The following is a 144,179-nucleotide window of genomic DNA, read 5'->3' on the forward strand; positions in this document are numbered from 1 at the left end:
AGAGAAGAGAAACACCGAAAGAATAATATGAATATCGTGGAATAGAATTATTAATGAAAAACAAGATAAGGTGAACTATATATATATTTGTATAGTTAATCCAAATAAAGGACATAAATAACGAGTGCTAAAAAAAACGAACGAAGCCGAGCAGCCAAAAGATCTGAACGTTCGTTCATAACCGAACGCTTAGAAGAAAGAGAACGTTTGTCAGATGAAAACCGAACGATTAATCACAAGAAACGCAATGAATAAAATATAAGGCTGATTCTAAATGACAGTTACTGTTTGAAGAAGGGAATATAAGGAATTCCCGAGTGGTTTAAAGGAAGTATCAAACATTTTAGATTTAGGCAGAGAGTGGATTTTCTTGGTTATTGGAGAAAAATAGACTTCATCTCTGACCCCTATTCGATTCAAAACGAGCATACTTCCATGTCTTCATGTTTTTTTTTTTTTTTTTTTTTTTTTTTTTTTTTTTTTTTTTTTTTTTGGGTTGTCCTATCCTTCTGGCCGTTCGTCTGAAGTAATAAGTTGAACGAATCCTAAACTGGTTACCCAACTTACTCTTAGATGATTGCACAGATCCAAGAGATGAAATGAAAGTCTCTACCTGGATTGCTACTAAATTGTATTCTAAACAATCCAACCACTTCCCGGCTGTCCTGTGAAACCAATCCTTATCATTAACTTCTCAAACTGTTAACTATAAAACGAAAAATTCTTGTTCAATCTACTCTCAGTAAATCTAGTAGTATCTTAGAATTATTACCGATCGGTTCTACCGAACGTTTCACTCTCTATACTAACGTTTGTATCCTTACTTATAATATTAATTCCTGAAATTCTCAACGAGACCCAAATTTCGGTTATCACTGCTTACACCCGTCTTAGTGTTTGCACATTGTTTATCCAGTAATTCATACTTCGAACGATTCTACACTTAGCTCTTATTGTTCCTAACATTCCTAGCAATGCTCTCACCTGTTTCACTCTGACTCATCCATCATGTATACCAAGAAAACGAGAGTACTATATAACGAAAGGTTCGCTTCAATTAAATTAGTTATTGAGTTCCATCCACTCCGAAATTGCTACTTTGCAATAAATTACTGATGTTAACCTAACATATGGTATTAGCGCAAAAGAGATTTAACTTTTAGCTAGCCTGGGCGTCTCTTCCGGAGAACTCTATGATTCAAATGTTTATCATTACCGTTCTGTTACCCCCTTACTACCGAACGATCTAGTTTAATAGATACGAGCGTCAACACTCCAGTTTTATGGAGTATATCCTAGATCAGTCAATTCCAGTAAACAACACTCCCTAAAATAATAATTAACAACTATTTCACAGGTTAGATATCCAACTAACTCAATTGTTAGTACTTTCATCCCTAGATCAAACGACTCCCTTATCACAACAATTTAAAACCATGTACGGCAAGACCGTTCATACAATAAGTAAGTGTGGTTGTTGAATGTACCTAAACTTGTTGTTCCAGCGCCTGTCATGGCCTAATCCCGACCGATTGTTTGTTCGACCACGCCCCTTGGTTTATTTCTTTCAGCATCTAGAGGCGTCATCAGTGCTCGTCCTCCCATATTACACTCGCGTTCTAGATGACCGTTTCTCCTACAACGAGTGCATAACTTCACTCCCAACAACTTAGGACATGATGATCGGTAGTGTGGTCCTCCACACTGAAAACACTTCACTGCCCCTTGATATCCAGACCGATTGGCAGCAGCTAACGATTGCGCCTGAGACCCACTAGAAGTAGATGGTACTCCAGTACGAGTGTAAGGCGTCCTCCTAGTCCTCCTTGAATTTATAATATTCCTAGTGATTTCTATGATCTCCATCAACTGTCTTTGAGTAGCTTCAGAGTGTGCCCTCGCAGCCTCCAAACTCTGCAAGGCGACCGTGTTTTGCTGTATCAAAGCAGCGTTCTGCTGTTGAAGCGCCTCTATTACGGATTCCAGTAGTCTGATGTGGCCAAACGCATCACTCTCGGCAGGCTGAGGAAGTGATCTTGGTGCCATTTGTTCTCTCTGATAAGCAGAGAAAATAATCATTAGTTAAATTCGGACGGTTTGACACTTTCTTCAAATGAAACGTTGAATACGCAGCACAAACATAGCATGCTCATAACCTACAGCGTTCTTTAAGGAACAAAACTGCTCTGATACCACTAAATGTAACATCCCAATAAATAGTAATTACTATTAATCAGAACTAATCACATTTACAGAAATTACAGTGCAGTCTTAATATCTACAACAGCTGCTCAAAATAAAAACCGAACGTACAAAGTTACACAGCGCTCAGTTTTCTAACTACCAGGCTTAAAAAAATCTGGACGAAAGGCCTTACAAAATAAATAACCGAACGTCTCAAAATACAGCACATAAACGCTAGCAATTCCTAAAGAACGAACACTCTATTGTTCAGCTTTAACCTCTACTTTTACCAAGTTAGCATCCTCCAAATTTTCTTCTTCCAGCATTGCTTCAAGGGGTGCCTCACCATCTGCTCACACCCACAACGGATGATCATTGCATTGACAAGACGGACATACAAAAACAGTAGACAACACAAGGAAAGTGCAAGGGTAAGCTTAGGTAATTTAATTCATATCACCAACATAAACTTTAACATATAAAATCAATCTTACCAATCAATAACAGTACATACACAAAGCATAATATAACTCATCCAAATTCTCATAAATGACGACTGTCCGGACTGTATGAAGCCATGTATCTACAGGCGTTCTTGCACCCGGGTGGTGTGGTAACTGGAACCGTCCATCAGCTGCCACCCGAGGTTAACCCTATCAGTCCAAAGTACTCAGTAGGACTAGGGCCTCCTGCCATTCCCACGCATGACCTACTCCCCTCTACATGAGGATGAGCACTCACGGAATATCAGGATGAACAGCCATCAGCAGCTTTACCATGGTCATACTACACTACTTCTCATATTCACATCATGGAGACGTTCCTCCTTGGAACGCTCTTTCATAATCCAATCCAATAAATCCATTCCAAATACCATTCGCACATATTCACAATTTCTCTTATTCAAATTTTCATTCTGTGTTCACTCTCTTTATTTTAAAGAACGTTCATCACTCAATAAATAGGGACGAACATATTACAGTACTCAAACTTCCACGTTTCTGAACAAAAGAAACGTACCATTTATCAACTTAACTACATTACAACACTTACTAATTTGAAGAAAACTGATCTGAGAAGAGATGGGTAATACTTAGAAAAATCTTAAGTATAAAGACTCCAGGTAGAATCCAAAGGATAAAGCCAATAAGAAATATTTAGATAAACAATCAAATATAATTGAATTCAGAAAACAACACTGCCAGTCAAAGACCGAACGTTAATTAACAATTTGAACGAACGCCATATACGTTCGCTCACGAAGCAATAATAAGACGAGCGTTCAATTATAAAAGCAAACACTGCTCAGGACGAACGCCAGGTCAATGACCGAGCACCAAATAGAACGAACGCGCATTTGAACGAACGCGCATTTGAACGAACGTTCGGTATCAGACCGAACGCTAACTAGGACGAGCGCTCAATCTAAGACCGAGAGCTCATTTGGACGAACGCTCAGTATAATACTAAGCTCTACTTATGACGAACGCTGGTAAACAAATCCGAGCGTCCTAACTATACTTCAATTTATTTTTTTTAAATGGTTGGACCCGCTAGGCTAAGCCGAACGCTCATACCTAACTCTTGACACCAATAACGCTCGTTCTCGATCCGAATCCTCTCCAAATGAAAGAATTCTTACTCTAAGTTATTTTCCAGTGAAACCGAACGGTATAAGACCGTTCGATGACGAGCGTACACCATTAATCAGAGAAGATCAGATTTTCCAGATTTTCAAACACTAGAATTTCACAGTTTTTCACACTATTCATAACTTAGAATTTATCTTTAACATAAATCTCATACCTTACATAATTCATATTATCATTTCATAATTCCAGAATCTTCCATTTTCCAGTTTCAAACATATCATCATCAACATACAGTTCAGATCATTATCATTCCAAATTATGCAGAAATCAATCACATTACAACTCATACATCTCATTCACTGCATAATTTCACACAACATTCCTGATATACATACATTTCAATTCTGCTCATTCACGAATATTCAAAATTCATATATTGCATACATTTCAGACATCCATCACAATTCATTACTGTCATACAGATCAAACATATATTAAATTAAATTACTAAAGCTTCCCCTACCTGTTACTGCAGTGAACTCCCTAAACGATTGCTTGCTAACTCGCCCAAATACAATTTCCTACCCGCAACGTGCTTCCCAAGTGTTTCACTAAATCTATCTACAAGAAATGTGGAAGAACTCAGATTTTATTCCAACATGCAGCAGTACCAGCGTCTGCATGCAACTCAGAACGAAGCGTTTTAGGGTTTGGAAGCTTACCGGTTTAGATCTTACTTCTGTTCGGTGTAAAACGCTGCTCACGGTTCAGGGAAGGTTTCTACGGTATCTAAAATGGATTTGGAGTAGATGATGGTGAGTGATCTTAGAGAGAAGATGAAAGAGTTTAGAGAGAATGCGGAGAAGATGAAGGGTTGAGCTTCGTGAGGAAGAAGGTGAGTGGCGAGAGTGAGAGGAAGTGTTTTTAGAGAAATCATTTTCTCCCCCCCACGTCAAACGGTCCTGCACTCACTTACTGCCACCTGTTTCCCACTACAGATTTCCTAAGGTTCTAAAATGACACATGGCAGGCTTGCATGCGGTGCAAAGTGGGTTTTTAATTTCCCTAAGCCGTGATGTGACGTGTATTAATGGTGATGTAACAGGGATTTGCAGTGCTAATTTTCTAGGGTTTCACAGAGTCCAAACTTTCTCAAATTCAAAACATAAAAATTAACCCCAAGTCAACCAGACCAACTCAAGTCACCCATTTTAAACCAGACCAACCAATTTTAAACCAGACCAATGGGCCGCACCAGGTTTTGCTACTTCATTGTGAATTTAAACTTTTTCGTTTGTCTTACTTAAAACATCACACATTCGATCCACTTTTAAAATAAATTTTTACTTACTGTTACTTTTTTTTTATATAAAATAGCATTTTCATGTTTTGAAATAAATATTCACTTTACAATATTTTTTTTATTTTAATAGAACAATATTTACTATTCTTATTTTTAAAAAATATCCTTATTTAAAAACAATTAGGAAGAGGGGTATTATTTATAAGAACGGAAGAGATGTGTATATTCATTTAAAAAATATTTAAAAAGTGAGAATATTATTTTATTTATAATATAACTAAAATAATTGTCTATTTTAGAAATATGATATGAGAGATAAGTGTAATATTCATTTAAGAAATTAAGAGTGATAAAATTTTAATATTATTAGTATGAAAATGTAGAATATGGGATGAAATAATTGTTATTTCTTTTTAATTTATCTATTTTATTTTTTTCCTCTCTTAAATAAAAAATATATATACAAACACTCAATAAGTAACAAAAATAAACCAATTTTTGTTTACAAAAATTATTAATATTACTGACGGATTTTTATCGACGGATACGTATCTGTCGATATATTTCAATTTCCGACGAATTTACCGTTGATTTTTTTATTTTTTTTACCGACGATTATTTTATGTTTTTCTTATCGTCTCATAGTCTCATCACCGCTGCTCTCCACCATCGCGGGCTCGCCACTGTTGCAACCCACCATTGTCTGCTTTTTAGTCTTTCCGACAAGCTCAACTTTTCCGGCGAGCTCAACTTTTTTGGCGAGCCATTGCAAAGTTGATCTGTGCAATTAGGAACATCACACTGGTCCTAATAACATCTTCTTTCTCTTACAGATCTGAGAATTGTAGAGAAACTCTCCATGATTTCCTATGATTTTAACTATTGAAAATAAATTGATTGTTTGGTTGTTTGGAAATGAGTTTGTTATTAGTGTGATGCTTTTTTGGTGACGAAGTTTGTGAAAACGAAAAAAAAATGACACGAAGGGAGGAAGGAAGACGAAGAAGATGAAACAGATCGCGGTATTTACCAACAGATTTATCGAAACCAAAAGTCTTAGGTAATTACCGACGGTTTTAGCGAAGGTCAAAAACTTTCGGGAATTATCGACGGGTAAAAAGTCCGTCGATAAAGTTTATTGACAACGTTTTCATGGACGGTCGAAATACAGTTGTAAACTATCGATAAACGACAATTAGCGACGAATTTTATTCATTATCGATGAGTTATGACCGTGTATAAATTGAATGAGTATTTAAGTCTAAAAAGTGCTTTTAAATATAAAGTAATAAAATTAAAAAGAAAAACGTCTCTAACATGAAGAAATAATAAAGTATTTATTAAATTTATATTTCCAATCTAAAACTAACAAAGTGTTGATGAATGTTTTAATTACTAAGCCATTAAAAAATAGTATATATGAATTGTTATAACGTTTTTTTCTGATAAATATCTTTATTTTAATCTATTTTTGTCTCTGCTGAAGAGGTCATTCATTATGTGTCTCCCTCTCCAACAGGATTATTTGCTGCCATTTTTTGTAATCTGAAAAATCTGCGTCCAAGTAGTTCTGAAAAGTGATGAGATGATGTTCTTCCATATATATCTGTTACTTTGTTGTGAGGAAGGAGTTTCCTAATATAGTGTCAGATGTGTCGTGTATAAGAATTTATGTTTAATATGTATGTAGATAATTAATATAAGAATTTAGTTTTATTTTGAAAAATAGAGTTAGAATGCAACGTGGTTGACCGTTGACTAAACATTGTTTGCCGGTAACACGGGGAAGTGGAAACTTTATTCAAGCTTGTCGGGTTCAGCAAATCTTAGTCTCAGAGTCAATAGATTGTGTTTTCATTCTGCCTACAATGCGACAACCATAGATGCCACACCCTATACCACCTATGTTCTATCCTACAACTTTGCATTATGATTTCTACACTTATTTAAATCATTATTTCATTAACTGCTAATAGAGGGGTTACTGTGACTTTCAGGTTATTGTGAATTATTGCAGGTGATCTTTGTTTTTCCTCTTTCATTCACATGTTCCACAAAGATGACTTGGTTCACTCCGGAAGATTCTTGTCACTTTTTTTTTTCTTTTTCATTTATCTTTCTCTTTTCATTCACTTTGTGGTTATCCTTTTGATTTTCCTCCCCCATAAAGCATAGAGTGCTGAAGAGCCAGAAGAAACACCAGTTAACTGAAAAGTTATTCGTACACACTTCTGGTAAAACCATCTTAATTTAATATTATAAGGATTATATCATCTTTTTATCTTGAAAGCGTTAACTAGGGTTACTTGTGACTAAGAAAATTATTGATAAACTTATGAAATACCAAATATTTCATTATTATGAAGTTGGAATATATTGATCAACTTATTCCAGTAATTAAACCTAATGCTTTTTTAATACTTCCCACAAAATTATAGCGTCTGTATTCTTCTGTTCTAAGCAATATGAGGGACAATTTTATATGGGTCTACTGTGAGCGAATGTCTGTTCTTCTTCGTGAAAGCATCAAAACATGCTTGTTTAATTTGCGAGTAACACGATGGATCAAATCTATGGTAAAAATGAAAGTGCTGTTTTCTCCAAATTACCTTTATCTTGGGTAAATCTTTTTCTGACAAGAACAGGTACGTAAGATATATCATGTTTAGCTCCTCAAATGTGATTTTTAGAAAAGTATTTCAATGAATATCTACGAGATAAAGTCATGTTATTCGATGAATTTAGATAAGAAGTGTTAAAAGAATGTGTACCATTAATGTTTTCTTTTTCACTATCACCCATCCTCTAGCATCTTTTTTGTTTTGAGTGGGAAGGGCATTAAAACCCAAAACTACAGTCGATTATCACTTTTAAGTAATGGGGTTGAACAGAAGGCTAAGTTATCCTATGAAATATTTAATGTATATACTAATTTCTTCTTTCACTTTTTAATATTTCCATTTCTTTCTTATTACATTGTTATTGCATTTATCATTTTTTTTAAAATTTTTCCCCATTCTAATTCACTACTGGTTCGTTTGGCTGAGTGATGCGAGGAGGGAAGAGAAAATAAAAAACAAAGGTAGCTGGATAGATGTGAAAAATAGTTACACGGAACTTAAAATTACTTTATATGCAAACGTGTGCAAAAAAAGTTTTGAAAAATTAATGTTGACATTTATTTTAACTCTCATAATTGATTATATGACTTTTGTAATTGATTATACGATTACTATAAACTTAAGGATATGACACACATAAAAATATGTTTTATATATATATATATATATAATAATTTTAAATGATGTGATATTATTATGTTCTGATCATCAAACTACTAAGGAAGATGAAAAGACACAATGTAGAAGCTTTTCCTATTACTGCCAACACATCCTCTAATACTCCAACAAGATTATTAAAGCAAAAAAAGCCACCACTATCAGTTTTTGAGTAAAAGAACAAAACTAAAATTGCATTAAAAAGATTATTAGAATTTATAATAGAGGCACCTTCATAGCACCATTGACATCGTTGCACTAGAGACGATCGTTCAGTCACAGTTCATGCAAGAGAAGGCGGTGCTGGAGTACTTGTGGTTGGTACAAGACAAGACCTAGCTTGACCAATGCATGTCGGGAAGATAATGAAAAGGTGGGTGAAGATAATGAAAATTAATTCCACAACAAATATAGAATTAAACATAGGAACAAACATTTTATAGAAACACAAAGGTTAATTAAATACATTCTAATTTTGTTCCATGACCGAAGAACATGCTAAAATTAGTCATAATATATTAGCGAAAAGTATATGATAACACTCTATTGAGTTAGATTGGGCCAAAACTTGGAAGAATACAAGAAGATTATCCCTATGGTAGTATGATTGCGACAATGGGATAGGATGAATGATTATTGTGCGCAAATGGTGGTGGTGAGCTCACAGTTTTAAGCTATCACTAGTAAAAAATAGGTTTTTTAACGCGCTATATACGTCTCGGTTTTATTGAAACCGAAGCGTATAAAAGCGCAGTGACATTATCGTAGTTTTAACGAAAGTATATGCCTCGGTTGTCCGGGAACCGATGCCTAAAGGGGGATACTGCCTCGGTTATGAAAACAACCGAGTCAGAAAACTCTGATTCCACTTACAAAAATGACTTTTCACCTGACAACTTTTCTGATATAGAGGTTCTACCTCGGTTATCTAACCAACCGAGGCAGTAGAAGAGGTGAGAGAGGGTAAATCTGATATTAGCTTTTCACCTCCACATTTTCTCTCGACCCAACCACCTCCCTCCTCTCCGACTCACTCTCATGAACCACTGCCAACCCCTCGTTCCTCCTCCACTCCTCCTCCTTGGCCCCCCTCCTTTTCTTCACCATCTCCTCTGTCTCCTCCTCCATCGCCCTCCTCATTTTCTTCACCGAGCCCCTCCTCCTCCCATCCCAACCCCAACGCCGCCACCACCACCACCACCAACAACCCCAACACAACCAAGCGACGCCCAATGGTGCTCCCTCTACGGCCTCTTCTACCCCGTCTTCAAAAACGTCGTGGACAAGCTCAAGCCACACATCGCCCTCTCCAATCTCTCCCTACCCTCCGACTGCGCCATCGCCATGGTCCTCTCCTGCCTCGCCCACGACCTCTCCACCAAAACCCTCACTGCCCGCCATCAACGCGCCACCAGAATCGCGAGTTCGTCTCCTCGCAATGGTACCTGCAACAATCGAATCAGATGCACGAGCCTCGCGCCGCTATGAACCCTAGATTGCATCAATTGAAACAGAGCTTGGTCGGTTGTGACATTGTGAGCCTCGTCTCCGGTGACGCCAAGTCAAACTTCATTGTCTACACCAATGCCAGATTTGTGGTCATCGTGGGCCTCGAGAATCCCCTTCACGTCTCTGTCTACGAAGAACATGCCTATTCAACCACCATCGCGCATTTCTCCCCCAACGGCGAGTGCGTCGCCTCCGCTGATGCCTTCGGTACCGTCAAGATCTGGGGGAAACGACTTCGTTTTGAAGAAGGAGTTCAGAGTCCTCTCAAGGCACATCGGCCACCTTCAGTGGTCCCCCGACGGCCTCCGAATCGTTGCCTACGACGAAGGCAAATGAAAGTACTTCGTTCGCACTTTCATGTTAGTTCCTGACAAACTTCTAGGATCTTCTTGAAGCTTCTCTGTGTGTATGTGATCTATTATGTTTGACTTCGTTTGATTTTGAGATCTCTTTTGTTGATGATGTTGTATACTATGCGATGAAGGTGCGATGAAGCTTCTCTGTGTGTTATGTATTGCTTTGTGGTGTATGTAGTAATTTCTGATATGTTGTTGTTCTTACTATGCTATGAACCCCCAAAATGAAGCCTTGAGTTCTGACCCTCCACTCTTGAAATAGGCTTATTGGTTGGCTGACCGTGAACAAATGATGCCTAAGCCAAAGGAGGAGCAAGAAGTGAGGAAAGTGGTGATTAGGAAGAAAAGCCTGAAGGTAGCAGTGGTCAACAAGCAATGTCAAGGAGATGAGGATGATTGTTTACCAACTTTGGGAACATCAGCAAGATCATTCCATAGTGAATCAGTATTCTAAAGGTTGAAAAAATTAAAAAATAACATATTACTGCCTAGGTTACCTAAAAACCGATGCATAATCCCATCTTTTTTACTCAGTTCATAACCGAGGCATAAAACCTACCCCTTTTTACCTTGCCTGTATATGCCTCGGTTGTAGAACCGGTGCCTATAAGCAAAAGTAACCGGTGTCATTTCCTCTTACTGCACTAGTGTATGGAGTGAAGATGGTGTGTAGTTCGATAATTTAAGGAGAGGTCAGGCCAACTCCATAAGGTAGGTGACTAGAAGGGCCTCTAGGGTTATTCTAGTCTTGATCTAGGAAGTATATGACAATATTTTGGCATCATAAAATTACTTAAAATCCAAGATGAAATACAAGGGTGGAGACACCTTTATTTATAGGCTGAAGGTTTCTCCTTCTAACCTTAAAAGCATTTTTTGAAAACTGAAAGGCAAACCCTAGCCACCAAGCTATCCTTGGATGAACTTTGCATGCCAATGGGAAGGAGACAAGTGGTGCATTTTCTCTTCAATGGTGGAGGGATGTGACCACTACCAAAAAGAAAAACTCTCTACTTCCTAAGGTGACATGTGATTACCTTTTTAAAAGCAAATCATTTCCAATGGAAACATGACACATGACACACACTTTTCACTTGGTTTGGATATATAACTTTAGGCCTTAATATAAACCTTAATCAAACATACACTACATGACCAAATACAAGACTTAAATCCTACACTACTATTTCTTCTTCTATGATAACCCAAGTGAAACACACATTTGTTTCTCCTCATATGGATGGTTATTTCCAGAGTAGCTTGACCATACTTCTATTAATTGGACCCTTGGCTATGAGTTTGTCGTACGTATGGGAAGAATTTCCCTGGAACAAAACCCCAAAGTCATTGACATAAAAGCTCTTGAATCAAAATCGAATCAATCACTAGTGCAGAAAGGGGTTTTAACGTCCAATATTTTGGCCTTTTGACGTCCGTTGTACGCCCGACGTTTATGTGGGTGACGTCGCTCAGACGTCCGTTGTGTCAGGACGGACGTCTACATGAACGTCCGTTGTGTCAGGACGGACGTCTACATGAACGTCCGTTGTGTCAGGACGGACGTCTACATGAACGTCCGTTTTGTCTGGACGGACGCCTATGTAAACGTCCGTTGTGTCTGGACGGACGCCTATATAAACGTCCGTTGTGTCAGGACGGACGTCTATATATACGTCCGCCTCCTCCCCCCTAACGTCTACCTTGCTGAAATGTTTTAGGTAGGAGCTGGGGGGTGGACGTCCGTGTGTGCACTGACAGACGTCTATAGACGTCCGACTGTGCACTAACGGACGTCTACTGGGCGTTTTTTTTTTAAAAATTAGTTTATTTTTTCAATAAAACAACACCTGAAAAGTAGAAAAATGTCCCAGAACAATTTTGCAATAATATAAAAATGCGTTTTATATAAACAAAGTTCTACTTAATGTGGAGTTCAATCCACTACCAAACTATCAACATAAAACTTAAACTAAAACTAAACAATGTTCAACAAGAAATATAACTATTCCTAACTCCATCTTTGCAGAAGATAAGCGGTCCACTCCTGCCTTATCTGGTTAATTGTGTCTTCTGTAATAGGCGATGTAGTCTTGAAGCGCTGCAAAATTCAACAAAGATTCATTATTGTTTCATATATAGTTTAAGATGAATATGATTTGTAATGTATTTAAGGTATACATCATTACCTCATTCCAGTCATCTGTAATGACTGCTCGAATGATGGTCTTAATCCAACACATGACATAGAAGCCACATTCCCATGAATCTAGCTGGTGGTTACACTAAAATAACAAACTAAATAGTTAAGAATTTAGATCATTCAATAACATAAATGAATTAGAAACTATAAATGACTTACAACCTTTGGATACAAAATTTGAACCAGTTGACCACGAGATTTACCAATAACTCTGTACAGATTGAAAACACAAAGTATAATTAATGTGACTATTTTATCATAAAAGTTGAAGGTGAACATCAAATTCAAAGTCATTTTTGGAGAAACACTTACCCTTGAAGCATGGTTCTCAACTCAGTTTTCATCCTCCTGTGCAACGAACAAAAAAAATATAATTTTACATTGTTTGGGAATGATGACCATCAGCTGCCAGTGCGACCTATCACGAAGGACAAATAGTTATTCAACTAATTAACGAAACTATAATAATAAACTGACCACATATAACAACACCTACCCGTCAATGTATGGCACAAGGTATACGTCTCTTCTTGACTCATCCATCCATGTTTGCAAATAATCTTGTCTGTTTTGAAGTGTGTTACCAGACGGTTGAATGGTCTGAGGTTCAACAAATCCGTACATGGAAGACCGACCTTGGTCTACAACGATTGTGTCCATGTACCTAAAACAACAAAGTTAAGTTGTTAGAAACTATATAACAATGTAAATAAAAGTAATATGAAAGACCAAATTGACTAACTTACATGCACCACAGCTGAATGATGGAAATATTCAACATCCTGTCTCCCCCAATCACCTCCAATGCATCAGAAAATGTGATATAAACTGGCACATGTGGGGGAAGACCAAATACCCTCAAATCCCAGTATAGTTCTAATGATGCTTTCTTCAATCTGGGTAATTTTGTCACTAACTTTGATAGAGGATCATCCTCCGCTTCAGCCATCTCATCATCTTCATGTATGACTGTATCATGAATTGGCTGCTTCTGAGGACGTGTGAACTGAATATAAGAATTTATGTCAAAGCTTTGTCAACAATTATATGAAGAATAAACATAGAAATACTAAGGAAAAAGACATTATACCTGTGGAGTAGCGATGTGGGACATGATCAATGCTCTAGGCCATGCAATAAATGATCCTATGGCCTCCCCCACAAAGTTAATTTCTGGAGTGGGTACAGGCACCTGAGCCTGGGGATCCCGAACCTCATCAATGGTCACACGCACGTGCTGGGGTAATATGGCAACACTATGAATGATCTCCCCTCCCTCAAGCACTCGTCCGACAGCCACAATGCGTGGGGGATCCCCATCAACCAACAGCTCATATTGACCACTATACTGAGTGGGGTCTACAGCAAAGCATGATTCTCTAGTGCTGACACGAGGTGGTGTGGGAGTTTCATCGGCCCCCATGTTGCCTTGCGTCATGGAATGCAGTTTTTCTTCAAGCGCTCTTTGTATTTGTTTTTGTTCTCGTAGTTGCTCCATCAATCGTTGCTCCATTGATCTCATGCTTTGGTTGAGTCTTTCCTCCCACTGAAGATCCATCTGCCTCAGTGTCTCCTGACTCATTGATTGGGGGGTTTTCTGTGTAGGGCCAAAATAGTCACGAAGACCAATCGCCCCAGGAACTCCACGTACACGTCCTGGGTGCTTGGGCCTTCCAATGGCCGTTGTCAGAATGTCGTCCCTACCTTGGCCAGCAAATGTGCCCTGAGTCTGCTGCTCAACCAACTCATCCTACACATAAAAAAACCAAGTTACTTAGAAGACATGCTGTGATAGATACACAATCAAATAACTGCTTATAATTTGAACTTACAATTCTCTGTGAGATCAAGGCAGCTGAGGAAGATGTCATGTTCCCATCAGATTTAGTCCGAGCAGCCTTCCACAGCTCGTACCTAGCAGGTGCAGGTGCTAGGTCCGGCGACTCAAGTCCCAAGGCATCGGCTCTAGACTTTCTCAGTTTCTTCTCCAGTTTTGCATATCCACCTCGTGATAACAAGTGGGGTGCGTCGTTTAGCCTTTGTCTTTCTTGGGCGGCTAACCTTTTATCCTGTGAAACCATGTATATAAGTAAGTGTAAAATCAGAAAAACTCAATGAAAGACGATCTTAAGAAACATACCTTCCATTCCTCAGACTCTCTAGATGCACGAAACTGCTTCCAATCCTCCTCTGTGAAGGTATAATGCTGAGATGGATTTTCATGTTGTCTATCTCCAAAGACATATAGTCGTGTCAGCCTTGTCTTGAAATCCCTCCATCTTATCGCTATATGCGATAACACTTTCTTTCTGATTTGCATTGTGTTTGGAATATCAAAATGTTGCTGTTTAAAACAAAAAACTTGTTACCAAAAGAAAACATAACAGATAAGTATATCACAAATTGCATGAAGTCTAAACATACCTGAACATCTTGCCATAAGAGGTTCTTGTCGACCTCTGGGACGTCATCCCAACATGAATGAAGGATAGAGACATGACTTTTCGCTAACTTGCCCAGATAACTAATAAACCTATCAACATTTGGCCCTGATGGATGACCTGATCTGGGGTCAATGTCAACATGCCTCCTCTGACCATCCACGCGTCCGGATGTCACATCTGCCACTCGGGTGACGCCTCGTCCACGTCTGCTCTTTCCCGATCCTGAGTCTGAGGCCGACATACCTGAAAAATTATACAACGTTAGTAATAATTCAATTATGATGAACATACATATAAAGTCAATAAAAGTGAAAATATTAACCTATTAATTAATTGTTTTTTCCCAAATGCCTTCGTTGTGATCACTACGAATTGCAAACATTACATCGGCAACGTCATCAACTGGGTCTTCAGTGGGTCTACATGCAACAGATGTTGTCTCAAGTATATCAAGAGAATCGTCATCATCATGTCCATGCATGTTTCTACCTTCTAAAACCACTGACCATTTGTTATTCGATGGATCACTTACGTAGAATATTTGTCTTGCTTGACTAGCCATGATAAATGGTTCATCAGTGTTATTCATCTTGTTCAAGTCTACCAATGTGAAACCAAGGTCATCCATCATGACACCAGAATTTATATCAACCCATTTACACTTGAAAACTGGTACTCTAAAAGTGACGTAATCAACTTCCCATATTTCTTGTATTATTCCAAAATAACTGATGGATGCTGTGATTGGATTTTTGTCTTTAGAACTAGCAAAGTGCACAGCCTCAGCTTGTAGTGTGACGCCACTATTTTGAACTCTGCTTTTGTCATCTTCTACCTTTGTCTGAAACGAAAGATTGTTTATATAGTACCCACCATATGTAATGACCTCTGTGTTCGGCCCACGAGATAACCTCAATAAAGTTTCAGAAACATGTGGAGTCGCATACATCTTTTTCTTAAACCATCCCAAGAAGGTTTTCACATGTTCATTAAGATGCCATTTTTCACTCATTTTTGGGTTTGCTGCCTTTATTTCATTAACGTGGTCATAAATGTAAGGAATCACATCAACAGTGTTGTTTAAGACGTACAAATGAGCTTGGTCAATTTCTTTTCTGCTAACACTTTGAATTCTCACACCTCGAACACCCTTACCTTCACATTTTCCTTCATTTTTGCTCTTCGGAAGACCGACGGGTTCACAAGATGGCATATAACTTGAACAAAATTCAATGGCTTCTTCTGCAACGTATCGCTCTATGATTGAAGCTTCTGATCTATACTGATTCTTGACATATCCCTTTAAGATCTTCATGTGTCTTTCAACTGGGTACATCCACCTTAAGAAGACCGGCCCACATATTCGAATTTCTCTGACTAGATGAACAATCAAATGTACCATGATGTCAAAAAAGAAAGGTGGAAAATACATCTCCAATTGACATAGTAGTCTTATTCCCTCATTTTCCAATTCATCTAAACCTCGAGGGTCAACAACTTTCTTGCAAATGGCATTAAAGAAAAAACTCAGACGTGTCAGAATACCCCTAACAGAAGGAGGTAATATACCTCGAATAACAACTGGTAACAACTGTTGCATCAATACATGACAATCGTGAGACTTTAAACCAACTAGCTTTAAGTCTTGCATAGACACAAGGTTACTAATATTTGAAGAATAACCTTGCGGAACCTTCACACTTCTTAAACAGTTACAAAACTTTGTTTTTCTTTTTTGGAAAGTGTGTGACAGGCTGGGGGCAGATAGGTGCGTCTTCCTATTACCTGTGGATGTAACTCAGATCGGATTCCCATGTCAGCCAAATCTTGTCTTGCTTTTATTCCGTCTTTGCTCTTCCCTTTGACGTTTAATAAAGTTCCGATAACACTGTCACAAACATTTTTCTCAACGTGCATCACATCAATACAATGTCTAACATCAAGTTCACACCAATATGGAAGCTTAAAAAATATCGATCGTTTCTTCCAGATGTTCTTTCCAGAGGTACTTTTATGATGTTTTTCAAACACAATGTCAATGTTTTTCACTTCGTTGTACACCTCTTCACCATTCCGGGGTCTGCACACAACCTCATCCTAAGCACTTCCATTAAATGCTTTTTTCAATCTACGATAAGGATGATTACGAGGAAGAAATTTTCGATGTCTTGTATATACTGTCTTCTGACCATGCTTCAACTGAAGGTAACTAGTGTTTTCTTCACATATGGGACATGCAAAATGACCTTTAACACTATAACCGCTCAAGTTTCCATATGCTGGGAAATCATTTATAGTGCAAAACAACATTGCACGCAAACGGAACTGTTCCTGAACATGTGAGTCAAACACGTCGATGCCTTCTTCCCACAACAATTTCAAATCATCAATTAAAGGTGCTAAGTAAACATCAATGTCATTTCCAGGTTGTCTAGGACCCGATATCATCATGGACAACATCACATATTTTCTCTTCATGCACAACGAAGGAGAAAGATTGTAAATCATCAACATAACTGGCCACGAACTGTGTTTGCTACTTAAGTTTCCATAAGGATTCATACCATCAGTTGCAACTGCAAGCCTTAAGTTTCTTGGATCTGCACCAAATTCAGGGAATTTGTCATCAATCTTTTTCCATTGTGGAGAATCAGCAGGGTGTCGAAGAAGATTATCGCACTTTCTTTCGTTAGAGTGCCATTTAAGGTTCTTTGCATCTTCTTTAACAGAGAACATACGTTTGAACCTTAGTATTATAGGCAAATACGACATCACCTTAGCAGGTGCACCATCATTACCTTCATTACCAGTGACTCTGTCAGATTTCTTTTTAAAACGGGATAAACCACATGTTGGACAATACTTTAACGAAACAAATTCCTTTGTGTACAAAACACAATCATTAGGACAAGCATGTATCTTTTGATATTCAAGACCAATTGGACATAAAATTTTTTTGGCCTCGTAATTACGAATAGGTAGAGTATTATTTTCTGGAAGCATCTCCTTCAACAACTCCAACAACTCGGTGAAACTTTTATCGGTCCATCCATTCCTTGCTTTTAAACTAAACAACTTTAAAGTTGAAGACAGACGTGTAAAGTTCGAGCATCCTGGGAACAACGGTTGCTCTGAATCATTAATAAGAGAATCATACAAATTAGCCCTTCCAAAATTATCTTCACCGACATCACGTATCATGTCCTCTAAATGGTCACTCATCCATTCTTCCACATAATCCGTTCCTCGTGACGTGGTAGGCTGCTCCAGTAGTTCTCCATGCCAAGTCCAAACGGTATAAGTCCTCATTATGCCGTACATGAATAGATGGTCACGCACATTGCCTAAGTCTTGCCGTATTTGATTAAGACAACGCACACAAGGACAAAAATATGTCACGTTGACAGACTTAGCATTTTGTTCAACATATTGCAAGAACTTCGAAACACCCTTCTCATATTCTTCACTGATGCGACGTTCCTTCATCCAGCTTCGATCCATACTATGTTCGTAAAATCATCAGTTCAAGTGTTTTAACTCTCACAAGGTTAGGCCCTACCCATTCAAAAAAACTAATTTTCATAATTTGCTCAGCCACGTGCATTGAAGTCTACATCATAAAATTGATAAGATTTCGGCAGCATTTCGCATTGGTCTCCGAAATACACGAAATGAGAGTAGTCAACGATGACCACAATCAAATATGCATCCGGAGAACAACACAAGTACTGAACCGAAATTTTATCAATCTTATCCTTAAACTCCAATTGACATGGTATTGCAAATTATGGAAATTAATTTTCTCAAACTGTCCAATCGGACAATTCAAAATTTAACACAAACGATTAAAAGATTAATCGTTTGTCTTAAATTTCAAACGGGAACTAGGTGTCACTCAATGATTTGATACTTATAATAACACAACTAATACAGATATATTCAAAAGCCAATTACACAGTCACAATTTACAGTAAAAAAACGTGCATTCACAAAACTCAATTACATGCATACAAAAAATTTTCAACCAACAAGCTAACCTGAAAATTAGATTCGAAATGAAAAGGAGGAAAACGGAGGAGTGAACGGCCTAAAACGCAGTCCAAAAACAGTCAAAGAAGCCGCCCAAGAACACGCCAGAGTCTGCAAAAAAACGGACCGAAAACGATTTTTAATCGGTTCAAATCAAAGGTATTTCATCACAGAGCAATGTAATCGGATTGAAACTCAAATTAAATGGTCCAAAAACGAGAAAACGCACCTGGAAATTAATGGCGCAGCAGCGTTTTGCGGAGGAAGATGATGAACAGTGTTTTCGCGTTTTCCAAAGATTAACTGGTCACGGGTTCGCGGGAGGACGATTTATAGACTTAGACGTCCGGTACGCTGGTGGACGGACGTCTATAATCTTATAGACGTCCGGTTCGTCTCTAATATGACGTCTTTGAGGATTTAAAAATGATATTCGCGGGTGGGTTTAAACGTTCGTCCTGGGTTGCCACGGACGTCTATAATATGATAAACGTCCGTTTGGGGGGCTGACGTCTATTATACTCAACAACTGAACGTTTCAACTCCCCCATGGCAGCCCATAAACGTCTGTCTTAGGAGGGCACAGACGTCTATAATATTATAAACGTCCGGCCCCCCAGATTGGACGTTTAAGGACCTGAAGAGAATTAAATACCCAACCACCCTGTCAGTACATTAAACGTCCGGTATGCGGGGACGGTCGTTTATAAAATTATAGACGTCCGGGCCCTCCCGGGACGGACGTTTAAGGTCCCTACTTGGGGAATTGAAACGTTCAGTTGTCAGCCTCGTAGACTGTAGACGTCCCGGCCCTCCCAGGACGGACGTTTATAGTCCCCTACTATTGAAACGTTCAGTTGTCAGCCTCGTAGACGTCCGTCCCCACGACACGGACGTTTAAATGCTGCCATGGGTACTTGAAAACGTTCAGCTTATAAACGTTCAGTTGTCAGCGTATTAAACGTCCGTCACCTCGGACGGACGTTCACTCAAGTATAAACGTCCGTCTCGGCAAGGGACGGACGTTCAAAGGTACACATGGTTTTCACTGTTCAGCCTATTAAACGTCCGTCACCTCAGACGGACGTTCACTCAAGTATAAACGTCCGTCTCGGCAAGGGACGGACGTTCAAAGGTACACATGGTTTTCACTGTTCAGCCGATTAAACGTCCGTCACCTAGGACGGACGTTCACTCAAGTATAAACGTCCGTGTCGGCAAGGGACGGACGTTCAAAGGCTACACATGGTTTACACTGTTCAGCTTATAAACGTTCAGTTTTCAGCCCATTAAACGTCCGTCACATAGAACGGACGTTCACTCAAGTATAAACGTCCGTCTCGGCAAGGGACGGACGTTCAAAGGCTACACATGGTTTTCACTGTTCAGCTTATAAACGTTCAGTTGTCAGCCCATTAAACGTCCGTCACATAGAACGGACGTTCACTCAAGTATAAACGTCCGTCTCGGCAAGGGACGGACGTTCAAAGGCTACACATGGTTTTCACTGTTCAGCTTATAAACGTTCAGTTGTCAGCCCAATAAACGTCCGTCACATAGGACGGACGTTCCCGCAAGTATAAACGTCCGTCTCGGCCACGAACGGACGTCCAAATGGCTGACATGTGTTCAGTTGTCAGCCTATTAAACGTCAGTCACCTCGGACGGACGTTCATAACATTATAAACGTCCGTCTCGACAAGGGACGGACGTTCAAAGGGCTGACACGTGTTCACTTGTTCAGCCTATTAAACGTCCCTCACCAAGGACAGACGTTCATAACATTATAAACGTCCGTCTCGACCAAGGACGGACGTTCAAAGGCTGACAGGGGTTCACTTGTTCAGCCTATTAAACGTCCGTCTGCCAAAGCCGGACGTCTATAATATTATACACGTCCGGCTCGACCAAGGACGGACGTCTCGAGTTTCACTTATTTACTAATATGCCACCGATCAATTATATACGTTGGGGCTTTTGTGGACGGACGTCTATTGGGAGACGTTAAAAGCCCTTTCTGCACTAGTGAATATTTTCACATTGATTGATGATAAAGGAAAAATACTTCTTAACGTACTTGTGACAAAAGCCAAAGATATGAAGTTGAATTAAATGCCATTGCAAGTGAGATATGGAAAGTTGTTGCACCTTGTCACGATGCATTCCTAGAGAACCCTGACAGTTTAGAATCAAACCAACCAAGAAGAATAATCGAACATATTGGCCGACGTAGGAGACAATGCAAATGGAGGAAAGGGAAATGTATTTGATATAAGTAATGTAACATCTATATTTGATGATTGTGTGACTACTAATACCCTCAAAGTATCAAAAAGATTTATCATAAAATCAAAATTAACCAGATATATAAGAATGAATTTGTTAGGAAACTTAATGGAAAAAATAACAATATTTTATAATAGGTTGGGACTAGATGCAAGGAAATAAATAGAAAATTTTGTAACTAGAAAAAATATTTTCATCGTTTGAACAATAACTTGATTCATAGAAGTGTAAAAAGGAAAACACACATATAATCAACATATAGGCCCATAATATCAGCTCGATGTAAAATCGTATTTAAAGACTTAAGAGAAACGAGGTTAAATTGGGGGTGGTTCGTAAATACCTTCAAAAATTCTCTCATGACTCCAAGACATGATTTTTGTGTAAGTTAGGACAGACAGACCCAAACATAGTTATTAAGGGAAACACAAATAAGTGTTCCTGGAGAAAACCCCCTTTGAAAGATATCTTCTCTTGGTAAGATAATGATTTCCTAACATACATGGTTGGCTAGCGTCATAGGAAAGTAAGCACCTCTGTAAAATCACTAAGAAATTTCTAGATAAGATAATGTCTATCACATTAAGTGTTAGATAACACAAAGCAGCCTAAACCATAAGACAGCATGATCATTAGACGTCTTAGACGATCATTGCATCATACGCTAGTTGCCGTTAAACGCTTTACAAAGTAAAATTCATACATTAGACGATCTGATGCATCAGAGGACTCCAGCATTAGATAATGACGTGTCTAGGCTATCCAACCTGGCATCACCTTTCTTATGTTGTTTTGCTCAGGTGGGATGCGCAACTGTTGAGTTAGAGCCAAAACCTTTGAAAAAACCCTTGAAATCTTACTTCCTCCTTACGTCGCTTTCATATGAACCATCAATAAGTCTTCATTCTTCCTTACGCCCTCTCTTGAGAAATTTCATCTTTTGAAATCCTATATCCCTGGTCGATCTTTTTTCCAAATCGAACTTCCAAGTGATCTTCCCTCCGTAACAAAGTCTATTGATCATGGAAAAACATCAAATTTCTACACTCTACTCGTAAAGCATTTCCTAAACCCTAAGAATTTGATAGGTATGGACTACAGTTTTTAGAAACTTTCGAAAAATGTGGGATCATGAATTACTTTTCAGAACCTCAGAAGATCTATCTTGAATTAAGTAGGGAGTTCTGGAAGAACTCAAGAATTGAAGAAGATTACACCATTGTGTGCAATGTGCTAAGATGCAATATCACGCTAAATCAAACCACCATTGCTCAAGCTACTGGGTGCAAGAGGTTCATGAAGTACTTCCATCTTGACTGGAAAGCCCTATATGAAAATGTGGGGAATTTCAAAACATTTTGTATATGAAATCTCAAACAAAAGGGAAGTTATCTATAAGAGTTGACTACCAACTACTTTGTCCCATGGCTTAAGTTTGGCATCAACCTTGTAATAAAATTTTGATTCCCAAAACTGAATCAAGTATCTATGTTAGTCAAACAACAAAATATGTGATTTACCATCTTAAAGGTATTCCTTTCAACCTTTCTCACTTGTTACATCTGAATCGTCTAATCACTATTAAGAGAATAGGAAGAGATATGTTGTCTGCACCATGTACTGCCTTGGTCAATAAAATATTAAGGAAACAAGGAGTATATATTGAAATGTTCAAAATGAAGGGATCAAAATTGGAAAAAGAGATAACTACATTATGGAGCAACCAGGTTTTTCAATGGATATGATCAGACAAATGAAGCTGAGATTGCCACTATACAGTTGACAATTGTACATAGAAGTCATCCTTCATAAGGTGAAAATTTTCAATCTCATATTGGTAACTATGAAAACTTTGAAGGTATTGAAACAATCGTGAGAAAATTAAGGAAGGAGCAACAAAATAGAGATGAAAGAAGAAAAGCATAACACCTCTATGCTACCAGAACAAAGTCTGTCACAAATGAACAAAAAGCAGCAACAGCATCTAAGAAGATAGCAGAGGGATCCCACAAAGGATTTATCAACGGATGTTGAGGGAAAAAAAGTTACTATAACAAGACAAACCAAGAAAGCCAAATCTTCCACAACTGCTAAATCATTCAGAAGGAGATTAATTTTTCAAGAAGAATCATCAAATGATAATGGACCAGTTCTAACCTTGCAAAAGATGTGTAAGGCAAATACAGAAGTATTCTTTTCTTCCCTTATCAGTTTTTCTTCACTTGTAGAAAACAATGTACATAGCTTAGAAGAACTTAAAAATAACTCTCCTAAAAGTATTCCATTAGTTTCCTCTATACAAATCAGTCCCAGAAATCAAATAACATATATGAAAGACCAACTATTAGATGAACAAACATCTATACTACATCCAAGACAAAAAATAATACAAGAGAGACCATACATCTTTCTCTAAATCATCCATTAAGGAAGCAGGAAGCGCTTCAAATTATCTCTCGTCCAGCTCAAGAGAATATTACATATCTTGAAAAGATAAAAAAAAATATAAAGAAAGAGTGAATGAAGGAAATGTGTCAAATATATCCTTGAGGATGGGTGCTACTTGACTTTCAGTTGAAAGAATTCAGTAATTTTCCCTCCAATTTTTTTTTCTTTCACATTTTGTATATTATAATTCAAAGTAGTATATTAACGTATGAGAAAAAATATCCACTTTTATCCTAATCATGTAGCCTCCAAGAAATTGGGCCAATGTTTTGGGAGGCATTACTCATTCGAAAGCCGTACGTATATGGATAGACACGAAGCTTGAGTCAGGTCGCAATGATTTATTAACTGTACCTGAAAATAAAATAAGTACAGAAATTGAATATAAAGGTAATCTATAAAGCATATGAAATGAGAGCGAATTAAAGTAATGTACCTAAAAATAATAAGGATAATGCATCTGAATATTCCCATTCTTCATTTTATTCTCTCGGTGTTGTGATTGTCAAACTATCATAATCATTCATCAATACCTGAATTTTGTAATTTCATTTCATCAAAATATAATCCTTAAATTACATTAATTCAATATACACGACATTTCAATTAATGTTATTAAACTCGATTTGCTGATTCAGTCAACATAATACGAGAGGATACGCTGATTTAAGCAGTTAATCATCGGTCAAACTAATTAAATCAAACACACTTTTTTTATTTCTAAGCATAATATTTGTTTTTATACACTACGTACCAGTATGACAATTTTTATTCAGTTAGTCAGTATAAAAGTTAATAAATTTGAAATATATGATAGCATGTGATTAGATGTTAAGTTATTTGATAGGTTACTTTGATTGAATTACAAAACAAAATTGGAAGGGTGAAATGTATTTTAAACGAGTCGAATTACTCTAGAAATGTTAAATTAAGAGTACCTTAAAATAATCTATAACAAGGCAGATCGACATTTGGTATTGAATTTTATTTTTTTAGTTTAAATGAAGGGGTGGAGGTGTATATTTATTTATAAAAAGAAAAAAAAAATAGTAGAGAAGAAAAAAAGAAAAAGGAAGGGAAGAAGATGGGGTGTGATACTGACATAAAGTTGGGATGTTTTTGTGCAAGTTCATAGGAATATTTACACGTCATAGGTTGATAGCACCTGGCTTGTTAGTTATTAACCATGGTTACCTTAACCAAGGCTATTTAACTTATCCACTTTCCATGCTTATATATTCAACTGATCCCCACATGCTCTACATCCCATGACACACGTCCATCTATGAAAGTATAGCAACAATTCCCTGTCCATCCATCTTCGTCTAGTTTTCTTCCTATTTTGACCAAACATGCCAACATTCTTCTCCTTTCAAACCTCGTTACTTGTTTCTCTTGCCCTAGCGCTTGCCCTTACACCAATAACAACAACGACAAAGTTCCAATTCCAGAACGCCCTCTCCTTTTCCCCACTCGCCACTCTCTTTGTCACCCTCTTCGCTGTTTCCCTTAACTACTGGCTTGTCCCTGGAGGTTTTGCATGGAGAAACTATCGATTCCAACATCATCCCAACAACGAAAAACCAGACGCAAAACTTTCTGGGCCTATGGGGTGGCCCATACTGGGCTCTCTGCCTCTAATGGGATCTCTGGCGCACGCCAAACTCGCTGCTTTAGCCGCGTCGTTAAACGCCAAGAGGATAATGGCGTTCAGCCTGGGACCCACTCCGGTTGTTATAAGCAGCCACCCCGAGACTGCCAGACAAATCTTATTCGGATCCTCCTTTTCGGATCGTCCCATAAAAGAATCCGCTCGCGCTCTCATGTTTGAGCGAGCCATTGGTTTCGCTCCTTCCGACACCTACTGGAGGCACCTTCGTAGGATTGCGGCGTTCCACATGTTCTCTCCGAGGAGGATTCAGGATTTGGAGGGCGTCCGGCAGCGAGTGGCTGAGGACATGGTGAAGAGCGCGTGGAAGGAGATGGAGGAGAAAGGGGTGGTGGAAGTTCGAGGCATACTTCAGGAAGGATCTCTGTTGAATATTTTGGAGAGTGTGTTTGGGAGTAATGATAAGAGTGAGGAGTTGGGTGGTATGGTTAAGGAAGGGTACGAGTTGATTGCGAAGTTCAACTTGGAAGATTATTTTCCTCTCAAGTTTTTGGACTTTCATGGGGTGAAGAGAAGGTGCCACAAGTTGGCCGCTAAGGTCGGTAGTGTTGTGGGGCAAATTGTGGAGGAGCGAAAACGAGATGGGAGTTTTGTTGGGAAGAATGATTTTCTTAGCACTTTGTTATCCTTACCCAAAGAAGAAAGGTTGGATGATTCAGATATGGTGGCTATTCTGTGGGTAAGTACTCTACCTATTTTTCTTCTCCTAAACCCCACACTCAGTGGACCTTCATCCATGGAGGATAATAATAATATAAATAAAGTAAAACCGTATAAAAGCATGCATCCTTTTCCACACGCTACATGTAGCTTACATTTTCCTCAAAACAACCAAACAAAACATTAATACATAATCTTTCTTGTCATCTCAATACTTGTTGATAATTGGCATGCATAAATTCCTTGTACGACACATATATAGCTACAAAGAAGAGAAAGTCTCATATGTTAAATAGTTCTTGACATGACTATCCTGATCATCATGATAAAGATATTGATCCAGGGCACGCCATGCCACTATAACTATTCTCAGTGAGATTCTATAGAAATATTGGACATATTTTAGAGAAGTAAAAGCTTTGTAAGGTAATGTTATGAATAATTGCATGTTCACGTTGGTCTTTGTAAGATTCAGATTGGGACTCAACAAATATATGATGTGATGTTCTTATATGCGTAGCTATGATCTTGTTATTTGCAGGAAATGGTATTTCGAGGAACAGACACGGTTGCAATACTCCTAGAATGGGTCATGGCCAGGATGGTTTTACACCAAGACGTACAAAAGAAAGCCCGGGAAGAAATCGACACGTGCATCAGCCAAAATCGTCACGTGCGAGACTCGGATATTGCGAACCTGCCTTACCTCCAGTCCATAGTGAAAGAAGTTCTCCGGCTGCACCCTCCGGGTCCACTACTCTCATGGGCCCGCCTCGCAGTCCACGATGTCTACGTGGATAAAGTACTTGTGCCAGCTGGCACAACAGCCATGGTTAACATGTGGGCAATATCACATGACTCGTCCATCTGGGAAGACCCATGGGCTTTCAAACCGGAGAGGTTCCTAACAGAAGACGTTTCCATCATGGGGTCGGACTTGAGGCTGGCCCCCTTCGGAGCTGGACGTAGGGTGTGTCCGGGAAGGGCCTTGGGCTTGGCCACGGCCCATCTCTGGCTCGCGCAACTTCTCCGCCACTTCACATGGCTCCCGGCGCAACATGTGGATCTTTCGGAATGCCTTAAGCTTTCCATGGAAATGAAGACCCCTCTGCGATGCGTAGTGGTTCGTAGATAAAAATAAATAAAAAATGTCGTAAGCCCTTGAGCCAAACCATCTTAAATGCATCCGATGTTTGATGTTAAAGTGAGTCGTCCTCTCTCCCTCTTAATGAGTTTGGTACTCAAATGTCTAGTGAAATATTTAGAGATTAACCATGAAACTTATTTCTAAGTTCTATTTCACTTTATTTTCAAGAGTATCAAATTATTAAAGTAAATAATTATCCAGTGCTAGTTGACAAGAAGTGGATGTAAGAAGAGAGTGTATTAAGAAGGTTTTATGTCTCTTTAATTGTAAAATGTAAATTACTTTAAGGTAATGTAATGAATTTGGTTTCCGTTGCTTTGATTATGCACCATTTTCTAATTCTCTAGGTTCTCGTTTTTGTTTTACATGACAGCTTTGGGTATAGGTAAAACCGCAATGCATTTGGAAACCGTAGCGTAGAATGGAACATAATTAAGCTGCACGCATAATCTTTTGTTAAAAGTATATGTGGCTCGTTATTATTCAAGATTTTTACATGGGACTATTGGAACCTTTATGTTATGAAGTTGATATGAATAAAAGAGATCACATAACGCATGACATCGAAATCGTTTTACTGTAAAGATCTAGTTCTAATTTTTTTTCTGGAGATGTCCCACCGCAACTTGATCACTAACCAAAGCTCAACCTTTTTATCATAATCATTTCTCAAATTAAAGCGAGTACTATTGGTTCTCACTATCTTTAGCTGTCTATTATTTTATGATGCATATATACGTAACTGCTAAAAGCATTACACTTTAAACTCGTATCTTTGAAAGAAATAAAAAATAAATATGGCTTTTTCTATGTCCAACTTTACAATGTAAATAATGTTATTTGCTGTCTACTCATGATCTGTTACAAAAGCTATTTTTTAATTTTCTTTTACTAACTGCTTATACGTTTATCTGAAGCCCTCTATATAGATTTGTTTGAAGTTTAAATACCTATAACCAAAACTTAGGGAAAAAGTAAAATAAAATAGTAACCATGCTTTAACAAACATAACGTGTAATTTATTTATTTTTTTAAAATTATAATACTATCAAAATCAATTAAGTCGAATTTACAACAATAGAGAAGATTTAAAAAAAAAGTTAAAAAGCATAAAATTTTAAATGATTTAGCTAATGATAGAGTCAATTTAGCCAACTATAAATCAACACAAAGTATTTTCAACTTTTTTAATAAATAAATATTTGTGATAGTGTTGGATTAACATACCAATAGAGTTAGCTTTAGTCAACTCTATGACAATACTAACTATTTCCTAACATTTTTAATTAAATAAAAATATTTATACTAATGTCAAACAAACGTTGATCTAGTTTATTTTGCAAGACCTAGAAAATATGTATGTTGTATTCTTAGTTAGCGTTGTGAGTTGTAAACACTAAATGTTAAGTAAGCCTTAGGTTCTTAGGCTACGAACAAGGGTTGAAAGTTAGAAAAGGGAATTAGACCATCCCTTGGACCTATTCAACAAGTCTCACTCGGACACATCTAACACAAAGTAGAATGATTTAGTAAATGAGTATCTATTAGATGAGTCTAGTAAGTGGTTAAGAAAACTTAGATTAAACATTCTTGTGAGCTTTAGACATTAAGGCGAGCATTAAATGATCAAGTGCATTACGTCCTCTTGCGTAGTAAGGAGAAAACATGCGCTAGATGACTCATGTGTTACCTTGATCAGATATTGTGGGTTAGACGACTTGCATATCCTATGGATATTATATAGCTTTGTCGACTAGATGAGGTCTTACAACTTGCTTGGTAGAGCAAGTCTTAGAATCTTCTAAGTTTTCTTGTAGAGAGTGTGACAATAAGAGAAGATAACGACAGAAAGAAAGAGAAGAGATTTGGTAGGAACATGAGACCTACAGTCACCTTTTTCAGAAGGACAATGTCAAGCATAGACCTACACTACGGTGTAGTGCAACTTTACTTGGGACAAACAAGCAGGCAAACTCGGATTACAAACTTTGTTTCATTTAGATAGTAGAGACCAAACCACCTTATGTAAAATATAAAGTGTCATGTCACTACATTCTCTTCATTCAATCCTTTATCTCGTTTTGTTTCTTGTCCTAAGAGTTTTTATAAGAAGTGAAAGCTTGGAGGAGTCTTAGAGAGAGAGAGAGTATCCAACCTCTAACAATCTAGTATCCTTAGAAGAACTTGTTCATATATATATAAGAGGAGAGTTAGCACTCCATTTTTTTTCTCTTTTTCTTTAATAAAATCTCATTTTTAGTCTTATGGAGTTTGTAATTTCCTAATATTAAAGTAGATTTTGGTTTAAGGTGTAAAAATAAAAAAATTGTAAAATTGTTGCTAAAATTATTCTTTTTAAATAATACATGTGTCTAAATATAAAATGTTTCCTTATTCATTAGAAAAATAAAAATAAAAATGTAGAGCTAAGTGTGTTTTGGTTAAACAAGTTTCTTCATTACAAATGTAGATTTTAACCTTTACTCTAATTTTTTAGTTTTATTTTCCTTTGTAGAAATATCCACCGACGAAGGGTTGACTTTGCAACTTAAGGCTAGTGACCAAGCCAAGTAGCTCACGTTTAAACTAAGTAAACTAGGGTGCGTGAAGACTCAAAGTTGTTCGAGAAGTGGCTTAAACAAACTTTGTGCGAAGCCAATTGCAAAGGAGCTCAAAGTGGTGTTGGGCGAAGCCAGTTTGGAGTTTCAAAGCTAGTTCAAAAGGGCTACATGGAGTCACATTTCAATTTTGAAGCATGGGTTATGTTTACTTTTCTTCTCTTTTATTTTTCTTAGAGTTCCTAGTCTTTAAAAAAAGGGATAGATAGAGTCAAACTTGTGTGTATAGAGGGTTGAATAACTCATGTATACATATCAACTGAGTAGTATTTTCAATAGTGTATAACATAGTGTGTAGAGTTCTTCTTTGGAGTTGTGTTCGAGAGTTAATTAAAAGGAGATTAATACATTGCAGAAAGTTCTTTTGTAAAGGGTAGTGTGAGTACACCTCCAAAGAGTGCAAAGTAACCCTAGAAGTTGTAACATCCCGGCTTAGATGTCCCGAACAACCATTTTTATTACGAGGAATTTTTTGTAAAGAAACCTAAATAAAAATCTAAAACCTTTAAATGTAATTTAAACGAAAAACATGAAACAACTACTTACAATCGATAGAAAAAGGAAAATTTTCAACACATAGTAAAAGTCATCAATGTTCAAAATAACCCAAAGGAAATAACACTAGTACAAAAACAGCGTACAACGTCGAATATTTTGAGCCTTTCAGGTCGAATTCGAGAACGACGTCATATGGAGAGACGTTAAATTAACATTGAATTTAAAAAATTTGACGTTACATTTAATGTGGAATTTTATCAATAAACGACATTAATCAAATTTTTATTTTTTTTAATTAATTATGATCATTTTTTACAACTCTACGATACTTGAAAAGCAGAAAAACAACAAATTTTAGTTTTTGATATTTTGTAAAGCATGAACTATGAACGTGTAATATAGCAACAACAAACAACAATGACAAACAACAAACATGTTCAATCAAACAACAACAACAACAAACAAGTTCAACCAAACAACAACAATAAACAAGTTCAACAAAAAATAACAACAAACAAGTTCAACAAATAAGTTCTTCAAAACGAAGACGAAAACAAAAACTAACATTGGTTCATCGGAATAAAGTGCTGCCACAAGTGAGAGAGAAAGCAGAATGCGTTTATGAAGGACAAGAACACGAAAATAATCGGTCAAAACAAATGAAAATAATACATAAAATAGTAAATTAACATGCATTTGTATCAAATGAAATAAAGATTACATGTGATGGTTGTCAAACTTACGTTTGAGAAAAGTTAGAGCATAGAAGAGGGTCTCGCTCGCTAAGATAAAGTGAATGAATTTTCAATCTTCCGCTCAAATTTTTATTGAATTCACTAACCTTTTGACGTATAACGCTGGGGCATTCGATGTTTTATATCCTTTTACGTCGAATTACAATTTTAAATGACGTTTAATAATTGCATTTATTTACAAAAATGTCACCGGTCATTTTTAACGTTGACTATTGAGTGGTTCGACGTTGAACACGTGACGTTATACACTGTTTTTGCACTAGTGTAAAATCCCCATTCTCTCAATAACCTCACCGCTTTAAGCATCCACTTGAATATCTATAACAACACGAGTCATACGATTATCATAGGTCGAAACCACAACTACAAAATGCAAGAGTGAGCTAACAGAATAAACATCGAAACATCGATACAACATTTATTTCTCAATCGTTAAGTCCTTACTATAATTCTATCACATTAAAAAACATCAATGCATAATATATTAGTGTAAAATAAGGCTTCCACGTCTCGCGTTCGACGTTAGAGAACCAAAAAGCAAACAATAAAAATGACTGGTGACATTGTTGTAAATAAATTCAATAACCTAGATGTTTGAATTGTCCAAATTTCGACGTCCTTTAATGTTGGTTTACCCTAGTAGTGACATTATATTGTGGCTTGAGTAGATATGACGTATTCATAGGCAACTGCAGATATTCACAACAAAATAAATATATCTGAAACACTCCTCATTTCCCATAGCTTTCCTTTCCAAAAGTGTTTTCGGATCCTTTGTAAAACCTCCATATCCATTAGATGAAGCATATTGACAATCCAAACTTCCATCGTCAATCTGTATAAAAATTTTTCAAATTAAACATATTGTGACCCATGGTTTAAGTTTCCTGAAGATGCTTCTTATAATAAGATTTCATTACCTTTCTATCCTCCAAACAACATATTGCTATCTTTAGATTTCAAAATGCACCTTCATTATTTGATCATGTTTTGTGAAGATAAATGTGCACTTTGAAATCAAGGACAACAAAATGCGATTTGGACGAGACAATTGCTCTGAAATCTAAAGGTAGAAAACAACTTCAGAAAAACTTAAAAATGAATCCTAATATATTCAAGAGCGAAACTCCATTAGAGCAAACAATGGAATGGTAGTGGTATTTGTATGAATATTAGACGTCTGAATATGCACTTAATGTTAACAACTGTCCTCTTCTCCTGACCAGTTAGACTTCAATCCAATGCCCAATGTGGCATCAAACCCTTCATTGAACTCGACCATTAAATTAATGTTCATAACAACCATTTTCTCCTGACCAATTAGATGTTGGACCAATGCCCAAATTGACGTCAAACCCTTCATTGAACTCAACCATTAAATTAATGTTCATAACAACCCTCTTCGCCTGACCAATTAGACGTTGGACCAATGCTTAATCTGACGTCAAACCCTTCATTGAACTTAACCATTAAATTAATGTTCATAATAACCCTCTTCTCGTGACTAATTAAACGTCAGACCAGTGCTTAGTCTAATGTCAATGTGTTTAAAAAGTTTCCCATTGAACATATTTTGAGCCATGTTTAAGTTTTCTAAAGATGTCTCTTTCAGTAAGAATTCATTACATTTCTATGCTCTAAAACGCATTTTCCTATCTTCAGATTTCAAAATGTACCTTCATTAATACTAAATCTGTCAAAATGGGTTGTAACCCGCGGGCCAACCCGACTCACCACGGGTTTGAGCCGGGTTGGGTTTGAAAAAAATGTAATTTTTTTATGCGAACTAGTTTTCAACCTGGATCACCTAGAACCCGACTCACCAACCCACGTAATTTAATTTAATTATTTATTATTTTGTGTTTCAATATTATTAGTTAACATTTTTTTATTATATTGTAGATGATGATAAAGAAGAAGATGTTTCAAGAGATAAAAATATTATAGATAATGGACAAGTGATACAAAAATTATCAATATTAATAACTTATTTGTTTGCCTTTTGGACATGTTATTTGGACAAATAAAAAAGTGTTGCCTAAAAATAAAATGTCAAGTTTTATAAGTATGGCTTAGAGATTACCAAAGCGAACAATATTCAAAATGTTAGTTTTACCACATTTATCTAAATGTTGCCTCTAAAATAACGTAGCATAAAATAAATTAAAAAAATTTGGTTTAAACTAAAAGAATTTCCAAAGTATGAAAATTAAGAAAACTAAAACTTCCCTCCATGTTGAAAACTAAAAAAGCACTGGAAATGCAAAAACTAAAAAACATATAAAACATTAAGTTTCATTTTCCTCTCTTGGACTTAATGTTGTGTCCACTTTGGGAAATACATTGTTGGCGAGAAAAGAAAAGAAAAAATAGATTCATACCGTTCGCTTCAACTAATTTACTAGATTTTTGAGTGACCATTTGAGGGATAAAGATTAAAAATTGTCTTTGCTAAGATGAGATGATTTGAAAGATGGAAAACAAAATTAAAACATAGTCTCTGTTAATGATATTATACTCCCTTGATATGAATGTGAGAAAAGTTGGAAATGTAAATAATTAATAATGAAACAAGCACATGGTTAATAATATTAATAATAATAATCTTAAAAATATATATTATTTTAATTATTTTATTTAAATATAATTTTGATTTTGTTCCTTTTTATAATATTTTTACCAATAAATATATCATTAATTAACATCACTTTATATTATTTTTATCACTAAAAATATTTTAATAATCTTTAGTTTTTATTAATTTAATATTTTTTTCTTTAACATCAGTTAAATTTTATAATTTTATACCAACTTTGAAAAATTTTATTTCTAAATCCATTTAGACTCCCTTCCAAATCTATTAAAAAGAAAATAACTGTTAATTTATTTTGAAATTCCTTTCTCCCTCAAATGAAAGGCAAAGGACTAACTTCGTGCCTCTGTCCCCTTCGCGGTGCGGTTCCATATTCGTGTGTGTCAGAAGCATCGTGTTTCACTTTTATATCAACAGTTTTTGTGTCTCTACCATCTCGTCTCCGTTCGTTGAATCGTTTGTCTTTCTTTGAACACTCTCGTCTCCATGTTCTTCACTATTCATATTCAGTCCTTTTAGTTGTAAATTTTGTTAATTTTGTTTGCTTATTTCCATCCGTCACTGACGACTACTGTTAATCTTGTGTAGTCCCAATTCAATTAGGGTTTTTCCTTATATTGGTTAATTTATTTGGATTTAGGCTTTGTAGGTCAGGATTCTCGTGTTACGTATCAAACACTAAATGTTTCTCAGTCGGCTATGGTGCCTATTGTGACCACGCCTTCCTCAAGGGCACAAAAAGAATGGCCAAGGTCTATATAGGATGTTCCACCGACCAATAAAAGGATGCCACCATTGTCGGATTTCCGGCTGACGAAGGCACTGGTTTAGCAAAGGGTGAAGGATAATGTGGTAATGATGACCTTTGGTAACTATGCGTTCATGGATTTTATTCTGACATGGGTTAAAAAATTGAAAGATTTGGATGTTTCCAATTTTCTTGTTGGTAGTAGCTCTGTTTAAGTCTTGTTCTATATGTCTTGTAAATGCGGTGGTGATGTCTTGATACAAACGAATTTCTACTATTATTTACCATTGGTTGTTTGAGTTTTGAAACCTGTTTCTTAGGTGCAATGGATACCAAATTATTTGAGGCACTGTATTTCAATGAGATACTGGATTTTGACATGGGAAGCCATATGAGAATAGTAGATGTTGGATGGGGTTCTCCAACATTTCATAAAATAGGGAGAGAAAGAGTTATTATGATAGACTCAATACCTCCTTTTGGATTTGAGCTGTTGATGTGTGATACTGACATGGTTTTGGTTGAAGGTGATATTCATTTTTATATATATATATTCTTTCATGCGTCAATTTGTTTCAATTAAAATAATGGTTCATATGTTAGCTTAGCTTTTGATTAATGATCCAATAAAAGCCGTAAAATTCTATTAGTTAAGAGACTTTCTTTCTCCACAGTGAAAGAAATATAGTTATTAGAGATTTTGTTTAGATTTTTATGGAGCTGGCTTACATCATTTAAGTTCAATAGTTCCCCTAGTATCATTTGTTTTTACCATCTACCTCTGTTTTTCCATGTAATTATTATGTTTTCTCATAATCTTTTACATTCATTAAGCACAATCATCTTTTACAATATCTCCAAACCAATGATGTGATTGTTATAATTTATTCCCATTACGTATGTTCAATTGTGAAATTGGTAACAAAACCCACTTCCATATCTTGCTCGTTATCCAAAAGCAAACATTTTGACTTCAAGTGATCAAGTTATACGAACAGTTGTTGATGATAGTTTGGAAGTTTATCAAGAAGGTGAATATTAACTCACTGTCATTATTTTTTATTGTGGTTATGCTGTTTCTTTAGCATATTTTTGCTGCAATGTGACTATGTTCAATGGTGTCATGTGCTTTATATAACCGACCTCAACTGATGGATAATGCTTTGTTGTTGTCGTCGTCTTTGTCATCATGAAACCAAGCATTTGTTAGTCAAATGGCATCTATGGACATACCGATTATTCTTTTTTTATTGATAGCCACCTTTTATGTGAATAAAAAGAGTTATGAGGCATTAATTTAGACTTTAGAGTGCCTTGTTTTCCATAAGTTTGCATGGCTTCCGATTTGAAGCAACCACATTAAATTTCACACAATTATTGACAATAGCCATAACTCTGATTTTTCCCCTTGCTATTGTTATCGGTCCTGTTCATAAAGATAGAATGATTTTGATGGAAGCTCATGTCTTGCAACATATTCTTCCTCATAATCAAGGTTGTGAAACTCAAGAGTTTACGTAAACTTGTGAGAGTCCAGTAAACTCAACTTGTAAATTCGTAAGAGTTTACTTTGCATAAAAAAAAATAACATCCTAATTCAAATAAGATAACAAAATTATATAAATTCAAATACATAAGTTTATAGAAATATTGTTCATAAAAATATAATGTAAAACATAAATTGAAATGTCAAAGTCTCTATGCTCTAATCCTCTAATAATGACATCATCATCTCCATCATTATCATCATCATCATCTAACTTTTCCTCTGATGAATGTTGTGCATCCTCATTGTCTCCAAATGTTATGTTATCAAGATCAAGAACATCTAGAGCATGATCTGTTGTTGCTCCATCTAAGTGAACATTTCCACCATCATTTTCACCTTCTACTTGATCAATCTCAACAACATCATCTGCCTCTTCAGTTATCCATTCATCATCTGATTCAATGTCATCAAATGGAAGAGCTACAGTTTTTTGAATTTGTCTGTTTTTCAACTTGGAGTTATACATCACATAAACTAAATCATTAATTTTTTTTGATGCAAACAATTCCTTCTCTTTGTATGAACCTAAAATGAAATATAATATTTTTAGTGAAGATATAAATATAATAAAGAAATTTATAAATTAAAAATTATTTAAATTACCATTTCAAATGAGCTCTAATTACGCTCACATCCAGAAGAACTACAAGTCAAGCTTAGAATTCGAATAACAAATCTCTTCAACTCCGGAGTTCCATCACCGAACATGTCCCACCATTCCCCAGGATTTAACTCTTTCCTACACTCTTTTGCATCTTCCATTCCAAAAAGTCTTCTAGCATAATGAAATTCAACAATTTGTAAATGTATTTTTCTTCTTTCTGCCATATCTGGTATCAATCTTCTCATGCAAATATACAATCCTTCTTTCACCTCTCCACCATCATCACATCTAAAGTTAGGTTCATAGTGGAAATGAGGGTTCAAAAAATAGGTAGCTGCATGCAAAGACCTATGAAGTTGATTATCCCATCGAGCATTAATTATTCTCCAAACCTCTTCATAATTACATCAATTATGCTATATCAGAAATAATTTCACACATAAGTAATTAAACATTGAATGAGTAAAAATTTGAAAATTTACCTCTTTTTGATATTGTTAAAGTTAGATCTAATCTTCTCTTTTGCACAATCCATCTTTTCATAAATGAAACCCATTGCAGGTTTTACATCAAAGTCCACTAATCTTAAGACCACCATAAGAGGGGCAACAACTTTCAGGCATGTGGAGACATTCTTCCAAAATCGGCTATCTAATACCACATATTCTACTTTTCTGCCCTCTTGTGAAGTACTGAACTTGCTTATCTTCCACTCTTCAGAGCTAAACATGGCCAACAATGATGCCTTCAATTCATTAAGACAAGCAAGAGTTAAATAAGTTGTGGCAAATCTAGTCACACCCGGTCTTATCAAGTCTCTACCTCTAGTGAACTTTTTCAATAAGGAAATCAACATTGATCTTCCGTAAATGTAAATGGTAATCTTTCTTCCCTTCTTAATTGTCAATTCATGGACCTTTAAATTTTTTTCAAAATATTCAAATATCAAATCAATACAATGTGCTGCGCATGGAGTCCAATACAATCTTTCCCTCTTTTGCATCAACAACTCTCTAGCTACCTTGAAATTTGTAGCATTATCAGTGACAACTTGAAGAACATTTTTTCTCCAACAAACTCAACAATATCATCTAACATTTTGAAAACTTTATCAACTGTTTTTGATATGCCTGAAGTGCCAAGTGAATAAAGAAAAACCGTCCCTTTAGGACTATTCACCAAGAAGTTGGAAATAGAAAGTCTTTTCCTATATGTCCAACCATCATACATAATTGTACATCTAGTTCTCTTCCACTCCTCCTTATAATCCTCAAGGATTTCATCTGTTTTATTCACAGCTTGTTTCAACAACTTTTCTCTAATGTCATGATAAGATGGTGGTTTGTATCCAACTTCATACTTACCAATCATTTCACACATCTTTGCAAATGCTGAATTTCTAATTACATTAAAAGGAATGACACTGATGTAAAAGAATTCAACCACTTGAGCATCAATTTCTTCTTTGTATCCTTTTTTCATCATTTGATTTATAGTTGCTTGGACTCCCCCTTGCTAGTAATAGCAACATTTTGTTTTCCTTTAAAACCAAATACCTTGTGTCCTCCTTCAAGACTCTCACTTTCTTCCTCGTCTTCACTGTTATTTATCTTTCTTTTCTTTAATGATGCATTCTTGGCTTCAACAACTATTTTTATCATCAAATTTTTTATTTCATCTGAAACAGAAGCACAAGGTTCAGAATCCTCCCTTGTTCCAACAAGATGGTGTTTAAATCTAAATATACCTTCACTCACAATCTTTGAACAATAGTTACATTTAATTAAAGGTACTGTCTTTGGGTAGGCGCGGTAGGATGCTAACACCTTCCTTACGCGTAACCGATTCCCGAACCTAAAATCTAGTTTTTGTAGACCATGTCTTATTTTATGGTTTTTCCATAATAAATTATGGTGGCGACTCCCAAAATATTTTCCTAAACTCGTTTGTTTTCGGCTCGCCGTCCTGTCACGATCCCGATTGCGGCAGACACCATTAATATAATAAAATATTATAATAAAAGTACACAGTGACATGGTCATTTCACGTCTCATCTCTTAAATTAAGATGTCATTTATATAATAAGCAAGCAGACAATAGTCACATCACATCACGTTCTTTAATGTAGTAAACAAATTTTACCAGGTCATGACTTTTTTAATGATTACTAAAAACTTTCAAAAAAAGATATATATATATATATATATATATATATATATATATATATATATATATAATATGATAGAAGTTCTAGAAACCTAACATAATCACATCTAAAAACATAACTCTAGGACGCTTTTGAAAAGAAATTTTTTTTACTCACCACCACCACACAGTGACGCCACACAAGAACTACGACAACAAGCACGTCAACGATTACAACGACGATTAAGGCACGACCACGAGCAAGGCGAACGACGACCATGAAACGTGATGCTGACTGTGACGGTGAGTGCGAATCCGGCCACCAGAGCGCGACCACGAACGAGAACGCTGCAAACGACGACCACAAATGCAGACAGTGGTGGAGTGAAGCACAACGAAGAAGAGGAACCTAGTCGGGTCATTAAATACTAATCTCAATGAAATCACGATTTTATATGAGTTTACCGAGTTCGCTAACAAGTCCAACGAGTTTACTCATAAATCGAGTTTACTACCGAGTTAACTCGGCAACCATGAAAACGAACGCAAACTCGTCAGAGATAACGAGTTAACTCGAGAGTTTGATAACCATGCTCATAACCAACTTGTAAAATTAAATGACATAGTTTAAAGTAAGTTTTTCTCTCCCTGGTTATATTGTTTTAGAATCAGTGTAACTAATCCATTAGTCTTATTACTTCACAATTAAATACCTTGAGGTGTTTAGATAGAACTAGAGGAAAATTTGTGTACGTTTCTATTGTAATTTTTATGTACAAATTATATTTATAAACTAAGACTATATACCAACAAGTATGGTTGGAGCTATATGTAGTGCACACAACATTTCAATATGGTGGAACTGAAGGAATTTTCCTTTATCCACCAAAATACTATAATCCTCCAGGTAGTTGCTGTTTCTATCTCGATTTTGTGTGCAGATATTCACATAATAATATTTTTGGAAAACACTTGCATAAAATATACTTATTTCACTATTTTTCTTTACTTGTTACTTTAACTCTGTGTGGAGCAATTTCTATTTTATCTGCATTTAAGCTAGCAACATACTAAGATGCTGAATTTGAAAAGTTTTATGCTTTAGTATATGAAGGAATTGGTTACAATTTCCCGGTCTGATTTATTAGTCAACCCATTTTCATGAACTTACTACAACATAATATTTAGAAGAACTTTAGCATGTTGGATCACATTTTACTCTTGTCAATTACCAAGTATATGTATGTATCAACCGTAACCTTTTGTTTTCTACATTTTAAGCAAATTATTTGCATGTTTTTTAACATGTGTTGCACATATTTTTTTCATATTAAAAAGATTAGGACAATACTTGCAATTGTTTCCCTTTTGAACAATTGTGTCTAGGGTTACCCTATTTATCATGTCCTCTTGTATCAATTTAATTTTATAAATAGAAGATTATGAGAGGGATCAATGAAGCCCTCTAAAATTATTTTACAGTTTAATTCTCAAGTAACAGAACACTAGTAAGAACTATTTTTTTGGTTCCTACACACTTGTTTATGAATGTTATTAAGAGATAAACCACTACCATATAGATGAAAGATGAACTACACTTAATGTTTTTTAGCTAGTGCTTAATAAAAACATTTTACACTCTAATAGAATTTTGGTTATATATATTAGACTAAAGAACTAGCTTTTTACTTTAATATGTTGTGCTATGACTTTTTTATTTGTTTAATATAGATCAAAAGTGTGGCTTCATGATTTATGTAATTAACCTCACCTAGGACAATAATGATGGAAACCCTCTTCATGCAAATTGAAGAAGACTTCATAGAGATGATGTGGTGGATGCGAAAGCATGTAAAGATGAAGGAAATAAGGTTTGGAGAGTGGGTTAGATGTGTATCTTGAAGAAGGTTGAGCCAATCATAAAAAAAAAGTTACGAGAGTCGAGAAGAAAACTATCCTAGTGAATTTAGAAAGGAAGAGATGCAATAATGATATGATTTCTTTATATTATTTCTAAGTTGAATTTATAAAGCTTGGGTACTCCTATTTATAGAATGGAGGAGTTAACTCAAGTGATACAGTGAATCTAAAAGCTTTAAGAACCTTCTTCAAGAGTGAGGATGCATGCATCTTTCAAGGTGTCTTAGCCTCCAAGTAATGTTTTAGGGGTTACTTAAGACCCGATCAAGCCCAAAGAACCACTTAATTCGCATAGCCACTCAAGAATCAAGTTAAAAAGTCAAAACTACATTTTTTGTAGAAAGTTGTCTATTTGAATCGATTATGTAAATTCCATAATCGATTAAATCATAAAATTGCATTTTTTTCAGGGTGTTATCTAGTTTAATCGATTATAGGATTTGCATAATCAATTAAATCAAAGACTAATAAATTAAAATGGCTAAAGTACAAATCTAAATGAAATGTAAGCTTGACTTGCATACAAGGTATAAAGAAAAACTTATTTACATATTTACAAAAACTTAAAGAGAAATATAAATCAATAAACTATCCTCTACACGAGTAGAGTTCTTTCTAGTCCTTCTTCCTCTTCCATTCTTTTATCCATGACTCTAGTTAAAGGTCCAATGTGACTTCATTTAGGTGGTTCTCCATTAGACCCTCCCTCTTGAAAAGGATCTGTCATCAGATCCACTTCTTTTTCATAATCATCAACACTTGAAAAAAGGGATCAAATCACAAACGTTAAAACTAGGACTAGTTATGTGAAAACTAATTATGTGAAAAGAGTAAGTAAACACTCATTGATTCAAGAGTATGAGCTAATTCAAGAGTATGAGATAATTTAAGAAAACACCTATGACACAAGCTAATTCTATCCTACACAACTCTACATTGCCACATAATTCACGTAAGGAAAACAAACCCTTAATCAGCCAAAACGGTTTAGCATATTCACTAGTCCAGCACGTAAGGTAACCACTCAAGTATGGTAAACACATGAGCACGAGACTACATTAACAACTTGAAATAAACAATTGTAATGTATCTTTATTGATGTCCACTTGATATTGTTTAACTTCTTTGAAACCATGTATTCCCTTTGAGCTCATTAGGTTTGTATAACCCTAGTTAATACATAAGTTTAAAGATAGATTGATTTGTGTTATTCTTCTTTTTCCTTTTACATAAAGTGGAATCATAAATCATTATCAATTAAACAATTTAGCTAATAGATAAAAGTGTCTATTGAAAAATTAAATAAATTATTCTAAAAAAATTGGATCAATAGACAATTTGAAAAAGCATTGTCTATTGACAACCAACAATAGACAATACTTTTCCAAATAAGTGTTGTATATTGACAGCCAACAATAGATAATGCTTTTTCAAATAAGTGTTGCTTATTGTTGGCTATCAATAGATAATGCTTTTTCAAATAAGTGTTATCTACTGACAACCAACAATAAATAATGTTTTTTTTTTCAGAAGCATTGTCTATACACTAGTACAAAAAGAGTCTTTTAAGTCTCTCAATTTAAGTCTGTTTTCAAAATAATAGACTTAATAAACGTGCGGTGGCATTTTTGTAAATAAAAGTTTCTATTTTAAATCTATTAATCTTATAACAGACTTAAAGTTTTATTTTAAATCTGTTAAAATACAAACAAACTTAATTTTTGTATCTGTTAAATTTTTTACCAGACTTAAATTAACATTTAAAATTTTTTCAAATAAAATAAGACTTTAATTTTATATGAGTTAAATTTCGAACAGACTTAAATCCATCTTTAACCTACTTTTTTCTTTATATCTATCTTTAACCTAATTTTTCTTCACAAAAACATCCCACTTCTTTCTCCACCTTCTCCCACCTTTAGAGATTTGCCTCTGTGTCCAAAGGCACATATGTCATAGCCTCCGCCTTGAAGGTCTTGTCTCCTCTTCCGAGTTGTTCTCACTATCGCCGCTCTCATTGCCGCTACCGCCGCTCTCGTTGCTGCTTGTGCCGCTCCGGTTGCCGCCGCTCCCGTTGTCGCAGGTGTCGCTATCGTCGCTCCCGTCGTGGTTGTCGCTCCCGTCGCGGTTGCCGTCGCTCCCGCCTTGGTTGTCATTGCTCCCGTCGTGGTGGTTGCCGTCGCTCCCGTCGTGGTGGTTGTCGTCGCTCCCGTCGTGGTGGTTGCCGCCGCTCCCATCACCGCTGCCGCCGCTCCTGTTTTAGATTTAAATTTGTGTTATAGTGATTTTTAGGGTTAAGAATTTTTAGGGTTTCTTGGGAGTGATTACTAATTACTCCAATTTCTCTTTCTCTGTTTCTAGTTTGTATTTAAAGAATGTGATTGGATTAATGGTTTCTTTGTGTATTTTTTTTATTGTTAAGATGAATTGAATTGAGAGAATGATTACTTGTATTATATTCCAATTTTATCTTTACTGTGTATGGAAATTTATATAAGAAATATGAATTTTCTGGTGGTTGATTTAGGTGGTAATGGAATATATATTGGATTTGCAATTTTGGATGAAAAATTTAAGTCTGTTGATTCACAAGAGAGTTAAAATTTAAGTCTCTTGCTTAATAGCAGATTTAAAAATTAAGTTTGCCGAATCTAAGTAAGTTCTAAAACAGATTTAAAAAGCTCAAAATAACATACTTAAAAAGCCTATTTTGTACTAGTGATAAATAGATAACACTAAAATAGACCGTGCTTAAAAAGTGCTATCAATTGGGAAAAAAAATGTTGTTTATTAACAATTTTGTAGTAGTGTAGCTAAGAATTTGGTTGTTGTTCTTTCAACATAACATATTGTAAGTCCAAGTTTTAGAAAATTCATTATGATTGTAAATTGCATTTTAATGTGTGTGTACTTGCCTAAAAGGAAAACTTGTTAGTAAGGAAAACGAGATCCGATCCAATCTTGTGTTTTCTCTTCTCTACAAGCTCAATATGACCATAAGTTTGTAGGTAAAAGGGACAAAACGTAAAACTATACACGATAGGTTTAAATGTTTACTAATGCTGAATAACATAACAAATTAACGTAACCATATTTTCCATAAAATATTGCATAATTCAGGTGTGCTTTAAGTTTTAACGATGCGAGAATGCATTGTGCAACATGCAATAATCAAACATATAGTACTTGCACTCGGACTAGAAAATCGAAATCACTTCTCCTACGTTGATCGTGGACGTTTGAAGGGCAACAAAACAAGGTTAATCACAAAATGCATTCATGTCATCCGTTGTGAAGAGATAACGTAGAATCTTTGGCAATTTCTCGTATATAAAATGATGAATTAATGGTACACGGGCACGCCTAAGAGAATATGTTAACTTTAAGGTGATGCTACATGGGGACCCAATTCAATAAGACAAAAGATTTGTGGAGCATTAACACGATTATTGGAAGTGTGAGTATGAATTTGCCTCAACGGGAATAAAGGGTTTTCCCTTTTATGCTGTAGGAGACTACGCCAAACAAATATATGATTTGGATTGAAAAGCCTAAAACTTTGGGATGTGACTTAAATATCTTTAATGCTATATTCTAATCATCATTTTCTCAATCGAAAAGGAATACCACACCACTTAAAGAACCTCAAACTTGGAAAATGCATATCATGAGATTCCCAATATATTCCACTAACTTCATCAAAGCAAGAAGTGGAATGGTACTTCAAAATCTATTACTGTCCTTTCTGCCCAATTAAGTTACTTAGCACGTAAAAACAATCTTATTGGATTCATCCTTTAGAACAGTCTTAGTGATAAGTATACAATACATTCCTTAACGAATATTTATTTAGAAAGCAATTTTGTTAAAATATTTAAACCTTTCTTTTATTACGAACTCATACAAAATTCACCTACTAACAAAGAGTACGTTAAAAAACTTATGATAAAAGTATGCTTCTAGTATTTTCATTTTTTTAAAAGAAAAATGATGCAGAAATATCATTTCGGAAATTTTACGTCGTATTAGATATATGCAGATATATATAATGAGAATTAAATACATTTAGTCTAAATTTATTAGATATGTAGCATTTATTGTAATTATACATCGTATTCTCACCTACTACTAGAGAGTAGCGAGACCTCGGGCATTGGACGAAATTCATTTTCCACCGTATAGTGCTGTAAAAATGGTTGTAATCCATGATACAATCCGGTTTATTACAGGTTTGAGTCAGTTTGAGTTTGAAAAAATGTAATTTTTTTTATGCAGATTAGTTTTTAATTTGGCTCACGTAGAACCGGACTCACTCGGATTGAACCCGTGGTGAGCCGGATTGGCTCACCAACCCACCTAATTTAATTTAATTATTTATTATTTTGTTTTTCAATATTACTAGTTAGCATTTTTTTTATTATATTGTAGATGGGATAAGAAAACGATGTATCAAGAGATAAAAATATTATAGATTTATCTATTCAAGACTCTAATATTGTAAATGGACAAGTGATACAAAAATTATCAATATTAAAAACTTATTTGTTCGCCTTTTGTGCTTGTTTTTGAATTACGCTTGCATTGTATGATATTTTTTTTTATTTTGAATTGTCTTTGGAGTTTAACATTATTTTAAAGTGAAATTTATTTAGATTTGAATTAAAAAAATTATATATTTTTTTATTTTAAAAAAATTATAATTAAGTAAGCCAATGAGCGAACCCGTGGTGGGTCGGGCCGGGTTTGAATTTTTCAGCTTGCTAATAAGTGAGTCAGGTTGGGTTGGCTCACTAAGTGACCAACCTGTGGTGGGTCGAGCCAGGTCGAGCCGGGTTACCTGTTTTGACAACTCTACCACCTTATGAGTAGGCTAGGTGCAAGGGATCTTGGCATGGATGTCGTGTTGCCAACGATCTCCTTCTCCTTCTCTTGCTCCTGCTCAGCCATAAACCGGTCCCAATCTTCCGCTTCAGCCTGGTGTTTTCCTCTTTCAGGGCGTCCATCTCCCTTGACTTCTCTTACGAAAATCCTTAAACTCTTGCTACATCCTTGTCCGATTTTCCATGATCATAGTGATGTTAGCTGTAGAGGGGTTGGCTTCTCCAGCAACTCTCGTTCTTGTGGAAACCATACTTGCAAACTTCGTTTCTGGACACAACTAACTTCTCTTCACAGAATACTTGTCGGCCACATGGTGGGCACCAATTGTTCTTGCAAAATTGAACGTACCCTACAAAGTCTCCTTTCACTCAACAAACTCTTCACTACTTGGTACTCATCCTCCAAGCCTCCTTTGCCCTCTATCGAATGATGTATGCTTGTAGAAGATTCTTTGACGCTCAAGTTAGTACTTGGTTAGAGATTTTGATCAAATTTGGATTAATGCGAAAAGTGAAGTCAAAGTACGATTAAAATAATATTTGTAAACATACTTTGTTGACCATGGACCTCATTTAAATGAGCCACAATCATGGGCCCATTGTACCTATTTTTTTGGCTAAGTTATCCAATGCAAGAATGTTTATGGCAAGCAAAAGGAGGTACTGGTAGGTTGTACTGTAGCTCAATGAGCAGCTTCATTATCAAAGAATAGATGCATGCTTTGGTGTGGGAAACATAATACTCGATACCCGGTATTTGGTACCGCTAGTGATCGTTGAACTTATACATTTAGTAGTATAATCCTCAATATCCAACTAGGTGAGCCATCCTTCATAAAATACCTGGTGGTCATCCTTCCATTTATGCGAGCTATAAGTTATCTGGCACTAGGTATCCGGTAAGCGATATCATCACCCCACCAACTCCACGTGCACGTCCTTGGTGCTCAAGCTTTCCAATGACCATTGTTAGAATGTCGTCCCTACCTTGGCCAACAAATGTTCCCTGAGTCTGCTGCTCATCCAACTCATCCTGCATATAACAAAGAACTTTGTTACATAAAACACATGGGATGATAAGTACACAACTAATCAATGTTTAGAATTTGAAATTACAATTGTTGGTGAGATCAAGGCAGCTGAGGAGGATGCCATGTTCCCATCAGACTTAGTCCGAGAAGCCTTCCACATCTCGTACGTAGCAGGTACAGGTGCTAGGTCAGAGGACTCAAGTCCTAAGGCCTCTACTCGGCGCTTTCTCATCTTCCTCTCAAGTAATGCATAACCACCTCATGATAACACGTGTGGTGCATCATTTAACCTTTATCTTTCTTGGGCGGCTAACCTTTTACCCTGTCAAACCATGTATATTGATAACGGTTGAAAAACCGTTATTTTTATGCTTAAATTTGATACCAAAAGCAACCTTTAAGACTTAGAAACTAGCTTGAAATCATATTTTTGCTTTAGTTTTGAGAATAAGAGAGTTGAAAGTGAATTTAATGGTTTTATGCAAGATTCCCTTGATTTTGTAGGCTAATTGAATGATTTGAAAGAAGAATTGAAATACCGAATGATTGGAGTGCTGAAAAGTCAACCAGAAACCAGAAAAGTCAACCAGTCAACCAGAAAAGTCAACCAGTCAACCAGAAAAGTCAATCAGTCAACCAGAATGCTGAAAAACCAACTAGAACGCAGAAAACGTGTGACCGAGTGGCGCTGAGCGGTAAAATACCGTTGAGCAGCACTTTTCAGGTGCCAAAATCACCGCTGAGGGGCAAAAACAACAGCTGGGGGCAAAATGGATCATGCGGTATTACCGCTCAGCGGTAGCGGTAAAATACCGCTGAGCGCCATTCTAAGTGGGCTTGGACCGGTTTTCTTTTGTTTTTATGGGCTTGGACTTGTTTTATGTTATTTTTATGCCCTATTTAAGGACTTGCACGTCCTAGGGTTTGTATCTTTGGCAGAAACGAAGCAAACACTCTCTTTTCACCCCTTGAGGGTAGATTGGGAGATGGTGACAGCTCTCCTCTTCTCTTTCTCGGGTTTTTCTATCTCTTTCATTCTTTCATTATTGTTCATCTAGGTTCACCATGAATATGGTGAACTAAACCTTGTATGTTTGTTGGGGAATCAATGTAATCTTTTGAAGCTCTCATATATGGAATCTGTTTTTACATCTTTTAATTAAGACTTATGCTTTCTTTCATCATTAGTTAGGGTTTTTCCTCTTTGCTTAATGCTTGCATTGTTTAACTCATTCGATGCATGATTATTGGTTTTGTCGATACGGGCACGTACGGGGAAGTCTAGATCCGGAGAATTTCTCCCAATATGATATTGGTTGTCGTTAAGCTCCTGCACTTATGAACTGATCATTAGGAATGCTAGGAATTGTATGAACTCGTGATTAGGGAGAAGCCTTCTAGAAAGGTACTTTAGAGAGTGGCATTAACAATGATGATTTGAATGTTGAATTCCTAAAATATATGAGAGTGGATAAGATGAAATTGACCCCCAACAACATATTCATACATAAATTCCATTGAAAGTGTTTATCTTTTGCTTTTTGCCATTGATCAAAACTTCATGCATACATGTTTATTTTCTGTCTTGCATATTAAACTCCAAATATTTCATCTTTAAGTCTTAGCTAATCACGAAACCACACAACTAAACTAGGCCGTGAGTCCTTTGGGAAGAACGATACTTGGTCTTACCAAGTTTATTACTTGAACGATTCGGTCATACTTGCCGATTGAAAAACAACTTTGTGACATCATATTTTGGTGTTCATAAATTTGTCCATCATATATTCATAAGTGTAAAATCACAATTAAATGCATTAACTAACTATAGAAATATGTTAAGAAACAAACCTGTCAGTCCCTAGACTCTCTAGACGAACGAAACTGCATCCACTCCTCCTCAGTTATTCTGTACTTATCATAGGGAGACTTATGTTTTTTTGTCTCCAAAGACATATAGACGTGTTAGTCTTGTCTTGAAATCCCTCCATCTGATCCCTGTATGGGATACCACTTTCTTTCTAATTTGACCAATGTTTAGAATATCAAAATGTTGCTATTTAAAACAGAGACCATGTTAATGGCGTAATAAGAACAAAGTAAACAATATATCAAATTTCTTTTAAGTAAACATACCTGAATGTCTTGCCATAGAAGGTTCTTGTCGACCTCTGGAACGTCATCCCAAGATGCAAGAACGATAGAAACATGAGTTTTTGATAACATATCCAGATAACTCCTAAACTTATCAGCATGTGGCCCTAAAGGCAGACCTGATCTCGGGTCAATCTCGACATGTATCCTCTTCGTCACAATGCGTCGAAATGTCACATCGGGCAATCGTGTCATAGATCGACCACATTCGCTCTTTCCTGATCCTGATCACAAGCTCGACATACCTGAAAAGTACAAGGTTAGTACTACATCAAATATGATAAATACAACAACATTTAAAGGATATAAAAAAATAACACAAAACCTATTAGGATATTGTTTTCTCCCATATCCCTTCATTGTGATCACTCTGAATTGCATGGATGTCATATGCTACATCATCCACCTTATCTTCAATGGGTCTTGATGTAAAAGATATTGTCTCAAGTATATCAAGAGAATCTTCATCATCATATCCGTGCATGATTTTTTCTTCCAATATCACTGATCATTTTTTATTTGTTGGATTATTTACATAGAATATTTGTTTTGCTTGGCTAGACAAAATAAATGGTTCATCAATGTAATTCATCTTGTTAAGGTCCACCAATGTGAAACCAAAGTCATTTGTCATGACACCAGATTTTATATCAACCCATTTACACTTGAAACTAAGACTCTAAAACTAACATAATCAACTTCCCATATTTTTTTTATTATTCCAAAGTAACTCGTGGATGCTGTGATTGGATTTTTGTCTTTAGAACTAGCATAGTGCATAACCTCAGCTTGTGGTGTTACCCCACTATTTTGAACTCTACTTTTGTCATCTTCTACCTTTGTCTGAAAAGAAATATTATTTACATAGTACCCACCATATGTAATCACATTTGTGTTCGGCCAATGAGCTAGCCTGAGTAGACTTTCAGAAACATTTGGAGTCACATAAATCTTTTTCTTAAACCATTGTAAGAAGGTTTTGATATGTTCATTAAGATTCCATTTTTCACTCATTCTTGGGTGTGTTGACTTTATTTCATTAACGTGTTCAGAAATAAAAGGAATCACATCAACAGTGTTGTTTAAATTGTATAAATGAGCTTGATCAACTTTTTTTCTATTGACACTTTCAATTTTCACACCTCGAACACCCTTTCCTTCACATTTTCCTTCACGTCTGCTCTGAGGAAGTCTCACTGGTTCACAACTTGCCATATAACTTGAACAAAATTCAATGCCTTCTTCCGCAACGTACCTCTCTATGATTGAAGCTTCTAGTCGATACTGATTCTTGACATATCACTTTAAGATCTTCATGTATCTCTCAACAGGGTACATCCATCTTATGAAAACTGGCCCACATATTCGAACTTTTCTGACTAGATAAACAATCAAATGAATCATCATATCAAAAAAAGAAGGTGGAAAATACATTTCAAATTCACACAATAGTCTCATTCCTTCATTTTCTAAATCATCTAAAACTCAAGGGTCAACAACTTTCTTGCAAATGACATTAAAGAACAAACTCAGACTTGTCAGAATACCTCTAACAGAAGCAGGTAATATGCCTCAAATAACAATTGGTAACAATTGTTGCATCAATACATGACAATCATGAGAATTTAAACCAACTAACTTTAACTTTTGCATAGAAACAAAGTTACTAATATTTGAAGAATAACCTTGTGGAACCTTCACACTTCTTAAACACTTACAAAAACTTTGTTTTTCTTTTTTAAAAAGAGTGTGACAGGCTGGGGACAGATAGAACCGATTCCCATGTCAGCCAAATCTTGTCATGCTTTTATTCCATCCTTGGTCTTTCCTTTTATGTTTATAAAGGTTCGATGACACTATCACAAACATTTTTTTCAATGTGCATCACATCTATACAATGTCGTACATCAAGTTTACATAAATATGGAAGATTAAAAAACATTGACCGTTTCTTCCAAATGTTTTTCTCAATGGTCTTTTTGTGATGTTTTCCGAAGACAATGTTAATGTTTTTGACTTCTTTGTACACTTCTTCACTATTGCGGGGTTTGGACACAACATCATCCTAAGCAGTTCCATTAAATGCGTTTTTCAATCTACGGTAAGGGTTATTACAAGGAAGGAATTTTCGATGTCTTGTATATACCGTCTTTTAACCATGCTTCAATTGAAGGTAACTAGTGTTTTCTTCACAAATGGGACATGCAAAACGACCTTTAATACTGTAACCGCTCAAGTTTCCATATGTTGGGAAATCATTTATAGTGCAAAACAACATTGCACGCAAACAAAAAGTTTCTTGAAAATCTGAATCGAACACTTCGACCCCTTCCTCCCACAACATTTTCAAATCATCAATTAAAGGTTTCAAGTAAACATCAATGTCATTTCCCGGTTGTCTAGGACTAAATATCATCATTGACACATCACATATTTTCTCTTCATGCACAACAAAGGAGAAAGATTGTATATCATCAACATAAATGAGCATGAACTGTGTTTGCTACTTAAGTTTCCATAAGGATTCATACCATTAGTTGCAAGTGCAAGTCTTAAATTTCTTGGATCTGCATAAAATTCTAGAAATGTTTCATCGATCTTCTTCCATTGTGGTGAATCAAATAGGTGTCGAAGAAGATTAGCGCACATACGTTTCAACCTAACGATATTATAGGCAAATACCATCATTACCTTCATCACTAGCGTTTCTCTCAATTTTCTTTATAAACCATGATAAAACACATGTTGGACAATACTTTAGTGAAACAAACTGCTTTATATACAAAACACAATCATTAGGACAAACATGTATCTTTTGATATTCCAGACTTATTGGACATAAAATTTTCTTTGCCTCATAATTATGAATATGTAGAGTATTATTTTCTGAAAGTATCTCCTTCAACAACTCCAACAACTCTGTGAAACTTTTGTTGGTCCATCCATTCCTTGCTTTTAAACTAAACAACTTCAAAGTTGTAGACAGACGTGTAAAGTTGGAGCATCTTGGTTAGTTCTGTTGTTCTGAATCATTTATAAGATAATCATACAAATAAGCTCTTCCAAAAAAATTTTCACCAACATCACGTATCATGTCCTCTAAATGATCACTTAACCATTCTTCCACACAATACGTTCCTCATGACGTCGTAGGCTGGTCTAATACTTCTTCATACCAAGTCCAAAAGGTATAAGTTCTCTTTATACCGAAGATGAATAGATGGTCACACATATTACCTAAGTCTTGGAGTATTTGATTAAGACAATGAACACAAAGACCAAAATATGTCCCGTTCACAAACTTTGCATTTTGTTCAACATATTGTAGGAACTCTGAAACACTCTTTTCATATTCTTCAATGATGCGACGTTCATTCATATAACTTCGACCCATACTATGTTTGTAATATAATTCATCAGTCTCAATTTTTTAACTCTCACAAAGTTAGGCTCTACCCATTCAGAAAAATTATTTTTAATAATTTGCTAAGACACATGCAAAGAAGTCTAACATGATAAATTTGATAAGATTTCGGCAACATTTCGCATTGGTCTCCGAAATACATGAAATGAGAGCGGTTAGGGATGACCACAATCAAATATGCATCCGCAAAACAACACAAATAATCTGAACCAAAATTTTATCAACCTTATCCATAAACTCCAATGTACATATTATAGCAAATTGTGAAAAATAATTTTCCCAAACTGTCCGATCGGACAATTCAAAATTTAATACAAACGATTAAAAGATTACTCATTTGTGTTAAATCTTAAATGGAAACTAAGTTTCACCCAATGATTTCATACTTATAATATATTCAAAATAAACTCAACAATATATTACAAAATTTCAATCTAAAAAGTTAACTTAACATGCCAATCATAATAACACAACAAAATTTATCAAATAATGCAAAATCACATCAAATAATCATATCTCCCAAAATTAAAATTCATATATGTTATAACTAACAACACAAGCACATGCATACCCAAAACCTAATCATGCATACACAAAAAACTAACAACAAGAAAATTAACCTTCTTAATGGATGAAAAATGCAGTGGAGGGAAATGGAGGAGTGGGAAAGCGTTCTGGAGACTGCACCACCGTTCAAAAACGCATAAAATATGGCCTTAAAATTGCCGCCCAAGAACATGCCAAGAACTGCACTAAAACGCAACGAAAACACATTTTAATCAGTTCAAATGGAAGATAATTCATCAAAGAGTATTGCAAATGGGAGAAATCAAACCTGAATGTGTAGGTGGAGGAGAGAAATCACGAGGGAGGAAGACGATGAACAATGCGCATAACTGCTGTTTGACTGTGTGGGTGGTAGCAATAACACTTTAGATGTTAGAACCCGTCCCAGCCGACGTCTATATGCCTTTACATGTCTGCCCCCTACCTAGCCGATGTGTAAGAGGTTTAAAATATTAATTTTGGCGAAATCATTTCACGTTCGGGTTGGGGGACAGACGGCTAAAGCCTATTTAGACGTCGGGGCTGACTAACAAACGTCTAAGGACAATGGAACAGTGACTTTTGGGCTACTTCTGCAAGCAATTTGGTGTCTGGGTTGGGGGGCGAAAGTATAAAGAGGCTTTAGACGTTGGCCCCCTACCTCAGACGTCTAAACCTAATAAAAAATTGTATTTTTTAATTTTCTCGCATGTTTTTGGCATCCATTGAGGGGGGCCTGACGTGTATACATATTTAGACGTCAGGGACCCTTCATAGTCGACGTCTAAATAGTTTTTTAATTTATTAAACTGTCACCGATCATTTTTAAGGTTGAATTTCCAGTGGTCGAATGTTATACGTATGACGTTAAAGGCCTTTTTTTTGCACTAGTGCGAAATGAAAAAAGAAACTGCTAAAAATCATCTACTCAAATTTAGATTTAATCACACACTTAACAATCTCAAACTAAAATAAACATAACGTTCATAATGTAAATCTGAAAAAAAAAAGCCAGAAAAAAAGTGAACAAAAGAGACTCAAAACAGAAAGACAAACTGTATAACATACTAGAACATGTTTATACAAAATTAATACAAGAAATAGAAAATTAAAACTATCTAAACAACCTAAAATAGAACAATCTACAAACATAAAAGTCCTCACAAACTAAAACAAAGCTAAAACTAAAACAAACCTAAACCTAACACAATCAGAGATAAATAAATTTGTTTTCCAAATTTTTAACTAAAGCAACAGAAAACAAAGACAAAGATGTACTAGAAATAGAAAAAACCAGGATTGACTAGCTAGCTCTCCACCCTTACACTGGAGAGACACATTGTCCTCAACGTGTGAAGAGGAAAAACAGGCCAACAATAATTATTCAACAAGAAACAGAAATAAAAGACAAAAAAAAAATTAAAATTACAAAGATAAAGGAGGAGGAAGGCTTGTTTAGATGGGCCACAAATCAAATTTTGTTTTCTTTATTTTTATGAAAAAGAGCATATTTTCTATCCTACTCTTTATTATACTACTTAAGACTACACTAATTACTACCAATATATTATTAAAAATAGAAAGCAAGAAGAAAGGCTTATCAGTGTGTCCACTGTGTTCAGCTAGGGTGTGTAGTGGCTCCATGGGTGCCTTGATTTCCTCCTTCCAAGCCATTTGATGTAGCATCAATAGCTCTTCATCTAGTGAAGGTTTTTGCTTCTGCATTTTCCAGGTGTTCTGCTGTAGAAGCAGTAACTCACCTCCTTCAGCAACCAGGACTGCATCATTGCTATCAACATCCACATCCTCATTTACTTCTACTACAAAATCATGAAATTCAAAGTTAGCATGTGACTCAACATAATAACAATTGGAGCAGCTATAAGAGGGTTAAAATATGATTATATCTTAGAGTTTATTTCAATACAAATAGAGAAAAAACTAGATTCACGACTATATTTAAATTTTTTTGACAGTTTGTTGAATCAAACTTTAATTCTAAATTTAAAAAGTCTTCATATTTTTCACTTGATATTTCAAAGTCAGCATGTGCATCAAAATCAATGCCAACATTAATAGGTGAATCATCAGTTATGAAATTAGTGTGCTCTGTAGCTTCAACTTTAAAATCAAAATTTAATTCAGCCACAATAAGATCTGATGCAGTATGAGGTTCAATATTAAAATCACAACCATAATGCACAATTTCTTTTAAATCAAAAACTATCAGTATTGGCATTGTCAAAGTCAAGTTTCAAATTAGGTGTTGAAGAAATAGTGCAAATAGAATCAAAAACACAATCAAAATCATCGGTAGTGTTAGAATCAAATTCAACATTCTGCATATCTAAATGTTGTGGTGTTTTTGAAGGTTGTTTCAAATCATTAATTACTGCTTGTGCTTCATTCGATTCCCTTGCCAATTTTGCTACCACCTTCCTTCCACATATATGCCATACAGTCTAGAGAGTATACATTTTGCTGCTCTTGTCCACAAAATTAGAGCTTCCAAGGTTGATTTGTATGTTGGTAAAACTGTGGTGTAGAGTATACAATGGCTGAAGTGGTTGGATTCTCAACAGCTTGAAACACATTGGCAGAAGCTGCCCCCAGTGGTGCTTCGTTGGTTGTTGCCTCTTTTTCCTCTTCAACTATCCTTGTCAGCTTATTGACAACAGCTACCATTTAAGCCACTTGAGCAGTAATTCCTTGAAGTTTTGATGATGGAATGCCATGCTGCAGCTGGTCACAAAATTGTGGTTGCCATGAGTACTAGAAATCTGATGCTCTGGTTCATAGAATTGTGGCTGCCATGGTTGCATTGGATGTAAATTTGTTTTGCTTTGGTGCAACATAGTGAGTCCCCAGTGTTAGTGGTTGTTCTTGCTGTATATGCCAGAATGGTTGCTCACAATATGGTTGAAAATATGGTGGTTGTTGCTGCTAGAAAGGTTGATTAAATGGCTGCAAAGAATGCTTAAGAAAAGGCTCATAACACAAGTTAAAAGTGTGGTTGAGCATTGTGAGGAAAAGAGCAGTTATGATATGCAAACGAGTAATTCATGACATAAGATGCATACTAAAACAACACAAACAAACTAAGAAAACCATTATTACAGAATTCAAAATTTTAGAATAGAAAATAAAAACCATACAAACTATATGAATATAAGGACAACTATGCAAGCTAAAACTAAAGTTGCCATTTCCCCGACAAGCTAAAACTTAAGTTGCCATTTCCACGACAATGACTCCATTTTGTCATAAGCCTTTTTATCGCAAAAAGGCCAACAAAAGCCAAGAAATCCCCTAATGTAGTATAGGGTAACCATGGTATCAAATCCATGGAAATGGTTCTTATTAAGCTTTAGATTGTATAGTTAACCTTACTAAAACCAAAATGCAATGTATAAAATGAACGAAACTATCGAAATGAACATAAATGTATACACTGAGAAATGCAAAATGCTATGGAAGATACTACTAGAATACTAAAATGATGTGGAATGAGTCTAATAGTATTTAATTGGTAAAGAAGATGCAAAGAATGCAAGAACTCCAAATGGGTATCAACTGTTATGCATGCAGGTTGGAGACTAAAAGATAAATGAGAGCAAGAACTTCAAAGCACGAATATAATGCAGATGCTGGATTAATTCAATGTAATATGCTAAAGATTACAAAATGTTGACCAACTTAAACAAAATGCAAAAAATATAAGATCAACAAGCAACAAAGTTTGATAGTGAAACTACGTTAATCATAAAATTGATCCAAAGGCAAAGACAAAAATTACAGAAAACACATTCAGAATTTTAAAGTTTGTAACTGTGAAATAAAATAAACAACACAATGCAAAAAAAAAAAAATCCAGAACTCAATATCTTGACTCATTTAGTGTATTGAATTGTGACCTGACTCAAAAAGGCATCTTAGGAAAGAAAAACCCACTTTGAGGTCGTTATAGATTCTCGGTTAGAGACCAAAAATGTGCAATTTCACAATTCAAATCCCGAATAACCTCAACAATTTGGTTCTTAAATAAAATAATCACAAAGAGAATGAATAGAACTTAAAGAATGACTATACATGCTTAGAGAATTTACGAAAAAATGGAATACAGTACAAGAAATTAAACCATTTAGAAAAAGATTCAAGAATTTAAAGCAAGAATCAAAAGAAACCATAACTAATAACAAACATAGTAAAGGATATAAAAATGGAAGAAAAAAGCAAGAAAGTAATTGAATTTTGTATTCTATTAAGTTCAAAACATTAAATTGGTTGTTAGGTAGCCATGTAGAATATGTTTAATTTATTACATTGGCTGGATTTACATCAGTTTTAAAATCGATGTAATGTATCCTAAACATCCGATGTTGTATATCATTTTTGGAGTAGTGTAAGCAGCAATATACTCAGTTGAGTTACAAGTGGCAAAGTAAAAATATTTATAATTAGGTTGATTAGTGGGACTTTATATGCACACAGCAGAATCGAGAAGATCTTGGTCAGGAAGGACGATCCCATCTTAAGATCACCATTAAATAACATTACTCTTTAAGCAACATAAAGGACTAATCATATAGTTAAGGATATCAGACTTGACTAATCTAGGTCCATCCAGATAAAAGTCCACAAGGTAAAAGATTGTTCAGTGATTACTCCATTTTTAACTATTCTGACAATTGTTGATTGGAGTGTCATAGTATCTTTGTAGGCAAAACCAGACATCCTCCTTCGAGATACAAAATGGATTCGAGAAGAGGAGCATATACAAGGCATAAGAGACTAACATGTAGGACTAATTTCAACCCTTATAAGTATATTTGATGCCCACTGTGAGGTCGAGGTGAACTCGAAGGATTTTTATGGTTTCTACACAGACTATGGCAGACTACGCGAAAGACCAAGTTCATGACGAAGAGAATGACAACACTACCATTGAGATTACCTAATTGATGAAGCTCCAAAGGAGCTACTTGAGCTCAAAAAGCACAATGTTAAAGAGATGGATGCTCTGCATGAAGAAAACACTAAGATGAAGAGAAAATTAAAGGAGGCAAGAACTTATATGGTTCTTCTAGGAAGACCGTTGTCTCGAACAAGAACCCAAGAAGTAGGGAATCCAGGTAAGTAGAGAGGAATCCGAACAAGAGTGTATAAAATTGGAAGAGTAAGAAATTTCTGATTGAATGCATTGATGTTCCATTACAATTGTACAATTGTTTATATAACAAAAGACTACCAGAGTTGACTAATTATGTCTTATAACAGAATTAACTACTCTTTACAATATTATGTAACAATCCCCTCCTCTTGAGAAAGTCCTTATCCTCAAGGATTGAAATTAGGACTAAAATTGGGAAATTTTTTAAAACTCCATGTAGCATCTTCAGTCATCTAATGTTTCCATTTAACCAGCACTTTAGTGACAGCCATGTTGCCTTTCTTCACAGTTGTTCTATCAAGGATGGCTTATGGTTCCCTGGTGGCAGCTTCCTCCTCTATTAGTGGGCAGTTTGTTGAAGTGTGTGCATTTCCCACTGACTTCTTTTACTGTGAAACATGAAAAACATTATGTATTAAAGAATTGACTGGTAATTGTACCTTATAAGCTACTGCACCAATCTTCTCAAAGATAGGATAAGGCCCATAGTATTTAGGAGCCAGTTTCGCATTGCTTCTAAATGCTATAGAGATTTGTTTGTATGGGTGAAGTCTGACATAAACCAAATCTCCAATCTGAAATTCTCTTTCTGATCTATGTTTATCGCCAACTGTTTCATCCTTTCTTGTGCTCTCTTCATATGGAATTTGGCTAGCCTAAGGATCTGCTCCTGTTTTTGCAAACTTTTGTCAAGCAATTCCACCTTAACTTCCCCTGGTAGGTATGGTAAATGAATAGGAGGGGTCTTTTCCATACATAATTTTATAGAGACTTGCTTTTATAAAACTATGGTAAGTTGTGTTATACCACCATTCAGTCAATGGAAGTCATTTGGACCATTGTCTAGGTTCATCACAGCACATGCATCATTATGGACAGTTTTGTAGTATGAAATGCACTAAATTAAAACTCGAATTCAACACAAATTAAAAATGATTGGTCACTAACTCAATTACAATGCTTCCAATCACAAATTAGCAACAAATAAACACTACTCTAACTCCTAATTGATAACGGTTAAATATACTATTATCTGTGATTCAATTTTGATACTAAACACACCTTTTTTGACTTAGAAACTTGCTTGAACTCATGTTTTTGCTTTAGTTTTGCAAATAAGTGAGTAGAGGTTATACTTTATGATTTTATCACTAAATTCTCTTTATTTTGTAGCTAATAATGTGCCTAGAAGAATCTCCAACAATATATAGAGCTGTATAGAGCTGAATCAGCCATAAAAGCAGCCAAAACAGCAAAAAAAGTGAGTTTTGGAATGCTACCACTGGGGCTGAGCGCCCCTGAGCGCCAGTTTCAGTCCCACACCACGCCTGGGCGCCCTTCCAGGGGTGCTGAGCGCTGGGTTTCTCGCAGTTTCACCCGAGCGCTCTAAATGAGGGCGCTGAGAGCGTGTTGGACTTGGACCGGTTTTCTATTATTTTTATTTGCTATTTAAGGACTTGGACGTCCTAGGGATTGTATCTCTTGATGGCTGGAGCACCGAAACACACTTTTCACCCCTTGGAGGCAAATTTGGGGATGTGGGAGCTCTCCTCTTCAATTTCTAGGGTTTTTCTATCTCTTTTATTCCATTGTTCATCTAGTTTCCCCATGACAAGGGGGAACTAAATTCAATTTGTTGTTGGGGAAGATGTAACCGCTAAACTCTCATGTATTTGAATTGATTCCAATTTATTTATGCTTCTTTCATCAATTGTTAGGGTAATTCTTCTTCGCTCAATGCTTGTTATGTTTAACTCATTCATGGCATGATGTGTGATTTGCATGAGTACCGGGAGGTATCTTACAATTCATGTTCTAGAGAATTGCTCCCAAAAGCATTATTGCTCAGGGATAGGGATATGAGTTTTGGTCGTCTTAAGCTTCTAATCGAAATGCAAAATTAATTATTAGGGATGCAAGAGATTGTGGTCTAGTAATTAAGGATAGACTTTCTTCGTCGAGGGATCGAGTTTTAAGTACTTTAGAAAGTGACGTTAACAATTGAATGAAGAAGATGAATTCTTATATGCATGAGAGTAAACTAGGTGAAATCTAAACCCCAACAACATACTCATCTCATATTTTCAACTTCATCCATTCATTCTAGTGTTTAGCCTCAATTGATCAATTTGCATTCATATTTACTTTCTTGTTTTGCATTCAAAAACCCAAAAATTATTCTTCTTAAGTCTTAATTAGTTAAGCAATTACACAACTGTATAGTGCCGTGAGTCCTTTGGGATACGATACTTGGTCTTATCATTTTATATTACTTGATACGATTCGGTACACTTGCTGATATCTTAACACTAATCCAACACAAGTTAACCAACTACGTGAAGATTAACCATGTTTTCATAATTGCAAACTAAGCGAATGCAATGCACAAGTTCAATCAATTCTGCACCATACAATTCAATCAACTAAGTGAAAATTAATCACCAATTAGGCAACTAAGCATATACACAATAGCAAGCGCAAAACAGATTGAATATTGAGCCAAATCAGAGCACCAAAATCACAAAATCACAATTTCAACTCAGAAATCTCATGGAACAATGCAATCTCGTTTATGACCAACCAAGCATACTTAAGTTACCATTAAAACGAAACTCAAACAACATAACGAAATGGAATTAGAGCACATAAAATGTGACAGCAACAACAAATGAAATTGAAACGTAAATGCAAAGCTTTAAACGAAATTGAAAACGCAATTGGAAGCAAGGAACGAATATAGAAACGCAATTGTAATTAAAAACGTAAACGAGATTCAATACAAGAAAGCAAACCTAAACCCCCCACAAAGGGCGGGAGGGAGGGGGGTTGGAGGTGGAAGAAAACGCCTAAATGCTCCAAACCCTAAAGGAGAAAACGAAAAATGAAGGAGAGAGCTTCCCAAATATGATTTGGGGTTTTTAAAAGGACAAAAGACGAAGATACCCTCTATATAGGTTTCTTACAAAATATTGACCAAAAATAGGCCCAAAAGTCAAATCTGGTCAAAACTAAAATCATTAAAATTACAAAACGAAATTAAATGATGTTGGTAACCCTCTTAAAGTACTAATCATAATTCCAAAATTGTTCTACAATTAATAATGAAAATAATTAGATTGAGATAATCCAAATTAATTAAAAATATGAATTACTGATCAAATTGAGCCTAATTAGTGAAATTGAGACAATAATGGAGAATTAAACACAATTCACTAATATCATTTGGTGTGAAAAACTAACTAAATAGTATAAAATAATGATTCATTAGGTTTGAACCCCTTGGACTACCATAAACTCTTTCCAAAATTGACTTATAAAGATGGGGTCCCTATCACTTGTGATTGTAGCGGGAAATCCGTGTAGTTTGAAGATATTATCTAGGAAACATTGTGCCACTGTTGCACCTGTGTAAGGATGTTGTAATGCCATGAAATGGGTGACTTTACTCAATCTGTCCACAACAACAAAAATCACTTGTTTGCCAAAAGAGTTAGGTAACCCTTATATGAAATCCATAGTAATATGCTGCCATATATGGTCTGGGACGGGTAATGGTTGTAGCAATCCGGGTGAGGCAGTCGTGTCATATTTGTTCCTTTGGAAAACTTTGCATTGTTGCACAAATCTCTTAATGTCCTTGGTCATACCTTTCCAATATACTACAAATTTTGCCCTATAAAGTGTAGAATCTCTTCCTGAATGCCCTCCGCAAGCACTGGCATGGAAACATACTAGAAGTTGTTGTCTTATTCTTTTATCCTTACCCACTATCAATTTCCTTTTCCTCCTCAATTCTTCCCTCTGCCATGAGAAATGTTTGTGGGTGTTATTGTTCACTTGTAACTCTATAATGACTCTTTTCACGTCAATATCCGTTTACCAGGTGTCTCTTATGGAATTTAATAACTCAAAAGTAGATTGATGGATAAGGAGAGTTGAACATCCTATTCTAGATAAGGCATTCGTAGCTACATTTTCACGCCCTTGTTTGTATTCAATATTGAAATCAAATTCCATCAACTTAACGAGCCATTTTTGTTGAAAAGTTGTCGACAACCTTTGATCTAGGATATACTTGAGGCTTTGATGATCTATTTTGATAGTAAACCTTTTAGGGAGTAAGTAGTGCCACCACTTCTGTACAACAAAAACAACTCCCAACAGCTCTTTTTCATATGTGGACAATGCTAGCTGCTGTGAGTTAAAGCTCCTACGGATGTATGTTATAGGGTACTGGTCTTGCATTAAAACAACTCCCACTCCTTGCACAAACACATCTACTTGTAAAATAAAGTATTTAGAGAAATTAGGCAAAGCCAAGAAAAGTGTGTTACTTAGCTGAGTTTTCAGTTTCTGAAAAGTACCCTTGGTTTCTTTCGTCCATTTAAATCCCTCATTCTTGAGCATATCATGTAATGGTCTGACTATGGTGCTATAATTGTGGACAAATCTTTTGTAATGGCCTGCTAAACCCAAGAATCCTCTTAGTTGTTTCACAGATTGTGGTAATGGCCATTGTTGAACAACAGTTATCTTTGTTGGATAAGTGAACACTCCTTCTTCAGAAATGAAATGTCCCAAATATTCTACCCTTGTCACACCAAAGTAGCACTTGGATTTCTTAGCAAATAGAGAATGGGTCCTTAATGTTGACAGAACTTTATATAAATGAATTAAATGCTCTTCAGGGATGTGTTGTAAACTAAGATATCATCAAAAGATATGAGAACAAATTTCCTTAAGAATTCCTGGAATATTGCATTCATGAGCCCTTGAAAAGTGACAGGCGCATTGGTTAGCCCGAAGGGCATAACTAAATATTCATAGTGCCTTGAGTGTGTCTTGAAAGTTGTCTTGTGTAGATCCTCTTCCACCATTCAGACTTGATTATATCCAAATCGTAAATCCAGCTTAGAAAAGAATTTCGAACCATGTAATTCATTTAGTAAATCATAAACTAAGGGAATGGGAAACCTGTTTTTTACTGTCCTCTTATTCAATTCCCTGTAATCTATGCAAAGGTGTCAACCTCCATCTTTTTTCCCAACCAACACAACTGGACTAGAGTAAGAGTTGGAGTTGTTCTAGATAATACCCGATTGTAGGTATCACTGGATGAGGCCATCAATGATGTCTTTCTGCTGCTTAGCATATCTATAAGGTCGCTTATTTACTGTATTGGTTCCTTGAACAAGAGGAATGTAATGATCATGAACAACTCTTTTAGGAGAGAGTGTGAATGGTTCTTGAAACACATCATCAAAGTCCAGCAGCAACCTCTCAATGCTATCAAGGATATTGGTGGATTCTACATGATTTGATAAGGAGTGTAATAAAGTACATTCACCCTTATCACACATTTGTATAATTGAGATGTGGACTCCTAAGGAAATAGTATTATGTAGCCTTTGTTTTCTAATGGTCTTAAGCCCTAGATTTGTTGTACCCCTCAAAACATGTCTCCTCCATGCACCGTAAATTCCATGGGTAAATTTTCAAAGTTTCACGTGATATCCCCTAAGGTAATCAACCATTCTATACCAAGAACCATGTCACAACATCCTAATGGTAACAACAACAGATCTGATTTGAAGGGTGCATTATGTAATATCCAAGAAAAGCTTTTAACCATGTTGTTAATCTGGACCTTAGCACCATCTGCCACTGCGACACTCAAAGGGTCCATGCTTACAATCTTGCATCCTAGTTTCTTGGCTATGTGAACATCCAAGAAATTATGAGTACTCCCGTTATCAATGGGGATATGTAGAGGTTTCTTTTTGAAAAGACCCTTGACTCTCATAGTTTTGAAGCTAGCAACTCATGTCAATGCGTTAACTGAAATTAATGGTTCTTCCCCCTTGTTTTCCTCTATTTCCACTAGAGGTGTGGTGTCTTCATCTGAAATAGTGTCGTCTTCTAATTCCAGGACGTGAATATGGAGTTTCTTGTGGGTTAGACTATGGACGGGTGTGGACGGTTCATCATAGAAATAGCACAGACCTTTGGCCCTTCTTTCATTCATATAAGCAGGGGTTAAATTCCGCGATAGGGTTTTTGGTTGAGGATCTTCCGCATGTTGGGTGGGGTTAGGCAACAAAGGTGGTTTGAGTTGCTTGTGGAATGACTTTGCTTGCGAAGTGGTGTTGCTAGAAGATTCATACATTTTGGCTAGCGAGAAGGCTTTCATCACAGAAGTAGGCTGAAACATATGAACCACCATCTGGACATCTTGCTCCAACCCGCTTAGAAAGCAACTTAATTGATAGGCCTCCGAGAGTTCTACTTGCTACACTATTCGATCAAAGGCGTCAGGGTAATCTTGGACAAAATTCTTTTGACGCAACCTCATCAAATCAGCCATAGGATCCTCGCATACCTCCCCGAATCTATCAATCAAGATCCTAGTGTAAGTCTCCCAAGAAGGAAGATTGAATAACCCTATATTCTTGACATATGTGTTGTGCCATTGTAGAGCTTTTCCTTTAAAATGGATGACTGCCAAGCGGACCTTGTAATCGTGCGGTGTACCATCAACCGAGAAGAACGTTTCACATTGAATTAACCATTGTTTCACACCATCCCCATTGAAGCGAGTATTGAGTGGTGGCTCAGATCAGACCAACATACATCAATGATAGAAGCCTAAACAATCATAACGGCTTACATCTCTTCCATATACTATAACACAAATTGCCTTTGTAGTGAGTGATGTCTTGGCATAATGGAGTAGCCTTACCAACAAATTGTAAAGCATCGACCGATATGATGGTAATATAGATCTTAACAAACACATGGATGTATAAGTCACATAGATCAACCTTTATATTATAAAAAAAAAGTCACCTTCTATTGACTTATTCAATTGGATTCCATGACTAAAAGCATATTTATAAAAATTTCATTAAAATTTCATGACTAAAAGTATATTTATAAAAAATAATAAAATATTTATTAAATTTAGAAAATTTATTATTATTAATAATTTAGTTTTATTTTATTTAGTAAAATAATTATTATTAATTTAATTTATATATTATTATTTAATTAATATTATAATACTTTTATATTATTATTAGTTAAACGGATGTGTCACATCCGTTATGTTTTTTTTTTTTTAGTTTTTAGGTTACGGATGTGGTCATATCCGTTGACGGATATCAACATCCGTTAAAAGTGAAACGGATGTTAACATCTATTGAAGGCGAAATTGAAAGGACAAATTAGATATGGGGTGTAGGGGGAATTTGGTGGTGGTGGAAGGAGCAACACTCTTTGACCAAACACTAGACAAATAATTATGAGTAAGAAAAAGCCCCAACCAAACAACTTCAAGTCAGTGAACATTTACCACAACCATTCACACAATCATAATCACGTGATGTTTTTTATTTAAGACTGGATTATAATAATTATATTCATTTTTTTTTAATTTTGAAACTAAAATATATCAAAGTTAAATTTTAATTTTGAATTAAAATTTCAAAATTAAAAATATATTTATAAAAAAATAATAAAATATTTCTTAAATCAAGAAAATTTATTATTTTTTATTTTTTAAAATAATGTTAAAAGTATTATAAATTATTAATTTTTCATTCAATAAATGCTATTGAAATAAATATTAGGTTGAGATTCTTCCGAGTTCTAATAGTGAGTTAACAAACACTCAATTCGCCCAAAACCACTACTAGACAGATAATTATGAGTAAGAAAAGGGCCGAACGAAACGACTTGAAATTAGTGAACATTTACCGCCGCAACCATTCACATAATAACATAATGTTTTCTACTTGGGATTGGTTAACATACACTCTCACATTCTCAACCATTTCTTACACTTCCATTCACACCCACATTGCCCTCAAACTCGAACAGACACTAGTCAGAACCAGATTTTATAAAGAAAATAGCTACAGTAGTGGTATTTCTTTTATTACTCAAGAAGAATCCTCTCCTTCAAAACCTGCTTCATCTTCATTCACATTGCCTCCCCCCTGCTTAAACGCCTTGGCTATGTCATCAATTGGAATCAGAGGCAAATACCCTAACACACCACCACCCTTTTTACCCATTCCCTTCACCACATTGTTGTACTTTTCTGACCAGTGTGCAGCAGTGGGAACTGCTATTTCTGCCACTGCATGGAATGATGGATAGTGGTTGAGACCACCCCACAATTTCACCGAACCAAACACCACAATTTTCTTTGACTCTCTGGCAACATATTGTGCTGCTCCTCGTGCCCCACCAGATTGAGCCTCACTCACTACTTTTTCAGCCTTGTTTGTCATTTCCTGGACCAAACAATTCGCTTGGCTTGCAACTTCCTTAACCAGAGAAGGTGCATGCTCATCGAATTTGTGGGTTGCTTCATCCACCTGCAACATTCATGAAGCAATTTGTTCACCCAAAAATTGATTGCTTAGCTAATGTAGTGTATTTCCCAATTCATTAAAATATCAGCAGTGGAATTTCAACTACGTTCATACAATGACATACAAAATTCAAATAAATTCAATTCATTTTTATGTACTCACGGACCATAGCAATCAAACAAGAGAATTTAAGAAATAGAACTATACATGAAAATCAAATTGCATGATAGGATCAGAGTATTTCAGGGGTAAGAATGAAAAGCAAAAATTTCTGGTGTATGCATGTACTGATAATAGGTTCCCTGTAACATAGGAACAAAAGGGTGTTATTCGTGCGGGTGTTCCTATGGTATTCATAAGAGTGTTTTTGCCACGATTTACAAGGCAATTTTCACCAATTGAAATAGATCTTGATCCGAAAACAAAAGACAAATATAGTCAGAAAAAGAAATTCACCCTTACAGAAAGAGGACAAATTATTTACAAAAGCTTTTCCTGATTTGGTTGAAGTGTACATCAACAGCATAACAAATCACAGAAACAACCAAAATAAAAGAAAAAAAGGAGAGAGAAACCTTATTGTCCACAAAAAGGAGAAGACGGTTTGGGACACCCTTAAATTTGTGGTAGACAGGACCCAGAACAGTAGTTACTGTATCTTCGACGGTTCCAACAGCAGATCTCAAGGGTCCTGAATTTTGCTTCGCGAAGTGGTAGAGTTTCGAAACACACACAAAGCCTTTAATGGCCGCAATCTTAACAAACCCAAGATGTTTCAGTCCTTCGTGGCCCTTGTTCTCCACATCCCTCTGCACAAACAACATATGTGTGTGATCTCTGCAAAAAAGATTCAGAAATTGGGAAGGAAAAGAAGGGAGAATATTGCAAACCTTTGTGGTGGTGGCCATTGTTTTCTCTGCCTTGGAACTTGGAGGTTAGTTGCTGCTGAAATATAACAGCACTGTCACTGGAGCCTTGAATTATAGATTCAAATGGGAATCACATGGAATTGCATTAACCTAATTAAATCAAATAATTAAATTATTCTATGGTATTTGATTCCGTATTAACCTCGAAGTATTAAAATAGAACATAGATACTACCTCGAAATATTAAAGCAGTACGTAGATATTACTAAATCATATATATTATACACTATATAATCTTACGTCTGGATAATGATATAGTATATCCAGGAGAATCAGGTCTGGTTACTTTTGTTTCTTACACAGTGTAGAACAAACTCAGCAAATATTAAGCTGAAGATTTTAAATAAATTATTAATTTTCTTACAAGGTTATTGAATGAATTTGGTATTGTAATATTTAATTTTAAGGTTGTGTTTAATATTCTAATAGATGTAATTTGGAAGGAAATAAATCCGTTTGCATCTAAACAATTAGGTTAAAATTGTATCACTTGATATTATTATTATTATATAAGAAAAAATATGGAAATGAGTTGTTGAAAGGAATATATCTTTTACCGTACATATTTTACTACATGGGTTCTAATGGTAATGTCGAAGTATTAACGTCTTGAAACTAAAATCCATATGAGCAAAAAATAGTAATATGGGAGTTAACAGAATTGAATGATTCTTCTCAAATAAGGCCTTTGGAGATCCGTAAAAGCGACTAAGTTAAAAAAAAGAAATAGTTTGGTTTCTTAGTTGTACTCCTCACGCTTCATTGAAGTGGTTGAATTGATTTCATTCTGAATTTGATTCCGATATATGTGATCATCACATTACTTTTTTTGTTCTCAAAAACTTGAGTATGATTTGTGATCATCATATTACTTTTTGTTCTCAAAAACTTGAGTATGGAGTACCGGACATGCTCTATAAGGAGAGAGTTGAACAAAATTCTAACGAATTTTTTCTTTCAAATTGCTAGATTATTTAGCTCATACCATCTAACAATACAAAACAAAACAATAAATTTATACTGATTAATATATGTTTCGGTTGAAAGGATCCAAGGTCGGTCGTCATTCCTTTCTCCACTCTGCTTCATGTGTTCATATCTGCGTTCCACTCCGATCCTCTACCTTCCTGCTTTACTCTGTATCCTAAATGTTTTTGCTTCACCAAGATATTTGCTACCGACTGGTGGATGACCTGCAGAAAACACTTTGGCGCTCAAGCCAGATATGTTTCTCAAGAAGGTCTATATATGATTATCGAAAAAGTGTCACATTAATCTCGTATTTATAGGCTTCATAACAATCAAGTCAATTAACTATCCATTAATACAGTATATTTTTAGGCGATATAACCTGTTAATTACTCATTAATATCGTATATTCGTATTTGATATGGTCATTAAGCTTATTAATTAGCCATTAATGCTTTCCACCTTACTTATAGATTGTGTTATCGCATAGCCGATCGGTACATACTATTAAGTAGAATATATAATCTTGTCCTTAATGTTGTCAAATTAATACTATTTAATTATAAAAATTTTATTGTTAAGAAAATAGTCAAAATATTAGTAACTAAAGATAACTAAAAATTGTCTAAATTGATTTTTAACAAATTAATTCTTACAAAACTTATATTAAAAAATTAAGAAAATATAATACAAATAATAAAAAAAGTAAATAAAATAAATGTATAAAACGTCTACTTTTTTAGATAACTGAATGTGTCATTTTCTCTGTTTTTCTTAGAGTAAGTTCTCGTTCATGAACGTGTCCCCTAATGAATTACATATGCATAGCTGGGCCTTTTCAAAGGCATTCCAAATTTTTTTGTAACCATTCCACATTCATCCTACCGTTAATAAGTTTATGTAGTTTTATCAGTTGACTCATGGATCCGATATTGGTTTGTTGTCCCGGTGTAATGCCTATCATAGTCCTCTTTTCATTATATACATATCATCCTTCAAAAACTTTAACAAAATGTTATTTAAGTTAAAGTTTTGTCCTTAGGATCCGAGTAATGAGGTTTTCTTTTATTCCATTCGTGTTCCTCTTTTTCCTTTTTACTGGCATTAATACCAAAAGTTCGGGTCTAGGGTGTTACAATCCCTTTGTCGAGGATAAAGTGGACATTGGATTGTTTTTACATATTTAGGAACATTCAAAAAAATACAAGAATTGTCAAGTCATGCAGTGATATGGAACATGTTTAGATATAAATAAAACCAATAACTAAACAAAAACAATTAAGAAATGGAACTAAAAGATTAAAATTAAAAGAGAGAAAATTTATGATTTAAAGACATGTTACTTGGAAGGATCCAGGATAAATGTTAAGGAGGATCGCCACTTGTTCTTCACAAGATAAGACCCGAATTTAGACTAAGAGACAAAATTATATCTCAAAGAAGTAATGCAATTGAATGCAAAACACTCTTTATATAAAAATTTAAAGGTGTTCAAGGTGTATGTACAAAGGAGACCTTAGGTTGCTTATATACTACTAGGAGATGAAGTAGGTGGAGAAATCTAAAGGATATGAGACTTAGAGGCGTACAAGTCTTGACAACAACTCTCAAGGTTGTTTTAAGTCCCACCACATCTCTTAATTCTACAACCTCCTAAGAGTATATAAGCTACCTAACTAGTCTAAAGATTAAAACTAAAACTATACATGAGATAACTTGCAATACAAGTGACTAAAAGGAGAAGACACTTATTTATTCTTCTTTCTTTTAAGTCCAAGCTATGTAAAGTACAACATTGCTTACACCTTAAAGAAAAGAAGAATATATAAGCTTCTTTAAACCCAAACTAAGAGAAAGAAACTAGAAAGCAAAAAAAGAGCCCAAGAAAAACCTAGGATATTCTTTTTATGCTTCTTGTCACTCTTTTGAAGTAACTAAACAACACTAGAAGTGGGGGAGGGGGGGGGGGGGGGGGGGGTTGAATAGTGTCTTGAAAAACTATTCGCCAAAAGGTAGATTAACAACTTTTTTAATGACTAAACAATTTACACAAGTTGTCAAACGCTTAAAATAAAGTGTTTTCAATCGTTTGGTAAATCGATGTGTTTAGTGACAGAAGCTTTTATAAACCATTGTGTTAATGATCAACTGTAGAGTGTGTAGGTAAAACATTTTACAAAGCTGAAGCTTTAAACACCCAGTTATTTTATATTGGTTCACTATGTAGAGCTACGTCTAGTTCTCCTCTAAGACTTCTTAGAGGGTTCCACTATAATTTTCAACAAGATTACAACTTAGTATTCGCACCACTCCTAATATCACCTAGTCAATCCAGTAAACCCCGTTACTCTGACTAAAACCGAGTACCACCCGTTCCTAGTTGTGCAGTATTATTCACCACTCCTAGTATCCCTAGACAATCCTAGCATGTTTGTGATACACTGTCTAGTTGAGTTTCACCCACTTATGGTTTTCATTAGACAAACCCATTTAGTTACCGTTTAACCCCCACTGAGTTAAGCATTATGATGGAGGTTTCTTTGATGATGCTCCTTCAACTAGAGATGCTCTCCAAGGTGTGTTCATGAAACTCTTCAAAAGATGGACTCCATGTGAGATGATGAAGGTTGCAGAAGCTATCAAAGATGAAGAGATGTTGTTGTTGGTGTTGGATGGTCTTGGTAGAAGTCCTTCTAGGAGGTGAGGCCAACCATGAAGGAGAAGGTAAGAAGAAGTCTAGATAAAAAAATTTCTTAGAATGAGAACTAAGGAGAAGGAGACTTGCAAGTTTGGCAAAGTAATTATACATTCAAAATAGTTCTTAATTTTACACAATGGTTAACTCTCCTTTTATAAGTGCAAGAGTAGGCTAAAGTTCCATGAACTAAAAAGGACCTAGAACCTTCCTATGGCAAGGGGGAGGAATTAGAGCCTTCCCCCCTAACTAACATCCAAATACAATGTCTAAGAGCCTCCCTTTGATGTTGACATGTTTCCAAAGGGTTTCAAGACCCATTTCAAGAGAATTTGGGCGTTAATCCTCTAGGACATGTCATATTGGTGTGCTACTTTACTCCTTAAGCTACTGAACTCCTAATTCAACGCTAAACAAAATATTTTGGCCAAATAAAAGGCCTAAGAAATTATTTTACATATATACAAAAATATTTAAGATAAAAGAAGAAGACAAAAACTATGATCCTCTTGAAGCTCTGTCTTCTTGACCATGGTTGTGAAAGGTATAATGTATTCTAAGGCTTGAAGGAAGACAAGAGTAAGTGTGAAAGTCCTTCTTCTACTTCTCATCCTCTGACCTTAGCTTAAGTTGATGCTCCTTGGATGAATATCTATTTAGTTCCCTAAATGGGTTTCCATCACATTAATGATTTGTATACTCTTCAGAATGTGTAATCAATTAGATCACTTACAAGTCGTTAGACGATTACTCTCACAAAGAGGATGTGTTTACAATACAATTCAACTTGACAAACTTTTAGAATTTGCAAGAACTGGTATCGCGCAGCGGAATGTTTAAAAGTGTGTAATTGAACACAAAACCAAGAGGGGAGGGGTGAATTGGTTCTATTAAAATTTTTGTTTTCCCTTTTAAAATTTCCTTCAAATAAATTAAAGTAAGGAGATTAAGGAATAGAGAAAATCACACAGATGACTTTTATACTGGTTCGAATCAGAAGATTCTACATCTAGTTGTTAATCACTTTAAAAATAAGTGATTAAGTTTTCACTAAAATCAGTTTGATGTTACAAGATGTATAAAGTACAAAACAGAATAGAAAACACCTTCCTTCGACACACAAAGAAATGAAGAACAACTTGAAAAACTTGGTAGAGAACCGCTTTCATGTTAGACACACTAAGACAAGCTTCTCCTTCTTCAAGAACTTCCTAAAGCAATCACTTAAACCTAGAGCTTCCTCAAAACCAATTTTGTACTCTATAATAGTTTAGGTAACCTTTTCAAGGTTGTGGAAACTTCTATTTATAGGTCAGGGGTCAGAAAATGAAAAGACAGCTCCCAATTGCCAGTAATAATCGATTATCAAAAGTGATAATCGATTATTTTTTGTCGATATAAGGTTTTGAAAAAGATGATAATCGATTATCCTTAGTGATAATCAATTATTGTCGAGCCCTGGACAATTATAGCTTTTAGTGTTAATTGATTATCCTTAGTGATAATCGAGTATTGCACAATTGAAGCCTTTTTTAAATCTACTTATGATAATTGATTATCCCTCGTGATAATTGATTATTGCCGAGAGAAAACTATATTAAAGATTAAGTTACATGATATTTAAATGCTTACAATTGAAAGGCAATTCCTAATACAAATGAATTTACAATTAGTGCTTTAACAATGTATGTAGATGTTCCTTCAAGTCTTCAAGTGCATCAGTATCAAAATCTCTTCAAAGCATCAATGCTTCTTATTGGTAACAATTTTGATGATGATAAAAAATCATCTTTGTTAAAAACACTTTTGTCTATCCTGCATTGTATTTCACTTAGACAAAACACAAAGATCATTAGCTTTAAATAAGAATAACACATGTATGTTGTTAGCATATGTTCTCCCCCTTTTTTATCATAAGCAAAAGGGTTCTTTAGTAGGAGAGACTCCCCCTAAATAGAAGCTCCCCCTCAATAGAATAATCAATCAAAAGTGTCAAGACAATTTTAAATAAGATCAAAGGAAACAAGTGCATTCATATTCAAGACATCAAAGATACAATACTTAAAAGATCAAAGATACAATACTAAAAAGATCAAAGATACAATAGTTTAAATTGGAGGAGTATCAACACCATTAGAATTGAGATCATAGTGACACTCAATGTTGTTAAGCCTAGTGTCAAATTCATCTAAAAGTCCACACAGATGTGCATGATGAGAATGTCATAATTCAATGAGCTCTTCATGTCTGGTTTCTTAAAGAGTGCTCATCTCTTCCATTTGGCGAGTTAAATTTGCGATCTGTTCTTCAATGTAGAAGGAAGATGATGGAGCAGCATGGGAAGGGTCAGCATCAGATGACCCAACTACATTGACAGGGTCTGCCATGTGGGCATCTTCATCATCATCATCATGAGCATTATCTTTGTGCAAAAAAATGTTATCACGCTAAAAAAACCCATTTGTCTTAGGGTGTTCTCTCCAATTTCATGTGTGGGCAACACGATGGTTTTCTTTTAACCAAGAACACATACCCCTTTGTACTCACAGATTTTGGAGACAAGAAGGGCATATGACAAATTGTAGACAAGATACTTTTGGGCCTTCATCATGGTGTCAATGATTAGAGATGGCCAATCAATTTGAATGTTGTTGAGAATTCCATAGATAATAAGAAGATCCTGCTCAGAACATTGTGCGTGATTTGTGGCATGCGGACATAAGACACAGATAACTAAGTAGTGAATCATTTGTTCATCTACTTTGAAGCCATTGACAAGAAGTTGTTTGCGCTCAATTTGTTGTTGTGGATTGCACAAGAAGGATTAAGATACGAGAAGTTTGTTGAATTCTTCAACTCCAAAATTCACTTTGATAGCATCTTCTCCAAGGGGTACTAATGGAAGCAGCTTCACTCTTCAAGAATGAGCAGCTTCTCGGACCAGAGGTGGCAGCGGAATTGGAAAACGCAGATGTAGTTGGAGGCGCACGGAAGGTGTTTGATGAATTGTCTGGTGCGGTTTTGGAGTGTGTAGGCAGAGGTTCTAGCTTAGAAGGCCTTCCAAGAGGGAAGGAAGCTAGAGGATAAGTGTGCTAAAGTGGCACAAGGGTTGAACTCGAGATAAGAATGGCTGGATTCATTGCAGCAGCATTTCTTTACATTACTCAAGTTGAGTTTACAAATGATGAAGCTCTCTTTTTATAGGCAAAGATGAGCTTGGAAATGTACAATGAAAGCTACATCAGCTACATTTAAAACGTGCAGAATCCAAACGTGCAGGAGCTCCTTCCAGGCCATGTGTTTCATGTGCACTTTATTGAAAATGTGCTGAATTAGGGAAGCCACACGGTTGGCTTGTGTTCCACGTGATGCACATGTAAAATGTACTTCCAACTTGGCTATTTGGTGACTAACAACAGCAAGGCTTCTCAGCTGTTTGCTATAGGTTCCAAGTCTTCCTTAGGATGTGTACACATGGTTTCCCCACCTTTATTGGTGACCTACAAAACAAAGTAAAAGTATTTTAGTTTAAAAGAGAATCTGTCTAAGACTTAGATAAGGAAAAAGTTTTGGAAATCTTTATTCTACTTCCCTTTCTTTAGTCTTAGTTGTAGTTGATACTTCTTTGGATGGGAAGTCCCTAAAGGGGTTGCCATCATTCCCTCCCTCTTTAAAAATGATTTGTCCTCAAATCAGGAAGAAAGAAAGAAGCACAACTTTTGTTTTCCTCCTGGATAAAAAATATATCTACAAAATATAGCAAAAATGAGTATGAAGAAGATGTAAACAAAGATAAGAAGACAAAAGAAAAATCTTGTATTTTTGAAAAAAGATTTTCTCTAAATTAGTCTTGGAAAAATGGAAAATTCCATAGTCCCAAATTATTTGACTTTTATCTTGAGTTACTGGTTTACACAAGGGTAACATTAACTCAAGTTTTGAATTGCCATATTTTGAAAATGATTGCACAGAATATGGGATGGGAATTGATTTAAAAGAGAAATGAATACTAGAAGAGTGCACAATAATTGGAAAAGAAGTAAAGAATAAGAACCCTTCCCTTTTAGGTTCCATGGTAATGGTAAGAGTAGGAGTTGCCATCATTAGCAAGAGCTCCTTCTCTTTACTTTCCTCTACTTTCTTCTTTTCTTCTTCTCTTTGCTTTTCCTCTTTCCTTTTCTCTCTTTCCTTTCTCTCTTCTTTTTTCTCTCTTTCTTGTCTCTCTTCTTCCTTTCTCTCTTCTTCTTTTCTCTCTCTATTTCTTCTCTCTGCTTCTTCTCTCTCTCTTTCTTGTCTCTCAACATCTCTTTTTAGCTTTAATTCTATTTGCTTAGCTTGCAGCTCCTTAAGATTAATCTTAAATTCTAGTTCTCTAATAAGGAAACTGATGAGAGGGTCGCACCTCTCACAAAAGTTGTGCATAAAAGAATGCAGTATATTACTAGGAAGTGACTCCTAGGTCGTCTCTCAAGGACCAAATGTGGTTCAGTCTCAGATCAAACACATAGTGGGGGGGTTTTGAAAGTGTTTTTTTTATTAGAAATAAACTAAATTGAAACTGGAAATCAAATACAGCCAAACATAATTGAAAATAAATGTCAAACATCAAGGCCGAACGGTAAAAGACATTAAAATCAGAGAATGCAGAATTCATCAATATTTGAAAATAATATGCTGGAACAATAAACGCGCAGAAAACATAACAGCAGTCTATTTGAAATGCACCAAATAAGCTTAAACGTTAAACGCAACATGAAAAGCATCAGTAAAGCAACCCAAGATTGAAACAACATTTGAAAATAAGATGAACAATAAAACGCAATGACAAAATGTAGCAACGAAGAAAACAATGAACACTAAATTGCAACAAATAATAAAAATAAAAAAAAGTAGCTAAAGTAAAATGCTATTCATCATGGAAGCAACACTTAAAATAAATGCTAGCAAATAAATGAGCATGGTACTTCTTTCCAAGAGAATCAGCGTGGTCAATGCAAAAAAATAAAAATGTGCTACTGCTCCTACTTGCATCACCGTGCTGCTCTTCCAGCCCCTTCTTCCAATCAACACTTGCCTCCATTTCATTCTCCATGTGAAAAGAAATCAGCTCACTCTCCGTGACAGCCCTCCATCCAATCTCAATCACCGTGTTTGATTTCTAAAAGAAAAAGAAAGCCTAATTGGATTTGACAGCACCTACTCCCACCTAATCTACTTCTTCATTTCACAAAGAAAAGAAATCTCCAAAGCATTAAATCACCAAATGAAAGTGATAAAAGATGCCAGCACGCACACTTCTTCACAGCAAAATAACACTGTAATCTCATAGAATTTAAAGATAGAAATCTGGTTCAAACATGAAAATAAAAACAAGACCACATGCTCTTCAAAATTCTTCTCGGTTCCAACACAGAAAAGAAAACGAAAACTGTCTACACTACTGCAGCATCACCGTGCTTGCTTAGAAAGTAAAGAAATCTCCAAAGTATTAATCACGGTACTTCTCGAAAACTAAGGCACAAGCCCCCAGAAAACCAGAGAGTAAAGTGGCCAAATGTCCAGTGGCGGCTGCAGTGTGTCCCTGCCCTCACCCGTAACCTTCCATCCCTACAAATTGAAAAATGCTCAAAAAAAAACTCCCATCCAGCTCTCGGCTCGTCCCCCGTAACTCCTCTTTTTCTCCAAAGCTGGACTTCTTTTTTTTTTTTCTGGACCGTGGGCGTGGAATTCTCTTTTTTTCTTCCAGCACCACCTCTTTTCTGCTCCCTGTTGGACGTGTGCTTCAATGAGCGTACGCCGTGTGCATCCAAGCTTCAACCATCATTGGGCTCCTTGCTGGACAGCACATCCTCTTCTCCTGTGTGGCTGCTGGAAAATGAAGAAACATTTTGGACGCGTGGCTGCTGGGTGCTTCTTTCTTCACGCACCACCTTTCTCAAGCTGCTGGACGTAGCACCCTTTCTGCTTGCTGGACACACCCCCTCTTACGTGGTTGCTGCTGTTGGATGGACAGTGAAGCCTCTTCGAAGCTGTTGTCCAAAGATTCCTCTTGGTGGTTGTTCCTTCTTTCTTCACGTGTTGATTGTTGGATGAAGGAATAAATGGGTGCAAGGCATGTTGGACCATGTGGTTGCTGCTCACCGTGTGCAAGCTGGATCGCTTTTTTTTCTCCACGCTCCACGCTCCAGCGGAGACACCACTTCCCAAAATGAAATCAGCACACCTTCACGTTGCTGCTGGACTTCCTGGATGTGGGCTGTTTGCTGTTGGACCGCTACTCATCCATTACGTGTGCACCTCTCCAAATGAATCCAGCCCATTGCTTCCTTCCCTCATATTCCAAGACGTGGATGTGAGTTACTTCTCCATGTGCACCCCTAAAATTGAAATCCACACCTCCTCTCTCATCTTAGTTTAAAATAAAATTGATGTGGCATTTTCTTTTGACCTCCAAATGTTCCAAATTGTATTTCCAACATTTTCCCTGCAATTAATAATGCAAATAATTTGCTCAAATAATCCAAATTAATTAAAATTAGAATTTTTGGTCAAATTAAGCACAATTAGTAAAAATGGGAAAATACTGGACAATTAAGCACAATTCCCCGATTAATTCTAGCACAATAAACTAAGTGAAGTGAACAAAATATTGACTCATCAAAATAGACCACACTTAGTCTTTTGCACTCCTGGGCAAAATCAAGACGCAAATCAAGGAATAGTCAAAGAACATCAGGGAAGGTGACACAAACTCAGCATACAGAAAACAAAGACTCAACAAGGACAGAAACAGAATTACACAGTTCTCCAGGAATCTGAACCAAGAAAAGAAGTAGACAATATCCAACACAGAATCAATCAGAGAAAGCAGACACTCATGAAATCATCCAAGCAATTCAAGACATGGCAAAATGATCAATCAGCTCAAGAGGTGAATCAAAAGTAACAAAACTTCACAGATGCACTATCAGTGTTTCTCTCAAGTGTTGAAGGTAAATCAATGTCACTCAATGCACTCAAGAAAGCAAACACAAATAGACTTGGCAAGCCTCTAATATCAACACTCAAGCACATACGCATGTTCAAATCAAAAGGTCTTTTCATGGTTGTAATGGGGCCAAGGACAAGGGAGGATAAATATGGATGAGAAGTTACAAACCAAAAGAAATAGAGGAGCAATGGGGAACAAGTGTAAACACATTCAAAAACACCCACAACCTCTAATTCAATCCTCTTCTTGACTCCATTATTCACAAATTTTTTTTTTCATCATTTTTTTTTCACTTTTTTTTTTCATCCTATCTCTTTCTCTCTTTAGCACACAACTATAAGAGACAAGATATAAATCATATTTCTAAAACCAAAACAAGAAGAGGAACCAACTAGCCAATTTATCAGAATCCCCAGGGAGACCACACTTGTTCCCAAGACACTTCCAAAGTTCCAAAATTCCCTAAGGTTAAGGTAATCATGGTTTTTCACTTTGGGCTAGTGTATGAGCATTCAAAACAAAGAAATGGGGGAAAGTATAGGCTCAAAAAGGGTTTTCAAAGGATTAGAACAAGGTAGGCTTATTTGGCTAGAGAGGCTCAAGAACAAAACTGCCTTTATCACTTCCAAACATGCATATCAATCAAGAGTTGTCAACAAGAGTCAAACCAAGGCATATGTGCAAGCAATCACGAGACATATCACACACAAGAAAGAACATAAAGTGGCTCAAATTCTCACACAGGGCATTTGTGTCACAATCAATTCAACTCTCAAACATCATGATCATCTTCCAAGCAAAGAAAAGCAAGGAATCCAACATCTCAGAGTATCAATGAAGTGAAGGAAAACTGACAACCTAACCAAAGTTCAGAAATGAAGAGAATCATGCACAACTGTATACAAGACACGACAAAAATAACCTAGAAAAGAAAAAAAAAATTAACACGGAAAACAAAAACTAACAAAGAAAAATAAAAATCTCCCCCAATAGACCACACTTAAACTACACAGTGTCCTCAATGTGTCATAAGCATAAGATCAGAAATCATAACAGTCAACAAATCATGGACAAGTGCAATAAAAGTAGGGAAAGGGGGAGAAGAGAGAAAGAAAACTCCCCTGATCATGGTGGCAGTTGCCAATTTTGGACTTTCAGGGAGATGTCTTCCACCACAGGATTCAGCAAACAAGTTTTGAGGAGGAACAACTTCATCAGTACTGCCATATCATCCAAAACGAGATGTTTCTTCTTTCTTCTCCCAGCAAACTGTTCCATCAGTAGCTTTCCTTCCACTGGCAGTTGTTGAGTGTGTGAGACCGGAATGGAGATCTCTGGCTCAGTCAAAGAAGTAGCAGTACACTCTCCTTCATTAATCATGATTTCCTTAATGTCAGCACATGTATTCTCATTTAATCCTGCAGCATGGTCATCAAACTCACAATTAATAGCATCTGTTATACGTTTAGAATCTGTCTGTAACACATAATCAATTTCAATACAAATCGGGCAAGAACCAGATTCACAATCACATTCAAAGTTCTCAGAGAACTGTGTCAGATCAAAGTTCAGTCCTAACTCTATAGAGTTATCAGAGTGCACAGTTTCCACCTCAAAATCAATATTGATATATGCATCATCAACAGAATCAAAAGTCAGTTCAAGGCTATTATCATTCAAAATTTCATCACGGCAATCATGTCCACTCAAAACAACCTTTAGACCAATGGGTTCAATGGCTGATACTGAATCAAAAATTTTAGAATGGTCAATCAAATCTGTATCAGTATCAGTCATGAATCCTACAGAATCAGTGTGCATCAAATTACAGGCATTTGAATGCATAAGCAAATCAGGTAAAGTGTTTGGAATCTCAAGTTCAGAATAAACCTGTTTTTGCTCATTGAAAATTTTCTTACCAATCTCCAAGTCATCAGCTGCATCCTCAAGGCTATCATTTAAATCAAGATCAGTGCAAGGATAGTGAACATCAGGTATGTCAATGTGCTCTACAGGTAATAATGAATCCACAACATGAGTGTGCACATGTGTATCAATATCAGAATCCAGAACAGGCTTGAATGGTTCAAGTTTTACCAATTCAAAAGCATTAAAATTTACTTGAACCTCAGATACATGAGTAAGGATTTCAAGTTTACAGTAAACCTGCTCAGGTTTTTCCTTTACTGCCTCACTTGGATTTTTACCCGCCAGCTTGCAGAGCAACTTCTTTGCCTCTGTTGGAGTTCTGTCCATCAAAGATCCACCAGCAGCTACATCCACTAATATGCTTTCATTGTCCAGGAGCCCTTCATAAAAGTAAATCAAGAGCAAATGCTCTGAAATTTGGTGGTTTGGACAGGCTGTGCAGAGCCTGTTAAACCTCTCCCAATAATCTGCCAGGCTTTCTTCTTGAAATTGCTCATTGGTAGTGATCTCCCTCCTAATGCTGATTACCTTTGTTGCTGGAAAGAACTTGTTGAGGAATCTCTGTTGTGTTTCCTGCCAACTATCAAAAGGATACTGGTATAGGAACCAGTCTCTTGCTACACCTTGAAGGGACATTGGAAACACTTTCATCAACACTGTCTCCTTTGAAACACCAGGAGGCCTCATCGACAAACACACCAAACAAAACTCCTTGAGGTGCCTGTATGGATCTTCATGTGCCAACCCATGGAATTTGGGAAGACTCTTGATCAGATCATATATCCAGTCTTGAGAATCTGTCATCTCCTCTATTGTAGTGCAAAACCTGTCTCAGACCTGGACTTCCACTTCAAACAAAGATTAAACCAAACATATAGAAACATAACATGGGGGAAAACCATTATTTACATAGTCTGAAACTTCCAGAAACAACAACTAAATGCACAAAATACAAAAAATGATAAAAATCTGAAAACACAAAAATCGATAAAAGAAGTAAACCCAAACAAGACTAACTAAACATCCTAAAACACATCACACAACACAATACTAACACAACAAAAGACACTAACACAACAAAAGACCTAAGACCGAACCGTTGGTCCCCGGCAACGGCGCCATTTTGATGAGAGGGTCGCACCTCTCACAAAAGTTGTGCATAAAAGAATGCAGTATATTACTAGGAAGTGACTCCTAGGTCGTCTCTCAAGGACCAAATGTGGTTCAGTCTCAGATCAAACACATAGTGGGGGGGTTTTGAAAGTGTTTTTTTTTATTAGAAATAAACTAAATTGAAACTGGAAATCAAATACAACCAAACATAATTGAAAATAAATGTCAAAATCAAGGCCGAACGGTAAAAGACATCAAAATCAGAGAATGCAGAATTCATCAATATTTGAAAATAAAATGCTGGAACAATAAACGCGCAGAAAACATAACAGCAGTCTCTTTGAAATGCACCAAATAAGCTTAAACGTTAACCGCAACATGAAAAGCATCAGTAAAGCAACCCAAGATTGAAACAACATTTGAAAATAAGATGAACAATAAAACGCAATTACAAAATGTAGCAACGAAGAAAATAATGAACACTAAATTGCAACAAATAATAAAAATAAAAAAAAGTAGCTAAAGTAAAATGCTATTCATCATGGAAGCAACACTTAAAATAAATGCTAGCAAATAAATGAGCATGGTACGTCTTTCCAAGAGAATCAGCGTGGTCAATGCAAAAAAATAAAAATGTGCTACTGCTCCTACTTGCATCGCCGTGCTGCTCTTCCAGCCCCTTCTTCCAATCAACACTTGCCTCCATTTCATTCTCCATGTGAAAAGAAATCAGCTCACTCTCCGTGACAGCCCTCCATCCAATCTCAATCACCGTGTTTGATTTCTAAAAGAAAAAGAAAGCCTAATTGGATTTGACAGCACCTACTCCCACCTAATCTACTTCTTCATTTCACAAAGAAAAGAAATCTCCAAAGCATTAAATCACCAAATGAAAGTGATAAAAGCTTCCAGCACGCACACTTCTTCACAGCAAAATAACACTGTAATCTCATAGAATTTAAAGATAGAAATCTGGTTCAAACATGAAAATAAAAACAAGACCACATGCTCTTCAAAATTCTTCTCGGTTCCAACACAGAAAAGAAAACGAAAACCGTCTACACTACTGCAGCATCACCGTGCTTGCTTAGAAAGTAAAGAAATCTCCAAAGTATTAATCACGGTACTTCTCGAAAACTAAGGCACAAGCCCCCAGAAAACCAGAGAGTAAAGTGGCCAAATGTCCAGTGGCGGCTGCAGTGTGTCCCTGCCCTCACCCGTAACCTTCCATCCCTACAAATTGAAAAATGCTCAAAAAAAAACTCCCATCCAGCTCTCGGCTCGTCCCCCGTAACTCCTCTCTTTCTCCAAAGCTGGACTTCTTTTTTTTTTTTTCTGGACCGTGGGCGTGGAATTCTCATTTTTTCTTCCAGCACCACCTCTTTTCTGCTCCCTGTTGGACGTGTGCTGCAATGAGCGTGCGCCGTGTGCATCCAAGCTTCAACCATCATTGGGCTCCTTGCTGGACAGCACATCCTCTTCTCCTGTGTGGCTGCTGGAAAATGAAGAAACATTTTGGACGCGTGGCTGTTGGGTGCTTCTTTCTTCACGCACCACCTTTCTCAAGCTGCTGGACGTAGCACCCTTTCTGCTTGCTGGACACACCCCCTCTTACGTGGCTGCTGCTGCTGGATGGACAGTGAAGCCTCTTCAAAGCTGTTGTCCAAAGATTCCTCTTGGTGGTTGTTCCTTCTTTCTTCACGTGTTAATTGTTGGATGAAGGAATAAATGGGTGCAAGCCATGTTGGACCATGTGGTTGCTGCTCACCGTGTGTAAGCTGGATCGCTTTTTTTTCTCCACGCTCCACGCTCCAACGGAGACACCACTTCCCAAAATGAAATCAGCACACCTTCACGTTGCTGCTGGACTTCCTGGATGTGGGCTGTTTGCTGCTAGACCGCTACTCATCCATTATGTGTGCACCTCTCCAAATGAATCCAGCCCATTGCTTCCTTCCCTCATATTCCAAGACGTGGATGTGAGTTACTTCTCCATGTGCACCCCTAAAATTGAAATCCACACCTCCTCTCTCATCTTAGTTTAAAATAAAATTGATGTGGCATTTTCTTTTGACCTCCAAATGTTCCAAATTGTATTTCCAACATTTTCCCTGCAATTAATAATGCAAATAATTTGCTCAAATAATCCAAATTAATTAAAATTAGAATTTTTGGTCAAATTAAGCACAATTAGTAAAAATGGGAAAATACTGGACAATTAAGCACAATTCCCCGATTAATTCTAGCACAATAAACTAAGTGAAGTGAACAAAATATTGACTCATCAGAAACCATTATCATTTAAGCTTTCAAGAAATATTTTTCCTTCTTCAATGTAATCTCTCAAGAATTGGAGGTTTCTCTTAATAGTTGAAGGTACAAACTCTTTTCTCATGCAAGATTTTAATTCAGACCAATTATGAATGGGAGATTTTCTACCTATCCTAACATGATATTGTCTCTCATCCCACCACTCTCTTACTTGCATTTCAAATCTAGATGTGTAGAGACTAAGGACATAAGATTCACTATTGCTAGAATGAAAATAGGACTCAGGTTTACTTTTTCTAGCAATAAATGGATGCATGTCATTAATGTCTAGATAATGAAAATGAAAGTCTGAAATCAAATCTAGAATCTCTAGAGAATATCTCTCAAAACACTTTGCATATGAACAAGAAATGTGATCAAGAGTGTGAAATTTGTCCAAGACAGTTGGAAAGAATTAAATATCTTATGAAAACTTTATCAAAATTCACACTAGGTAGTTCAAATCTTGATGCTCTTCTTGGTTCACAAAGGGGTATGTTGAATAGAGAAGGAGTAGGGTATGTGGGTAAAAATAGTAGATTAAGAAACAAAAGGTTTATTGACATAAGCAAACCCTCTTTCATTATCTGTTTTTACTGCAACAAGTTAGGTCATGCATCAAATGCATGTTATTACAAAAATTCTGGAGTTTTTAAAGGTAAATTTAAATGGATTCCTAAGGAACCATTGACATCTCTTAACATGAAACGACCAAAATTAAAATAGGTACCTGCATCAAAACCCTTAAACTGTTTTGTAGGGGATTGAGAGGAATGGAAAAGGACTGGACTCAAGATGATGCATAAAACTGAAGCAAATCTCACAATTTGAAGTGATCATGTCATCTCGAGAGTCATCGAACGTGGTAACAAGCTGTAAATTTGAAAAATTGTGCATTATTTGTGTTTTACATAATCATTTTGATGTATGTGATGTGTGCTTGTTGCTTGACATAAAGAGTTTATGCGAAATTTAATCTGTTACATCTATATGCAATAACGTACAGATATATCGTTGGAGGTAAGAAGACGAAGTGGTGGTCGTAGGATGATAACTTTGTCACCAGGCAGCAAGTGTGTCAGCTCTAGATGCTATCGAACCTATAGTGAGCTTCAGTAAAGGTGGCTCCAAGGGAAGGTTAATGTGGAGGAGGCGCACTTGTACAAGCTTAGTTCCAAGGGAGGGCCTATGCATAAGAGGTACACGATGGAGGCTAGGGTTTCAGGTGATGGCCAATGCAGAGGAAGCACGAGTGGTGCAGGCTAAGGTTCCAAGGGTGGGCCAATGCAGAGGAGGTCCATGATAGATGCTAAGGTTTTAGGTGATGGCCAATGAAGAGGAGGTGTGCGTAGTAAAGGCAAGGGTTCTAGGGGAGGGCCAATGCAGAGGATGCTAAGACAAGACCGTATATAAGACAGGACTGTCTAACACCTTCCTGTTTTGAAGTTTAACAAACAACGATAAACAAAATGAGTACTAGACAAAGTATTATCCTTGTGAAAATAATATCGTTGAATGAAAGACATCTTATGAAACAAGTGTTATGGCATCTAATAAACAAAGAAAAGTTTCAATAAGCACACCAGGACCTAAGGATCCTATTGACAATAGACGCGTTATTACTAAAGGATGATTTATTATGAAAGAGTCACTACATTAAACAATATTTTAGTAAACACATCAATATGCTACATGATATTTTTGCTAAACGCGTTCTTACTTTACCTTACTCAACAATGTAATAATGCGCTACATGATATTTTTGGTAAATGCGCTAAAGCTATAAAAAATGCTTCAAAAACAATGTACACTTTCCTAAACGCGCTCTTGTACTAAACAAAGATTCTTAAATAATGAGTTTCCTTTTAAAAGGTTAAACCATACCTTATACTAAACGATGTTTTCAAAAGTGCTTAAACGATCTAGATGTATAGAAAAAATTGACAAGCACAAAGTTGTTTTTAAAACGTAATGCAAAGCATTAAATGCACATCGTTTCAAACAATAAAAGTAATAAGAAAAAGGACATATCTGCCAAGATACATCTGCACTCTACTTTGTGTAGATGCTGTCAGGATATGACAAGCTCGTCATAAAACAAGCTTGTCTAGTAGAAACCTTGGCTTTGGTTTTGAAGTTTAACTAAATAACATGAAAAGAAGAAGTCTTTGTGAATGGAAAACTAACGAAGAAGTCTCTGTGTATGGAAAACTAACGAAGAAGTCTCTTAGTATGGAAAGTTGACTCTAAGCTAGGAAAACACCTAGCAAACCAGCTAGTTCAGAAACACCAAACACTAAGATAGAAAACCCTAAACTAGGAGACCAACCTCAAGATAGAAAATAGACACCAAACACTAAGGTAGAACATCGAAAACCAAACACTAGGAAAGAAAATCCCAAGACCAACCTTAGGATAGGAAACAAACATCAAACACTAAGGTAGAACATCCTATATTAGAAAATAATCCTTGAGTTAGAAAAACACTAAGAAAAAATGGTAGGCCAAAACACCGTAATTTAAGATACAAAAACATCAGGCTAGAAAACTGTAAACTGGAAAAGTCAAATTAAAATCTCAACCCCACAAAATAAAGAAGAGATAAATGTTTAAAACGCTAAAGAAAAAATGTGGATGACTGTCTAGGAAGAGTCAAATTTACAGAAAGATCAAACTAGACTAAGAAACTTAAGAGAAAAGAGGAACAAGAAGATAACTCAAGACTCTAATAGGAAAACAACATAAGATCTAAAATCTGAATTCTCAATAGAGAAAACCTACAACCTGATGGTATCTGAGGGGGGATTTTTCGAAGAGTATAGCGCAGCGGAATTAATACTCAGAGAGTGGAAAGCGTATTCGATCACAATTAAACTTAATTTGGTCCTTTTAGTAAAAATAATTTTCTTTTAGAAAATTAATCAAACAGTTGATATACGTAAAATAAAATGAGTGTAGGGAATAAGAAGATCAACACAGAATTTTTATCCTGGTTCGAATCAAAAGATTCTACGTCCAGTCGTTAATCACTATAAATAGTGATTAACCTTTTTCACTAAAAAATTGTTTAACAGATTACAAGATAATGAACAAGAATAAAATGAATAGAACCACTCTACCAACTTGAAGAGAACCGCTTCAGCAATCGACCAACGATTCACAAGCTTCTCCTTTCACAAGACCAGGCAGAGCACCTTGCTAACTTGAAGAGAGTCTGCTCCGACTATCGACACACGATATGCGAGCCTCTCCTTTCACAAGACCAAGCAAGGGAACAATGAACAAAAAGCTTTCTAAGAACGTTCCTCTGACACACAGTGTTCTTAGCTTTTTCAGTTCAAAAAAAACGTTTCTTTCTAATTTCTCCAAAACAAAATATATAGCCAAGTACACTGAGTGCCAAAGGTCAGCTCCCAACTGCCATGAATAATCGATTATTGTAAGTGATAATCGATTATTCAAGTCCGTTATAGGTTTTCAAAAATGTGATAATCGATTATATGAAGTGATAATCGATTATTCAAGTATGACTTGGGATAATCGATTATTGCTTAATCATAATCGATTATTGTAGTTAAAAATGCAAGTTTACAAGGTTTACAAGAATTTCCTACTACATTTAATTTCTACAAATTGCTTTTAACTAATTCTAATATCTTCTGCAACTAAAACTTCTTGTAGCATCATCAAAACAAATTTCTTCAAGATTTACCAATACTCCTTATTGGTAACACAACCAACAACAGAAAACCTACACAAAACTTAGAACTAGAAACCTAGTAGAAAAGCATAGGAAAGCACCTAGGCTCTTAGGTAGTAGAAAAACATCTAGGTTAAAACACCCAGATGCATGACTAAACGCTATTGTGCCTAAAGCGTCTAAGAGAGTTGAAGTTAAATGCTCGATGCTTATTATACCTGGAAGAGGCATTTAGCATTACTCTCGGAAATAAAACAGTCGAGACGATGTCTCTGACTAAACACTTTAAAAAGACATTAAATATAAAAAGAAAGCTTAAACAGGCTAAACATTATTTGCCTAAGAAGAGACAAAACAAAAAAAAGTGTTTACTTATCTAAACGATACCATAAGCTTAAACAATACTTCATCCAACAATGAAGTCTCTATACAACGCTTGGTATATTTAGAAAACAGTTGAATTGTAAAAAGCTACCTAATGGTAGTAAATCAAGAATCACTCTGTTGTTTTAAGCAAGCATTAAATGACATTTAATACTCAATGTTCAAAAACAACAAAGATGATATCTGATGAACTGGTCGTACACGAAAACTCAATCAAATCAGTAGTAGGTAACAGGAAAGACATTCATGGAATGTTCTTCCTCTAGAAAACCGAGACATAATACCTATGTCAAAACAAATCATGAAACCAATAATTAAAACACCTACTAATCTAGTAGACACAAAATCATTAGGAAACGTGAAAACTTAAACAAATGATTAAAACACTTAAAAAGATCAAAGTGCAAAGAAATAAACACACTTTCCATACACATCTCTATCTTGTGCAGGAAGATTGCTACAAACGTTCATCTTATAAGCACCAAAATTAACGTTGAGAAAAAGACAAAAAGGAGCATTGATCAGGTTCTCAAAAGTTGTGCCAAAAATATCAGTCAAGACTACTTTTGATAAAAGATCTGAAAAACAAGTATGCTCTGACAAAGAACACCATCCTATGACTGACACCTACACCAATAGCCAGAAGAAAACAAATCTCAAGTGAAGCTTCGTCGAAACAGTCATATTATCAAATCTCAAGACAAACATCGTCACAACGACTATATCATCAAGATGTATAAATAGAATACTGGAAGAAATAAGACGATGATGATGAAGAGGACAGAAAATATGAAAATATAAAGATGTCTCATCATCCGTAAAGCAAGGAAATCTCTTTAAGCTATTAATGCTAAATCTCTCCTATCAAGGAAAAGGAGAATGAGAAGAGCTCAAGAAAAGAATAATACTCTCAAGCTTCATCAGAATATCCACCTGAAGAAAGAAATAAGAGTAAAATACAAAAGAAGATCTGTCAAGCTTCATTGTAATATCTTATGTAAGGTGAGAACAATAAAGATGAGAGAAACATCTACAAGTGTTTAGACTGTATTGTATTGTAAACATATCCTGTGTGAGAGTTATGGTCTGAACGACTTGTAAGAAATCTATAACTGTAATTCTGAAGAGAATAAAAACACTTAGACCTTAACTTTAAAAGGTTAAGGTAATCTAGGTGAGGTCGTCTAATACCAAGAGTGATGCTAATACTTAACTGGTCTAAGGTAATTGAAGGTTATTCGTTGATCAGGGATACTAGGAGTGGTGAAGAACACTCAACAACCAGAAGTGGGTGAAACTCAACTAGGCGGTATCGTGGATACCAGGATGCCTAGGGAGACCAAGAGTGGTGCGAATACTAAAGGAAATCTCGGCAGGATTGCTAAGTAATAGGAGTCGTGCGAATACTTAAGGAAATCTCGGTAGGGTAGCTGTGTACCAAGAGTGGTGCAAATACTCAACTAATCTACGGTAATTGGAGGCTATTCGCTGATAGGGATACCTGGAGTGGTGAATAATACTACACAACCATAAGTGGAGGAAACTAAACTAGATGATGTTTCTTTGTTGCACTAGAGCGTCTAGGGATACCAGGAGTGGTGAATAATACTACACAATCAGGAGTGAGTTAAACTGAAATGTACTTCATTGAATATCTATTGAAACCCTCTAAGTTAACTTAGAGGAGAACTGGATGTAGCCTTAATAGGTGAACCAGTATAAAAAATCTTGTGTTTTTTAATCTGTTGATAAACGATGTACTTTAGTTAACATCTCGAATACTCTCTCTATTTGACAATACGTGTCACTCCATCTAAGGTCACTGCCATATTCAAACTAGGACACGTTGAGTTGGCCAGGATAACATTTACTAATTAAGTTCAACCAACTCACTAAGTGTTATGTACATCATGATCTATTTGCAAATTGCAAAAAAGTTACAAAAACACTATTCAACCCCCCTTCTAGTGTTTTCCCACACTTTTAGATACCTATTGCACATATTCACCTGCTTCATCATGAACAAGTCAGAAGTAGGTGTTAGAAACAAAGAAGACATTCATGGAATGTTCTCTCCATCAAAAGTCGTATTGAAGATTTCGTACAACCTACTTTTGTTAAAGTACTACAAAAAACATGTCTGCTCTGACACGTTGACGTCAACCTATGGCTGCTACCTACGAAAAGGCTACGAAGATCTGATGATTGAAAACAAGCATTGTCTAACAGATCTTTTCCCATGAAGCCTATAAACAGAAGATCCCTTAAAAGGAAGGTCAAGAAGGATAAGTGTTAAAAGGGCATTTGGTCGCACAAAAGTCAACAACTAACTCTGAACCGCTATGCTTCTTCAATCAATCTAGCTTAGCACTGCTTTGCTTCTGATCACGATGACTTGCTTTCGATTTGCTTTCGATCAGCTTGGGTCGCCTTCCTCTTTGGCCCTTGGAGCTTCTAGTCTTCTTCCAAAATGGCCCATGGAGATCGCATAATGTATCGTCACAGCACTTCTTCTCTCTACGCTTGATGAACCCTAGCTCTAAGGGTTGAGAGACTTGGGAGAAAACCCCCAATCTGATTTTAGCCTCTCTTCTTAGAATGAAATGCGATTTTGAACCCTCTCCACTTTACCTTGATCCAGCAGCATGAAACGTTGCGTTTCATTTAATTAGTAAAAGGGCTTCGGCCCAACTCCAACACCAAGCTTTTTTCCCAATTCTGCTAGCCCATTTCAGCGCATTAAAATTTCTTTCTTCAAAACGCACAACTTCAGCTTCATTTAGCCCATATTGCTTTCATGTGCAGCCCAAAAGTGCTCTTTGCTGGCCCAATTCATATCTGCAGCAGCAACTGCCCAAGTGTACCAGCCCAATCTTGAAATTTTAATTCAATTATGAACAAATGGACCAATTAGCAATTAAAGCAAGGGTATTTCAGGAATTCAAAATTAAAAGAAAAAATAAAGAAAAAGATTTTTATTAAAAGATTTTCTAAAAAAAAAGAATTAATCTTCCAATTATTAACAAAAACTAAAAATTACAACTAAAAACCTATTTTTAACTAAAATTCTATAAAACTAAAGAATTAATAGAAAAACCTAAAACAAAAAGAAACTAAATTGACTTCTAAACACAAGAAAAGAGGGAAAATCTGAGAGTTATCAATAAGCACACAAATAACGAAAAGATCATCTAAGAAAGAAACTCACACTCATGCAAGAACAAAAACTCTAAGAATACACTCCCAAGCTATATAAAGTCATAAGCTTACATATGTAAGAAGAGAGAAAATCCTACAAGGTTTATTAGATTGAGTTTTATTGTAAACACATCCTTCATGTGAGAGTTATCATGTAAGAGTTGTAAACAATCTGATTGATTGTACATTCTGAAGAGAATTTAAACACTTGGGGATTAGCTCAGTTGAGTTAAACGCCTAGTAGAAAATTGTACAGGGAAACCAAAAATGGGTAAACTTAAACTAGTCAGCGTAACACGTGTTGCCAAGATTGACTAGGAGAACAAGGAGTGGTTTCGAATACTTAAACTAGTCAGTGTATCGAGTGTTACCAAGATTGACTAGGATTGCCAAGAGTGGTGTCAATAAAAGATCTGATTGATTGTATAACCCCCAAGTGTTTCTCAATCTAGAACTGGTTCATATAGCTTGCTATACCCGTTTTGATACATTAAATCTTATGAAGCCCAAGATAATTATTTTCTTTCTCTTTCTTTCAATCTTTCCTTTTATATATTGCAATATGTAGAGGATTATTATAGAAATTGAGTTACAATATTGCAAAATTTTTGGAGATTTTCTACGCAAATCCTCTGCCAAAAGCTTCGTTTCGATTGGCTGATTTGTTTAAACATTGTTGTTTTCTCGTTCTTCCTCAAGGCATGTTGTAAACGTTGGAAGGACGGGTTGCCAGCTTGTGCCGCAAACTATGATTCCCTTTCCATAAGCCAAGGAAGGTGAGTATCTCCATAGAGTCTTTAAATAGATCCTATTTTGCTTTTTCGTAAAGGATCACACACAACTTTGATTGTCTCATTCTCTAATTCTCTCACTCTCTTTATTTTCTCATTTCTTTCTTATATTATCCTGTGTTTAGTTATATACTCTCTTTTACAGTTCTTTGCTAGTTCTAATATCCTAATTTTTTTTTAAGAAATTCTTGTTGTATCCTAGAAAACTTGCGCAACACATCGCAAATAAATCGTTAAAGACGAAGGATCTACACGCTTTAAGAAATCTTCGTTTATGAATATTGTCAACATTTACAACATTTTCTTCCTCATTTTCCCTTAACTTTTATCTCAAACTATTTTCCTTTGTCTCTTCTCTGTGACCTTTGTTGCATTTGTGCTGCTGCATTTGAAGTATCGAAAACTTGGTTTATGACAGACCATTGTGGTTACGAAGACTAAGGTAAGAATTCTTTTTTAACTTTTTGGAATAGGTAACTAGAAATTAATGAGATTGAGAAATTTGAATTTAGGGATGGTGTATACTAAAAACAATATGGAGTCACCTTTCTGGAACATGTTACCGAAACAAACATTTTGGAGCATTTTACTGAAATGTGAAACACAAAAAAATAGTTAGAAAGGGGCAAGGTTTAAATAGAGTTTTAAAACTTTTCGCAAATAAGTGTTTAAATGCTTTTTGTAGGGGTTACACAGTCTGCAACAAGTGTTGAACACTTAAGTATTTTTAGAAAGCGTTATGAAAACTTTTAAAACAAAAGCAATAAGGCAAGCTTATTTTTTTACTAGTTCGCTCCAAATTGAGTTATGTCCAGTTCTTCCTTAAGCACTCTTAAGGGGTTCTATTAATCTTTTAAATATTACAACAAGTTTAACTAGTTCTGGTTTTATAACTAACCTAACTAGTTAGATGAGTTTCACCACTCCTAGTGTAACACTAGTCCAACTAACTAAAATGTTTAATTTCATTGAGTTAAACTTAACAATATAAAAAAAAACAAAGTCTTTTTAAAATAAAAATATAGAATATTGCTCTCATAGAGAGGATACAAAATCAATACAATAAAGTTCTGAAAACTTTTTATTTTCAAAGAAAGAGTCTTAGACTACATGAGCTAGAGAGAAAACAGTAGTGTGAGCATAAGTAAAATATAATTATTATTGTTGTCTTCTCTTCATGCAGTTCTTTTTATATAGACTTCTTCGGAAAAGATTTGTTACTCTGAGCATTGACTTTCATGTAGGGTGTAGCCTTTTAGTACGAGGTCAGATGCTATGTTGCGTCTTATTGAATAAAAGCTTTGTACTAAGTTGATCTGCACAAAAAGGTAGAGTACAACACAATAAACAAATGAGTACTAATACATACATACATTAAAGTCATTAGACATTCCTAAGCATTTAGGTATTATACATAAATCAATGTTTAGGTACAATATGTTTGAGTAACTTAGTATTAGGATATCTTTCAATTATTGCGTTTAACACTTTTATCTTTATTTGTTAAACGCTATTTCATTTAAACCCTAATGTTAAACTTCAAAACTAAAATTTATTTAAATGATTTTGTCGAAAATGAAAATTCCAAAATATAATCCCATAATACTACGCTTTCAGGGAAACAATCTCACTTTTAAGGCTTTCGAAATGAGTTTTTCAAATTGTAAAATTACTCTTCCAAAAAGGATAATGATGCTTTGACAACATTTTTTGACAACATTTTAACATCATCTACGTGTCATTCTGTAATTGGTCCAAAATTACTCCACAATGAATAATAATAATCATAAATACCAACATGGACCAATCACAGAATGACACGTAGATGGTGTTAAAATGTTGTCAAAAAAATGTTGTCAAAGTATCATTATCCTTCCAAAAATGACTGGAAATGCACTTCATACCTCCTCATTAATTCCGGATTAAGTGTTTCGAAAGCATAGTTCTGAACTCCATTTTTTGGTTTTCTGCATGCTCAATTGCACCATTTTAGCTAACACAATCACAAATTATCTACCACAAGCATCTTTTACTTTCACAAACCACAACGACTTCCATCATCGATTACTGGTGTTATCTCTCCACGTTACAGCAGCCCCCATAAAGTACCGTCTCCATAAGGGGACCAGTTTCAAATAAAACTAATTGGAATTCCAAAAAATGAGGGAGTCCAGGTAAAAAATGGTGGGATCCAGAAGCAATTGCCAACCCAAAAAACATTGGATTGGTATTTAAATTTATAAAAAAATAGAAACTTAGATTCAAAGTCAGAAGAAAACGAAGTGAAAAATGGAATACAAAAGGAACAATTAAGAAAATAAGCAAAATTCGTGCATTGAACGAGTTGAAGTTGAAACAGTTGGAAAAGGATTTCCCGACAAACTTACGTACTACAAACCGGACTGAACACATCGATTAGACAGAAGAACTGGTGAATTGATCAAACTAATTCAATTAAATTACAAAATCATCAAGAAAAACGGAAAATCTAAAAGAAAACATAGTACACCATTTAATTTAGTTTCTAAAAAGATAAAAATAAACTAAACATGGCATTTTCTCTTTCATTCTTTAAGCATTTTAATATTAATAAATATTTATCACATCAAAATTTTAATTCAACAATAAAATCATGCTTAATTTACATATTTTACTTGTTAAGTCTACCATCCTAATTTCAGAGATGTCACGGGTTATTAAAAACTTTATCCAATTGCATTATTTTCAGTAATAAAATAACGAAGAAAATACTTCAACTAAAACAAAATAGTTTTAAATGAATCTCAATGTTATTTGCTCATGTATAACATATTATAAGATCATACCTATAATTTAATTACAAACACACAAACACAAACATGTATGGGTGATAACAGTTGAATTTACCGTTATCTGTGATGCAATTTTGATACTAAATCAACTCTATTTGACTTTGCAACTTGCTTAAACTCTTGCTATAGTTGAATTTGGTGAATAAGTGAATAGAGGTTATACTTATTGATTTTTATCACTGATTCCCTCAATTTTGTAGGTTATTGATATGTTTTGGAAGAGGAGTAAAGTATCAAGGAGTTGGAACCCAGAAAGGACAACATAAGCACTAGAATAGAAGGTTGCAGAAGGCTCAAGGATGCCTGATTGCCCTTTTCTGGGGCCTTGGGCGCTAGTTGTCCCGCAACAACGCCTGGTTGCCCTTTTCTGGGGCCCTCAACGCTGGTGGTCACGCATGGACGCCTGGGTGCCCTCTTCAGGGGCGCTGAGGGCCAAGGATCTCACAAGCACGCCTAGTCGCCCCCTCCAGGGGCGCTGAGCGCTAGTCAACTACACCGCAGGACGCCTGGTTGTCCTCAGCCAGGGCGTTGAGGGCTAGTCTCTTTGCAGTTGCGCCTGCTTGCCCCACTTAGGCCCATCATCCAATTTTGATCTATTTAAAGGTTCTACACATTAGGGTTGGTATCTTTTTACGGTTGAAGCACATAAACACTATTGTCGACCCTTTGGAGGCAGATTGGGATGCAGGAGCTTTCCTTCTCACTTTATAGGGTTTCCATTCATTCCTTCTTCCATTATACACCAAGGTTCTCCATGATAATGAAGAACTAAACTCATTTGTTGTTGGGGATGATATAACCTCTAAACTTTCATGTATTTAACATGTTTTAAATATTTTATGCTTCTTTCATTGAATGTTAGTGATTTTTTCCTATTCTTAATGCTTGTCTTGTTTTGGCAATAATGACTTGATGTTTGATTTGTTTGAGTATTGGGAAATATCTTATGAATCATGATCTGGAGGATTTCACCCAAAGGGAATATTGCCTAGGGATAGGGATAGGATGTTTGGTTGTCTTATGCTACTTTTCTTAATGTAGAATTGGTTATTAGGGATTCAAGGGATTGAGGTCTAATAATTAAGGCTAGGCTTTTTACGCCGAGGGATCGGGTTCTAAGTAATTTCGTAAGTGACATTAACATTCCAATGAGGAAGATGAGTTCTAATATGCATGAAAGTAAAGTAGGTGAAATCTAACCCCAACAACATCATCATCTCATATCGTCTTAAATCATTCATTCATTCTTGTTTTAGCCTCAATTGATCAATTTTACATTCAAGTTTTTATGTTTACTTTTACTGCAATTCAATTTCATTCAATGGAATCGTTCTTTAGTCTTAATTAGTTAAGTGATTATACGATTGTTTAGTAACACGAGTCTCTTGGGAAATGATACTTGGTCTTGTCATTTTATATTACTTGATACGATTTGGTACACTTGCCAATGACTTAACAAGTTTTTGGTACCGTTGTTGGGGACTCGTGGTTAAACTATACTTTTGTGTGATTCTTAACCAGTTTTGACTTTATTTTTATTGTTTTTAATTTTTTTGTTTATTTTTATTTTTTGGGTTAATTGGGTGCTCTAGTGTTTTGTTTTCTAGTGTATGCAATGTTAAAATAGAATGGCTCAATTTCTCACACCAAGAGAGGGGATGAATTGGTGAAGTATAAAATTTAAAACTTTCAAAATCTTTTTCACCAAAAGAGATGCCTTTATACTTTTCTTGAAACGCAAGTTAAAAGATTTTCAATGCAGCGAAAATTTAATGGAATGCGTGTAAAGTATAATCGATTGAATGTAACAGAGTAGGGATAAGAAAGATCAAACGCTGAGTTTTTATACTGGTTCGGCCAAGCCTTCATCCAGTGTCCTTCCAACCACAGGAAGCCAAAGCACTATAATGATTAAGTTTTTATATAAACCTCACGTCAAAAATATAAAACACCTCTCTAACCCTCTAATCAAAATATAGGCAGTACACAAATAGACTAGCAGCAAGAATCCCCTCTCCTGTAGTCCAACCCCTTTGAGGCACCCTCAAATTCAAGAATGCAACACGTCCTTCTTCTTGTAATCACAATAGGGAACTCAACCCAATCTTTAGCAGATTGTAGAACCTGATCTTGCAGTAGACACCCAAATGTGCAGATACATCAGACCTTGAAAACTCAGCAATTCTTGCTCTTCAAGAAATCACAATTAGTTGATCACCATGGTCAAACTAGTTTCTTGAAGCTTTTCTCTCTCTCTGTAAACTTTTCACTTTTCTGCAAAAAAATATGAAAATGTTAGAATCACAAAAGTCTATTACAGAAACCAAAATCGCGTCAATATATAGATGAACTCGTATCAGACACAACATAATCGACTTTGCTACTAATGCAGTTGAATACACCAATTCAATTATAACAGATAGTAGTAGTGAAAGAAATTAATTAAATTCACAATTAATGCAGTCGAATAACATTTAATGCTTGGTCAACAGATTTAAAAATATAGTCGTTGTAACAGATATATCAAGCATTAACAAATTTCAAAACAGTAACAAACTTAATTAAATACATATCGCATGCAATCGATTATGCAGTAGTGTTATGGAAAGTTTTGAAAACTTTTCTCTTTGAAAAACTCTCACTGCACACTTGAAAAAGTTTGTGCAAATATACGAGTTTTAATCGATTCACCCCATAATGTAATCGATTTCAAACTGTTGTTTTGCCACAGAATTAAAGTTCAACATTAGTGCTTGTGGTTTTTCCATCCAAAAACATGTGTCATGCATTCATATATAAAATCACATATATAACACAGTGAAATGCAATGAACAACACAGCAACAACACAATCATGTTCTCATATACGCATATAACATGTAAGCATAGAACATGTAACACATAAAACACATGTGTTGTTAATTATGTGTTGTCATCATCAAAAACTTAGATATTACTGAGATTGTGGGTTCAGCTAAAGCAGTGCTCCCCTATCAATAATCTCAACATGCAGGACAAGATTCGCACTAGAAGCACAAAATTATCTAAACCTCTCTTTACATATCTGGGCAATAGTAGAAGAAGAAGGAAGAAAAGGGTTTCCTGAGAACTTTTTCCCTCTCCTGAGATTCTTGAACAACCCTTCACTTTGGTATCTGATCAGGAAACAGAAGACATAGCTGGCAATCAGAATATGGGTCCAGTTAGACGTACTCTAGAGGATTATGTAACAGTCAATGGCCCTCTTCATTTTAACATTATTGTCAGGCCAAGGGTCAATGCCACTAAAATGGAGATGAAGCTTGCTCTTATTCACTTGGTGTAGAGTAATCAATTTAATGGCTTAGCTCACGAGAATCCATATGAACATCTGACCACTTTTACAAAAATATGCAATACAATGAAGATTCAGGATGTGCCAGATGAAGCTATTAAACTTAGCTTGTTTCCTTTCTCTTTGGTGGCAATGCTAAGATGTGGTTAAATTCATTCCCTGAGAATAGTTTCACTGAGTGGGAAGATGTGGTGGCTAAGTTTTTGAACAAATACTTCCCTCAGTCCAAGATAAACTAAGGGAAGTAGGAAATCTCTTCTTTTCAGTAGGCCATGGATGAGACTTTAGGCCAAGTGATGAGTCAATATTTTATTCATTTCACTTAGTTTATTGTACTAGAATTAATCGGGGAATTGTGCTTAAATGTCCGGTATTTTCCCATTTTTCCTAATTGTACTTAATTTGATCAAAAATTCTTATTTTAATTAATTTGAATGATTTGAGCTAATTATTTGCATTATTAATTGTAGGGAAAATTTTGGAAATACAATTTGAGACATTTAGAGGCTAAATGAGTGAGGAGGTGTGAATTTCATATTTGGGGGTGCACTTGGAGATGTGCATGTTGCTTGCTGGAACGAAAAACACATCACACGCGGCACACATCTTTCATTTTCCAGCAGAAGGTGGGGTGTATCCAGCAAAAGTTAAGCACGTCCACGCACACGGTGAGCAGCTCACGGTCTTGAGCTTGAGGGGGTGCACAAAGAAAGCAGTCTAGCAGCATCCAATTGGAGTAAAGAGCGACACGGGTGGCATCCAACAATCAACACTTGGATCCACGGTCCAGCAGCGGGCAGCAGCACATCCAGGAGGTGCATGAAGAAGAGCATGAGAATAGCACGGTGATTTCTTTTGAAGGGAGGTTGATATCCAGCAAAGGGGGTGCAGCTGCCAACTAAGTTGAAGGGTTTTTGGGCTTAGCGTGGAGATGAAGGGGAGGAGAATGCGCTGTCCAACAGCTGCCACGCACATGGGTGCTTTGGAGAAAAGCTCAGTCCAGCAGGTCTGCAAAAAGCACCAGCAACCAGCAGCAAGTGCAAGGCTTCACACGCATCCACGGTGCATCCAGCAATCTGCACCCACGGCCTGCTCATTCACTTGGTCCAGCAGCAACACGTTTCCTTTCTTTTGAAGACAGCAGCTGGCACGGGAATGAGTTGGAGATGAAGCGGTGCACACAGCAGCTGAGGGGTGCACGTGAAAGAGGATTCGCTCTTGAATGGACAGCAGCAGCGGCCCACACTTGAGACACGAGTAGCTTCCAGCAAAGAGGGAGGCTTCCTTGGACGTATGCTGGACGTTGTTGCTGCTGCCAGCGTGTCCAGTTTGGGAGGTGCCACAGCTTGCACAAGGTAGAAGCAGCAACACAGGGGGTGTATCCAGCATCTTGGAATTGAGGAGGTGCGGGGAGAGAAATGGGCAGAGGGCCTGGTCCAGCGACAGCACATCCAAGGGCATCATCCTTCAATTTTAAGAGCAGCCAGCACCCAGCAGGAGCTCACGGCATTTTTGGAGAAAGAGCACACAGAGGAGAGATGGACGGTGATGTCCAGTAGGATTCAATTCACTTTCTTTGCTTTTAAGAGGGATTATTCATCTTTCACTTAGTGTACACACGGTGACGCTGCAGCGTAGAAGGTTTTCGTTTTCTTTTCTGTGTTGGAACCAAGAACTTTGAAGAGCATATGGTCTTATTTTTATCTTCATGTTTGAACCAGAGTTTTATTTTTATATTCTATAAAATTATAGTGTTATTTTGCTGTGAAGAAGTGTGCATGCTCGCGGTCATTATTACTTTTATTTGGTGATTTAATGCTTTGGAGATTTCTTTTCTTTGAGGAATGAAGAAGTGATTAGGTGAAAGTTGGTGGGAAGTCATGTCCAGAGCAAAGGCAATGGGATTTTTCTTTCTTTTAGAAATCAAGCACGGTGATCATTGATTTCCCTTAGAGCATTTGGATTTAGTTTAGTAGGTGGCAGCTTGTTACGTTTAGAGGAGGAGAAATGATTATTTTTTTTAGGGAAAGGTGTGCACGTTATTTTAGGGGCAGAGAGTCGTGTGTGTTGCTGAGGGTTCAAGTAGTTTTTAGGCTCCAGTAGAATAGAGAGGCAGTAGTGTAGGATGGAGCTCCAGCAGTGTAGTTCCAATAGGTAGTGTAGTGTAATTTTTGAACAGTGTACGTTTCAGTAGAGTAGAGTAGGAGTAGATAGTAGAGAGTTTGGAAGGAGAGTAGGATCGAGAGAATGCTGAACACCAAGAGCTGGAACGGGACAGTAGGGGCTGGAACGTGAAGGAGGAAACACTCTGATGGAGGGCTACGGTTGAGGCAAAGTGATGTGCATGTTTCAATTTTAATTTTCTTGTTTGTTGTACTAAATTATTGCAAATTTTAAATTCAATGCAAAGTTGGTTTCATTTACTGTTGTTAAAATTTCCAAATCAGTTTATCGTTTCTCTTTAGCTGCTGTAATTGATTCTACTGCAATTTAATCCTTGATGTTGTTTGTCTGCGATTTAATTTTTAACTGTTTGTTTCTACTGATGCTTTTAATTTTGCAATCAATTGTTGTGTGAGGTGCGACCCTCTCAACAAAATGCAGGTGTTGAGAGGGTCGCACCTCTCACAAAAGTTGTGCATAAAAGAATGCAGTATAGTACTAGGAAGTGACTCCTAGGTCGTCTCTCAAGGACCAAACGTGGTTCAGTCTCAGATCAAACACATAGTGGAGGGGTTTTGAAAGATTTTTGTGAATGCAACTGAACTTAAATAAGACACTAATGCAAACGGAAATGTAAAAACGGTCTCAATTACAAATTAAAGCGGTTGGTCACTAAAGCTAACATTACTTTTAAATTAAAGGAGTGAAAATTAACTTTGTGATGATTAACATTGAAAGGAGAATATGGTAATCAAGCAAAGATCACTTAAAAGTTAGCAAGCATTCAAACCTAAGTGTATGCAATATGAAAATTGTAACCAAATTAAGTGCAAGATTAAGCATTTAAAATAATATAAAAGTAGACCCTTGAAGCTCCTCTGGACGTGGCAGCAGCTCCCTACCATCACCGTGCACCACACATTTCACCTACTCTACTCCTTCATTCTTAAATCAATAAAGAAAATGAGTGGTACACATTCGGCTGCCAAATACCTTCACACGTCCCATCATTCAATCACCGTGCACACCACCAAATTCAACGTATCCTACTTCTTTTCCCAAATAAAAATTCCACACCTCTGCACCATTCTCCGACTCAAGAAGTCAAAACCGAGAAAAATATCAAGAGGCGGCTTCAGCTAGTTCCACGTCAGGCCCCCCTTCCAGCAAAGTGAAATGCCCGCCTCCTTCTAGCACCTACATCAGCGCATCTTCCTATCTAAAAGAAAATAAGTGATTTTAAGCAAAGCTAGCTGTTGTCCGTGTGCTCTTCCTCAGTCAGCGTGCACCATCTTTTTTTTTAAGCTAAAATATAAAAACATTCCTACATAATGAAGCACCCTCCTAGAAGAAAAAGAAAGAAAAGGTTTATCCCATTCATCCCCTGAAACAATGTATGCACCCGTTGGCAAAAGAAAAGTTGCTTCTTTTTATTCCATTGTAACAGCGTGAAGAAAATGTTCCAAAAACATTGAAGCCCCAAACAACGTTCAACAGTAAAAGCCAAAAACCAAAACCGAGAGACCGGAAGTGAGTGGCAAGTGGCGGCTGGAGCTCCAGGCCGAGAACCTTCTTCCAGCCCCCCTTTTTCTTTCTCTACCTTACATCACTCTAAGAAACCTCCTGGAGAGTAGCGGCTGGTCCTACATTCTAGATGTCAAAAGAATCCCCCTTTTGTGTGGCGGCTGGGCACCTACTTCCCTCCTAGACCTACATATATTTTTTAAACTCCCAAAACCCTCCTCGCCTTGCTCTCCACGTGCTGTGCTCCCGTGTTGCTGCTGGCCAATTGCCTTGTGCACCTCCTAATCTTTCTTCATGACACCACACTCCATGCTAAACGTGAATCAATCCAAGCCCGTTGATGCTGGATGATCATCTCCCAAGCTGGACGTGCACCCCTCTCCATTGTGGCCGTGAGCGTGAGTGTGCTACTGGGCTGCTACTTCCCTCCACGCCAGCTGGACCGCTTCTTTGCTGAACCATCTCCGTGTGCACCTTCCATTCTCTCCACGCACCCCTCTAGTTGCTTGCTCATTTCTCGTGCTGGGACGTGGCCTGCTTACTGGTGCTTGCTGGAAAATTGCTCTAAGGCTGGACCACTTCGTTTTGCCACTTCTTGGACTCTTTAATTGTGCTGGAAAAATGAAGATGTGGGCCGCCTGTTGATAACAGTTGAAAAACTGTTATTTTCATGCTTAAAATTGATATTAAAAGCAACCTTTAGACTTAGAAACTAGCTTGAAATCAATGCTTTTATCTATATTTTCAGAAATAAGAGAGCTGGACAGGTTTATGCTTGATTTGAGTGTTTTTGTGCAGGTTTTAAGGTGAATTTAGTGAAAAGAGTGAAGAAGGAGAGAAGTGACATTAGAAAAGACAAGAAAGAGTGCAAAAAGAGAAGTCGAAGGCACCGCTCAGCGACATTTTACCGCTGAGCGGCACTCAGGAGGTTGCGGGAGTCACGCTGAGGGGCAAAATGGCCGCTGAGGGGAAGAAATGTGACGCGCAGTCACCGCTGAGCGGTATTTACCGCTGAGCGGCACTTTTTGGGCTTGGGCTTTTGTAATCTTTTGTAACTCTAAATTAGTATATAAGGGCTTGCACGTCCTAGAATTAGGTATCTTTGGCAGAAACGAAGCAAACACTCTCTTTTCACCCCTTGAGGGTAGATTGGGAGATGGTGACAGCTCTCCTCTTCTCTTTCTCGGGTTTTTCTATTCTTTCATTCTTTCATTGTTATTCATCTAGGTTCACCATGAATATGGTGAACTAAACCTTGTATGTTTGTTGGGGAATCAATGTAATCTCTTGAAGCTCTCATATATGGAATCTGTTGATTACATCTTTTAATTAAGACATATGCTTTCTTTCATCATTAGTTAGGGACTTTCCTCTTTGCTCAATGCTTGCATTGTTTAACTCATTCTAATGCATGATTATTGGTTTTGTCGATACGGGCACGTACGGGGAAGTCTAGATCCGGGGAATTTCTCCCAATATTATACTGACAATATTATATTGGTTGTCGTTAAGCTCCTGCGTTTATGAACTAATCATTAGGAATGCTAGGAATTGTATGAACTATTTGATTAGGGAGAAGCCATCTAGAATGGTACTTTAGAGAGTGGCATTAACAATGATGATTTGAATGTTGAATTCCTAAAATGTATGAGAGTGGATGAGATGAAATTGACCCCCAACAACATATTCATTCATATATTCCATTGAAAGTGTTTATCTTCTGTCTTTGCCATTGATCAATTCATGCATACATGTTTATTTTCTGTCTTGCATATTAAAATCTAAATATTTCGTTTGTAAGTCCTAGCTAATCAACAAATCACATAACTAAACTAGGCCGTGAGTCCTTTGGGAAGAACGATACTTGGTCTTACCAAGTTTATTACTTGAACGATTCGGTCATACTTGCCGATTGTGAAACAAGTTTGTGACATCATATTTTGGTGCTTACAAATTTGTCCATCACCTGTGCTGCTGGATGTCACCCCTATTTGGTGCTTCTGCTGGAAATACCACCTTTGCTTCCAAAGTTGGCTCACCAATTTTTCAGCGTGTGGGCCGTGCTTTTCCATTCACCAATTAATAGTCAATTTTCCTCCAAATGTCCCAAATTATATTTCCAAAAAATTTCCCTACAATTAATAATGCAAATAATTAGCTCAAATAATTCAAATTAATTAAAATTTGAATTTCCGATCAAATTAAGCACAATTAAGAAAAATGGGAAAATACTGGACATTTAAGCACAATTCCCTGATTAAATTCGGTACAATAAGCTAAGTGAAATTGAGAAAATATTGACTCATCAAAATTGACTCATCACCAAGCATGGGATAGATTCAAAGGCCTATTGCCGAAGACTCCTACTCACGGATTTGATGAACCTACAGTGGTCATTTTGTTTCTTGGAGGACTGAAATCTCATACTAAATTGATGTTGGATGCCTCAGTTGTAGGTAACATCAGATGAAAGACTCTCGATGAAGCATGAGTTGATAGAGAACATGACTGCTAACGACAATGAGACACATAATGAAAGAGATCAGTTTCAACATAAAGGAGTTCTCCAGTTGCAATCTCAAGATGCTTTGTTGGCTCAAAATAAAATTATGACTCAGCAACTTAAGAATTTGATGAAGAAAATCTCTCAATTACCTAAAGAGCTGCAAAATGTCTCTCAAGCTCAACATCAACTTTGTGAGCTATGTGGTGGAGATCATATAAATGGAAAGTGTGTTATGCAAGCCAATACCCAAGAAGAAGTCAATTTTATGGGTAATCAGGGTCCCTCAGGTAACTACAACCAAGGGTGGAAACCTCACCCAAGCCAGGGTCAAGGGCAAGCTGGACAATTCAATAGACCACCACAACAACAATGGCAACCACAACCCTCCTTATCTGATAGGACTGCAAAGCTAGAGGAGACACTCCAACAATTCATGCAAGTATCTATCTCCAATCATAAAAGCACTGAAGTTGCCATTAGAAATTTGGAGATACAGGTTGGCCAATTGGCAAAGAAGTTGGAGGATAAGTTTGAGAATAATTTTGGGGCTAATATTGAAGTTAACCCTAAGGAGGAATGTAACGTCGTCATAAGTATACGTGGTAAGATGTTAGTAGAGAGAAAAATTGAGAGAAAAGAGAAGGAAGTTGGTGAGAAAGAAAAGATGAGTAGAGAGAAAGAGGAATTGAGCGAAAAAGAGGAGAAAAATGAAGAGAGAAAAGAAGAGACTGAGAAAAAGAAAGGAGATGAGAATGATGAGGGTGAGGAAAAAGAAAAAGAAGAAGGAGAGGACGAGCGAAAAAATGGAAAAGTAATTGAGAAGGCCCTTCCTTACCCAAAAAGCTATTTAGAAAAGGAAAAAAAACAATTTGGGCGTTTCATGGATAACTTTAAGCAATTGGAGATTACTATACCTTTGACTGAAGCATTGCAACAAATCCCTGCGTATGCAAAATACTTGAAGCAGTTCCTAAGTAAAAAGGAGAAATATTTAGATGAAGGAACAATTGAAGTATGGGACAATTGTAGTGCTATTATGCATAAGACGCTTCCTCCCAAATTCAAAGATCTGGGAAGCTTTACTATTCCTTGCACTATCGGGAATCATGATATAGGGACGACTCTTATTGATTTTGGGGCTAGCATCAATCTGATGCCCCTATCTATGCTTAAGAAGATTGGTGGTCTGGAGGTCAAGCCCACAAGGATGGTGTTGCAATTGGCAGACAGATCCATCAAGCATCCTTATAGTATAGTGGAACATGTTGTGGTTCATATTGACAAAATCAAATTCCCAGTAGATTTTGTAGTGATGGAAGTGGGGGAAGATGTAGAGATCTCTTTCATTCTTGAAAGACCATCCATGAAGCTATCAAATTAATACTACTTTTTAAGGGAACTTCAGTATTGCCAAGTAGTATTCAAGAAATTAGATAGGGTTAAAGTAACCCTGAGTCGTCTCCCAATGAATACAGAATTGTCTTTCAATATTTCAATATTATGAATGCAATGCAATGCTCAAGAATAAAAGTAATGTTTGGAGAATGTTTAACGAACAAATAAGAAACTTAAAAACAGTTATGATTAAACAGGCTAATTTCACTGCTTTTCCAAGATAGATTCATCATCGGTTATTCATAGATAATATTCAATTGATTATTATTTAAGTTTCAAATTAATTAAATTACATTCTTAATTAATTTGAGAGTGATCATGCATTTAACCAAAGTAAATTCTCAACCAAATGCAAAACCTTTCTAGATTATTTACAATGAATTCAACCAAAGTACATTCTCAATCAAATCCTATTGTGTTTAATCATGTCTATTATTAAATCTCCTAACCAAATTAAAACTTAATCAATCAAAGTACATTCTCAATTGATTATAGTTGAAATTATTACTACTAATCAAAGTAAATTTCAATTGATAGTAAAAACTATTTAATCATATGAAAGTTTCTAAATTAAATCAAAGTAGATTCTCAATTAAACCTAGAAACCCTAAAACTCATATAATCAATATGCATGTAGATTCAAACACATTATGATGCAAAAATCTTTGCTTTTACTTTGATAGAGAGATGAAAGACATAGAGAAAGAACAACTTAAATCAATAATCAAAATAAACAATTGCATTAACTCAATCTAACCTCAGAATCCATAATGGAGTTACAGCAGAATAGCCCTAGATGCTTAGCTCTCCATGAATGGAGTTGAATACAAGATGAAATAAGAGAGAGAAGTGGTGAATGAATGAATGAATGAAGTGAAGTCTCCTTTCTACCTCCCCTGGTCTCTTTATATAGGACTTGATTGGGCTTGGACTCTGAATATTTAGTTGGCAGAATCTTTTATCTTTTATCTTCCAAATAACTAAAAGATTTAGATAATTATAACATTATTTTGGAAGATATTTTCTGTTGATATTCCTAAATTAAATTAATTCAACAACTGAATTTTATCTTTTAGCTTTTCTGACTTTCCAAAATTGCACAAATGCCCTGAAATTTCCTCTATCTACACTTTAGCCCCTTCAGAATTCTCCAAATTTGCACCAGAACCCCTGTTGACCAGCTTTGACTAGAGAAAGGACGCGGCCAGTAATGCGCTGCCACGTGTCAGAACTTTTTCCCCCCAATTAGGGTTTTAGATTGGGGGAATACTCCTGCTCCAGCCGCGAAAGAGAGATCGCGTTGCTCACCACTATTTCGGCGCGATGCATGGTGGTTGTTGATTGGTTTTCTGTTTGCAGGTGCGGGGTTGGCGTGAGGTTTTCTGGGTCTACTGTTCGACGCTGGAGAAGATAACGGTGCGAGATGGTGGATCGAAGATGCGACTCGGTTCTCGCAAGATGTGTGTTGATGGTGGTGTTGATGGTTGCGACGACCATAGAGGTTCACGGTGAAGGTTGACGCGTGTTGATGGTGGCCTCGCGATGAAGGTCTTCACGATTCTGGGTTGCTCTGCGACGAAGGATAGCGACGTGGTGGCAGAAAGAACTCGCGTCTGAGTGTTGAAGTGGAGCCGGTGGCGCGGCGGAAAGGATTGTCATGGTACTACGGTGTGGTTGTTTGTTGCAGGTTGTGTCCTCTGCGTTGGTGGTCTGGCGACATGGAGGTCGCGCTTTGGTGTTGGCAGCGCGAAGAAGATGGATTGGCCCTGAGCATAGGTGCACGATTCTGGATGTGCGTGATGGAGCTCACCGCGTGGTTGCGGATGGTGCGGTGCTGAGCTTGGGTCAATGGAGGAGAGGCGCAATGAAGGTGGATGTTGCGGCGAGGTGGTTGATCGTGGCCACTGGCGGCGCAGTTTCAAGCTTGGCCTGTTTCAGAAATAAGAGTATATGTAGGGAAATTTAGGAGGTTCAAGGGTAAAGTCTGTCTGTTTGGCCCATTTGTATATTATTTTCCAAATAAAATCTGATTTTGGGCCTTGAATTGCCATTTGGACCAATATAACTTATATTCTCAGCTGCATAAATAAACGTAAGAATTTTCAAGAATAATGTATGCAACTAAAAAGCACCTTTTAAGTCCCTTTTAATTCCCAAACCCAACAATTCCAATCATCACAAATTTACTTAAAATCAACCATTTAAGCACAATTATCCCATCAAAAATTTGAATTTTAAAACATAAATGTGGGCATAAATATGCACTCATCACTAAGGTCATCATCATTCATGTAGATGATGAAGTTTTAACGTTGAAAGGCCAAGATGAAGAGGTGACTTTTAATGTCTTTAATGAGATGCAGCCAATTCAAGAAAAGTAGGCTAATCCTAAAGCAACAGAAGAAGTTCTATCAGTGACTAGTCTACCTGATAAAGCTGCAGAATTGGTCAAGAGGAACCATAATTGTTTTTCTCCATTAGTGAAGGAAGAGGATAGAGATAAAGAAGGGCTAGTTCACCAAGACTCTGTGCTGGAGAGTAATGAACCCAAACCTGGCCAACCAGTGAAATCCAAGAACAGGTTATGGGTTATCAAGGATATTAAAGCAAAGGGAGTTCTTGAGATTGAAGCTCCTTATTCTAGGAGAGTAAAGTTGGTGACTAGGAATCTGCTAAGATTTTGTTGGTGTCATGAAAGGAAGAAGAATGCCAACATCAAAAATTCAAATTGAGCATGGTGGTTTTAAGCTAATGACGTTAAACAAGCACTTACTAGGAGGCAACCCAATTTCTAAACCTTTCTTTTTAGTTGATTTAATTGTGTGGTTTTGATTTGATTTTGCTTTGGGTGTTTGACTGTTTTTAGGTTATATGGTACTTCTCCCGGACTTTAGTGCATGTCACTTCATGAGTTCATCACTCGCATGTCTTGGCCTAGGGACCCAGCCCAAGCTAGTGGAGGATGTGGCACATCCGAGGCCGAAGCTATGATTCAGATGACAGCAGAGGATGAGGAGGATTCAGATGACAGCATCTCCTGATGGATGCTACTAGATTAGGATGTTTCTTTTTCTTTAATTTTATGCTTGTTTGAACTTGGTTTATTTTGTTTTTAATTTTAGTTTGAGTTATGTACTTGGTTAAATGGATAGTTTGCTGCAATGATTTGGTGTGAAGTGATAAATTGTTTGATGGTATTAGCTTGTGTTTGCTTTATTGACTTGTGATTCATGTTGAGATTATGATTGGTTTAGCTTTTAAGCACAGATGATGGTTGCTCATAGTTGTTTAAGACAGATGCATGGTTTCAATTGTGATTAATGTGCTTGGCATGATGTTTATCCAATTTTGGAACCTTGAATTAACCTGTGAGAGGTTGGGCCCTAGAGTTTATTGTTGTTGAATGTTATTGCTTTGGAATCACAGTTGATTTTGCCGGACTTTCTCGATTTGAACTATTTGCTTGCTTGTTACAAATGATCAAGGCCATATGTTCTTATCCCTTGAAAATATATGCCAAAATTTTAACCCAAAAATTTTAAAATTTTAACCCAAAAAGTTTAAAATTTGTTTTATCTTTTGAACCTTAAGCTTAATGTGAAAAACCCTTGAAATCCTTGCCTTGAGTTGAGTAGAGTATGCATGTATGGTATAGGAGAATGGTTCAAGTTTGGGATTGTTGGAAAAAGTTTAAAGAAAAAGAAAAAGAGCATTGAGCAAAGCAAGAGAAGGAAGAAAGAAGAAGAGGAGGATGAGCTCAATGAATAAAAGTTGGGATTAAGTTAAGTGGTTTCTCAAGTGAAAAGTAGAAAGAGAGATTAATGTTAAATTATAAAGTAAATTTTTCATTCTCTTAACTCAAGGAACTTTATTGTCCGGAAAAACTAGTTTTCTTCTTAGCCCAGCCACAATACAAGCCTTGAAAAGTCATTGTGATCATAACTTGCTTGTAAATGTGTTTGATGTTTTTAAATGAAAGGCAAAGTTGATTTGTGTGACATTGTGATGGTAGAGTGAAAGAGACACCTCATTATACACCTTTGAGCTTGAGTGAAACACTTTCTTTGGTGAGGAATGGTTCCATGCACTATAGGATAACATTTTGCTTGGTTGTTGATCAGTCATAAGGCTTTTGTATCTGTTGTGTAATTTTAGTTATGTGAGCACCATAATTGAAGCTTGATTGGCTAAAACTTCATTATATCTTGACTGATCTTTCTATGATGAGTAGACATGAGTGATTTACTTGTCTTAGAAGAGAATGTTTGTTTTGGTGTGCTAGACCATTGTAGTATGGCTATGTATTTTTTGGGATAAGTTACATTTTTTCTTGAGGACAAGCAAAGTTTCAAGTTTGGGGTTGTGATAACGGTTGAATTTACCATTATTTGTGATGCAATTTTGATAATAAATCAACTCTATTTGACGTTGAAACTTGCTTAAACTCTTGTTTTAGTTGAATTTGGTGAATGAGTAAATAGAGGTTATACTTAATGATTTTTATCACTAATTCCCTCAATTTTGTAGGTTATTGGTATGTTTTGGAAGAGGAGTAAAGTATCAAGGAGTTGAAACCCATGAAGGACTGTAGAAGCACCAGAATAGAAGGCTGCAGAAGGCTCAAGGATGCCTAGTTGCCCTTTTCTGGGGCCCTGGGCTCTAGTGGTCACGCAACCACGCCTGGTTGCCCTTTTTCATGGGCGCTGAGGGCCAAGACGCCTTCTTCAGGGGCGCTGAGGGCCAAGGATCTCGTAAGCACGCCTAGGCGTCGCCTCCATGGGCGCTAAGTGCCAGTCAGCTACACCGTAGGACGCCTGGTTGCCTCAGTCAGGGCTTTGAGGGACAGTCTCTTTACAGTTGCGCCTGCTTGCCCCACTTAGGGCGCTAAGCGCCAGCGACGTTGGCCCATGATCCAAATTTGATCTATTTAAAGGTTTCTACACATTAGGGTTGGTATCTTTCTGCGGATGAAGCACAAAAAGACTATTTTCGACCCTTTTGAGGCAGATTGGGATGCGTGAGCTTTCCTTCTAACCTTCTAGGGTTTCCATTCATTCATTCTTCCGTTGTACACCAAGGTTCTCCATGATAATGGAGAACTAAACTCATTTGTTGTTGGGGATGATGTAACCTCTAAAGTTTCATGTATTTGAACATGTTTTAAATATTTTATGCTTCTTTCATTGAATGTTAGTGATTTTTTCCTATTCTTAATGATTGTCTTCTTTTGGCCATTCATGACCTGATGTTTGATTTGTTTAAGTATTGGGAAATATCTTATGAATAATGATCTAGAGGATTTCACCCAAAGGGAATGGGGTAAGCTACCGATAAAACAATCATAACAACAAGATACATACATACTGATTATATTAACCATAATCAAACACACAAAAGGATACATACCTTCTTATTATACCAACCATAATCAAACACACAACAATATACATACCTTCTGATTATATCAACCATAATCAAACACTTCATACATAGTAGTAATAACAATATGATTCCTAATCCTCTAACATAAACAATTCAATCATACTGAATTACTCGAACCTCAATCCTCAATCCTTGAACTTCGATCATCGATTCTTGATCTCTAACCCTTGATGTCATCACTAACATCTCACACATAGACCCTCGGTCTATCCACTCATTAGCACCCATGCTAACTACTTACTTTAACCATTATAGTAACACCACTACCAACATAACATAACCTAGAGCATTTCAAGTACCATGATCATCATCATAGATACGCCACTATCATGATTATCCTAGTCATGACCAATACCATGAGCATCTCCGTACCATAATACCATAGTGCAAAGAGTCCATCTCACTCTTGTACCCTACCTCACCGACTGTAGCCGCTCCTAGAGCCCACATATAGCCTCCCCTACAAGACATTTGTAGCCTCCCCTACAGATCATCTTCTTCCAATGCACATAAAGCAAAAACAAGTACTTATCCATAGATAGAACCAGGATTTACGAGGTACAACAAGTGGACTTATCCTCCACTCTCATGCTCATCAATTACATACTCAGGTACATCCTAACACTCACTCATATGCTCCACTCTCAACTAAGGTTCAAACTAACCCTAACCATAACCACTAACCTCAATCTCTGATTATCCTCATATTCCACAGCTCCTCAGGCTTGGTTCATGTTCATTCTTCATCAACTTCGCCATTTTTCACCAAAATGCATTGTGATAATCGATTATCACTTAAAATAATTGATTATTATCCCAAATAATCAATTATTCACGAAACCACACTCAAAACCAACACACGGATAATCGATTATAACTAATGATAATCGATTATTGTCGAATCAAAACACATTCTGAACATGATTCCAGCATTCAAACATACATACATCAACCCTTGATCACGTGGAAACATAGTTAACACATCATACATGCATTCAAGCATCTCATACCCATGTAAACATTCTCAAACACATATAATACATCAGTTGAATCATCTAGATCCAATCATTGACATGCTATACCCCTAATAATAGGGTGCAAAATAGTCTTCGATAAAAGCACCAAATAGGGTTTTCAATCAACCAAACTAACTAAGCAAAATACTTACAAATAAGAACCAAGAAGATGAAAATTCTCCAAAACAGAGCTACTGATGCGAGGTCGCTTTCTCCCAAACTAGACCTCTGATTGACGATTTGAACGGTTAGAATAAAGAACCATACGTCTGGAACCTACTATCCAAAAATCAGTCTGATCCAACCGTGAACGACTTTACAACGATGAAAATACTAGTGCATGTTTTATGAAATGCTCCAAACAGAGCTTCTGATGCGAGACTGTTTTCTTCCAAACTAGACCTCTGATTGACGATCTGAACGGTCATAATGAAGAACCACATGTCTAGAACCCTTTATCCAAAAATCAGCTCGGCCCAACGGTGAACGACTTCACAACGACAAAAACACCAGTGCAGGTTTTATGTTATGCGGGATTGACTTCTTCTCTTCCTTAATCTCTCACTTGGCTTTTCCCTCTCTTCAAATGACTCTAATGTGCCCTATTAATGTGACTCATCTCCACTAAAATAAAGTGAGACCTAATGATCCACATTATTTGGCCTATTCTCCACATAGTAAGGGAACCCAATAATCCAACATTTGTAACATATATTTGCATGGAAACCTCCCAACATCAAACCCTCTATTGGGATAACCCAACAAAACATACATAATACATTCATAGAGAAAACTCATCACAAATATGCTCATGCATACACAAACTTTTACCCAATAATAATCATAGATAATCATAATCATAATTATGCACACATGCATCAAAACGAGAATTAACCAATCAAGATAATCAATAATTCATGGCATACAACAACAAACAAACAAAGGTAAGTTTCCTCATATCTTGGTCAATCTAAGACTTTATCTACAACTTTAAAACACCATCAATCTTCCTTTACACTAAGAGTTTCCCGTTGTTCTCTCTTCTTCTCCCAAAACATCAATCTCCTTTCTTCATCTGTTTTCTCTCTTTGATTTAGAATTTCTAGGGTTTCTAAAACACAAAACCACCTCTTTCTCTATATCTTAATATTTATGAATTCATCCAACTCTATCTCTGATATTTTCTCACTTATAATAATACATTTTATTCTAATTTATTATAATGATCTATCAATAATATATATTATTATTATTTAGCCTCTAATAATAATAATATCTCTTTTAAAGATCGAAACCCGTCAAAATTATATCTCTTATTTTCTTTCAACTACTTTATTTATAAGATTTCATTTTTCCGGATCTTTCATTAAATATAAAACCATGCTTTTTTATATTATATTTCTAATATCATTCTGTTTCTTTAATCATATAATAATTTTATTAATTTTTGTTCGATCCCAATTTAATATCAACTGAAAACCTTGATGCAATTTCGTCGATCGTTTCCATTTTTAAAAAGTTGCTACGAACCTCACTTCAATTAGCTGTCATATAATCCAAAAACATTATCATTCCCTATTCTTGAACCAAATTTAAATGTTGATTATTCCCTGACGGTAACCATTGCTTTATGTACTGGAAAATAACTACCTTTGTTTTGTTGAAAACCTAACAAGATAGGTATTTCTTTTTCAACTAGTTCTCTTTTTAAGCTTACACAAAATGTTCACTGCATAGTTTCCTCTATGTCATTAAGTCTCTGTTTTGTGCATAACCCTTCTTCCGGCGGTGAACTTTGTTCTTTTCATTTAATGCAATTTGTAAGTTAATATCTAAATTAATAATATAAAACTGACTCCTAAAATGATGTATACTTCTCATGTATTATGATTTAGTCATAAAATGATGTTTACTTCTCATATATTATGATTTAGTCATTGATATAAGATCTTCGAATTTTATTCCGAAAAATGAGCATTTTAATAATGAATTACGAATTAAAATTTATTTATATTAATAGTCGGATCTCCGTCCCCAATATAATGTTTTGTACATAATCTTCTTTCCGGCAGTTATCAGTCATTGCTAGAAGCTGATGAGTATTGACCAATGAACAAAAGACCTAAAAGACTACAAGGACGTCATAAACCAATGACAAGGCAAGTAGAGAGAAAGTAAATGAACCCAAATTGGTCAACTATTTAATTCAACTATTGATGGACTGATTTATAAGACAAGACGCATTTTTTATTTTTACTTTGAATTTTTGTATTTATTCCAATTATGTTCTGGGTCAGTTTTTTTTTTTTTAAGGTTTTATAGGCTTCCTAAGAAATTATAGTGGTTTGTGAGGTTTATTGTAATGGATAATTAAATTTTAGTAGAAATTATTTTCAAGTGAATATTTAATTCCCGATGGGATTAGGCGATAAAATCCAAGTTTACTATACTTTCTCTCACAACAAACTTTGTACATTGTGAGAGAACTCGGATGATGGAATTTATCTTTCAATTGTAAGAAAATTAGTTTCACTTAATTCTTATTATTTTTTACTAATCCTCAACTTTTCAAAATTAAGGGTTGGGTCCTTGTTTCTTTCGTTTCTTATCCTCAATCCACTTTTCCCTTTTGTTTCGAATTTTTCGTTAAAGTTTGAGATTCTGAATTTGATATTCACTTAAGGGATCATATTCTTGTACTCAAATACCACGCACAAACATTTATCAACTACCATGTTCTGTGCCACTCTGGACTGAAATGTTGATACCACAGTCAGTGGACAGAGAACTCTTTCAAGATCTGGATACAAGAAAGATACCGCAGTTGAAGTATAACCTCAACAAATTGTTAAAAGGTCTTGATTTGGGTCAGACACTGTGCACTTAAGGCCCAGTCAACCTTTGGCCCATCAGACTGAAAGCTTAAGCTGAAAGATTGTATGCGTGGCATTTGTGCAACGTGAGGAGAACACGGAGAGAGAAATGTCGGAAGCTTTCTCTGGTGGAAGGAAGCGAGTGAGGCGAACCTTGGAGGCCGGAGGAGCTCCGATACAGCGGCGGAGACTCACGGTGCAGAAGACAAAAATGCAGATCTTGAAACGGTGAGTAAGAAAAACTTCTTCTTTTATTATTTGAGTATATATTCAAAGTACATAGATGTTTTGTTCTCATCAAACGGGAAAGGGGAAAGGGACTCAGTATATATAGAGTCCTAGAAAGGGAAAAAGGGAAAGAAAAACAACCGCAATTAATTACAAAACAGACAATAACTGTTTTGGTCAAAAACAGTTAAGAGAATCGAAAGATTCTCAATAAAAGGAAAGAAAAAATTATGCTAGATAAGAAGTTCTTGTAAACCGTTTGGTTCTTTTATTTTTTCCTAAAGACTAACAAACGACATTTTAAGAATGGTAATAATTTAAAAACAGTACGATTCAATTATTTTGAAATTAAAAAGTTTTTAATATAAATAAATTTATTATATATTTTAAAATATTATTTTTCTATAAATCACTTTTATAGAGTTCTTCAATTTCTTTCTAAGAGTTTCACGGCTTGTTCATATGTTTGAAAATCAAAAGTCACTTGATTCTTGAGAGAGGATCTTAAAGTTTATCCTATCAAATAGAGTAAATTGATTTATGTTCCTTTCTTTAGTTAATTTCACTTTTTCCTTTTACATGTGTCTGTATATTTGTTTTTTCTACAAAAATGTTATATGATTGTTTTTGATACATTAACTTACCCTTCTTACCTGTCTATTTGTGTGTTTTGTGTTTTCTTTTGTAATTATCACCTGAATAATGACCAAAAGATATATCTATGTGGATCGTATGCTAGATGATGTAACAAAAATTTAAAATAAAATGTGAGTTTCTTTCTCAGTTAGATTTTCTATAAAATTATAGTATTACATTTTTACTTTAAGTGTGATTGAACTTTTAATGGTATAGAATCTTTTTATATATATATATATATATATATATATATTCTTGAGTAATGTGTTCTTTTAATGTAAAAATCTCTTTTAATAGTTAAGTACTATTAAAATCAAATGTTACAATTTTCATACATACACCTTTATTCCATTTTGTGCCTCTTGAAAACACTAGTTCCGACTACAAAGTTTGAAATTTTAGTTGTTTGGTTTGTGCCGTTCAGTCTTTCAATTTTGTCTTTCGTTTTCATTGAATTTTTTCTGCCACTTTCATTTCCTTTTAGCTTTTATTACTTCTCTAAAATTGATTGATTTTGTTTGAGTTTTATTTTCTTTGGATTTTTAAGTTGAGCTCGAAATTCACTGCATTTTTTCCATTGAACAACTTGACTTTAATTATGTAGGTTTCACTAAAGAACTAAAGAGAAACAAGAATGGTAAAGGACAAGAGCACCACACATTACAGATAACGAGGTCCTATAGTTTTCACTTTTGTTTCTTTACTTGAATCATGGAAGGTACTGGAGAATTGATATTGATAATGGAGAATTGAGGTTAACAATGAAGATGGGGTTAAAAGGGAGTACATCTTTCGAACTGAATGCTTGATTCTACAGAACGTGTTCTTTGCCTATTGATGGGGACAGTTGTATTAATGTGCCTAGTGCTAGGTTGGTTAGCAAGTGAGACCTGAAGAACCATCCCACACCTTAAACCTATCATTTGAGTCACATTGGTTAATTTTACAATTGGAAAATGTAAAGATGAGTTGTTGTGTCCCATGGAAGTTGGTCATATGTTGCTTGGTAAACCTTGGCAAGTTGAAACAAATGTGAATTATCTATCATGTGAAGTTCAATAAATTCTCTTAAATTATCATATGACCAAACTTTATTCACTTTCCCTTGAAGAAGCAAGAGCTAAGAAAATTGCATTGAAAGAGAATATAGGAAGAGAAAGTAGTTGAATAAAAAAATATGAATGGAGACAAAAAGAAATGGAAAAAAATGAGATTAAAAGACTGACTTGAGAGAAAGCGAAATGAGTCGGAAAAAAGGTACAAAAGAGAGGGCAAGGAAAAATGAAGAAAAATGTGAGTGCTTTTGTGATTACGATACAAATTTGTTTGATTTTATATCTAATTATTTGATTACATGAGAAATTGGAGACGAGCTGTCAAATGAGGAATGTACATCTCTAATCCCTACTTTCAAGTTGAACAATGAATTCATTTCTACTTTTAGATTTTCTTGTGCACCTAACCATATAACTTCCTTTATTTTGATTCCAAGAAAGAATTATATGTAGTACGAAGCCCTAGAGACTCGAAAATAACACTTATCATTGTTCAATCCTCTTTAAATTTGTGGACAAAATCACTTAAAGAAGGAGGGAACGATGGAGATCAACCAAGGAAAAGGGACGATATAGCACTACAAGTAGATCAATGACAGGAAAACGCTGGAAAGGTAAATGAAGCCCAAATTGAGCCAAATTCACACATAGAATAATTTATTCAACTTGTGGAATAAATATTATGGATAGGCTGAATAAAAGACCAGGCTCGTTTTCTAATTTTTCCTTTGAAATTTTCTAGTTATTCCAATGCAATAATTTCAGATGATTCCAGATACGTTGAGTCTGGTTTTTATGTTTTATAGGTTTTGAAAGCCATTAATTGATTAGGGAGGTTTTATCCAGTGAATAATTCATTCTTAATGTTTATACGACACAAAGTCAGTGAACAGGGAACTGGACTGATACCACGAACCGCTCCAAACGAAGTAGTAACAGAGTAACATTGACACCAGAACATTAGACAATCTACTCCCATTACAAACCTAACCTATATATAGTTGCATTCTATTACGACACAATAGACCATTAAATAGAGAGATGAAAAATTGTTAAAATAGAAATATAGCCAGGAACTGCAAAATAATGCAAGAATATCAAGGGAAAAAATCCTGCCAGCACCACCATGGTTGTATGGAACCTTTATTCAAAATAGAGGAATAAAAAAATCGCAAACCAGTATGTTAAAAGCGGAAATTATAACAAATTCATCCTTTTCCACCAATAATGCTAGAGGCAAGGTCAGCAACACTGCATTAATAGAGAATACAAAATATGATTACATAACACAATGGTAGGTAGAACGGACCTAATCAACTATCAAAAGACTATAATAGAAAAAATTCACAAAAAAGAGCAGTAAATTTAAAGGGACAACAAAAGTGTTTTTCCTACAGGATAATGTCTAAATCTACATCATATCTAATGATGAACCATTTAAATCTAAACTTTCTTAATGGGATAGTCTTTTTGTTTTAAGTTCCAATAGTGTTTTTCCTACAGGATAATGTCTAAATCTACAACACATCTAATGATGAACCATTTAAATCTAAACTTTCTTAATGGGACGTATAGTGTTTTTGTTTTAAGTTCCAATTATCCTCTATCTCCAATATTGCACTACCCTTCATCTAATTCAATCTGTTTATTAGGGTATTTACAAGTCTTCTCTACACAAAGCCCTACTACCCAAGGTAAGATTTACCACCTTTTAAACAATAAATGGTACTCCAAATCTGTTAGGAATCAAGAATTGAAAAGAGAGAAAAAAAAGGTTTAATTGAATAGAATGAAAAGAACAATAAATAGGCATAAGTGTTTGAAATAATCGAATATACATGTATAATAATATGTTAAAACAGAGAAAAGAGTATAATAGATTATGCTGATAATATAACCGATTAAACTGCTTCATTAACGTTTTAATTTTCATATAGTAACATACTTTCTAAGTTTTGTATATAGGGTCTCTCAAGAACGATTCTTAGAGGATTTCATGCTTCATTGGTGATCATACATTCAAAGATTCATTCAAGATCAAGTGGACTTCATTGTTGTTGATATATCTGCACTTGAAGAGTGTGTTTCTGATTAGTGTATCCACTAGTAAAAAAAGGGGATTTGAAAGCGCCACATACGCATCGGTTTAAGCACACCCGAAGCGTATAAAAACGCGGTGGCAGAACCATAAATAAAGCTACCCTATATGTCTCGGTTGCTCCAAACCCGATGCCTAAAGCGCGATACTAACTCGGTTCTAAGCAGAATCGAGGCATATGTCTCTGCCTCAGACCTGCCACCACCTGCCACGCGCTACTAACTCGGTTCTAACGCGAACCGAGGCGTAAAGCTCACCTTACTAACTCAGTTGAATCTAAACCGAGGCCTAAACATACCTTCCAACTCAGTTTTGAGAAGAGCCGAGGCATATCTCTTGCTTCAGACCTACCGCCAGACCTGTCCCCACCTGCCAGACAAGACTTGCGAAGCTACTAACTCGGTTCTGATGAGAACCGAGGCAGTAAGGTGCTTCAGACCTGCTCCACTACAAAAACCTCTGCCAACCTCTGACGTTTCAGACGTTTCAGCTGCTGGTTATGCACCGGTTGATTCTAAACCGAGGTGGTAAGGTTGTTATGCCTCGGTTAAGTGACGAACCGAGGCAGTAAGGTGTTTAAATTTCTTCCGCGAACAGAACCGCCTTCGTTCATCTTCTTCTCAGCGCGCCGCTACAGAAACGAAACGTTGCAATCTCCGTTTGCTTCCATCGCGTTTGCTCCCACGGTCAGTGACCTCGTTTATCGTCGTCGTCTCCTCCTCTCCGTGTGATCACCACCGTTTATCGTCGTCGTCTCCTCCTTTCCGGTGACCTCTCGCGTGTGCTTTGGTGTTTCCTCCGCTTTGCTTCCATCTCCGCCGCGTCTCAGTTTTGGTGGTGTTGCGTCTGCCTCTGCTTCCATCTCCGTCGTCGGTGCTTCCATTTCAGTCGCGGCTTTCATTCTCGCCAACTTGCTGCTACGCTCCCAGGTAATTGATCCTAAAACTTTCTCCATCTTCATTGCTTGTGTAATTTGTTGTATTGATATAGAAAATTTGGCATGAAAAACAGTACGTAATTAACCAAATTAATTCATTGCTTGTTTTAAAGTGATCAAAACTAAGGAAAAAATAGAAAATTGCGGAAGAAAAATGAAGCCTCACTGAATTATTACTGAATTATTTGTATACATTATGTTAATTCTCTTGTTTTGTCTTTTATTACAACATTAAGATAAATATGAATTAAGAAAAATAGTGAGTAAGTGGTGACGGATAAGGAAGAATTAAGGATCAAAAGCAATGAATGTTTCACGTGTGGTATGAGATAAATATGAGGGTTATTTTAATGTGTAGATTATTATTGTTAGTGTAGAAAAGTTTATTATTGATAAACTTGATTTAATAGGGATATATATTCTTAAAATCTTATGATATGCTTGAATATACTGTTTGTTATTGTGAATTAGCCTTAGTTTCCCGTTTAAGATTCAGTACAAAAATTATTTACTATCTCCATATTTTTTTAACAAACGTACTTTTTAGAAATGAAAATAGAGGAGATGGTAATAATAATTTACAAGCATTGAATCTTGAATTGTCCGGTTGGACAGTTTAAGAAGAGTAATAACTTTTTCATAGTTTATTATAACATATCAATTTTAATATACATATCTTAAATTTCACGAAAATTTGTCGTTGTGTTTTGTATTGATCAATAATAATATGTAGTAGATATTAGGATATAGTAAGCTCTAAGTTTATGTTTCTAAGTTGTTTTATGTTTTTCTACATTATTATAAGTTTAACATGTACATTGCATTGATTTATGCTTGAAACTTGATTTATGATTACATTGGATTGATTTATGTTTCTAAGAAGTTGATTTATGATTCCATTCAATATATTTATGTTTTAATATAATTTTAATTTAACATATACGTTTATGCATTATTCTGGACTGTTCTGGTTATAAAAATATATGCAGGTTTGTTTCTGTGGTTGGGAATGTTGCAGAAACAGACATCATTTTAAAAAAAAACGTACTTATATGCCTCGGTTCAGGTCAAAACCGAAGTCGAAAGACCACTTACGGCCTCGGTTATGGTCAAACCCGAAGCAGAATGTGTTGCGGATGAGAACAAAAAAAAAACGAGTCTACTGCCTCGGTTGTAGCCTGAACCGAGGCATAAAGTCCTACGAAAAAAAAATTAAAAAAACCAAAAACTTTACTGCTTCGATTAGGGCTGAAGCGAGGCCAAATCCTCTCTTTTTGACCAAAAGTATTAGACTTTTTACCTCGCCTGAATATGTCTCGGTTCAGAAACCGCTGCCTATAGACAAAAATAATCGTTGTTGTTTCCCCTGACTGTACTAGTGATCATTGTATCTACTTTGTGTAGCACCTGTGCGAGTAGGTCAGGTTTGAGATTGAAAGTCATCTCTTGTAGTTGGTGAGAGTGAGTGTTTTCCTCTCCTTTGTGTTGTAATCTAATTTGAGGGTGGTGAGGATATCAATTGAGAGTTTTCATTGTATTCTCAACTCAAATTTGATTTAGTGGATTTCCCTTACTAAGGTTGTTGAAGGAAGACTGAATGTAGGTTTGTGATTGATCGAACCAATATAAATTGTTGTGTTGTGATTTTCTCTCATTCTTCTTTATTTAGTTGATTCATATCTTTGATTATTGATTCCTCTCATTGTGTATACTAGAGTGATGAATTCAAAAATTTAAAGTCGAAACAATTATGGATAAGTCATTCCTAATGCACTGTTGGGAGTTTATTCGGATGGAGTAATTCACTAAACACATGTGAATTTCAAGCTACGTAATTTGAAATGCATTTATAAATTTGGTATTATATTCAGAATAGTTAAATATGATATTGCAACAAGTCTGTTACAGAGAAAATAATGGATGAACGTTACTTTTTAAACGTTATTTCTCTCACATGGTTAAATCAAAACCGCAAGACTCGATCAGGTTTCATCAAATCCGCAAGCTTTCGCAAGTCACGAGATTCATCCATGGTGGGTTGTGGTTTTGATTCTTTTCCATCTCTATAAATAGAGGTTTGTGTTCACCTTCAAAACATACAATTTTATCTCATTCACTTTTTTCTCTAATTTTCTACATTCTCACTTTTCTTTCTTGTAATATCTTAGTTTTATTTTTCTTACTCTTTTTAGAATTCCTTTCTAGTTTTGATATCCTCAAAAATTTTCGGGAAGTTCCTGTTATACTCTAAAGGGTTTGTGCAACACACCGCAGATAAATCTTTAAGGATAGTGGATCTACACACATCAAGAAATCTTTGTTTGTGGTTTTTTATTATTTTTGTCAGCATTTTGCAACAATCTTAAGGACTTATCACTGACATCAACACTTAATTCTGGAGAATCAGAACATTCACTAGTACAAAATGGGCGTACAACGTCTAACGATCAACGACACCCAAAGGTAACAATGACTGGTGACAATATTGTAAATAAAATCACACAATTGACGTCAGTTGGTTAGAGGAATAAACGTTAATTGCCTTTTTTAAGTCTGTTGGTAGAAGAACAAATTTCTTTTAGTGTTCAAATTCATAAAAAATTAAGTAGGAAGATATTTTAAGAGATCAATTAGACATCTGATGGTCAGAGGAACAAACGCTAATTTCCTTTTTGAAGTGTGTTAGTGAAAGAACAGACGTCTTTTAGTGTTAAAATTCATAAAAAAATTTGAGCCCGAAGATATTTTAAGTGATCCATTAGACGTTTGTTGGTTAGAGAAGCAAACATTAATTGCCTTTTTGAAGTCTGTTGGTCAGAGAACAGACGTCTATTGGTATTCAAATTCAAAAAAATTTGAGCGCGAAGATATTTTAAGTGATGTATTAGACGTCTCTTGGTAAGAGGAACATACGTTAATTGTCTTTTTGAAGTCTATTGGTCAAAGGAACAAATGTTAATTTGAGCATGAAGATATTTTAAGAGGGCGAGAAAGAACACTTGCTTCACTATTTTTTTGTGCACTTTATTAATTGCAGGTCGAACGTCTCTAGGGAAGCTTTCGGCAACCACTAAAGGTAATGTTTCTTCCACTTAACACAAATTTCTATTGATTAATAACTTTATGTATGATTTCCTTTCATTTTAACCAATTAGTTTTGTGCATATACACTATTTGGAGCACCGTTGAGTTTCTTCAGCGACCTCCAAAGGTAATGTTTCTTCCACTTAACACAAATGTCTATTGATTGATGACCTTATGTATGATTTCCTTTCATTTTAACCGATTAGTTTCGTGCATAGACCCCATTTTTTATTTTTTATGTGTATTGGTTATTGCATTTTCATTGGTTGTTGCACTTTTCGTTGGTTGTTACTACTTCAAAAATTCTGGAAATTTGTGTGGTGTATTCTTGTGTTGTCTATTGATTTTTCATGATTTCAGTGGAAGAAAATATTGACAAAAAGTTAAAAAAAAACCCATAAATTGACGTCTATGTTTCTTACAACAGACATTTATTAGGTCTGTTATAAATGAAACAGACGTTAATTCACATCGGACATAGAACAATATCCGACGTCAATTTGCTCTATGTTCGACATTATTGTTCTATGTCCAACGTCAATTAATGTCAAATTTTTAAAATTTGACGTCAATTTAATGTCTTTCGATATGACGCCTGTCTCAAATTCGATGTGATAGGCCGAAAAACACCAACGTTATACGGTATTTTTGTACTAGTGATTGTTTTTGGAACTCAGACGATATTCGCAAAACCTTTCCCAGATGTATCAAAAATCAAGGACTTCACACACACACACACACACACACACACACAACACACACCGTCTGAAAGAAAGTATCTCTCTTTTAAATCATCTTATAGACCATATGAGTAAAACAAGCTAGTGTCTCATGAAAACAAAAGTTTATCCCTTGTATAACACCAAGGTTAAAAGAAGTTCTTATTCAATAAAGTGTTATATCAAGCCAAGCTTTTGAAAAGAAAACATCGTCTAATGAATGACTTCTAAACATTATAGCTTATTAAAAAGAATCTTATACCATTTGATGATGATACAGTTGTATGTCTTACCACACGACACATTTATGAATGAAATGACAAATGATAGAATGTCTTGAACACGCAACACTATCTAACGCTAATCAACGTTCAAAATATTTAATGCTTGTACGATAAAGAACTACAATGTTTGTATACTTTGTTTCTTGATATTTGTGCAGATCAATAAAGCATAAAGATATTATCAGAACCACTACACCCAAGAAAAAGACGTTGTGAGAGAAAAAGAACATTCTAGGAATGTTTCCCTTGAAGCGCTCTACTTTGTCACATCATACAAGCTAAGTTTCACTTAAGGCTATGGGAACAAGATCTAAACCCTACAAAGTAGACTGAAGTCTGACTTCACATCTAAAGGCTACTTCTTTTCTTGAAATCAACTTCTCTGTCTAATGTCATCATTCAAGAAAAGTTATATATATAGAAGAAAGCTTGAAAAGAAGAAGATGATGATAACGCAAGAAAGATAACACAAGAAGAATAACAACTTAAAAGGGATTATATAAAAAAAAAAAAATTCAAGCTTGTTGTGCTCATATATTGTTTCAACCTGAATATCCAAGAGACAAATCTTAGCAAAATACAGAACACCTCATATTGTTTATATCCTATCCTTAAAAGTTATCATCTATACCTTTGTCCTTAGCACTATTTGTGTTGTAAATTATGAAGAGAATTAAAACACTTATCTAGACTTGTTGTCTAGGTCTGGAACTAGGAGTGATAAAAATACTTTTTGTAAATCAGGAATGATTAAACTCAGACTAGTCGTGCTGACTAGGAAACCAAGAGTGGGTAGAATATTGTGTAAACCTAGAGAGAAAAAACTCGTGTAATCCTGGAAAAGATTAGTGGAACTCCTTAAGAGTTCTTAAGATAGAATTAGATGTAGCTCAGATTGAGTGAACCAGTATAAAAATTATACTTTATTGCTTTTTCTTTAAACCTTTTACAAAGCCTTTTGAAACATCATCGTATGAACATATTCTTATTTATTATAAAAATCAGCATTTAAACATCTTATAATTTTTATATGTTCTCTTTACAAGTCATTGTTTTGCAAAAGAATTTTAAAAACACTATTCACCCCCTAGTGTTTTCTTGTGTTTTCATATTTTGGAATATACATTTTTGGATTATACATTTTGGAATGTAATTTTTTTAAAAACATTTTGAATTTTGTATTTGTAAAATATTTTCATATTCAAAAATATCTTTCAAATTATACAATTTGGAATGTATTTTTTTAATATATTTAGGATTGTACACTTTGGATTGTATTTTCAAAACCAAAAATACTTTTCGGGTTGCTTAATCCAAAATGCATTTAAAAAATAGATACAAGGATTAACTTTTACCTTTTTATTATGATTTTGATAGTTAATTATTTAGTATTCCGTAAACTTAGACGCGAAATTGGTATTTGTTTTCGTCTCAAACTTTAATACATTTTGATCTCTAAATTTTAAGAATGAATTAATATAGTCTTTTAACCCAACGACATTAATTTTTGTACGTGTTAAATGACTTCTCAAACTAACATTTAAGTTGAAACTGTCAAACGGTGTAAACAACTCAATTGTCGTATAACACGTCAAAAAAATTAAACTCAATTGTGTTAGTAGAAATATATCTATTCATTTTTAAAATTTGAGAACCAAAATGTATTAAAATTTGACTAGAAACAAATTATAATTTTACGTCAAAATTTAAAATTAAAAACATATTTAACCTTAATTTTAATAAAAAAATAATATGGAATTTATGAGATTTATAGAAGTGCATGAAGTAAAAAAAGGGAGGTACACGAACAAACAGTACCCTCCCTACTGGGAACTCTTAGAGTGCATGGGCTTCTAAATCAGATGTTTTTTTTTTTCTAGTTTCGAACATTCTTTAAGCACCTTTATGATTATTGAAAAAGTCCAAATGTTATGGTGAGATTTAAAAATATATTTTGAATTGCATGTTCACAAAATTTGAAGTATATGTTATAATACGTAATTTGAAAATGTATTTAGAATTACTTAATTCAAAATAGTGTTTATATTTGAAAATATGATTTACTAAATTAATGTATTTTAAATTAGAATTTAAAATATGTTTCTGAATTATTCAATTTAAAAATTGATTTTATATTCTAAAATTTATTTCTAAATTATGCAACTTAAAAATGTATTATAAATTCTAATATTTAAAATATGTTCATGAATTATGCAACTCTAACTATATTTTTAATTTTTTTTTATCAGATTGTATAATTCAGAGGAAATTTTTAAATAAATACGATATAAAATATTTCACACTAATTTCATACCTAACTAATTCCATATATAAAAGAAAAAGAAGTATGGGATACATAAAGAAATTATGCAACTTTGATGTTAAAAGATAGATGTAAACAAAAAATTAAAAAAAATTATATAAACATATTTTTAAATATTAAAACATTGAAGGTAAGAAAATTGTACACAATATAAGAAAAAAATAAATTACAACGAGAAAAATAAGATAAAAGTTTTTAGGGACCTATCAAGATGTTGAAAATATATATATATATATATATATATATATATATATATATATATATATATATATATATATATATATATATATATATATATATAGAGAGAGAGAGAGAGAGAGAGAGAGAGAGAGAGAGAAATTGATTCTTATTTGTTTTTTCATATCAACAAAATTCATGACGGACTGAGTTGTAAAGTTTTAATATAAATATTATCCATTTCCCTCTAACTTTCAATTTTTTTTTTCAAATTTTATTCTTTATGATAAAAGTTACCCAGTGACATATGGTTTTACCCAACTTAAATGTCACCAGATTAAGTTATTCTCTTCAATGAATCGATGCTAAAAAATGAAAACAAACTAACACAAACCAATAAATTTTAATAAAATTTAATTTATAATGTGTACATTCCAATATAACAATTGCAATATCGATAATCAAAAAATTTAATCACACAAGTAAATAATATAAATATGTGAAGATATGATCGTGTAATCAAACCTTATTTTGAAGTTTAACATAATGTTTAAAACAAAATAGTGCTTAAATAGTCTAGGACAATATGTTAAAAGTGTTAAACACTACTTTTTAAGTGTCTAAACGATACATTCTTTCTTTCTTTAAGCTCTTAATATTCTTCTTTGAAAATATTTGATAACGTTGTAAACGCTATCAAATTAGCATTACTAATTTATAACAATTCTAATATTGTTAAGATAGTAGTTAACAAATTAAATTTCGTTTCTAAACTAATACAAAAATTATTAGAAAAAAAATAAAAATAATAAAATATAAATAATGTTATTAAAATTAGTTAATATGAATGATATGCATAAATATATAAAAGATATTATATTTAAAAATCTAAAAAAAAAAGTACCTAAAAGAATTAATATGTAATGAACATGTCTAATACTATATATTATAAAGAAAAGATTAGGATTTGGTATGAAAAATATAAAAGGATCAATAAACTAATAAAAGACTTTAAACTAATAAGAATAAACTAATAAAAGACTTTAAACTAATGAGATTGTAACATATTGACTCTAGTGCTTTTTTAAACTAGATTTATTACTATTATCTAAATATTATTATTCAATTATTTTTATCTTAGATTTTTAAATTAATCAATATTAATATCTTTATTTTTAACCAAAATAACTTCTCACTTTAAAAAAAAAACTTTTTAAATTATTCATATTAAATTTAATCAATACTAAATATTATTATGCCTAATTATTGAAAAAACTCATTAATGAAAATTTTTATGTTAAATCAAAATATTCTTAATTAAAATTAAAATTTCATGCTAGTTATCATAAATCCTAATTAAATTAATCTTTTAAGCATAAAATTTGATTAAAAATTCAATATTAAAAGTTAAATGAGAACATAACACTAGTGCAGATAAGAGTTTTGCACCGATTAGTTTAGAGATTAAAAAGAGATTAAAAAATATTTGTTTTAGGAAAAAAAATTATGAAATAGAAATAAAAATGCAAGACGAAAGAATGAACCTCTAGCCGCTCTTGAAATTGGAAGAGACAGGATTCTCATAGTGACAACACGGTGACACACTTCGTGTTTGCTACGAGGAAGGGAAGGAAGGAAATTGGAAGAGTAACGACAAAAGTGGCAGCGTGATTCACGTTTGACGACAAGGAAGAGAGTAGAATGACTCTTGTAGTGAAGATCTAATGCAATGGTGAAAATGAAAAAACTTTAGTGAGAATGTAACCTAGTAAGTGAATATGTCTCAATTCTTTAAGAACCAAAACATATAGTTATGTAAATATTCTAAAAAATGTCATCAATGACACTTTTAAAATTTTTTAAAAGATATAAGTTTCGATTATTTAAAGAATCGAAGAATGTACCAATATAGACTTCAGTTATTTTAGAATCAAAGTTTATAGTTAAACAAAAGAATTAAAAAATGTCAATGTCTTTTGAAAGATTTCGTTTTTATTCATAAAATATTTTTTATATTAAAAAATAGTCATAAATAATATTTATTTAATTTTTAAAAAATATGTAAAAAATCAACCAATTTATTATGCTCCAACCAAACACGATCTAATTGAATTCTAACTCTTATGAGTTTTCATTTAAATAAATGTGGTATATTAGTAAAATATAAAAATTATTTATATATATATATATATATATATATATATATATATATATTTTACCTTGTAATAAATTTATTAGTAATAAAACAAAGACATCGTACTGCTTATTAATAAAAGAATTCATATTAGCAGGAAAAAGTGTAACCACAAAGTTTTATTGTGGGAAAGAAAAGCCACCTACGACAGCGAATTGCATCCTATTGGAATCGAATGTGGTAAAAGATTTACCACAACTTCATTCTTATCTTCAAGTCTGAGCCAAAATCATTATCTCTACTCTACTCATTCCATGTGGACAAAAAAAGATAAATCCTTCTTTACTTTCCAAATTCCAATTCACAATCACCACAATTGTTCAAAATTTATAACCACGTTTTCGGTTGTAAAAAGGAAAAATAATACTAATAAAATAAGGTAAACGAAAAGTAGTAAATGAAAATGTGAAATGTCATTGTTCTCAATAATTGTTAGCATTCCTCTCTCTCTTCTTTTATCAACTTAGAAGCACAGATTATTCCTTCACTTTCACTCAAATAACTAAAAGAGACTACTTTTCTTTTTTTATTTTATGTATTCTTAATTTTTCCGATCATTTTTAATTGCACTCCTTCAATGTAAGATGATAGCCTATTTGAATGTGTTACTTAGTTGAGTCGTTAATATCTTTAATAAGCTAACGAAATAATATATGACAATAGTTAAATATACACGAATGCATAAGAAAAATGAAATTAATTTTCTTATTTACATTTTGGAAATAATAGCTAGGTAATATATAATTAATTAATTAATTTCACTCAAAGCAATTTTGCTAAAACTATTCTTAAGATTGCTTAGTGCATGTTCTGTTATTATTTTCGGACCCTTTCATAATCATGTTAAGAACAAAAGATACACTAGAAATCCTACTATAAAAGTTTGTTTGTCACCTTTTTCAATACATTGTCAACTGTAATCCAAACATGTTAATCATTGAAATACAAATTATTAAAAGACCTTTCAGTTTTAGTTAAATATAAGAGAGATGTTCGTTTTTTTCATCCAATCCCTGAAGTAATATATAACTTAACTAATAAGACTATGAACTTTTTACCTCAATAAAAGTTTCAAACGAGAAGATTCATTAGAGTTAAAAACTTCTTCAAAATATTATAATAGATTTATTTTTTAATTAAGAAACATGGTTTGGGGTTGACAAACACAGTTAAAAATATGAGTGCAAAAGTTAAGAAAATATTAGTTTAAATACAATTTCAATTAGTTCTCTTACTTAAGAAGACTATTAACATTATCACTTTTTAAGGGTTGGATATTCGTATTTACTTTTACTACTCAATGATGGTAATTTTTTCTTTAACGATTTCATTCATCTATTAACATTTAGTTTATATTTTAGTGTAATATTTTCTTAGTGTAATAAAAAAAAAGAGAGTTGAACCCAAAAGATTAGTTTATCATGTAAAAGAACCTCAAAACATAAATAGTAGAATACTATATATACCACATTCTACTCAATATGTGAGAGTCTTAACATTTTTTTTTTTGTTTTTGAGTCTTAACATTTGATTTGTCTTGTTAATAGATTTGTGTGGGGGCTTAAATGGAATGATAAGAAGAATTTGATAAGAAATCTAACATAGGGTTGAATTAGATTTGAAGTGTGATGAAGAAATTGGTTGAAGATGTCACCGACCAGCAGGGATCTAGTTTGGTGGAACTTAGTTCTTTTAAGGAAGCAAATGGTGGTTAGCAATGATAGGCATTGCAATCAGTGAGTGTTTGAGGTCTACCTATTCCATATCAATGCTTTATAAATAATGGACAGGATTTAGCTAACACTACCATTTCTTATAAAGGGAGCATCATTTTGATTTCTTGTGATACTTTTTTCATGCAAGCATGTGGGAGCAATTAGTGCTGCTATTATAGCCACAAGGAAATTATCTTACATTCTCTGCCTTCAAAACAATTATGTCTCTTTTACAACTATAATGTTTAGCTCTCTCACTACTAACTTATTTCTTATGTCTAAGATTGTGATACAAACATACTTTCCTAATCATGATACCCGTTTTATGGGGAGTAATATGGTGTTTTATTTATTTTTTTTATTTTTTTTCATCGAAAGCTAGAATTTTGCAGTGAGAAAAATCAGTTTTGTTATTGTAGAGATTAATCTTGCTTATAGAAAATTAGGTAGTTGCTGAGGTATCACATTTCTTTAACATTGATTATTATTAAAGTGATATACAAATATCTCTGGTTAAAAAGTTTTTTTAATGGTAGATTTGTTCGACATAAATAAATATAAGTAGGGTTACAATAATATAAATATGAATTTAATAAAAAAAATAACATTTAACATGGAGAAAAGAATTAAACTTTTAGCATATAAAAAGAAATTTAATAGCTTTTTTAATGTCTCTACTTTGATATTTTTTAACTCTTCGCATTATTTTGAATATTTTTAGTTTATTCTTACTTTTTAAAATTTGAGTAAATGTAATTATTTCATCAAATTCATGACAACAATTTATCGTAGTGACAGATATTCTTTATTAGAGTATGGCAAATTGAATGAAACTTAACTTATGTCATTCATTTTAACATTGTAACTATTTGTAATTTACACAGCCAAATCATCAATCACTTTATCTCAGATCATCTCAGTCTACATGTATTCATACAAAATGATATTATCTCGGAGAAAAGAGTAATAGTGATAATTAAGATTAAATTAAGGTAACAGTTAAAATAAAGTATTAAAATATTAATCACGTAAATTAGACTCATCTAAATAAAAATGCATAAATACAATATAAATAATATAATACACTAAATAAATTAATTACGTTCAGTATTATCTCATTTATTATTGACTTAAACATTATGTTGGCATACTCCTTCTCTGTTTACATGAGATCTGGATCTCAGAAGTTGGAGAACGGGTTGTTTGTAAAGATTTTTTCATGATATATTTATTGATATTCAATTTTGTAAAAACACTATTAATTTGAAAAAAATAATAAAAATAGGATCAAATTGAAAAAATTATAATAGTAATGAAACATAAAATTATTAAATTTATAAATAAGAAATCATAGAAAAATTGGTTGAAATGGAGGTGGAATATATATTATTTATCTGTAAATTGAGTCCTAACATCTGAACTCAGTTCTTGCATTGCATGGTCCTTTTTTATCCCTTTGTTGGTTGCGGAGTCAACAAGCAAAGATAGTTACTGGGTAATGGGCATCATTGACTTGTGTGGGAGAAAGAAAAACACTCTCGGTCACTACTGTGTTGTTGTTCTGAAGTACTAAATTGTGCAACATTTGGTTCAAATAATGTACAATGTCTTTGCCAAAACTCTAAAAAGCTGAGATTATTTTGTCGGCTTCTTGGTATGTTGGCCCCTAAAAGATTATCATTCTGTTTTTTCAGTTCACATTCAAAGCGCTTATTACTCGGTCACATGCTCCTGATATGCCTAATTTGCTTCTAAAGATTGCCAAAAAAATTTTATCTTTTAATCAAATATGATCATCAACACAACAATTCCATTGCCGGTAATGAACAAGTTTAAAGTTTGGGAGTGCAACGCAAGAATGTCAAAAATTTGGAGACTAAGATTTTCAATTTGTGGCCACAAACACACATTTGCTATGATGATGATGGCCCCCAACCATACCTAATCTGTCAGAGACTCTATTGGGACTTGTCTTTGGAAGTGGGTTGCAATTCTTGACAGCCTCTTGTTTAGAGAGCATTCCTTTGTATTCTTCAATTTTCGTTCTGATATGTGGGAATGATTTTGCAAGGATCAATGCTTAAAAGTGAAATAATAACATAACTTTCTTTTCACATTTAATAAATTTATAGTTTTACATTCTAGTGTTTACGCAAACAGAACAAATCATGATAATAAATTCCAATTCTATAAAAATTAAAATTAAAATTCTATTTTCAAACATGGTAAATAAGTTTTACTTTTCTACACTTAATTTTTAAATCTGCAGGAGACTTAAATTTTAACTCTGTTGTGAATCAACAGACTTAAAATTTTCATCCAAAATTGCAAATCCAATATATATTCCATTACCACCTAAATCAACCACCAGAAAATTCATCTTTCTTATATAAATTTCTATACACAGTAAAGATAAAATTGGAATATAATACAAGTAATCATTCTCTCAATTCAATTCATCTTAACAATAAAAAAAATACACAAAGAACCCATAAATCCAATCACATTCTTTACAATACAAACTAGAAACACAGGAAGAGAAATTGGAGTAATTAGTAATCACTCCCAAGAAACCCTAAAACCCTAAAAACTCTTAACCCTAAGAATCACTATAACACAAATTTAAATCTAAAACAGGAGCGGCAGCAGCGGCGATGGGAGTGGCGGCAACCACGACGACGGGAGCGGCGACAACCACGACGATGGGAGCGGCGACAACCACGACGATGGGAGCAGCGGCAACCACGGCGACGGGAGCGGCGGCAACCGCGACAACGGGAGCGGCGGCAACCGGAGCGGCACCAGCAGCAACGAAAGCGGTGATAGTGAGAACAACTCGGAAGAGGAGACAAGACCTTCAAAGCGGAGGCTATGACATATGTGCCTTTGGACACAGAGGCAAATATCTCAAGGTGGGAGAAGGTGGAGAAAGAAGTGTGATGTTTCAATGAAGAAAAATTAGGTTAAAGATAGATATAAAGAAAAAAGTAGGTTAAAGATGGATTTAAGTCTGTTCGAAATTTAACTCATAAAATTAAAGTCTTATTTTATTTGAAAAAATTTAAAATGTTAATTTAAGTCTGGTAAAAAATTTAACAGATACAAAAATTAAGTTTGTTTGTATTTTAACAGATTTAAAATAAAAATTTAAGTTTGTTATAAGATTAACAGATTTAAAATATTAATTTTTATTTACAAAAATGCCACCGCACATTTATTAAGTCTATTATTTTGAAAACAGACTTAAATTGAGAGACTTAAAAGGCTCTTTTTGTACTAGTGAAAACGCACGTAAACGTGTGTGAGCTAAGGAAATGTTTGGTTGGTTAGACAAACAATATAACACTGGTAACACAACTAATATAGATAAGTTTATTAACTAACAATAATCATTATATTTTATTATATTTAATCATTTCTTAGGATTTAGTTTACTCAATTTCCTATATGTTTTCTTTATCATAGGACTAGTAAACACTTAGTTTTCAATCTTATTTGTCTTATGCAAAAACACTAAAATGATAATCTTCAATCTTGTGCACCAATTTCACCCATACACACTAATGGAATTCAATTGTGTTCTCATGTGGACTTGCACAAGAATCTCATGCATAACAATAATTTTTTTTTGTTTGTTTTTGGATTTTTTGGCAAAGATGAAGATGAAGTGTAATAACAAATGGATGAATTGAAATAAATGTTGTTGAATTGAAAAATAAAGGATACAATTGAAACTAAATGTCGGGATTTTTTTATGTGTTTCCTTCCTTGGATGTGGAATCGTTTACCTGCATTTTTCAAAATGATTCATCTAGCTCTAACTTATTTTGGCCAAGCTCATGGTTAAATTTCACATGAATGACTTTTTTAACTCTCAAGGTTCTAGAGTTATAAACTTTAAACGCCTTGATGTTTTTGTGTAACCAAGCATGATCCCTTCATCACTACGAGAATCAAATTTTTCTAAGCTATCCTTGGTGTTCATAATAAAACATTGACAACCAAAAAGATGAAAATAAGAAATATTTGGCCTTTTTTCCTTCCATAACTCATAGGGTGTTTTGTTGACGATTGACCTGATGTAAACTCTATTTTGAATGTAGGAGGGAGTGTTAACTACTTTTGCCCAGAAGTGTTTAGGAGTGTTAAAAACATTCAACATAGTTTTGGCAATTTTTCTCAAAGATCTATTTTTCCTCTCAACAACTCCATTTTGTTGTAGATTTCTTGGAGTTGAGAAATTGCGTTTAATGCTAGATTTTTCGCAAAAGTTTTTAGAAAGCACATTTTCAAATTCGCCTCCATGTTCACTTTAGATAAACATAACTTTCAAATCTTTTCAAGTCTCTATCCTTTTACAGAGTTTGCAAAAAATGCTAAAAGCCCCATCCTTATGAGTTATAAACAGAACCCAAGTCAACCTAGAAAAATCATCTACACCTATTAGTCCATAGCGTTTACCACTTATAGACTCAATTATTGTAGTTCCAAACAAATATATATGAAGTAGTTCAAGAGGTCGTTTGTTCGAAACCATGTTTTTAATTTTGTAAGATTCTTTGAGCTGTTTGCCCTTAAAGTAAACAGTACAAAAAACTGTATCATTGAGTGATACATCTAGCAGTCCTCTAATGAGATCATGGTGTTGAAACTTTGAGATCAATCTCATGCTTGCGTGTCTATAGTTATTATGCCATATCATTGCCTCATCTTTCATAGATACCAAACATGAGACACTTTGAGACTACAATTCATCCAGATTTATTTTGTACAAGTTACCCTGTCTATTAGCCGTAAATACTAAGGAGTTATTACTATTTAATACTTTACATTAGCCTTTTTCTAAAACAACATTATATTCGTTATCATACAATTGACTTACGCTAAGCAAAATATGTTTAAGGCCATCTACTAACAAAACATTTTGTCAATGGATGGGGAAAGGTTTGTATCTATCTTCCAATACCTATGATTTTGCCTTTTTGGTTTCCTCCAAATGTGACCAAACCTCTTTTCTTGTTCCTTAGGTTTAGGTGTAACGCCCCAATTTCCAAGGTGTCACACGTTATTCAAAAATCGGTAAAAATTTCTAACTTTAACATTATGCGGAAACATATTTTCAAAACTCGAACATTTAAACATGCATAAAACATAATAGTTCCAAAACATTTGTCCAATGAAAATAACGAAAGAAATAAAATAACTCACATTACATTGTCTTAAATTTCAAAAGTAATAACTATAAATAAAATCTCAAGTTTGTCCCCCATCATCTCTCGAATCTATCATGCCTCAACACCATTTGCAACATCATCTGCTCATGTATAACACATTATATGATCATCGCCGATAATATCATTCACAAACATGAATGGGTAAGCTACCAGTAAAACAATCATGATAGCATTATATAAACATACTGATTAAATCAACAATAATCAAACACCTCATACATAATAGTAATAACAATAAGATTCCAAGTCCTTTAACATAACAATGCAATAAAACAAATCACCCGATCCTCGATCCTTGATCCTTGATGTCATCACTAACATCACTAACATCTCACACATAGACTCTTGATCTATCCACTCCTTAGCACCTATGCTAACTACTTACTATACTCTTATAGTAACACCGCTATCACATAACATCACCTAGAGCATCTCAAATACCATTATCACCATCATAGACACATTACTATCATGACTATCCCAGTCATGAACAACACCATTAGCATCACCATACCATAAACAACATAGTGAAAAGAATCAGTTAACTCTTGTACCCTACCTCACCGACTGTAGATTTCTCATACAGCCCATCTGTAGCTTCCCCATACAAATACATTCGAGTAGTCCCGCAATCCAGCAAGAAACAAGTAATCTTGCCACACAAGGACAAGGAAGACACCTTCACCCAACACAAGGAAGGCTCAATGCACACAAGGCAAAAGGAAGTATCTATCCGCAGATAGCACCTATCCGCAGATAGCACCTATCCACAGATAGCACCAAGATTTACTAGGTACAGCAAGTAGACTTATCCTCCACCCTCATGCTCATCAATCACATACTCCAATACATCCCAACACTCATTCATGCTCCAATTCACAATCACAAGTCAAAATTGACCCTAAACATGCCCATTACTCTCATTCCTTGAGTACCAACGCGTTCTACTGCTTCCTAGGCTTGAACCACGTTCATTCTTCATCAAATTTGTCAATTTTCACCAAAATACACTGTGATAATCGATTATCACTTTTGATAATCGATTATCTCAGTGAAAATCACCTAAACACGTCACGCAATAAGGGATAATTAATTATCATAAGTGATAATTGATTATTCCCGCAACTAGACTCAATATCGATGCACAATAATCGAGTATCACTAGTGATAATCGATTATCTGCGAAACAAAACACATCCTGGACATAATTCAAGTATGTAAACACATATGCAATAATCCTAAATCACGAGGAAACTCCCCCAAAACATCATTCATGCATCACATACCCTTGTAAACATACTCCAACACATACATTACAACACTTGAATCATCCAAATTCAATCATTATACATATTATAACCCAAACAACACAATTATAATGCATATGATTGCTACCACAACCTTACACATACATTTTCTAGAAAACCCCAAAGCCTCATAACTTTATTCTCCCTTAACATTAAACCCTCCATTGGGATAATCCAACAACCATACATACATTCATAGGGAAACACAACACAAATATTACATAAACCCTATGCCCAACAAGAGCAACATACAACCATAATCATAATCATATATCATATGTTAACAAGGATTATTAATTAAAATAATCAAGAACACATATAACATACAATAATTAACAAAGAAAGGTAAGCTTCTCATACCTTGGCCAATCCTAGGGCTTTATCTAACTTCAAAAATGCAACAAGTCCTTCCTTGCACTAGAGTTTTCTGTAGCTCTTCCTCTTCTCTCCTAGAAAACGTCTTTTCTCTCCCTTAACTCTCTAATTTTCGCTTTTTATTTTTAGGGTAGCAATATGCAACCCCCTGTTGCTCTTCTCCTTTTTCTCTTATTCTATTCTATCTCTATCTTTTTAACTAAAATAATATCTCTCACTTATTCTATAAAACCACCAAGATTTTCTCTCTTATCTTATCTTATGTATTATTTAAAATATCAACAACCAAATATTTCAAAGATTCACGTAATCTTTCTATTTTGTTTTAGATTTTATTTTTATTCTTTTACTTTCTACACCCCCATAATTTAATTTCTACACCCCCATAATTTAATTATTGTAACTCTCTTTCTTTCTAGAATTTGACCCACACCTATTCAATCCTAAATCACTCTCCTATCATTAATCCAACACATCATATTTGTAACAACACATCACTTAAATCATTCCAATAACAATATATCAATCATATGTTCCACTTAATCAATAATAACATTGAATAGTAAACATAAAAATTATAATTTTAGAAAACAATTAATCATCAAACATCAATTATTAGACAATAATGTCCAAGTCTCATAATTGTTTGATGTACTCTCAGCATTCCCTGCTACTCAACATACTTTGGCATCCTCGTCCTCGTCAAATGTGTCCAGTTCTTCCCAAGTGCTCTTCAACATTTTTTTCTACTCGTATCTAGGCCTGACTGACTTTTTCTTCATCTTTTCAACCTCGTGACATTCTGATATGAAATGTCCAAGTTTGTTGCACTTCTAATAGACAATTATGTCTTTTGGTTGTGTATCTTTTGTAGTGTTCTTGGAGCCAATCCAAAGTGTCTACTCTTGAACATTGTGCCTTTCCTTTTCCTCCATAATGTTTGAAGCTTTCTTGTGATTAATGAAAGCTCATCCTAATTGTTCTCGTCCATGGAGTCATGTTCGTCGCCTAACTCCTTAGAGGATTCTTCTGTTTTAAGAGCTTTGGTAGGTGTCTTCTTGATAGCTTTGAGCGAGATGCTTTTCTCCTTCTGGATAGAGCCATCTTGAAGAAGCTCGAGCTCATGAACCTTTATTATCCTTACCATCTCTTTCAGAGTCATTCCATCTAGATTCTTTGACGTACATAGAGTTATGACCTAAGGTCTCAATTGCTTGGAAAGACTTTGTAGGATTTTATCAATATGATCGATGTTGTCATATGACTTTCCCAAGGATTTTAGATCGTTAAGGATGGTTTGGAATCTATTGAACATGCTTTGAATGTTTTTGTTTTCAAGCATCGAAAATAGTTCATACTGTGTTGTCAGCAAGCTTAGCTTATTCCTTTTGACTTCATTTGATCCTTCATAAGAGATCACCAACATGTCCCACATTTCTTTAGCTCCTTGGTAAGCGTGAACCTTCCTATATTCTTCTTCTAAGAGAGCGAACATCAAAAAGTTGTGAGCTTTAGAGTTTAACAAGTAGCTATGCTTCTACTCGTCAGTCCACTTGCTTTCTAAGATTGACTCTCCTTCTTCATCTACAGGAATGTAGTTGTCGTTCTCCACCACGTCCCACATGTCGATATGACATGATTCAAAGAATGCGATCATTCTTTGCTTCCAATAGTCAAACTTCTCTCCCTGGAACAGGGGAGGAAGGTTGACGGCGTACCCTTCATTTTTCAATCCCCATGATCGTTTCCTCGAGTCTTCCTAAGAACTAACCTCGCGAGGTTAGCACTTATACCAATTGAAGAACCTGAAAAGCACTAGAAGGGGGGTTGAATAGTGTTAATGGAAAACTTTTCGCAACCCTTCTAATATAGCACATTACCGAGCTCTTGACATTTTCTTTTAAAAGCTTGGATGCTCGACTTAGTAAATATGTATGAACGATTTGATGTGTTATTCAGAATATGTACTAAAGCGTTTTGTAAGAACTTCCTTTATGAAAAATAATTGTTTAGCTTGGAAAATTCTTATGTTTGGAAAACAAAGCGCGACTATAGGTTTTCAAAGGAGGATCGTTTGGACAAGAGAAGAGATAATTGAACAAGAGATTTTATATTATTTCACTCCAACTAAGCTATATCCAGTCTCCTCCGTAGAGGGATCCACTTTAATCTTCACATGATTACAAATGAGTTTTCGAACCACTTCTAGTACTCAACAACCTCGCCGAGATTTCCTTTGAGTATTTGCACCACTCCTGATACTCAACAACCCCACCGAGATTTCCTTTGAGTATTAGCACTACTCATAGTACTCAGCAACCTTAGCTGAAATTTCCTTTGAGCATTCGCACCACTCCTGGTACTCAACAACAATAGTCGAGATTTTCTTTGAGTATTCGCACTAGTCTTGATACTTAGCAACCTTGCTAAGATTTCTAAACTCAAACAAATTTTAGTTGTAAGTATTTTTATTCTCTTCAAAATGACAATCAATGATTTCTTACAAGCTGTTCAGACTATATCTCTCGCAGAGAGGATTTGATTACAATGCAAAACAATATAAACACTCGCAGGTGTTTCTCTCTTTTCTCTTTCAATAGTAAGCAATATGACATTGAAACTTGCGAGTATCTCTTTCTCTTTTTCTTTTCTTTTCTCTTTTCTTCTCTTCTCTTTTCTTTATCTCAAATGTACTCTTTTTCTTGAGCTCTTTCTCTTTTCCCTTTCAGGATGAATATTTCGTTGTAAGCTTTTCTCCATTATCCTCTTAAGTTATCCTCTTGATTTTCTTTTCAAGAGATCTTCTATTTATAAGCGCCAAGGATATTTGTCTGTTAGACTAAGCCTGTATCCTTAATACTCTTTTTTTCTCTTTCTTCTTCATACAACACTCATTGGGTAAGTCAACTTGTCAGAGCAGACATTCTTTATCAGTACTTTGTTGAAAGTAGGTTGTACGATCTTTTCAGACTTTGCTTCAAGTGAGGAACATTATGTGAATAAGGTTCTAGCGACAGTGTCCATGGTGCCGCGAGGTAAGATTGGTCGAATGTTGTGATGGAAGCAACTCCACACTTCAAGTGAGAGCTCTCCCAAACTCAGAATTGAAGCAACGGAATGAGTTGATGAAGGAAGATGCAGGTGCATGCCAAATGTTTGTGAAATGGTACAGTGGAGCTTTGGTGAGTGTGTGAGGTTTCTCAAGCTCAAAAGGCCTTTCAAAGGGGAAGGAAGCTAGAGGAAGGAGTGTGAAATTGACCCTAGAAGGTTTGAACTCTGAGTATATGTCTAGAGTAAACTCAAAAACATTTCATTATCTCTTCAAAGTTGATTTTTACATGAAGATGAGCTTCTCTTTGATAGGTGAAGAAAGGACTCTAAATCTGAATGTGCAAAGCTTCTAAGGTCACTAAAGAAGAGTATCCAAGACCCTACTTGGGCTGCAAGTTCCATGCCAAAAACATTAAAAACGTGCTTTAAAAAGATGAAGGTTGGTTCACTTTGGCTGGGCGTTCTGTTGTTTCGGCTGGGCGCCAGGCACAATCCGGAAATCATCCTACTTTGCATTTCCAATCCAGAATGTATTGGTTCCAATCCGGAAACCACTTCAATTCTTCTCTTCTTTGCCTCCTTTGCATTCTTTAGCTTGACAAGCCTTCTAGGATGCATAGGCATGATCTCCAACCTTTATTTGTGACCTACAAAACAATATAAATGTGTTTAGCAAAGAGAATTCATCTAAGACTTAGATAAGGAAAGAGCTTTTTGTTAAAAGTCTTTATTCACTTCCCTTTCTTAGTCTTAGTCTAAGTTGATAATTCTTTGGATGGGAAGTCCCTAAAGGAGTTTTCATCATTTCCTCCCTCTTGAAAAACGATTTGTCCTCAAATCGGGAAGGTAGAAAGTAGCACAACTTTGGTTGTTGTTGTCCGTCGGGGTCAAATATATATCTACAAAAGACAACAAAAATTAATATAATGAAAAGGATGTATGCAAAAAACAAGAAGACAAAATGAAGGCCTTGTATTTGTGAAAAAGATTTTCTAAGAAGTAGTCTTGGAAAAATGGAGAAGTCCATATTCACAAGTTATTTGACTTTTATCTTAAGTTACTTGTTTCCACAAGGGTAACATTAACTCAAAATTTGAATTGCCATATTTTGAAAAGGATTGCACATAATATGGAGTGACAATTGATTTAATAAAAAAAGGTTTAATGTCACTGTAGGTCCCTATTTTGGTCATGAATTTCAAATAGGTCCTCTTTCTTTTCGGCGTATCAATTGAGTCCTTGTTTTTGTAAAATTGAATCAATTACAGGCCTGCCGTTAAATTGGACAAACGGCCGTTACAGTATTGGTTACGTGGCATGGTTCAGTGCAGTTACTAATCAGACGTGGCATTTAAAACGATTTTTGTATTAAATAATTGGTATGCACAGATGTATATTAAGTTTTGGGTAAGGGCAAACAAGGAAATTTGAAAAAATTAAAGGGCAAGACGTTTTAATTGAGGAATGCAACTGAGATTGGGGAAAGAAATTGAGGGTTTTTATTATTAGGGTTCGCGTGAGAGGCCAAAAATCGCGATAAAGGGCAAGACGTTTTAATTGAGGAATGCAACTGAGATTGGGGAAAGAAATTGGGGGTTCTTACTACTACGGTTCGCGTGAGGGAAAAAAATCCCATTCTTTCTTGGATTCGAAGCGCCGGTGTTCGTGGGTGAAGATTATGTAGTTGGAAGTGGGAGGGTGCGCGTTCTTTGTTCGATTCGAAGTGATGGATAATGAAGTGCAGAAGTCGCATTCTTGTTCATCTTCGACATGCAATGGGTGGCGGAATCAAAACTGTGATGTCGTTTTTCGTGGTGGTGGAGTATCTACCATTGATGGTGTATCACCCCTTTGCCTCTATGGAGAGAAAACAGTGGTAAGAACAGCTAGAACTGCTAAGAACAGAGGGAAGCAATTCTGGAGCTGCCCTAAGTACAAGGTAAGAACGTGTAGAAGTAGTGTTTTGTTTGAGTGGAAAGTCGTTTTAATTGTTATTTTTTTCACAGACTGGACATGAAGGTGGTTGCAATTTCTTCAAATGGTGTTGTGAAGACGGTAATGACAAAAGCTATACGAATGTGAAGTGGGAAGAAAAGCATGAGTGTTTGTCAAAGACAGGAGAAATGGGAGGTGGATCGAAGATGATGAGTGATTTGATTAAATCTGTCAACGTTGTGGAGAAATGGATGAAGGTGTTGACAGGATTGGTTATTTTTATTTTTTTACTTAATATTATTGTAATTTCAATATGGATTATAAATCCATAATGTAGTAGTGTTGATCGTATTCTTAGGAAGAAATTAGCCGCGTTTTTCTGTTTGTTAGGATGGAACTGTTTATGTATATGACGAGATGTGAAGGAATGAAGTTGTGTTACTGAAGTGATAAACATAATAAATTGAGGTTTTGGTTTAATGTAGCAGGTTTTAAGGCCTTTTGAAAATTGTTTAATGTTTATTTTATTCACAGCAATGTTACATAATAATTAACGCTCGGTCCGATCGTCCTACCGTGTCTATCGCTCGTCCAACTAGCTCCTTGTTCCCTAGCGTTCGGTTTGGTCGTCCTCCCTCGTGTACCGCTCGTCCAACTACGTCCGTGCTCAAGACCGTTCGGTCTGGTCGTCCACCCTCCTGCATCGCTCTTCCAACTACCTCCGTACTGAAGACCGTTCGGTCTGGTCGTCCTCCCTTGTCTACCGCTCGTCCAACTACGTCCGTGCTCAAGACCGTTCGGTCTGGTCGTCCACCCTCCTGTATCGCTCTTCCAACTACCTCCGTGCTGCAGACCGTTCGGTCTGGTCGTCCACCCTTCTGTATCACTCTTCCAACTACCTCCGTGTTCCCAACCGTTCGGTCTGGTCGTCCTCCCTCTAGCGTTCGGTCCCCCTCTCTCTCCCTCCCACACCTTCTTCTCTTGTACACTTTCCAGCCCCTAACATGTGCTCCCTGCCTTCCAACGTTCGACCTTTACGATCGATACCGTTCGGCCTCACTTCTATATAAGACGTCAAAGAAGGAAATTGTAATATATCCAAAACATTGTAATACATCCAAAACAGTTCCTGGTCATTGACAAAATAGTTCCTGGTCATTGTAATACATCCAAAACATTGTAATACATCGAAAACCATACATAGTTGGCATCATTGTCATTCATTAAATTACATAGCAGTAAAACCATAAACCTTGTTCCTTAGACTATTACATAATAAGATCCTTAAACTTGGCATCATTGTCATTTATACACACATCTATAGTTGAGCTTCCTGGTCATTCATACACACTTCAGATAACTGTGATGATGGCATGATTGGTTCTTGGGTTGCTTTGGGGCAACGACTCCTGTTGTGCCCAACCTCCCTACATAGCCCGCATCTCTTCCGCAAACCACCCTTGCTGACTCGTGAATCATCCTTTCTGATCTTCCACTGCTCCAGTGTCAAAGGACAAAGTTGTTGTCTCCCCTTCATACTTTAGGGTACTATCATTAACGAACTTTCCTCCATGGTGGAAGACACACACAATAGCGTCCTCCATTACGCACAACACAACATAAATATATCTACAGACCTATTATGAAAACATATCACGACAAAAGAAATATATATTAAAACAGGCACAGAGATCAAATAACTTTAAACATACGCACTCAGACAAAGTCAAATAACTTTAAACATACATGGGGGACCACCAAAATGCAATCAAAACCAGAGACCAAACCATACAGCAATGGGGGACCACCACCGAATATTGTAGTTTCGATTCAATAAAAACGAAGACAATAAAGCACAAACACTGACCTTCCTTGAGATTAACCTCCACTCACCACGTGCTTCAGCTTCTTGCTTCCAACAACAAAAGGACCCACACCTGACCTACCGAGACACGAACCCTTGCATGCACTCTGCCGCTTCAGCTCGAACTTAGGATCGCGATTTTTGGCCTCTCACGTGAACCCTAATAATAAAAACCCTCAATTTCTTTCCCCAATCTCAGTTGCATTCCTCAATTAAAACGTCTTGCCCTTTAATTTTTCAAATTTCCTAGTTTGCCCTTACCCAAAACTTAATATACATCTGTGCATACCAATTATTTAATACAAAAATCGTTTTAAATGCCACGTCTGATTAGTAACTGCACTGAACCATGCCACGTAACCAATACTGTAACGGCCGTTTGTCCAATTTAACGGCAGGCCTGTAATTGATTCAATTTTACAAAAACAAGGACTCAATTGATACGCCGAAAAGAAAGAGGACCTATTTGAAATTCATGACCAAAATAGGGACCTACGGAGACATTAAACCATAAAAAAATTAATAGTTGAAGAGTGTACAATGATTGGAAAAGAAGTAAAGAAATAGAAACATTCCCTTTTAGGTTCCATGGTTATTGTAAGAGTAGGAGTTGCCTTCAGTAGCAAATGCTTCTTTTCTTTATTTTCCTCTTCTTTTTTCTTTTCCTATTCTATTCTCTCTCTTCTTCCTTTCTCTTCTTCTTCTCTTCTCTTTTCCTCAATTTCTTTTTGTAGTCTCTTAACCTTCAACTCT

At 35.3% G+C, this 144,179-nt stretch overlaps 3 protein-coding genes, 2 long non-coding RNA genes and 1 pseudogene across 21 annotated transcripts; 3 read left to right on the forward strand and 3 right to left on the reverse strand.

The window, feature by feature from the left end:
• Window positions 1-24,883: 24,883 nt before the first annotated feature.
• Window positions 24,884-27,429, forward strand: LOC124846150 (cytochrome P450 78A5-like). The gene is made up of 2 exons (XM_047323362.2): window positions 24,884-25,977; window positions 26,500-27,429. The coding sequence occupies exons 1-2, from the start codon at window positions 24,982-24,984 to the stop codon at window positions 27,091-27,093; spliced, it is 1,590 nt and encodes a 529-aa protein (XP_047179318.1). The 5' UTR covers window positions 24,884-24,981; the 3' UTR covers window positions 27,094-27,429.
• Window positions 27,430-33,886: 6,457 nt separating this feature from the next.
• Window positions 33,887-34,864, forward strand: LOC148206091 (uncharacterized). The gene is made up of 2 exons (XR_015785909.1): window positions 33,887-34,057; window positions 34,219-34,864. It is a non-coding gene; the product is annotated as an uncharacterized LOC148206091 (long non-coding RNA).
• Window positions 34,865-35,942: 1,078 nt separating this feature from the next.
• Window positions 35,943-38,895, reverse strand: LOC124846151 (uncharacterized; annotated as a pseudogene).
• Window positions 38,896-45,943: 7,048 nt separating this feature from the next.
• On the reverse strand, window positions 45,944-60,526 carry LOC148206092 (uncharacterized). 17 transcript variants are annotated; one of them, XR_015783454.1, is made up of 9 exons: window positions 54,964-60,526; window positions 52,860-54,390; window positions 52,645-52,771; window positions 49,856-49,979; window positions 48,720-48,845; window positions 48,583-48,617; window positions 48,298-48,390; window positions 46,532-46,768; window positions 45,944-46,448 (listed from the first exon to the last, which is right to left on the reverse strand). It is a non-coding gene; the product is annotated as an uncharacterized LOC148206092 (long non-coding RNA). The 17 variants fall into 17 exon arrangements; XR_015783451.1 differs by having other exon boundaries at window positions 48,298-48,444; XR_015783449.1 differs by having other exon boundaries at window positions 48,298-48,467.
• Window positions 60,527-65,449: 4,923 nt separating this feature from the next.
• On the reverse strand, window positions 65,450-67,214 carry LOC124846152 (REF/SRPP-like protein At1g67360). The gene is made up of 3 exons (XM_047323363.2): window positions 67,009-67,214; window positions 66,694-66,927; window positions 65,450-66,121 (listed from the first exon to the last, which is right to left on the reverse strand). The coding sequence occupies exons 1-3, from the start codon at window positions 67,024-67,026 to the stop codon at window positions 65,681-65,683; spliced, it is 693 nt and encodes a 230-aa protein (XP_047179319.1). The 5' UTR covers window positions 67,027-67,214; the 3' UTR covers window positions 65,450-65,680.
• A 74,139-nt stretch (window positions 67,215-141,353) lies between these two features.
• Window positions 141,354-141,894, forward strand: LOC148206093 (uncharacterized). The gene is made up of 2 exons (XM_088102868.1): window positions 141,354-141,566; window positions 141,634-141,894. The coding sequence occupies exons 1-2, from the start codon at window positions 141,354-141,356 to the stop codon at window positions 141,892-141,894; spliced, it is 474 nt and encodes a 157-aa protein (XP_087958994.1).
• The last annotated feature ends 2,285 nt before the right edge of the window (window positions 141,895-144,179 follow it).

Source organism: Vigna umbellata, chromosome 1 (assembly GCF_029865625.1).
Source record: "Vigna umbellata cultivar VRB3 chromosome 1, Vumbellata_1.0, whole genome shotgun sequence".
Lineage (NCBI taxonomy): Eukaryota > Viridiplantae > Streptophyta > Magnoliopsida > Fabales > Fabaceae > Vigna > Vigna umbellata.

Coding starts and splice junctions, on each gene's coding strand:
- LOC124846150 (XM_047323362.2), top strand. CDS start 24,982: ATGCCAACATTCTTCTCCTTTCAAACCTCGTTACTTGTTTCTCTTGCC. Junction 25,978..26,499: donor ATATGGTGGCTATTCTGTGG/GTAAGTACTCTA, acceptor TGTTATTTGCAG/GAAATGGTATTTCGAGGAAC.
- LOC124846152 (XM_047323363.2), bottom strand. Junction 66,122..66,693: donor TCCTTTTTGTGGACAATAAG/GTTTCTCTCTCC, acceptor TGAATGTTGCAG/GTGGATGAAGCAACCCACAA.
- LOC148206093 (XM_088102868.1), top strand. CDS start 141,354: ATGGATAATGAAGTGCAGAAGTCGCATTCTTGTTCATCTTCGACATGC. Junction 141,567..141,633: donor GGAGCTGCCCTAAGTACAAG/GTAAGAACGTGT, acceptor TTTTTTTCACAG/ACTGGACATGAAGGTGGTTG.